We start from the raw sequence: 121,896 nt of genomic DNA, 5'->3' as shown, positions 1-121,896 counted from the left end.
TCTTTCATCATGTTCTATCTCAAGAGATTGGATATAGTTCCCTCTAATGGACAGTAGGACCCCATTGCTTATTTATTCTATCCATGTAATAGTTTGCATCTACTAACCTCAAACTCCCGGTCTATCACACTCCTTCCCCTCTCCCCCTTGGCAACCAGGAGTCTGTTCTCCATGTCTGTGAGACTGTTTTTTAATAGATATGTTTATTTGTGCCATATTTTGGATTCCACACATAAGTGATGCCACATGGTATTCGCCTTTTTCTGACTTAGCTTTACTTAGCGTAATACTCTCTAGGTGCATGAGACACTCTACTTATATTAGGCATTCTTCTGAATGGAAGCCATCTCTCCCTGTGCCATCTGTTGTTTCATTCCCATGTACCTTAATTTTTGTCTACTTTTGTATTATTCAGGTATTTTTTATTCCATTTGATCTCTTTTTTTTCCAATTTTTTTAAATCTAAAATTTTGCATTTTCTTTTTAGTGGTTGCCCTAAAAATTACTGTATTTTTGCCACATTACAATTTTCCTTAATACTTTCTTTAACAATTGAAGAAATGTGTTATATTCTAAATCCATTTATCTCCCTACCTATCCTTTGCGTAATTTTTCTAATATATTTTACTGTGTAGTATGTATTCATTGCCACTGACCATTATTATTGTTATTTTAAATAGCACAAATTGAGTGCTTCGGAAGAATCCACTTTTCTATTTTTTTGCCCCTAGCTTCATTAAAAGGAAAAGAATTGTATAATTGTTTGAAAAACCACTTAACAAAACCATTTAGTAGGCGCCCTTGATGAAAGATTGATACGAGTGCAACAGTTTATGAAGAGCAAATTTTGAGTTGATAGGTGTGAATAAAACAGCAATCCTTTATTTTAAAAAATAAAGTAGGATTCTCAAGGTGGTTGGAGAGGATAGTGTGTCAAATATTCCTTGTTCAATAAGAGGAAAGTAAGGAAAGCAAGAGCCAGGAGAAAGCATGAAGGTAGGAACAACCTAAGTCTAACTGTATAATACCTTGAGCACCCAAGAGAAACTCAACATCAGGAAGAATTTTAAAAAATTAATAATAATCATGTTATTTTTTTTGCAAAACCTTTATTTTCATGTCATTAAAAAAAAAGTAACAGTAGTTTTTACTTCTCTGTTCCAGAACAAAGAGAAACATTGCAAAATGAATATTTAACAAGGCACTATGCCCTACAAGCAAGACATAAAATGTCCAAGGGAAACGTCAACACACAAGTGTTGACCATATAATGTGAAATAATTTCAATAAATAACAATTGGCATTCTTTTAAACAAGTACAAACATAGAGGTGCACACACTTCCCCTGATTCCAACAGTGATCTTACCCTGTGATTGAGAGAACTCCCTCCCTGCCCCTCCCCCCCCACCACAGTGCCTGGCACTTTATGGTCTCCAAATAAATACTAATTAAGTAATAAAACATTTAAAATCCATCATCTTCATATTAAATAACAATCAGAACTGAGTCAGAATTGATTAAACATTCACATCTTTAAATACTAACATGTCAAATATTATAATAATGAGCTATGAAAAATAAATAAATACATATATAAATAACTAGAACTCATAAAAAGTAGTCCAGCACATCAAGTCCTTTCTCGATGTATGCCAGCTGTTCTCTTCATTTTCAGTTCAGATAAGAGCAGAGACGGCATTTCAGGAACTGTGGCCAATAAGCTTCTTCCTTTTAGGTCAGTTGACTCTGCCACTGTGATGAGAAAAGGGTTAGTGTGACAGGTGCTCAGGACAGTTGCTCTGATACTGGTCCCTGAGGCCATTGCCTAAAGACCCTGGTCCAGCTCTGCACCCAGAAACAGTCCCTGCTCAAAGGGATTAAAAACCTTTCCCTATTATCCTAGATTTGGACTCAGGGAGCTCTCACTGCAAAGTCCCTCCTCTTCACTAAGATTTAGAAGCCCATGTTGCCAAAACCCAAGACTTCTCTTTCTCAGGTCTGAATCCCGTAAAAGACCAAGGTAAACAATGTTTGTTTCTTCATGGGTTGGAAGCATTTATGCATTTATATAAATTTAGCATCACTGGCTAAATCTACTTAATCTTTTAGGAACATTTACCTACACTCTTTTGAATGGTGATGGAAAAGGATAGAGGGAGCTGGAAATATCCTTCTGACTCCAGAGCAGGCCAGATTTAATGGTGAAATAAGTAATGATTTTCAGTCCTGCGCTAAACGGTTGGTTTTCCTAATATGATTTTCAGGTGATAGATGCCAGAATTTGTAACCAATGGCTTTAGTTGCAAATGAGAATAAAAACCATAACTTACTTGTTTAGCATCTTATTGATGATTTTCTTAACCATGGGGGCTTCAGGGTTGAGACAAGCTTCCTGACCATTCTTGAGAGTGGCTCTGCAGAGAGCAGGAAGAATCCACGTGAGGCAGGAGGTCGGGCTGGGGAGTCAGGGTGGGGGCATTGGGACTCTGGGGGTGACAAGGACAGTGGCGGGCAGGGAAACTTACAGGACTTCCGTTTGGTCACAGTGGGGTCCCGGGGGCGTCACCTTCAGGTTCTGGATGTTCTTGAGGTGAATTCCTTGCACCGTCTGCAGGCACTGGCAGCGCAGTTCGCCACCCACGGGGGCCCCTGCTGGAACAACAGACTTGGTTATTGGGGTGTTCCCCGACGGGCACCCCCCCCCCCCGCCCCCGGGGTCCGGCCTAGGGATGCCAGGCGCCGAGTCTCACCTGCTGTGCGCCGGCCGGCGGACACCAGGAGCAGGAGCAGCAGCGCGGTACGGAGGAGACGCGGGGCGCAGGGAGAGGCGGCGATCGCGGCGCTGGCCATGGGGCTTAGCTCGGAGGGTGGCTGTCTGCGGCGGGAGGGCTGGAGGGAGTGCTGGCGGAGCAGGCTCTGTGGCTCCCTGAGCGGTGCGAAGGCCTTTTATCCTGACGGGACTGGAACTGGCAGCCCAGTGCCAGGGAAATTCCCGGACGCGCGGGTCATTCCTGGGTCCCGAAGGAGGGCGCCGCCCCGCCTGCCTCCCGCGAAATCTGCAAATCCGCGCCCTCACGGTGTCATTTTAGTGCCCAAATCCACAGGGGGAGTGAGTCGCCGGCACGCGGGGGCTACAGCCTGCGCGGGGAAGGAGGCCTTGGGCGTTTGGCCATCTCTGGCCGCGGGACAGGGGCAGTCAGACCAGTTAGATCAGTGTAGAGACTGCAGCACGACTTTACGGGCGAGAGTTTACTTTGTTCTGGAGATTGGAAGAGTGGAGGCTGGAATGGCAGCCCTTTTTTGGTGTAATGCTCCTCTTTCTCTTTAATTTGGGTTTTGTAGATTTTATTTACCTCTGGAATAAACGCACTCTTTTAAAAATACATCTGTCACCTCAGTTAACCTGTAAGAATATTTGGCTTATTCTTGGTATTTTAGGATCTGAAACAAATCGCATTTAGCGCCATCATTCTGCCAAAAGGGGCCTGGCAGGAGAGTGAGCGGCGGATCATCGCAGTTTAATTCAGTGTTTATTTTAGGATGCAGTGTTGTAATCTCTTATCTTTCCTCTCTTTGAAATTCTGGAACGTCTTAAACTCTAGTAATTCCGGGAGTACCACTGTTTGTTGTACAGGTGGCTGTTCTGTCCCTCAGGACAGTTGCTCAGGCCGTGTACCGGAGCTCTTGGGCTCAGGAGATCTGTTCACATTTTCTAGACCTTTCTGTGGACAGAACAGCTCATAAACATCAGACAGCGAGTACCTAGCGATTCCTGACTTAACTATAAGCAGCAAATAGATATGTTTTTCAAAATATATAAATATTAGATTACTAGTACATTTCACTCCATGTCTTCTGAATTTGCCTGTTTCTGGAATTGATTGTCTCTTGAGAATCAGCTACCAGTGTACTTCAGCTCTTTAAAATGTCAATGAAACATTTCAAATTCTGTGTGGCTAAGGCCTTCTCACTACATAATTAAGGTTTTTGTTTTTTGGTTTTTTGGGTTTTTTTTTTTTTTTTGTCTTTTTGTCTTTTATAGGGCTGCACCCACTGTCATATGGAGGTTCCCAGGCTGGGCGTTTAATCGGAGCCACAGCAATGCCAGATCCAGCAGAGTCTGCGATCTACACCATAGCTCATGGCAATGCCAGATCCTTGACCCACTGAGCAAGGCCAGGGATCAAACCTGAAACCTCATGGTTCCAAGTCAGATTCATTTCTGCTACACCACAATGGGAACTCCACAATTCACTTTCACCATCAGTTTCAGTATTCCTTTTTGGAATAAACTAGATGGTTTAATTGGATCCTCCAGGGTCGATGGGGACCTCGTGGATGGGTGAGATATTCTGTTTGTGAGAATATCTCAGGTAGGAGAGCTGAGGGAATGGGTCTCTCTCTCGAACAGAGAGAGTCTGTCAGGCAGTCAGGGTTGAAGTCTCAGATACACACTTCCTTGTGACATGACCAAGGGACCATGGGCAATTTATTTATTTATTTCCTTTTTTTTCGTCTGTACCTGCAGCATATGGAAGTTCCTGGGGGTCAAATCGGAGCTGCAGCAGCTGGTCTACATCACATGAGGTTGCAGGTTTGATCCCTGGCCTCGCTCAGTGGGTCAACTAGGGTTCCGAGCCGCAACTGTGACCCACACCACAGCCCCCAGCAACCCAAATCCTTAACCCCCTGAGCCAGGCCAGGATTCGAATCCTCATCCTCACGACTCTGTGTCAGGTTCTTAATCTGCTGAGCCACAAAGGGAACTCCCTTGGGCAATTTATTTAATCTCTCTCTGGTCTTGCTTTTCCTTTATGAAAGGGAGCTAATGATAGTGCCTGCCTCACATGGTTGTTAGGAATACGAAATGTGTTAGCATTTGTAGAACAATAGCACATATTTTTATATAAGTATGTGTTAAATAAACAACATAGAAGTGTTTCCCAACCTTATTGTTATGGACTAAATATTTGTGTCCTGCCAAATTCATCTGTTGAAGCCTTATAATCTATTGTGACCCTATAAAGAGATGGGGCCTTCAAGAGGTAATTAAGTTTCCATGAAGCCCTCAGTGTGGGGGCCCTCAGGGTGGGATTAGTGCCTTTATAAGAAAAGATACCCAGAGAGCTGATCCTCTGTCTCTCTCTTTCATGTGGGAATGCAACAAGAAGGTGACCGTCAACTATCAGCAAACCAGGAAGAGTGCAAACCAGCCTTCCTCCTTCTTAAAACAGAATCCTGGTTTTCCTTTGGAAATCCTAACTAATGCCCTTGTCAAGCCGCATGATTAAAGAGAGATGACTTCAATTCTGAGCTCAGAATGGCAGGGGTGTGGTGTGGTGGGAGTAGGCTGCGACCTTAGAGCAATGCTGTTCACTGCTTCCTACTTATGCCCAGGCCAATATGGGTTCACAGTGCAGCCAATGAGTTAAGACTGGCCCATGAAACAGTGCCAAGTGTGCAGGAACAGTGGGATTTGAGAGGCTCTTGTTTCTGGCTGGAACTGTTCAACTGGAAAGATGGATGCCTGGAATCTTGTCAAGACTTGGGGAAACCTGACCCAGAATGGACCCTCGCAAAGGAAAGCATAGACCTGGCCCACATGGATAAGATTATTGGGAATGTTGTTTGAGCACCTGAACCTAGTTTTCTCCTACCTAATCTGTTGACTTTCATTACTGTATAGAAAATAGATTCTCTTCTCTTGTCAATCCGACTTGAATTGTGATTCCATCACTCACAGTGAACAAGTCCTGAAAAATATCTTCCGTCTTTCGTATTACTTTTAAAGTTATCCTGCTAACATATCTATGTATTCACTATTAAATACTCCCTTTTCTTCCTTTATCCACTGGTTTATTTTTAAGTTAGCATTTATGAGTTTGAAATCATATTAGATCCAAGGAATACCAAAAAAAGTATCAGATGCATCCCACTATCATCAAACTTTCAGTTTAACAAAGGAAGCAGACATATATACAGAAAATTATCAAGCATCGTGGTAAAACCCATGAGGGGTATGCCCAGGATATGACAGGAGCATAGAGGTAGGTCACTTAATTTTGTTTCTCAAGAGATGGACCAAATTCCCAGAGAAGAACTTGGGAGAAGCTTCTCTGTGCAGAGAGGTGCCTCTTGAGTTGAGTCTCAAAGACTTTCCCAGGTGAACTGGGAGATTAAAAGGTAGGGAAAACATTGAAAAAGGATATGACCCAATGAGTAAAAGGGTTGAGACTAGAATGAGCATTGTGTCTACCAGCAGCAGCCAGCGATTCCTATATCTGGATCCTAACCTGTGAGCTTGGGAGGCAGGGAAAGGACTGAGATGGGGGCACTGGAAGGAGACAGGACTTAGTCACTGAAGGCTGGAGTAGCCACTCCCCCCTCTACCCCATTGTTCAGACACCAGTTCAGATATTACTTCTAGTGGAATGCTGTTAAATCCACTCGAGGTGTTTCCACCACTTATGTACACAAATTTACCACTTACTAAGTGGTGTACCAGAGGGTCAGAGAAAATAAAAGATTCAGGATGGGACAGAAAGTGAGGACATAGTGGATATTCAATTCAACAGACCTTTACTAACCACTCACACTATATAGTGTCCTAGGGCAGGATTTATGAGAGATTTGAAAATGGATAGACTCCAAACTTGACATTCATTAAATCTATCTAATAGATTTTATCCAAAAATGGATAGATTTAACTTGACATTCATTAAATCTAATACCCTCCCATCTGTGTATTAGGAAACCTGTTGTCGTGTTGTCTGTAGTGAAGATTTGGATGATTTGAGCAACTTGCCTTGATTTAAAATCATTTCAAATTACACTAAGCACCCTTCAAAAATACTGGCTTTGGGCAATTTTTAAAGGATTTTAAAATTGCTTCAAATTAAGTTTTCACCCCTATTTTCTTCAAATTATTTCCTAAATGTTTATGGAAGTAGTCCTGATTAAATAAATGCTGCATAATGTAAGATGAAGAAATGGTGGTATGACAAATTTTTACAAAAAGGAAATCAACACGGAGAAAGGGGAAATTTCTCCATGGAGATACTCAGTTTATGTTATAAGGAGACATTTTTGAAGAATAAAAACATCATGATGACTCTGATTTTATGACAGCAAAATTTAGGAAGTCCTTAGTGTATAAACCACAAATAAAAGTATCACACCCATGGTGTCACAACATGGGTGTTAGCTAAAAGAACTATGAAGCATCAAAAGTTGATTTTTGAATGTTGTCCATAGTTTTTCAATTTTTTTTTTTTTTTACTACCTTTCCATACATTTTTTGGGCAGGAATACTTCTATTTTTGTTTTTATTCTTCTTGCCTCTGTCTATTTGTGCATTTATTTAAAGAGACACACGGAATATGTGTCAGAAGTAATTGAAATCTTATCAAACATTAGCAAAATAAAAGCTCTGCATGAAGGGGATGTTGATGGTATTAGTATTTATTTGGTACTTAGCAGCAGGCCAGGAAGGAAGTTAATAGATGGCCAAGACTGGAAATAGCAGCACTTACGACTTGGGCCTGGAATGAAGAAGTAGAAAGTCTTATTCTGTGTTTTTCCATATCACGTGATCTCTCATTACAGCTTTTCTCATTGTATCTGCTCCATTTTTGGCCTTTCTGCATTCCACTGTCTCACAACCAACCTTAACCTTTTTATTTCTTTTCAAGTCTTGAAAACAGTCCTCACAGGATTATTATGAAAACCACATAAGTTCACATTTGCAAAATGTGGTTGAAAGTAAATGCTATGTGAAATATCATTAAAGGAAAAATAATAAAATCATGAACATTAAGAAAGGAAAAATAATAAAATCATGAACATTAAGAATAACTTTAAAAATAAAAGAAAAAGAAGTCATGCATAAACTTGTACTCTTATAGTTCAGGTTAAGTAATCAGCTTTATCGACTACCTGTATTTAGTAAATGGGTCAGGGTGGGGGAATTATTTCTCAATATCAAGAAAGTAGGAGAAAAAGGTGAGGATACAGAGAGATTTTTAGGATGAAGGGAGATAAGTCTAGAGGTCATCAGAGTAAAGCAGGGGACATACAGGCCCTGAGTGGTCAGGGCTCATGACAGGGCTGGGTGTTCGAGGGAAGTCGTGAGGATTTGGGACAACAGTTTCCAAAAGTCCAAAGGTCTTAAAGAACAAAAAGTCTGTGAAATATCAGGAAACAGTCATTTAGGATTAGAAAGCATTGAAGAACACCGATCCCAATCCCCATGATTTCATTTCTTCAGCAATATTTTGTAGCTAAGGGACAAAAACAGAGGAAGACAGTGAGAGTGAGCAAGAAGTAGGATCAGCCTGGTGTAAGCCACAGGGACCTTACTTTGCAGAAATGACCACCCACAGAGTCTACACTGAGATGGAAGTTGCATGAAACAGCATAAGTTATGGAAAACTGGAGAATGGTGGTTTGGGGGATCTTTGGGGGGCTTTCAGGTCCCCAGGGGATATTAGGTGTGTTCAGTGTAAGTTTGAGGATAGAGTTAGAACAAAAGGTTATTGTCTTGGAAAGGCCTCTCAGTATCTGTAATCTTTGGCACCATGTTAAGGATAATTATGTTAAAGGCAAGGTTTGGCTTGTGGTTGACTGAACCATTTAAAAGTTCTGAAGTACAAGTGATTAAAAAACCATGAACTTCAGTTAGGACAGGTGGGTGGAAAGTATGGGGGAAAAGGGAGGGAAGAGGGCTTGGTTATATATCACCTATGATAGACTCTACCTTAAGTATGTATATATACAATGAAATATTATTTTCTGAGCAATTTTGTGATATTCGGGGATTGTGGTTGGAGGATGTGGATGGACAGATGAGAGGAACATTAGCAAATACCTTGAAAGCGCTCAGATGTACTTCCAACTGAAATAAGACTAGAAACACTGCACTGCTGGTGGTAATGACATGGTGAGGGCTATCATATCTGTAAATTATTTTGTAAAGGTTGAAACCCAGATTAGATAATTATTGGCATTATTCTTTTTTTTTTTTTGCCATTTCTTGGGCCACTCCCGGGCATATGGAGGTTCCCAGGCTATGAGTCGAATCAGAGCTGTAGCTGCCAGCCTACGGCACAGCCACAGCAACTTGGGATCCAAGCCACATCTGCAACCTGCACCACAGCTCAGGCAACACCAGATCCTTAACCCACTGAGCGAGGCCAGGGATCGAACGCGCAACCTCATGGTTCCTAGTCAGATTCGTTAACCACTGAACCACAATGGGAACTCCTGGCATTACTCTTCTTAATTAATTCTTGGTTAGTTGAGTTGCTTATCCCAGCAACTTACCAAAAACATTAACCACATTTCGTAGCATCTCCAGTGGCTGGCATTTTCTTGGACTATACATATACTAGAGGGATAAATTTTGCTCCTCTAGAGGAACAGACCAGAAGAACAAAGAAATAATGACAATAGATTTTAGAGTGACATCTGATGGAGGTTGGGATATGGTGCTTTAAAATTATGGAGTAGAATATAAATTAGTTGACACTGTTGATAATTGACTTGATAGTTCTTACTCTGTTTATGTTTAGTGACCCCTTTGCTTTTAAGTTTTGCTGCCCCACATACAAAACTGGACCCATAGAGTTCCCATCGTGGCCCAATGAAAATGAATCTGACTAGTATCCATGAGGATCCAGGTTCAATCCCTGGCCTCACTCTGTGGGTTAAGGATCTGGCATTGCTGTGAGCTGTGGTGTAGGCAGATGGCTACAGCCCCAATTTGACCCCTATCCTGGGATCCTCCATATGCCAAGTAAGAGGCCCTAAAAAGACAAAAAACAAAAACCAAAAAACTGGATCCAGGTACAATCTCTTTATTGTGCCTGACTCAAGGAAGAAATCAGTAATTGGCATGGTTACATACTATATTTATTTCTTCTTATTTTTTCACTAAAGAGAAAGTGAACAGCCTCTTAATTACCCGTTTACTTTACAGCCTGTAAACATGGTGGTTGACCACTTTACAGGCTTTTAATTTGATTTGGGGGGAAAATGAAGTTCATATTCATAGTGCTAAATTTTTCTTTTTGGACTCTAACCAAGCTTTGGGGTGTGTTTCTGCCAAAGAAAATTTTTTCTATATCTTTTAGTGGGTTGCTTGTTATCTCAAGGACTATGCCCACTGATGTTTGGAAATGATTCATGTTCTGGGGTAAAGAACAAAGGGAAGGGAAGGGGAATAATATTTTTTATGGCCCCAATTCTAGGTCAGAAGCAGTGCCTGGCTTTTCATGATAAATTATTTTAATAATTTCAAGAATGCTATAAAGTTGATACCATTATTCTCATTTATAGATGAAGAAAACTTAGAGTAAATGGTCTTAAAGGTAGAGTTAAAAACCCAAGACTGTCTAATACAGAAGCCCATTGGCTCAAAGTCAGTCTTCCTCTGGACAAGGAAAGAAAGATGGGAAAGAAAGACATCATGTAAATCTTAAATCTACTGAGTGCATTTCATTTTCTAAGCCCTCCTAGGAAATTATGCATTTAAAAAATTCTTCCGTCTACTTTGAATGAGGAACCAAATGTAGGAGTGATGACAGCTACTGGCCCCTAGAGTGGTGACAGCCCTGAGGTCCTCCTACATGTCCCAACTCAACCCAAACACTTCATGCCACGGAGTTCCCAGAGACCTCCAATGGTAGGTCAGGATCTGATCATTAGACTGAAGGTGGATGATGTGTAAGTTGTGTGAAACCAGTGATCTAAGCATCTTACCTCTACCAACTCTCCAAGTATCTTGGAAGGGACTAAGAAGGACATAGACTATATCATGGACTGTCAAAGCTTGGCGCTGTCCTAAGATACCAGTACAAAGCTTTTTAAACTACAAGTCACAATGCATTAGTAAGCCATAAAATCAACTTTATGTGTTGCAACTATTCTTTTTAAGTATAATGGAATTGAATACAATAGGTTAGAATTTTAAAAGTATACTATAATGCATCACGTGCAATTAGTTTCGGGGTCATTTTGTGAAAATTTTTTTCTTATATACATGGGTAACTGTGTGAAATGAAGGTCTCTGTATATAAGATCTAGATAACCTCCACAAGCAAAAATATTCTTTCAGTGATTTTGTTTCATGGGTCAAAGTTGTGGCTATGTAATAAGTTCCCAGTGTGCAGATATTATCTGCTAGGAATTTCCAGTCACAAAAGTCAAGTTGAAGTAATGCCATTTTAACTTTCATCACTCCTTAAAGGTTTGCACAACAGGTAGAGACAGTAAATTACCACACAGTCTGGGCTTTTCCTAACAGGACTGCCAGATTCTGATGTCCTTGCAGATAAGGCTGACAGCTTCACAATGTTCTCTGCAGTTAATCTAAAATAAATGTTACCATGGAGCAGAATTTGTTTTGGTTCTTTGGCCTGTTGGGCCAAATTATTTGCTAATTATTATATCCAACTAAGGACGCTGTTTGTGGCAGGCATCAAAAGGGAAATAAAGAGAAAAGTAAAACCATAAGATCGTACTACCTGTACTCCACTTCCTAATATGTTGATTTTTAAAAAAAATCAATTGAAGTACTTGTATGTCAATTTCAACACTCTGTATTTTCACCAAAAATCTCTGCTAAATGTCTGATTCAACCCACCATACTATGATAGCACAAAGAATAGCAATAATAATAATTAGTAATAATAATCACTAAGATTTAGTCAAAACAAACCATTTTATATTTGTTATATAAGACAAGGCTTAGACTGTTTTGTGTGTATAAAATCTCCTTATAGTAACTGAGGAAATAGTTATTCAAAATATACCCATTTCAAAGATTAGGAAAACAAAGCACACGGAGCATGAATGCTAAGAAATTTGGACCTTACACTGTGGGGAAAAGAGAAACCTTGAATGTTTGCCCATAGGTGAGTGACACAATTGTACTTGTATTTTAGTAGAATAATTCTTGCGATATTGAAGGTGAAATACAAGGGGGAAATTCAAAAAAGGAGCAAAACTTTTTGAGAAATGATTATCTGCTTTCTCTCTAATGTATCTCTGTCCCATCCCTTACATATATTCCATATATTTCACTTGGTACGGGGCAGTAAACTCTTCTCTGCACATATAATGACCATTCAGGTTTTAATGTGCTTGCACACATTTCTCCTTTTTGCAGTTTAGTTCTTACCTTAACCATTAGCAAATTCCAACTCTTTTTTTTTTTTTTAACGGTCAAGTGCATCTATTGGTACCTCCAGGAAGCAATTACTTACATGTTATTTCCCTTTTCAAGTAGCATAATATGGTAGAAAGATCAAGGGGTTGGGAATCAGCCAGATTTTCTTTGCCTCTTAATGTAGGACCTTGAGCAAGTTCCTTAAGTTTTTTGAGGTTGCTTTCTAATTGTAAAATGGCAATAGTTTCTGCCTTGAAGAGTTATGGGAGAACTAGAAAAGACCGTTGAAATCTAGTAAGTACTTATGAGATGGTACTATTTATAATTATGTTTTTCCACAGGCCCCTAGACCTTCTATTCTCCATCTTCTTACGGCATTCAACCTATGTAAGCAACTGCTGCATTAGACTGGAATTATCTTAGCCAAAGCCAGAGACTCAGCTTTGAATTCAAGCAAATAGCAGCATTTCCAGCATAAAGCAAGATGCTCTTTGTAGAATATTTGTTGAAATGAATGATGTGGGCCTATGCTGGGAATAATGATAGAATATAGATATATGAAAGTTATATGGGGAGAACTATAGGAGTCAATGACTGCAAAACTTGTTGTCTAACTAGCAGTAGTGGTCTGATGCTCAGAATGAAAATCAAACACAATAGGCTTCACCAGCATTAAGTTTACTTGGCTTTTAGAAAGGACATAGACAAATACAACACCACATGTGAAAGTGTGGTGATCAATGGATTATGGATTTTTTGCGGGGGTGTCATTATTAAGATTTTATTTGTATATAATGAAATTAGCCAATTTTAAGTATAAAATTTGATGACTTTTGACAAAAGTGTAGTTCTTAACAACCATCATACACATTGAAAATTGTTAGGTCTTTTTGAATAGTTGGCCACTTGTCATTGTGAAATGACCATTCCTGGCAGTATTTCTTGTTCTGAAATTTGCAAGTATTATAGATGTTCAGTTTTACTTTGATTATTATTAATATGGAAAATCTTCTTTAATTCTTTTGAACTATCCAGGTCTTCAAATTTAAAGTGAGTTATTATAGATAGCATATGTTTGGATTTTGCTTTTTTATAGACTGATAATCTTGGCCTTTAATTTGAATATTTATCCCATTTACACTTAATATGATTCTCAGTATGACTGAGTTTATATTTACCATCATGGCCTTTCTTTCCTTTTGTCTCATATACTTTCTGTCCTTTCTACTTCTTTTCCTGCTTACTATCTTTCGAATTAATTGAATATTACCTTATTTTAATATATGATTTAATACTGTTACTTTATTAGTGATCCTTATTTTTAAGTTTCTCTAGGATTTATCAGTATCTACCCTATGTAAGTACCTTCACATATAGTGTAATAATTTTACAACAGGTTACTTCCATTTCCCTTTCCCTGACTTTTTGCCATTGTCAAACATTTCACTTCTTCATATGCTATAAACTCTACAATACATTGTTGCTACTTTTGCCTTAGTCAATTTTTGACAGACTTTTAGATAATAAAAAATATCTTTTATATTCACGTTCATGTTTCCTATTTCAGATGTTCTTAGTTCTTTGTACAGATCTAAGTTTCTATCCTTTTACTTCTGCCTGGAAGACTCCTTTTAACATTGCTAGTCTGCTGATGATAAATTCTTTTTATCTTTGGTATGTCTGAAAAATCTTCATTTCATTACCTTTTTTTTTTTTTTTTTTTGTCTTTTTGCCATTTCTTGGGTCACTCCCGTGGCATATGGAAGTTCCCAGTCTAGGGGTCTAATCGGAGCTGTAGCTGCCAGCCTACTCCAGAGCCACAGCAACGCAGGATCCAAGCCGGGTCTGCAACCTACACCACAGCTCCTGGCAATGCGTGATCGTTAACCTGCTGAGCAAGGGCAGGGATCAAACCTGCAACCTCATGGTTCCTAGTCAAATTTGTTAACCACTGCGCCACGACGGGAACTCCATTCATTTCATTACTTTTAAAAGATTGTTTTTAGTTTAGAATTCTAGGTTAATAAGTAACTACCTTTAGCATTTTAATGATGTTATGTCATTGCTTCCTGGGCTGTTTTGCTTCCTGGTGTAGTGAGAGGTCTGCTGTCGTTCTTACCTTTGTTCTTCTGTTCAGAGTGTGGGCTTTTTCTTCTGATTGCTTTAAAATTTATTTTTTGTCACTGTTCTGTATGTGTGTCTGTGTGTGTGTGATTTGATTATAATGTGTCTCTCTTTTACTTTATCCATGTTTTTCTGCTTGGGGATTATCAAACTTCTTGTATATATATTTTCATCAGATTTGGAAAATTGAGTGCTATTATTTCCTCAAATGTTTTCTCTGGCTGCCCATAACCACCACTATTTTCTGAGGCTCCAATTCTATGTAAGCTAGGCCGTGTTATATTGTCCTGTTTTCCACTGAAGTTTTCTTGATTTAAAAAAATCCTTTCTTTCTGTGATTCATTTTGGATAGTTTCTATTGCTATGTCTTCAAGGTCACTGTTTTTCTTCTGTAGTATCTAATCTGCTGGTAATTCAGCCAGTGTACTTTTCATTTCAGGCTAACTGTATTTTTAACCTCTAAATATCTGCCTTGGATTTTTTTTTCTTCCATTTCTCTCCTCATCATGTTCTTCATGTTCTTCCTTTCATCTATTTTCTTGAATATGTTAGTAATAACTTTTTGAACATCCTTGTTGACTAATCTATCATCTGTGACATCCCTGTGTCTGTTTTTTCCTCTCCTAATATGTTGGCCTTGCCCTGTTCTATATTTAGTAACTTTTTTTCTCCTGTCAAACCATTGCCTCTGGCCATCTTCTTATCCTCTACTCTACCTGCTGAGCCCCAGGCAGTGTCTAGTGCAGATAAGGGGGTGGGTAGCAAGGTGACCAGTGAACCAGGGGCATAGGGATCTTTGAAGTTGATAAGGTAGAATGCCTGTATTTAGTAAATTTTGATTAGATGTCAAGTGTTATGAATTTTATGCTGGTTATAAATGTAATTACATATTTTTATGTTACTTTAAATATTTTTCAATTTGTTTTGTGATGCAGTTATGTAATTAGGAATCAATTTGAGTTTTTGAGGCTTAATTTTAAACTTTTTTAGTGTGGATTCAAAATATTCTTTAGGCAAGGATTAATTTGACCCCACTACTGAGACAGCATCCTTCTGAGAACTCTACCTTTGAGCTTGAAGTGTGCTTTGAATCAGGAAAATTTTCAGTCCTATGAGATAACAAATATGATGAGATTCTTTATTTTATAATATAATTTTATTAAATTCAGTATAGTTATACATTATCTGGTCACTAAATAAATTGAAAAATATTTAGATTACAAATGAATTTCTATGGTAACATGTTTCTCCAAGATATAATCTTTTTATCACATTTTTGTAGTCATTTTTCCTCCATCTTGCATAAACATCCATTATAAAAGTAGATGAAAAGTAGGCAAAACTTTATGAAAGAGGCAGTCAGCTCTGTTGTGTGCCTTATAATAATTACAATTAAAACAAAAGCAAAGACAGTGGCTGTATTTTAAATTCTGAGCTATCAACCTACCCTTATAAAAGTTCAATCTCTACTGTCCTCCAAATCACTTTCTTGAGTCCTCAAATATTGGGTAGTGAGTCTGAATTTTGCCCCATAAACTTGAGTGTGCAGGAAAATTTAAATTTCTATTTCCTTTAAAAAAAGATTAAAATTTTATCCTAGTCTACAAAAAGAAAACTATTCAATTTCAGTCATTATTGTGGTTCCCTGATCACACCCCATGGTAGTGCAAAGGTCCCCGGGGGTTTGTGCCAGCAAAATATCCAGGAATATCCCTCTGGACTTTGGCTTAGACTTTTTTTCCACAAGAGAACAAACATTGGCATGGTAATTTGAAGTGCAGCACTGTGCAGCTTTTGCCCATTCTGTAGCACAGCAATCCTTGCTATGGCTGGTGAAATCCCAGTGCTTGCTTATTTTCTAAGTACAGAATACAGCTTTTCTTCCATAGCTTTGTTACCTCCCTGGAAAAGGAAAGCTGAGAGAAAAAGCAAAATTGTTAATCTCAGCAGTGTGTATACTCTGTGACAACATCTTTTCCCTCTGATTTTTCCATCTCTGTGGTATCCAGCAGGGAACTAGGTAAAGATGAAGGGTTGATCCTGAGTTCAAAAAGAAGGGGAGATTCAGAGAGTCATGATAAAAAAGGAGTAAAAGAATGAAAGATCCTTGAGAGAGGGAAAAGCAAGTTCAAGAGATATGAAGTTCTTTAGTCAACTTTGAGGATTTGGCCAACTGGTGGTCCAAGATTCTCAAATGGAAACGGAAAATAAAATTAGCGGTGGCCAAATGGCAGGACGGACAGGAGACATTTCTGTGTTCTAAGTCCCCTCTTGTTCTATGTTTCCTTCCTGCTTCTTTGGATCTTTAGCAAACTGATATCAAGACAATGTGGGACATGGACTATACTGTTTCCTCTTTCCCACAGTTGGGGTAGAAGTCTAAGGTTACATATACATTAACCAATGGATTAATTTATTAAGCAGTGTCCATGTATCCAAGATTGGGTGAGGCACTGAGATTCAGAAGTCAAAATATCTATTCTCTCCTTCACAAGAGCCACAATTTGGTTGAGCACACAGGGATATCAACAGGCAATAATAATTTATGCCAGACATTGTATACGTAAGGAACTGGGAATAAAATAGGAACAAAATACTGCCCCTATTCTTACAGAGCTTAAATTCTAAAAGGTAGACTAAGACAAATATATATATAAGTACATACATATAAAGTGTATCATGTTCTGGCTGTTTCCACATGGGGTCCAGTACCGCCTTTAGGCTCAGGAAAGAAGAGCACCCTGTCCTTAGCTAGAGCCACAGAAGGCCTCTCTCTTAGAAACATACGGAAAATAAACATACCAAAGAACACATGGGCACCTCTGCCACATAAGGGACCAGAGCTAGTGTGGGCATCGAATGACCTGTAACATCTAAATATCCTTAACCCTAAATATCCATTCTCTTGACTAACAAAGTGCAGTCCCAAGGCTGACTGTCCCAGGATAACACTGGGAAGGCTAACAAATAATAAAGGTGGTGGTTGGACCCCTTCTTTTTTCTTCTGCCCTGGAATTCCAATGAAGAGCTGAAGGTGTGTTTAAAAAGCAGAATTTGGAGGTCCCGTCGTGGCACAGTGGTTAACGAACCTGACCAAGAACCATGAGGTTGCGGGTTCGGTCCCTGGCCTTGCTCAGTGGGTTAACAATATGGTGTTGCCGTGAGCTGTGGTGTAGGTTGCAGACCCGGCTCAGATCCCACGTTGCTGTGGCTCTGGCGTAGGCTGGCGGCTACAGCTCCGATTCGACCCCTAGCCTGGGAACCTCCGTATGCCGCGGGAGCGGCCCAAAGAAATAGCAAAAAGACAAAAAAAATAAAAAAATAAAAAATAAAAAAAAATAAAAAGCAGAATTTTCACAGAGAGCTTGACCTAAAAGCCTTGGGGGAACCCAAAAGGGCCATGAAGACTTATGACCAACAATTTCCCCATCCTCTCAATAAACACAACCTGAAGGAATCGGTCCACTGTGTGTTTTCTCAACTATTCTGGAAGATTGGTTGTCTAGGTAATGTATTCTAAGCAACACATTACAATATGTGAACATAATGTAAGATTAATGGTTCATTTTTGAACCTAAGTGATGTTTTAGAAATCTTATTGACAATTCAAATCGTCACATTAGCAGAGTGAAACCTCTAATTAAAATTAATAATGAAGCGACCTAAGGATTAATAATTCAAGTAACATCTAGTTTGGTAAGATGTCTGTAGAACACAAATTATGTGAAAATTGCAGTCATAAAAACCTAAGAAATAATTTTGCTGAAATGCAGCTGAGAAAAATAAACTTTAAGCCATTAATATAGCGTAACTCATAAATTATGCATTTCTTTACTGCGCATGCATCCAAACATGGCCTGTACAATAACAGAACACTCAGGTTTGTGGAACAATTAAATTCAGTTATCTTTGCTATTTTGCTGACTCATCACATAAAGTCTGTAAGTTTTATTTATTTTTAAAATGTCTTTGATATGTATTTGTCAAGGTAGAAGCATAGAACTATTTTATTTAACATTTTGTTAGCTTATTTAGAAAGTTTCAAATATTTAGGCAGGGGGATTGGGCCTCCCTTTGAACCTTATCCCAAGACCTCACAACTATTAGAGATGGGCTTGAGCGCAGAGATATTGGGGAAATGCATTTAGGGAAGGATTTCTGAAAAGGATCCTAGAACAGATGACTAAGGAGATAAGTTTGGGAAAAAAGCTGAGTAATATAATAATGTATTTAAATGTGTACTCCAGTTTGATACCCTCTTGAGGGTTTATTGCTTTTTAGAAATAAGAATTGTTTATTTTCTATTTGTTTTTATCTACTCACAGGGTTTATTTTATAAGGCTTGGAATGCAACTATACTTAATGGCTTGAAATTAGGACTTTCTTGGGAAGGAAGAGAAATGGAACATAGATAATGAGTTTTCAAGATGAATACCTCAGATGGGAAAGTTATACCAAGGAAAGTAAGGCATGTTTTTCTTTCAAATATAGTTTCTTGGCCAATTAATAAATTTTACTTTCACTTAATCGATTCTCAATAACATAATATGAGAAGGTGTTATTAGAAAAAACAAAGAATTATTGTCTTGCCTTTAGTGGTTCCCCAAAGTATCCTTGAAAACTTCTGTGGTGGGAGAGATACCTAATTTTTTTTTTTTTTTTTTTTTGTATTTTAAGAATCTAACCTCTACACACTTGCCCTAAGTTAGTTTGGACAAGTTTTAAGCAAAATCTCTTTCATAATTAAATTTAAAAAAATACTAGTTAGTTCTATACGTTGAAGTACTCTAAGGTATAGAAATTTCAACAGCAGGAAGGAAGTTTATTTCTCAATTTGCACTTATTACTCAAGAGGCATCAAACTGCTCATGAATTAACATCAGGATGTTGTCTGTCATTTCCTGGTGTGAGACTTTCACAGATCGGGCAAAAGTCTGACATGGTCCTCATGTGTCTTGGGATTTGTTCTCAGACAGCTGAGCCTCATGGTCAAGTTATAGCGACCATATCCCTGTACCAAATAGAGGGGAATCCAGATCTTAGAACAAGAATATGGAGTCAGAGGATCTTGCCAAGTACACCTTTCTTTGATACTTAACCTTTGTGACTATAGTTTCTTGTTGACTGGCATCGCCACAGGAAATGTGCTTTGAGGTTCAAACAACTTGTTGGGCTCGTGGCTCAAAAACTGAAACATCAGCAAGATGAAATAGTATTGCCCAATATGCATTACTTAGAGCACACAATATTTAGGGGAGAAAAAGTCAGCAGGACTCAGCCTACAGCCTCAGATTTGCCAACCTTGAGTCCACTACGGGGAACAGAAATGAAACAAGAGGAGGAACATTCTGATCCTGGCAGGAAAGGCAACAGGATGCCAGCAGACTCAAGGTCATGTTTTTCCCCTTCTGTTGAAATGGCAAGCCCGTGACACATGTATGCAAGTGTAACATGGAAAATAATTTCTCGAAGACAACTTCTTTTTGCCAAAAGTTTCCCTGGTTTTCTTTGGCTCAGGCTATGGATGATAATTAGCTTATTTTGGAGTCTAACTCTTTCAGTTTTCCTCCAAGCCAGGACTAAGGAGTGTTGATCTCACAGAAAGGCCAGAGCCTTACACGGAGGGTAGAGTGAGAGAGGCCAGAGGCCAGTGAGGACACAAGTGATTTTCCTGATACCCTGTTCCTTTTTGCCCTCCTCCTCCCAGCTCAGAGTGGCTAGAGTTCACCAAGAATAGTAATTGTCATCCAAACCAGGGAACAGAGATGCCTATCCTTTGAGGCTAAAACCATGTCACTTTATTCAAGGTCCTATGCAAAAATCTCCTCTTGAAGAACAGGATATGCTCACTGACACCCAGGCTAAAACATAGTCATAGTTTCATGAAGAGAAAGACACAGAAGAAGGAAGCTTTCTGGACCTGGAAACGTATCATCCCAAGGGACCTGCAGGAGCTCATCACTGGTCAGCGAGCGTTTCCCAGCATTGCTTTCAGTCATTGCTGTGCTCAGTCCAGCTCATCTCACTGCAAGAGCTGAGTGTTAGCTAGTTCTTCATTCTTGGTAGTGTAAATTCTTGGTGGCTATGGTGGAGGGTTCATGTCACGGAAATTAGCAGATGCTATAAATCTGGAATATTTTTTTTTTTTTGAGAGCTGCTTTACCAACACACTGTTATATACGTCTCCATCCACATCACCCCCCGACCCCAACCTGCACCCCCTATTCCCTCTCCCTTCTATAGCCTCTGTCCTTGCCCTGCTCTCCTCTGCTAGAACCCCTGGGACATTTTTTTTTAAATTTCCCTTAGCTGATCTTTTTTTTTTCTTTCATTCTTGATTTTTTCCCCAGACTTGACTATTCAGACAACTTTCACACAGAGGAGATTTCTGGGAGTTGGTTTCCACTGGACTCATCAGAGAAAACCACTTTTTTTTTTTTTTTTTTTTTTTTGGCACAAGCAAAAGCTCTAGGAATGAAATGCTGGAAGACGAAAGATTTCTCTCTCTGGAATCATGAACCTGGGTACCTTGGCCTATATGTCCTGGGGCTGGTGAGGCTTCTGTTGTCCCCAAACTATTAGTAGACACCAAGTGGGACTCCTCCATGACCAGCTCTCCTAATCAACCTCAGGTCCAGAACACACTGTTTTTTTCTAAGCAACAACTGAAGTCTGTGTGCCCTAGTGTGTGTTTGTGGGCAGGTTAAATACTCCCAAGTCCATATGGGGAAAGATAGCATTTTAGAGGTGAAGGAAACTTAGAAATAATCTTGTCTAACTTGCTTATTAGTCTGGTGAGGAACAGAGAGATAGTGGGGTAGTGGTTGAACCAGGACTAGAATTCAGAACCCTGAGTGCCAGACCACTTGTGGAAACTTTCAAATCTTCAATGACACCTTTTTTTTTTTTTTTTAAGTTTTATTAAAGTATAGTTGATTTTCAATGTTGTGAAAATTTCTGCTGTACAACAAACTTACACATATTCACACACCCATTCTTTCTCAGATTATTTTCCCATACAGACCATCACAGACTATTGGATAGAATTCCCTGTGCTACCTAGCAGGTCCCCGTTGGGCAATCATTACACACACCATAGGGTGATGATGCCTGTTTTAAAAACACATTGTTGGAGTTCCCGTCGTGGCTCAGTGGTTAACGAATCTGACTAGGAACGGTGAGGTTGCAGGTTCGATCCTTGGCCTTGCTCAGTGGGTTAAGGATTCTGCGTTGCTGTGGCTGTGGCGTAGGCCGGCAGCTACAGCTCCAGTTTGACCCCTAGCCTGGGAATCTCCATATGCCTTGGGAGTGGCTCAAGAAATGGCAAAGAGACAAAAAAAAAAAAAAACGTTGTTACTAGGTGCCAAGATTATGTTCTTTCAACCCAACAATTATTTTTTCTGACCACCCAGATCTTTATCTATATGCAATTATTTGTCCTTGGCACTGTACCAGAAGTTAGGGATACAAACAAGGCCCCCACTCTCCTAGACCTTTCTTTGGAGAACCAGGACTATTTATGTTAGCATGACTTAACTCTATGTTCCAGGAAATTCTTACTTAGAAAATGAAAAACTGTCATCCAATGGAGAAATGTATTGTTTGCTTCAGGAAATTCTTGCAAGTCAGTTTTTCCAGGTCAACAGAGCTCATCTCGCTGACAGCTCGTGTATTCAACAATAGGCTGCTTATTAAGATTCCCGCCCAGACTCTCCCTTCACCTGTCCACCAATCCAAAATGGTTGTGTCACCAATTTCCTGCCATGAGTAGCCTGTTTTAAATCTTTTGATCCCTGTCCCCCTGGTATCCTCCTTCTGAGACAATGACCCTGTCAAAATTCTCTTTTACTGTATGGAGTAAATCTAACATTTACCTTTTCCTCATCAAAAGATTTTTTATGTTGGTATTTCTGGAGAGGTGATGATTGACACATTATATTGGAGAAAAGGGTGTAAGAATGAGGAATATGTATTTATCATGACCTGTCTGGGGGTAGTTGGGACTGTCACTTGCCACGGTCTCTGGTGAGGTAATTTGCCCTGAAAATGTCTGGCTACATGTTGCTTTCCAAACTTGGTAAGCACTCATTCTGTTTTCTGTGATTTTCCAATTAAAAAAAAAAATCTGCTCTCAAGTGCATACTTAGGATTGGACATCCTGCTCTGACTCAGAAAGTGTGGTGTCAAAATTCATAGGAGGAGGCAGGAGTCGGTGACTCTGAGCACAAGTGGAAGGGAGTCATTGGAGAAGTCCAGGAAGCCACAGAATGTCATCCCAAAGTAGGTGAGAAATTTTTTTATTTTACAGGATTTTAAAAATTATTATTGTTGGAGTTTCTGTTATGGCTTAGCGGTAACGAATCCAACTAGTATCCATGAGGATACAGGTTCAATCCCTGGCCTCATTTAAGGGGTTAAGGAGCCAGCGTTGCCGTGAGCTGTGGTGTAGGTGGTAGACTCAGCTCGGATCTGGCATTGCTGTGGCTGTGGTGTAGGCCAGCAGCTGCAGCTCCAGTTTGACCCCTAGCCTGGGAACTTCCATATGCTTCCAAATATATATATAAATTGTCATTTATTTTGCTTAGGGTTCAAGCCACTGTTTTTCCAATAGTTTTTTGTGTAAATTGTTCCACACCCCTGCCCACTAAAAGTACTATCTGTAGCATGAAATACAGTTACCACAAGCACCGAAATAGCAAAGGTGGGATCAGGGGGACCCTGCACTTGTCACATGGAGGTGGGCTCTGGGAGGCCTCATCAGGCCTGGACAGCACAGCCCTCAAATCTCCCCACCTCCTTTAATCCCATCCAATCTTTGATTATTCAGGCATCTAGCAGAAAAAAATTCTGGTTAGAGGACACTGGCATTTGGGATTTTTAAAAAGAAACACCACCCTATTTTCTGTGGTTTAAACCAAAGTGAATTTCTTGGGTAGAAATACACCTATAAAATTGACTTCATAATTTGTATAAATATCAGCTTCACACAAACACACAACTTTTATACACTTCTTGGGCTTTAGCATTGTGCTATGTACTTTTTTTTTTTTTTCCTTTTTAGCCACCCTTTGGCATGTAGAGTTCCTAGCAATGCCAGATCCTCAACCACTGTGCCAGGCCGGGGGGTGTACCTGCGTCACAGCGCTCCAGAGACACTGCCAATCCCATTGCGCCACAGCAGGAACTCCTGTGCTATGTGCTCTTGCTCTCAGAGACATGGCCCAGCTTTGCCCCAGAAGAGTTTGCAGTGCAGGTAGAAGACACCTGACACCTGACACCTAACAGCAATTCCAGGTAAACTGTTCTAACTGCTGTAAGAATTCAGACTAAGAGCCACTTCACAGCTCCCCAAAATTCCCTTGTGAGGTTAGATGTCAGAATCTCATTCTTGTTTAGAAGAATTCACTCATTCAACAAATATATATTGAGCATCCATTATGTTCCAGGTAGTATTATAGGGATTTTGGACACATGAGTGAATAGAATGGACTGAACACTCTCCCTCGTGGAGCTTACACTCTGGTAGGGACCTGGTTTATCTGCTTTGGTACTGGGCTTGTTTCCCCATGCCTGGCTGTGCCTCATGATGCTTCACAGCAGCCAAGATAAGCAGGATGGGTGAACAGGTGAGATGAGTCATCAGAACCCATTCTGAGAAAGAAAGAGCAGAACAAGGAAGCATAAGCGATTTCCTCTTATAATTTTAATCTTGCCTTCAACACATCCTTGAGAATTTCCAGTCCAAAGTAATAATTCATGGACCCAGTACACTTTCCCTTTCTGTAAAGAGCTGTCTCATGGATATACCAGCCTGAAAGCTGTGTGAGAGGCTCTGTAGGGAGCGTGGAGAATGGGGGCGCTGGCAGGACCTGGAGTCTGGGAAAACTGGGTCCAGGTCTCAGCCCTGTAACTAACTAGCTGTGTGACCACAGGTAAGTCGGATAGCATCTCTGTTACCCATAACAGATCATACTGAAAACTCCAAAGTGTTTCACAAATATGTGAGATCATCAAGGCACATATTAATGTCTAGGTTTACAGGTCTTGAGGCTATAGCAGAGGTCATGATAAAGAACAGCTGGGCAATGCTGCAAAGAGAGCAGGGATTAAAATATATATGGAGTATTTGCTGGACACCATGGCCCTCAGGGTGCTGGCTTTCTTGTGGATTAGTTTGTTTGATTCTCACACCAACCTCACCAGGAGGGAAGATCAGCCCTTCATCCATGAGTTAACTGGGGTCCCGAGAGCTTGTCCATAGTCATACAGATGGCAAATGAGGGCACTGAGATTCTGAGTCAGAGTAAGATGATATATTATATTCTTCCAGCTGGGTCAGGCTGCCATCCATGTCCAGTTAGCAGAACCATCATGGTGCTTGATTAAAATGCCACTTCCCTGAAACAAAGAAATAATGGCTTTTGGAGTTCCCATTGTGGCACAGAGGAACCGAATCCGACTAGTATCTATGAGGACACAGGTTCAATCCCTGGCCTTACTCAGTGGGTTAAGGATCCAGCGTTGCTGTGAGCTGTGGTGTAGGCTGGCAGCAACAGTTCCAATTCGACCCCTAACTTGGGAACTTCCATAAGCCATGGGTGAGGCCCTAAAAAGCAAAAAAAAAAAAAAAAAAAAAAAAAAGAAAAGAAATAATGACTTTAATTTTTTTTTTTTTAACAGGGGGTACTTTTTGAGCATATTTAAATGTATATGAGGACTATTTTTTTCTTTTAAAATGTTTCTAAAATAAGATATTGGACTATGACTATGATGACTTTTTGCTTATTTTTCAGCTTTATTGAGATATAACTGACAAATAAATTGTAAGATATTCAAGCTACACATTGTGATGATTTAGATATGCATTGTGAAATTGTTCCTCCAACCTAGTTAATCAACATATCACCTCACACACTTTCCTTTTTTTTTTTTTGTAAGAATATTCAAGTTCTACTCCCAGCAAATTTCAGTTACACAACACAGTATTATCAACTATAGTCACCCTGTTATGTATTAGATTCCCTGGACCATTTTTTTAAAAAGTATTATCTGGTATACAATGTCTGGTATTTATCTGGTTCAGTTATTTGAATTATTTTCAAACATAAGAGAAACTACAATAGCAATTTCATTAGTGGATTCGAGATTGAGTTTGGAGAATTACTGTAAGGAGGTCTAAGTCTTTCAAAACTGATAAATAATTCATGTGAAAAATAATTGATTCCTGGGACACCTTGATAATGATACCTATCATTTACTGAATCTATAGTCTATGTTAAAGGCTGGGATACATAGTTGACAAAAATGTACTTTAATTAGCTCTCACCCCTCTTTTCTGAGTTCCTTCCATTCCCTTGTCTTAGAGGTAAGGAAGCAGAGACAGAGAGAGGGCAGAAATGCCATACAGCGAGTAAGTGACTAAGCTGGGTTCGAATCCAGGGAGAATGGCCTTTTTTTGGTATTGTTCTGGAATGTCACATGACTCCTAGTGCGGGCACAAGGGCCAATCCACGGAGGAGAGCAAAAGAGCCTGTTGTTTAAAACACAAAACTTTTTAAAAATCTTAAATTATGCAGTTCCTGGTTTTGTAGGGTCAGATAATTACAAAGATGCTCTAAAAGGAAAAATTGAAATGAACATGTAGGAGTTCTTGTGGCTCAGCAGGTTAAGAGCCTGACGAGTATCCACAAAGATGTGAGTTCAATCCCTGGCTTCGATCAGTGGGTTAAAAGATCTGGCATTGCTGTGAGCTGTGGTATAGGTTGCAGATGCGGCTCCAATCCCATGTTGCTGTTGCTGTGGCTGTGGTGTAGGCTGGCAGCTGCAGCTCCAATTCCACCCCTAGCCTGAGAACTTCCATATGCCTCTGGTGTATTTGGTTACATAATCTTGATCTCCTCTTCACATAACAGTGAAGATGATTATTTTTGAGATGATCTCCTATACAAAGAATAGAGAGATGGTTTATTCTTTCCATTAGGATGGTTGATCAAAGTTTGCTTTTATTATAGCTAGCTGGATGCATAAAGCATGGGACTTCATATACAGAAGAACTTAGTTATTTGTTATGCTACTTCAAGTGGATGCTCTACAAACATAGGAATGCTGATAAATTCTCTGTAACATGATTCCAGTCAAATAGGGAAAAAAAAGTATGAAACATTTATAATTGTAGAGCCTAATTGCATTATTAAGTATATTTCTGAAATGTGAAGGTTTGTTTTGTCTCGGTTTGATGTAAACTGATCCTTTGCTTTTTTGCGGGGGCACCGCACCTGCAGCATATGGAAGTTCTCAGGCTAGGAGTTGAATCGGAGCTGCAGCTGCCAGTCTACACCACAGTCACAGCCACACAGGATCCCAGCCATGTCTGAGAACTACACTGCAACTCGAAGCAATGCCAAATCCTTAACCTACTGAGTCGGGCCAGGGATCGAACCTGCATCCTCCTGGATACTAGTCAGGTTCGTTAGCCACAACAGGAACTCCCTGAATCCTCTGCTTTTGACTTTACATTTTGACAGTTGAAAGAATTTTCCCCAGACTAGGTTCTGGCTCTACATATTTCAATCTTGTTTTTCCCATAACCACGTCATTTTAGTGTTGTCCACCTTAATGTCCATTCAAATCCCTGCCTCGGGAAGGTGGGTGTGTAGGTACAGTAAGGAGAGGGATATTCCTAGAAGCTAACCCCACCCCAAGATGGCTAGTAAAAGCAGAGCTCTTCACAACGTGACTGTGAGCCAGTAAAATATCTATCACTACATCTCAATTGAGACATCCTCAACTCAACTTCTCAGCCAGATCTCAAACATCCACATCCATCTATATCCACATCACCCAGCACAAGGAGAGGTATAAAGAAAGAGAGTAGGAGTAAGAATAAGCAGTCCTAACCAGGTGGTTAAAATATATAACTTTGGCACATTTTATAAAACTATACGGCCCTTGCTCAGCCCTCTTCCCCTCAGCCTTGAAGAAAGGCTAAGCTAGTGAGGGTCATGGAGCTTCAGGTAGTCAGCTCCGTGAAACATCCACCCATGACTGTGATGAACTTCTCATCTATCTGAGTGGCATTACTGCTGGCAGCATGTAAAAATGTCCTCCTTATGGTCAGGTGAGTAATTGTGACTCTTTTAAATGATAACAGTGACAAATGAGTGTTCGGCTGTGTGGTCAAAATGGTGAATCAGATCTCTTCTGGGAAAAAATATCCCAGTGATCTTTCTGTCTTTTTGGATGTCCACCCAAACCACACTCACATCTGCTACATTCAAATTTGCATGTTAAATTTTAATTTGTCAGAGTTTCCCCTTTGGGGGCTCCTCAAAGCCAAGCTCATGAGGGCAATTTCTTTTCAATGGCTGATTTATCCTCAGGGTAACAATGCCCCTGAGGATAACTCTTTTTTCGAGAGGCGCCTAGGATAGAAATATTTGAGGAAAGGGATTTTAAAGGGAGATTCTGAAATCCTTGGGAAATTCCACAACTGTTTTTTGTAGCCATGTCAACAAACGCCAGGGCCCAGTATCTGTGAGTCATGAGTCAGGCATGCTGATGTTGGAATGGAGTCAACAGAAGGAAGTTGGCCTCAGGCACAGGGACTCAGTGCTAAGCCGGAAAAACTACCCAAGATTTCTTCTTTGCAGCAGATTTGTCTTGAGTGTTTCTTGGGATTCAAATTCAGCTCCTGTTGTTGAAGGGGAAGAAGCCAAGAAGTCACTTAGGAAGGGCTACCGTGGGCTACAGGAAGACTCACAGGCAGGAGAGGCCAAACCTTGAGATCTTTACTCCTATGGTGTGGCGGAGATTGCAAGAATGAACTTCAGGAACTGCTCAAGCAGTGGTGTTACCTGGGGGGAATTTTATAGGTGGCACAGTTTTTATCATATAAAAAGAGGGGAAAGGTACTGCAGACAGAGAAAACAACATGAGCAAAAACTCAGAGGTACAATAGTTTACAAGACTGAAGCTGAGGGAGTTCCTGTCGTGGTTCAGTGGTTAACGAATCCGACTAGAAACCATGAGCTTGTGGGTTCGATCCCTGCCCTTGCTCAGTGGGTTAAGGATCTGGCGTTGCTGTGAGCTGAGGTGTAGGTTGCAGACGCGGCTTGGATCCCGCATTGCTGTGGCTCTGGTGTAGGCCTGTGGCTACAGCTCCAATTTGACCCCTAGCCTGGGAACCTCCATATGCCGTGGGAGCGGCCCAAGAAATGGCAAAAAAGACACACACACACACAAAGACTGAAGCTGAGAGGAAATGGGGAGAAAGTTCTAGAGAGGAGTCTGGAGAGGCCCAAGGGACCAGCAGGGAAAAGCTTTTATCAGGGCAGCAATCCTGAGGACCACAGCAGAGGGGTAGACTCTGACCAGTAAGCCTGGGAAAACACATGGCCAGATTCATATTGTGGGAACTTGGCAACAGGGAGTGCGTGGTGGAGGAGGAAAGCTTGTGGTTTGGCCATTTAAGAGATTTCGCTGGTGACCTGGGGGAGAGAAGGAAGGGCTCAGTCTAGTCTAGTGGAGCTAGGAAGGGGGATAAATTTTTAAAAGAGTAGGAAATGTTAAATGCTTGAATCCTTCACAAATGCAATAGAAATGTTAAGAAATGCTGACAATACACTAAAGGTGAAATAACCAAGACATAACATTGTGGAATATGCACAACACACAAGGTTGAAATAAAACATAGCAAAACTTTAAATAGCCATAATGTCTGGATAGTAAGGTGACAGATAATATTTATTTTCTTTTTCATATTTTATATACTCAAAGGGAATCATATGTGTAATCCAGAACTAAGACAAAAGTTAAGAAGAAAAGAAGGATGAGAGAAAGGAAGTGAAAGAAGGAGGAAGGAAGGATGAAAGGAAGAAAAGAGACAGATTTCAGAGCTGTTAAGGAGATATACTCAGTGAGGTATGGGAAGTAAAAATGGTTCAATAGAGAGTTCTGATTCCCACCAACATCTCTTTAACTTAACCTATTCTAGAAGTTTCTACAAAGCAAGCATCATAGGCTGTAGGACCCAGGTTGTATATATCATATGTGGGGGACATAAACATGAGATGGAAGCCAGATTAGGAAAATACTTAAGTTGTGTTCACCAGACTGTCCATTGGTTTAGCTATGGCTGCTGAGTGGCTGGATGTGTAATGTGTTTGGTAGGAGAGCAGCAGACTTTGGGTCTGGTTTCTTAGGAAGAGGCTGCCCTGCTAAAGCCAGATCCCTGGCTGGCAGCCCAGGTCTGCCCAGTCCTTGTCTAGCCCTAGGTTCCCTTTTTCTGACTCAGAGCATTCGATGCTGGCTGCTGTATATATTGCAAATCTGAATGTGTTGTAAATATCCAGTTGTTAACAGCTGTTTTTTCTGAGCCCTTGGAAAATCAAAAAGGATTCTCATAATTATAGGAACAACAATAGTGATAATGAAGATTAAGATGGGCAATACAATATATTTGCTGAAGGACCTAGGAGTAATATTCGACAGTGTCACTGAGTGTTCCGAGGTTCAAATTTGGGGATGGGTGTCATTTTTTTCCAAGAAGTGTAAGTAAGTGGCCTGAAATTCTATGCTGTGTCTTCCTGTAAGAGAGCTATCTCCTTGAGCAGCCCCAGTGTTTCTGGAGGAGAGACCATATGGAGACCAGAGAGACCAGAAGGCACTTCTCTCTGCATACCACTTTTGCCTTAAGAACTCAACACTCAAACCCAGAGCTCAGTCCATAAATTAATTTCCTCAGCATGGCTGAAGGGTCCTCTCCACATGCTCTGGTGGCCTGTGCACTTGTCTGTATGATGACACTCCATCCACTGCATTTTACGTGCCTGCCTGTACTCTTACTAGATTTTAAGATCTGTAAAGGAATTATATCTTATTCTCTGTTTTACTCACAGCACCCACTACAATGACTGACACATAACATTCTGAAGAGGTACTTGCTAAATAATTAATAACACTGATTTTATCGTGACATTATCAAATTAATGAACTGATGATTAAGTTCAGAAAAAAATACAAAAGTTAAAAGCAGGAAACCAGGAGTTCTCATTATGGCTCAGTGGTTAATGAACCCGACTAGTATCCATGAGGACGTGGGTGCATCCCTGGCTTCACTCAGGGGTTAAAGATCTGACATAGCTGTGGCTGTGGGGTAGGCCAAATGCTACAGCTCTCATTTGACCTCTAGCCTGGGTGTGGACCTAAAAAGACAAAAAAAACAAAACAAAACAAAACAAAAAACAGGAAGAACCATAATACTAGTAACATTTGGAGCACTTTAAAAATAGATTTCACTCCTCCCTCCCCAAATGAATGCACACATATATGCCATACTGCTGCTTTAAGCTTCTGAAAAGCAGAAAGGCACTAAATCAAAACTAAGTATTTACTAATTGTGCTTATTAGACCCAGACACTGAAACTGTTCTTCCAAAATAAGATGAAGAAGAGTGGGAACAGAGCAAGGGAATTTCGTTATGCAATTTTTTTCCCCTAGGGCACAAATGGATATTTCAATACTTTTTCAAGGGGATGCAAAATTATTTTAACTCTTATTTGTGCATATGGAAATAGGGATTTATATTCATACATGATGCACTGAGAAGTATAACACACTACCCTTGAATATTGCTGGCCCAAATGAATCTAATAAGAAGAAACATGAGACGAATCCAAATTGAGAAAGTTCCCTTTCAGAATAAAGAAGACTAAAGATGTATGACAGCTAAATGCAGTATGTAATCCTAGATTCGGGTCCTAGAATAGTTATATATCTTTCTCTATCCATCGATCCATTCATCATTCATCTATTTATCCATCCATCTATTTACCTATCTATCCAACTATTCATCTATGGAAAGAATATCATTGGGACAATTGTCAGAAATCAATTAATGCCTGTAGATTAAATCAGGCATACAGTATTGTATCACTGTTCATTTCTCCAGTTATAGGAGAATTTCCTTGTTCTTATGAAATACTGGGAAATCTGAGTTCAGTGTATTCTAGAATTCTTTATCTACTTCTTGAAACTTTTCTATAAATTTAAAGTTATTTCAAAATAAACATATTATAAAATTAGGGATGTAAATACAAATAATCATATTGATAGGTACTATTATGGGCTGACTGGTTGTGTCCCCTCCAAATCCATATGCTGAAACCTAATCCCTGATATGGCAGTATTTAGAGGTGGGACCTTTGGGAGTTGAATAGGTCATGAGGGTGGAGCCTATGAATGGGATTAGAAGCACACCTCAGAGATAGTGTGTTCTGATCTAGAAAACTCCAATAAAACCGCCATCGCAATAAAGCAAATCACACAATTATTTTTGGTTGCCACTAACCTTCAATTTGCCAAAACTGCAATATCTTAGAAATGCAATATAACAAGGTATTCCTGTAGGAACTTTATAGACCCCAGAGAGCTCTCTCACCCCTTCTGTCCTGTGAGGACACAGTGACAAGACTGTAACCAGGAAGTGGGCTCCCCCGAGACACTCACTCTGCTGGAGCCTTGGTTGGAGATGTCCCAGCCTCCAGAACTATGAGAAATAATCTTTGTTGTTTAAGCCACCCAGCCTATGGCATTTTTGTTAGAGCAGCCCTAATGGAACAAGACATGTACCTTCAACAAAACAGTTCTTACACCAAATCAGCTAAACGCTAAGCATGTTGAAAATCTAGGAATGTTTATTTCTCTCACTGTTTGTTTCAAAGTGCAGGGAGGACGTATTGGATTTTGTGTAATTTCCAGTAACACAGAGCAAGGATGAGGGCTCACATACCTTTAGTGTTGCAACGATATAAAAAGGCTCAGGAGCACTCGAGCCAACACAAGTCCTCAGAGGCAGCCAAGCATCCAGTATCTGGGGCTGCAGGAAGCTGGGAAGAAAGGATCCAGGGTAAACATACCTTCCAAGCTGGCCATTGCTCTATAACTTTCTTGGCAGCTTCCTGCTTTCTATAGCATCCTGTGAAGGTAGGCACATATTTCCGATGTGTAGAGCTTTCTTTTACTTAACTCTGATCCTCAGAAGGCAAGGCTATCCAAAGTGCTTTAAGAATATTTATTTGTATCCAAACAAAACTATCCCTGTTTGCATTCATTTAATGTGGACAGGGCTGCAAAATGACTTCCATGGGTCCCAAGCGCTTTTTCCTTTGTGGGATTCTCCCACCATAATGATATCAATATTAAAAATTGTTTTTTGATATAACTTTAAGTATTTCAACTTCCTTTCAGCTTTAGGCAAAATTTGATCTTTTTCTTTTGTGAGAAAAAAAAATAACACTTTCTTTGGTTCTAAAACTTTAAGTATTCCTTTGATTTTAAAATATATTGAAATATTTCGATGGGGCCCTAAAATGATTGTGGGCCTGTTATGCCTCATGCACAAGCCAGCTCTGACTGAATTCAATTTTGAACTGTTTAGGCTCTATCTCTATACCTCTTAGGAAGTGTAATATCTGAACTAATATAAGCATTCAATTGCTAAAAACTAGATCTTATTTTATAACATGTGTATTTATATGTCTGAATATTAGCTGAATTTTGTAGATCTATGTATCTCTATACATACTGATAATTTGTAATTTTTATTGTATTCCATTGGGAGCCACAGTTGATAAATATTGCCCATTAGCATCAAACCAAGTGACTCTATATATTTTTACTTAGCATTCTGTTAACGAAGACTCAGACAACTGTCATTTCCTGTCAGTTTTGAAGACCCCATGATGCATCCTAAACCTTTCTGAGATTTTATTCCATAACAATAATATCTGGCTTTTAGCATGTGGTTTCTGTACTCGCATTTTTTCTTATTAGCATTAAAGGATTTTTTTTAACTTAACACAGCTCTATAAAATAGTTATATGTTTCTATTAATTCTTTCTAAAGTTGATTTCCTTGTTGATGAGATTATAGATGACCTGTAAATACCATTATGGTGTCATAGAGGATTTTGCAAAAAATCAAGTAGAAGAAAAGATGTCATATGGAGGTTCGGCACTAATTCAGACATATTCTGAGGACCCCAAAAATCATTATACTAGAGTTTAAAGAGAATCTAGCAGAGTCCTGCCCTTTAATGAAACCAGTCCCTATCCCCTTGTTGTTGTCACTGTTCCCACTGTATCAAGTATGAGTGCAGCATTCAGTGCCAGTGAGTGATGATGTGTTCCATTCCTCTCTATCCCAAATGTATCAAAGAATTCAGAATAGATCATGCTGTAAAAGTTGAGAAAGCATGTAAATGCTTAAAAGTGCTTAGTTATTTTGCACCTGCAGATGTAGAATATCTAGGTGCTGGGCATTGGATGGTGAACAAAAACAAGAACTATGTGTCTTTATGAACTTCTTGTGCAAATGTCTGTCCAGTGTCCCCTTACTTCTGAATCCTAGAGTTTCATTTGTTTGATATAAGCATATGTCAAAATACAGTCTGGGGAACTGGTAAGCTTCATCCTATAGAGTTAATTATAGAAGCAGAACAGAGCTTCTGAAATAATAATTCAATTTGAATCAGGAATGTGTGTGATTGAAGCAACTCCAGGTGCATGCTGGCTAACCCTAGCAACTGACACCAGGTGACCTGGGAATTCCTTTCACTGTGACCGCTGGGTCCAGTGAAGTGCTGCCGTGGTTACCAGAAAATGATGAAGAAATCCTGTTGGGACCATTTCAGCTTACTACTGAACTCAAAGAGCCATGATTTCAATGGCAAGGAATATCTAAAAACAGATCAATAATTCATACCCCCAATGTTTTTTTTTTAACCTTATTCACAATGCTACCTCTGCCTAGACCTGAAGCAAAAGTGGGTCAAACTCTTGTGCAGATAGTTGAGGAGATGAGTTGATTTTTCTCAATGAAAATTCTTCATTTATCAAGGAACTAACAAGGAAAATTCAGAAAACTCAGATTCTCAAATCCCTGATGGAATTTTCATAAATTCTACCCATTTTTTCTTTCTTTCTTTCTTTTTTTTTTTTTTTGCTGCTACTTAAAAGTTTTCATGTATTTACCTCTCGAAAGCAGAAAAAAATAGCAGCAGCAGCAGTTGTTTTTTTTTAATAACTGAAAGTGTAGAGCAAAACAGTAAACTTAAAACTATTAATTTCTTTTTTTAAAAAGTGCAATAAAAAATTCCCTTACTCTTTATTGTTTGTTATAAATAGCTTTTAGAGATGAGAAAAATAAATGTTGAAAAAATTGAAGGATAATTCTTTTATGGTTTTCAAAAATGTCTCGAATATACCAATGAAACTTCAAATAAATAATATCAGAACTCTAACCAATTCTGTTAGATCTCCACTCATATGGCCCAATCCTCACTATTTTTTCAGCACCTGCTGCGTTTAGTCTCAAGGACTTTCTTTGGCCACCATAGTCTGCTATATTAGCAGAGCCAAAGGCGGGAAATACTGGGAAATGAACTCCCCTGAAAGCAGCCTTTTAACTAGTAACTCACAGGAGGAGTGAATTAACAGCCCATCTCCTGGCCCCTCACATGTGATAACCCAGAAACACGTTTTGCATGGTTTCTAGGGAAGCTGCAGTTAACCCACAACAGTAACTGACACTTCCCTGATTGCCTTCTTTTTCCATCATTATTATCCACCTTTCGCTCTTATTTACTGGGGTCACTTCCAAAACAAACTATTGACATTTGTATCCATACCTGAGGGATAGATTTTAGGAACAACCAAACTACCACAGTGAGCCTTTTTTTTTTTTTTTTTTTTTTTTGTATTTTTGCTATTTCTTTGGGCCGCTCCCGCGGCATATGGAGGTTCCCAGGCTAGGGGTCTAATCAGAGCTGTAGCCACTAGCCTATGCCAGAGCCACAGCAACTCGGGATCCGAGCCGCGTCTGCAACCTACACCACAGCTCACGGCAACGCCAGATCGTTAACCCACCACAGTGAGCCTTGATGCTCTGGGGGACTGGAAACCAACCACTGTGTTTAGTTTCTCCTGAATTTCTAAAGTGGTGTAAAAATATGACCCTTCATATCACACAAGAGAATTGTGATGCAAAACTTCTCTAAGTTTTTAAATAGTCATATAAAATATTATTTTCAGGGAGTTCCCGTCATAGCTCAGCAGTTAACAAACCCAGTTAGTATCCATGAGGACATGGGTTCGATCCCTGGCTTCCCCCAGTGGGTTAAGGATCTAGCGTTATTGTGAGCTGTGGTATAGGTCACAGACATGGCTCAAATCTGGTGTTGCTGTGGCTGTGGTGTGGGCCTGCAGCTGCAGTTTCAGTTCAATCTCTAGCCTGGGTTCAGAAAATATTATTTTCAAATGTAATTTAGTTCAAATAGAATATAACACATATATAATTAGATAGCTGGATTAACCAAATGTTTATTTTATTTTTATTTATTTATTTATTTTTTGCTATTTCTTGGGCCGCTCCTGCGGCATATGGAGGTTCCCAGGCTAGGGGTCTAATCAGAGCCATAGCCACCAGCCTACGCCAGAGCCACAGCAACGCAGGACCCGAGCCGCGTCTGCAATCTACACCACAGCTCACGGCAACGCCAGATCCTTAACCCACTGAGCAAGGGCAGGGACCGAACCCACAACCTCATGGTTCCTAGTCGGATTCGTTAACCACTGCGCCACCACAGGAACTCCACCAAATGTTAATATAGATAGATTATAAAGAAAAAAATATTGAGGATAATGTAATGGCCTGGTAGACATGTACATTTAGTTTAGACTTTTGATGATCTATTCGAAAGCTTTAGATGCTACTGCTCTCATCTTTTCTGTTGGCATTCTGCTTATCCTGTCTCTCGTTTTTACTCAGTTATGGCTTGAACCATGAGACTCTTGTGCTGGAGCAACACCTCTATATCATTTTCACTATATGTGAGAAACAAAGAGCAAGGATTCACTTGACAGTGTGTTCAGTGTCATGGTTTGTTGGTCAGAATTCTTTATTATGTACCATAGGTTGTCATTATTTTACTTAAACCCATGTCTTCTGTCAACACCAAGTTTTAATTATTCCACTTTTGAAAAGGTATTTATTAATATGCTCCTGAAGACAGGTTCTTGTTCTCCTACCATTTTGGCAGCTTGGAAATACACGTGTTTGCTCCATTCTTTCTACTTCCTACTTTCCTTTCTTCCTCCTCCCTCTTTCCTTCTTTCCTGCCTTCCTCCCTCCCTTCCTTTCTTGTTAATGTAAACTTTTCTAAAAAGCTTATTATTTTATCAATCACATTTTGACTTAGAAAATTTTAACTCTTCTATGGAAATTTTTATACCTTGATTTTCAAAATCCAGAACCAATTCCAGAGAAGATTTATACACCTGAGTCTCTTAGTTTGGGAATTTTCTCTCAAGTCCTCACAATGAGTTAGAAAAAGTCCCCAAAGTTTAGATACTTGTTCCCAAGGCTGACTTCAGACTGTCCATCAAGCTATCCTAGGTTCTTGGCGGAAGGAAGATACACAATTGATGATGAGCTTATCAACCATATAAAGAAATGAAATTTACACATAGGAAGCAAAGAAAACCCTCTAATTATATGATACCGAGGTAAATTTACCAGCTTTTATTTATTGTGTACCTAGCTTGTGCCTTGTAGTTTACATATTATTAGCTGTTCACGATGATGCCATTAAGTAGATGGAATCCCCTTTTTATCAATGAAAAAACTGAGGCTCACAAAAGTTTAATAATTCACTAGAATTGTTCTGAATAGTAACAAAGTAGTAAAGCCATGCAAATCTTCAAATTAATGAGGTTGGTTGAATCTAGGGAGAATGTTTAGTTCCAGCTACCAGGTTCTGCTATCACACTACCTTCAGGACACCCAGACTAAATTTAATTGTACAGACCATAAAGTATAATGTAGACACTAAAAGATTTGGACTTGCCAGGGTATTGATTGTTTTAGAAGTTCTGATTGTCTTGGATCCATAACACTTGAAGAATTTATTTTCTCCTGGGAATCATTATAGAAAACCCCAAGGGTTGGATCTAAATAGCTTTTATTTAGGAGAGGCTCAAGTACGTGGGAATTTAAGGAATAAACTAGAGGGGATTCTTTGTGTTCAGGTCAAGATATTTTCTCTAGAAGGAAGGGATACTGGATATGTATAAGAGAAGCAAGAGTCAGTAACATTGAGAACCTAAAGGCTATTAATCCATTTCGGTAGAGACCACTGGTCTAAGAACATCTAGTAAAGAACAGTTGACCAATACAATTTTTATGGGGTCTCATCTTCAGAATGCCTTTCAAGGTGTCATAGTGCAAAAGAAACCTGCGAAAAATGTGGGTGTCCATACTTCTACTGTTCAGCTAAGGCTGGCTGACAAATATTAGTTGACATGCCCTATTAAGAACTGTTCAGCTTGCTATGAAGCCAGGGTTTCATGGTTAGATTATGAGATGATTATACCAGGTACCAAAAGTTTGTGAAAATAGGAAGAAAACCACTTTTCCTGCCCAAAGAGATTCTTATGAATTTTAATACATGCTTTTGGGAATATCTGAGAAATCGCAATAGGTTTCAATATCTAAAAGATAATGGTCTACGGTGAAAAATGCCTGGAAGAGCAAATTTAATTCTGGTAATGGGGAGTTCCCACTGTGGCTCAGCAGAAACGAATCTGACTTGTATCTATGAGGACACAGGTTCCATCCCTGGCCTGGCTCAGTGGGTTAAGGATCCGGTGTTCCCCTGAACTGTGGTGTAGACTGCAGACATGGCTCAGATCCACATTGCTGTGGCTGCGGTGTAGGCTGGTGGCTACAGCTCCAATTCAACCCCTAGCTTGGGAACCTCCATATGCCGTGGGTGTGGCCCTAAAAAGACAAAAACAAAAACAAAAACAAAAAACCCTCTGGTGATGGGTGGGACAGAGGCAGCAGATGCTCTCTTTTCAGATGTGGTACCAGAAGCCAACACTCTTATGAGAGCAACCTCTTTTCAGGAGTCCAGGGGTCAATGATGCAATTGGTGGTATCTCTGTCCAATGAGGTTCAGTTGTTCAGCCTTTGTCAGCCTCATTTTATTGTGAAATTCAGGTGACTTTTTTTCCCTCTGGGTGCTCTGGGTTAGGCTTTCTGACCCTTGGCAAAATTCTCTGATGTAACCAATTTCTATCTCTCTCTTTCTCTGCAACTTTAATGAGGCAGTCTTTTCCTACAAAAACTGCATGTATTTAAAATATATGACTTGTTCATCTTTGATACATATATACATCTATGAAATCACCATTCCGGCGCATTACCAGAAACCATTAATTCGTCTTAATTAATATAGTCATCACTATCAAAAGTTTCCTCCCACACCTCCAACCCTGCCTCTCAGGTACCCAGGAAAAATGCTCAGCAGCTGGCAGGAAGAATGGTCCTGGAATTAAGATAAAGCTTCAAGCTTCTATCTGATCTGGCTCAAAACTCATGTGCCATCACTTGTGCCACATCCTATTTGCAAAGCAAGTCACTAACATGAACTCAGACTCAAGAGGAGGGCAGATTTCCTGCTATGGCGCCATAGGTTAAGAATCCAACACCAGCAGTATGGGTCCCTGTGGAAGCACAGGTGTGGTCTCTGGCCTGGCGCAATGAGTTAAAAGATTTGCTGTTGCCGCAGCTGTGGCTCAGATTCCGGAGTAGCAAAAAAAATTTCTCAGCCATCTTTAAATTACCACAATAGGACTGAAAACCAATGTGAGAGGCTAACCGTTTTATAGATAGAGATGCCAAAGCATAGAGTTTTGATATGACATCAATTTTGAGTAAATGCAATTAGCTCTGAAACTCCAAATATGATGCTTCAGACTGAACACTTTTAGTCAAAAACTTTGTTGGATACCTGCCACATTGCCTTCGGTGTCTCAACAAAAATTACCTCAGGAGTTACAGTCATGGCTCAGCAGTAATGAACCTGACTAGTATCTATGAGGATGTGGGTTCAATCCCTGGCCTCGCTCAGTGGGTTAAGGCTCCAACATTGCCCTGAGCTGTGGTGTAGGTCAAAGACACAGTTGGGATCTGGTGCTGCTGTGGCTGTGGCTCCTATTCAACCCCAGTCTGGGAACTTCCATATGCCGTGGGTGTGGGCCTAAAAAGACCAAAGACAAAAAACAAACAAACAAACAAACAAAAAACAGAAAGCAGATTCTGAGATGATTTAGGAGTTTAAGACATCTATTAAGGATCAAAACCTATGAAAAGAAGAGAGAGGAAACAGAATTGGGCAGAGAAATGTCAAATTGCTATGCAAGCCCAGCATAGACCTAGACAGCTTGGCAGGGTAAATCCCAGCACAGATATTGTTGTCCCTTCCGTCTAGAGCTGAAATGACCCACCTTTGCACTCACACTGATGGCAGGCCCTGGATGCAGGCTGCCTCTGGAAGGCTGCGATCTTGGTCAAAGGTGCTTCCTGCAGCTGAAATAAGTTCTATGAAGAGGGATCTGGGTAGTGGAATTCCATGTCTACTGCCATCATTGGAGGTAGGAAATCCAGACAACATAGGGGAAAAGTAGTGATTTTATTTTATTTTTTTTTTTTCTTTTTAGGGCTGCACCTGCAGCATGTTGAAATTCCCAGGCTAGGGTTCAAATCAGAGCTGCAGCTGCTGGCCTATGCCGCAGCTTGTGGCAATACTAGATCCATAACCCACTAATTGAGGCCAGGGATTGAATCAGCATCCTTACAAACACTATATCAGGTTCTTAACCTGCTGAGCCACAGTGGGAACTCTAAAAGTAGTGATTTTAGTTTTGAATAAGTCATAAGAAAGAAAAGCATAGGACCCATGATTCAATGAAAATTCTAGTACACTGAAAATAGAATTAAAGAGTATTTAGTATTAATTTTAGCTAGAAAATATCTGCTCCCATGTCACACACACACACACACACAAACACACACACACACACACACACAAATCATCTTTTAGCATGACAGAAAGGTAAAAAATAGAATCATAAGGGTATGAGTATGGGGCATGTAATATATATATGCTTTCTAATTTCTATACTTTTGAGTTTGTTCATAATATTATCTGTTCTTTGGTTTTCTTCCAGGATTTTTGCATTTTTTCTGTTATTTTGTGCATTTATAAAAACATAGTCTCTAATCCAAAATATGCTAATAAAATGCAATTTGAAGCTTTAAAATATTACAGAAGATTAATATGTCAACTTACTTAATATTTTCATGTCATTTTGCACTTTCATATAGAACAGCTTTTTTTCCCCACATTTTTAACCAGAATATTTTGAAGCTTCCCAAGATCTCATTTGCTCCCTGCAAGGAGTTAGACAAATTATGTATTCTCTGTAAACCTCATTTGCCTAGTCTGTGAAATGGAGATATGATGGCACTTACTTCACAGGATGGTTGTGAGCTCAAAATGATATATGGAGATGGTTTATGGTACTGGCTGGCACATAGAAACCAGTCAATAAGTGCAACTGACTCTAGCATAATACTTGTAATTGTACTTTCGTTAGTAAAAATCAGTCATTGCCATATGAAACCCTTTTGCAAAATATTTTTTAACGATTTAATCATTGAAACCAAAAACCTAATCCCAGAGTTCAGTCTCCAGGACTTTTCTAAATCCGTCACAAGGTGGCTCCAAATCCATATCCTTCATGGCTCTGTGTTCATGGAAAAGGAATCAAATGGCAAGAAGGTATTGCAGCAAAAGTCCATGGTAATAAAAACCCCAAGTGTACATCATCCTCTTTTTTTTTTTTTTTTTTTTTTTTACTTTATTTTTTTTTTTAATTTTTTTTTTCTTTTTTGTCTTTTTGTCTTTTGTCTTTTGTCTTTTGTTGTTGTTGTTGCTATCTCTTGGGCCGCTCCCGCGGCATATGGAGGTTCCCAGGCTAGGGGTTGAATCGGAGCTGTAGCCACCGGCCTACGCCAGAGCCACAGCAACGCGGGATCCGAGCCGCGTCTGCAACCTACACCACAGCTCACGGCACCGCTGGATCGTTAACCCACTGAGCAAGGGCAGGGACCGAACCCTCGACCTCATGGTTCCTAGTCGGATTCGTTAACCACTGCGCCACGACGGGAACTCCACATCATCCTCTTGATAATCAACTGCCCATTGACAGGAAAAATATAGGAAAGCAAGCCTCAGATGTTTGAAAGTGGTAAGAAGGCTGTTAATGTGTCTAGATGGTTTTCTTCAAGGCTGGGCTCAATGAAAGTGGTTAATAAATCATCTTACTGACATTGATTCCTTCAAGTAGTACATGGCCTCACATGCTTGGTTGAGAAAAATCTCTAATCTTTACCTTTTCCTCTTTTATAAATTGGTGAGTTAGACATGATTTATGTTTTTTTCCTTTGGTTTGTATTTCAATACTTGTTAAAGCAGTTTCAGAACCCTTTCTTTAAGGTCTTCCACCTGAAACACAGAAAAAAAAAAAACAAAAAAAAAAACCTCTAAGTTATAAATTATGTAAGATCCTCTCAGTAAAGCCTCAGATGAAAGATCTTATAAGATCATGACTGATTCATTACTTCTTCCTCTAAATTCCAAATCCGAAACTCTTAAGATAGAGCCTGAAAAACTTCCTTCCAGACAGTGAAAAATCCTAGGTAATGTAATGCTAGAAGAAATGCTTGGCAATTGATTGCCACTGATGGATAGTATTTGAATAAATGCTAAAAGAATTAGTAGAGTGGAACTGAACATGTAAAAACTACCATATTGTAGAGTAGTGGTCAAGAGTTTTAGCACTAGAGTCAGCAGTTTGGTATTCTTGTTTAACTTAAGAGTGGTGAAGCTTGGATAAGCCACTTCAAGATAATCAAACTTGCTTCGAGGAGGTTTTTGTGAAACCACGTGTGCATGTAAAGTGCTGAACGTTTTGCCTGGAATATGGTAAGGACATAACAATACCTTTTATTTACCATCACTGCTTTCACTTGTGGTACCATGGGATCATAAAAAGAATTAATTTAATATTCAATGGAAAGATCCAAACACTTCTCTGCTGATATGCCTTAACTGTTTATGGACCGAGCCTAGGAAACTAACTCTAAGTGTGCCCTCTTGTCCATGTTGGCTGGTGGGTTTTAGCAGAAGAATCAGGTTGGCAGTGTGGACAGCCCAACATTGCTTGAAAGAGGTCAGCTTGGAATTTAGTAAGATTGTAAAGTCTCTATTTTAGCCAAAGACATAGAAAATTTTATGTGAGCTCAGAGATGCTTCAAAGTAAATGAGAGTGTCTTGGTGTGCATATACTACACATATTTGGTTTTCATCTCAGGGAAAAAAGCATAAATAAGATGAAATTGTTGAATTTAGTAACCTACAAAAGTCTTTCCTGCATTGGTCTACTGAGTAGGAAGTTAGACAGTCTAATTGTAGCACAGATAAAATAAAATTCATAATCAAATGTGACTCTCCATCTGCTCAGAATTTCCCACTTAATGTTTTACGTGAATTGTTAAAATTCTGTTTTCAGTTGATTTGTGACAAGGGCTTTTGCAGCTAGCCATCAAGACCAAGACCTTAGACATTTGTACCACCAGATGGAGGATATGTTTGCTATTCTCCCTGGATTTCAGAGAAAGATTTCAGGGCTTATTTCCCAAGATAAATGTGTTATCAATACACAGCCACTTTCATCGAGAACGTACTTGTACACCTAAAACACTTCAAAAGGGACTCAAAGGCAAAATAGTAGCATAAATGATACACGCTGGGCCCTCTGTTGCATATTTCGTCTAATTTTAACAACCATTTTATAAGTATTATCTCCATTTAACATAAGAGAAAACCAAGACCTTGATACACTAGATCAATAGTTTCTAAAACCTTGACTACGTGCTATTTTATTATGTGATCGTTGATAAATGACAAAGAACATTTACCAAAGATGTAAAATATAAAGCATAATGGAAAGCACAATAAAAATGAGCACTCTTGAAGGTACAAGTGTGAGCAACAGAACTAGAAACTTATCACAGTCATCAAATTTATGACTCCACTGCTCTGTCCCTCTGCTTCCAGTTAGAGTTAACGACAATCCCAAACTTTGATTCATTCTTATAGCTAAATGTGTTGCTTCGTTCGTTTGTTTTTCAGAACTGCACCCGTGGCATCTATAAGTTCCCAGGCTAGGGGTGGAATCAGAGCTGCAGCTGACGGCTTACACCACAGCCACAGCAATGCAGGATCCAAGTCATGTCTGCGACCTACACAACAGCTCATGGCAACGCCAGATCCCTGACTCACTGAGCAAAGCCAGGGATTGAACCCACATCTTCGTGGATACTGGTCGGATTCGTTTCTGCTGCTCCACCACAGGAACTCCAATTGTAGCTATTTTAAAAAAATGGGTCTAGACACGAGTTTATTTAGAGCATTCTTTTGGTTTGTGTAAACGAGCAGCAAGGTCTGGGCAGTCGTGGACTTAACATAAACACTGTGGTCTTCGCTTGTGGCCTACAGCGTAATTACTTTGCCTTGTCTCTGTAAACACTATAACAATAATTCTTGGACTTGGTGCTTTCCACTCAGAATTCATCCGCTGGTTTTGTGGTTTCAATTTAAGTTCAAGGCAATTCCTTATTTCACACTGATTTGATCAGAAAACTCAATTTACTGTTACATTTTAAAATATTTTCTTAAAACCATCCCAAATTGGAGATTGATCAGAAATAGCATCAAATATGCTTTCTCATAATTCTTTTTAACCACTTTACTCTGTTGTCAGTAGAATGTTGAAAATGTAGTAAACCAAAACAATTCTTTTCTGCTGTCTATAGACTCAGAACCAGCAGATCACAGAAATATCTCAGCTTTTTTCTTTCGTTATTCCATCACGACTATGTTTATTTTTAAATTCATTTAAGAAAACATTTATGAAACAATTGGAACCCTGGAGATAATGGAGTCCTAAAGGAATTTATGCACACGCTGTGGTCATCTGTCATTCTGGAGCGTGACCTGTGGGTGACAGACACCTGCGGCCTTGAGCAGGTGTCCGTGAAGAGAAGAAGGCTGGGCCCCTCCTCTTTCCATTGTCATTGCTGACAATATTCACACACTGATTCCTGCAGGTGCAAAGAGCACCTTACCGAAGGCTTGAGAGCACTGAAGAGAAAGTATGAGGTGATTCTGGAACAGTTTCTTATGCCAGAAATTAAGGAAGTGCTTAAAAACAGAGAGGGATATACCAAAAGAAAACAAACAAACAAACAAACAAACCCAGTGGAGTCAGCTTGGAGTAGTCCTTGTGGAGAAGGGGAGTAGTGAGCAAATAACTCAGGAAAGTGAGGGATTGAGCCACGTATACATCTAGTGGAAGAGAATTCCAGGCAGAATAAACTTTCCTAACCTGGAAGCATGCCTGCTTGTATGTTTAAGGAAGAGTGAGGAGCCCCATGGGGCTGGAGTGAGTGAACAAGGAGAAAACACTGTCCTAAGGGTTGTCAGAGGAGAAATAAAGAGCCACAGCGTGTAAAACCCAGTGACACGTCTAAAGATTTGGACATCAACTCTGAATGAGAGGGGAGCAAATGGTGGATTTACATAGAGGCAAGTCCTTGTCTGACATATTTTGAAAGCACCTCATTGGAAAGTGTGTCAAGAGTAGACAAAGGAGTTCCTGCTGTGGTGCAGTGGGTTAAGAATCTAACTGCAGTGAGTAGGGTCCCTGTGGAGGTGCAGGCTCAAACCCTGGCCCGGAGCAGTGGGTTAAAGGATCTGCTGTTGCTGCAGCTGTTGCATAGGTCACAGCTGTGGCTCAGATTCCATCCCTGGCTTGGGAACTTCAGTGCACTGTGAGTATGCCGAAAAAAAAAAAAAATAAGAAGAAGAAAAGAAAACAAAAAAAGAGTAGACCTAGATGAGCTTAAAGCTACCAGTGAAGAGCTGTTAGTCTTTCAGGATTCAGGTGGCTACTGATGGAGGCCCAGACGAGGAGGGTAGCAGTGCCACTGGTTGGATTTTGAAAGTAGAGCCAACAAAGTTTCCTGCTATATTACATGTGGAGTGTGTGAGCAAAGAGAAGAATTGAGGATGCCTTATAAGTTGGCTAATAAATATATTCCAGGTGACAAATGTATGAATAGAGAAAATGGAGCTGGAGTGGTCAACTTGGACTAAAAAGATATTGAGGAATAGAATGTAGAAGAATCAGTGATTAAATCATGATTTTAACTTTAAATTGAATACTCACCAGTTTGGGGTATATTTGTATAGCCTTGCACCCCCTCAAAAACCCCATTATCCAATCCTGCAGGTAACCCTGTACTAGCTGTTTCATCTCTCTTGTTCTGAACCATCAGTTTCTTCGGTGCATTTCTTGATGTATTTATTGCATGATAATTATAAAAGATTGAAATTTGGGGATAGGAATTTTAGTGCTTTTAATATATTGGCTGTGAAGGATGAAGAGGGAGGTGTGCTCAAACACTCGCGTGTGCGTGTGTGTGTGTGCGCGCGCGCGCGCACAGTAATATATAGAATTTTGCTTTTTCGGCTCTTTTTAATTAACCTCTTTCTTTGTCTTTCCAGTTGGGGACCAGATGACTGGGAAAACCGAGATGAGTTGATAGGGAGAAGCTTTGTCATCTTTGCACTAACCTGGACGTATTTTGGGTTCACCAGGCAAAATTGCAAGGTCACGATTGTTAATTTTTCTTTTTGTCCCCTCCCCACTTTCTTTCCCAAGCATTTTTGCTTCCCTCTTGTCCTTGCATCTTGGCACCTAGAGCTTGGTCAGTGCTCTCTGGCAAACCAGAATCTGCTTTCCAGCACCTCACCCCTCCTTCCCAGTTAAACTGTCCCCACCCCCACCCCATCTCCACCCCCACCTGAGTGTTGCAGGTGAGGGAAGTCATTGATCTGGGTATAGTGATCCTGAGATCAATGAATGGGCCATAACTTTTATCAGTCCACTTCAAAGAGAATTTGCAGAAATAAAAGCCACCTCTCATAGAACACCACATTGGGAGTGGTCATATTTCATTGCAGACTACCTCTTAATGAACAGCCAACCACCTAACAGCACACAAACAGAAGCCACCTCTAAACACCCACCCACACCCACACCCCTGTACCAAAAATAAATTAATGAGAAATGAGCTTCCTCTCTCCCAAGCTTTATTTTCTTACCCAGGGATTTAGCACAGGGGAGGTTTATGTGCGTGTTCTACCAGTGTCCTCTTAAAGGCCATGCTTCACTTCCCAGGAGTATCCTGTAGATCGGTTCATTGTTTTAGCCAAAGGAATCTATCCTTGCTATTAGAAGGCCATATGCTCTTGACTTGGTCCGGATGAGGTTCAGAAAAGTGATGTATAAAATTAATAGGCTATTCAGTATTTTAAATGATTTTGTTTCCCTCAGTTGTAAGTAATCTCCTTGTATCAGAATTCATTTATTCAATAGAAGGGCAAAAGATCACTCTTACATCTTTTGTCATCAAAGCATATTTCCAACCATATCAAAATAAAACAATTAATGGAAATACTTTAGATTTTAAACCTAAGAAAGTGCAGTCGACTCAGGCCCATTTCTAACTTAAGAATCCAAGAGGCTCCAAGAGCTCTTAACTCTGTTTCTCTTAGTCTGGGGTACAGATAAGAGCTGGGTGGCTCCATTACAGATGGAAAAATTCCCAGAGTGGTTAGGAGGTTTCTCAGCATAAGAAGTAGAATCGTAAAAGGAATCAAAGCCCTCTGACTCACAGCCCAGTGTTTTCCAAAGGCCAGCCACACTTAGCTGTTTAGAGTCATTGCCAAATACCTACAAATACAGCTAACCACAGGGACTGTAGGATCAGGCCCCTTGGGAAAATACATAAAAACTATAACCTCTTGAGCAAGTATGAAGCATATCTCAGAAATACAGCAGTGTCTTAACTTTGTTCACTGTCACATTAAACTAGAGAAAATGAGGGGTGGAGGATCGGGGGCTGCACTGCCACCATCTTGCAACCAAACCACAGTAAGTGTTTTGGGGGTAACTGGATATTTCCTAAAAAGAGAAGACAACAAAGGACCAAAAAATGGAAGCCAAATAACTTTAAAATGAGCAATACAGCAATGGAAAGATAAATGCTTTTACACTCTACAGAACTCCCAGAAAGAGATGTATTTCTGTTGACAAAAGAATTTTGGGGGAGTTCACCTTGTGGATCAGCAGGTTAAGAACCCAACGCAGTCTCCATGAAGATGCAGGTTTGAGGCCCTGGCCTCACTCAGTGGGTTAAGGACCCCACGTTGCCACAAGCTGCAGTGCAGGTCAGAGATGAAGTTCGGATCCAGTGTTGCTGTGACTGCGGTGTAGACCTCAGTTGCATCTTCCATTCGACCCCTAGCCCAGGAACTTCCTTATGCCACAAAAAAAAAAAAAAAAGAAAGAAAAAAGAAAAAAAAAAGAAAGAAAGAAAGAAAGAAGAAGGAAGAGGAAAAAAAGCATTTTTTTGCTTTTCTTGATCTCTCTCTTCTTTTTTTTGAAGAATTGCCATAATATACACTCTGCTCAAATCCGAATCTGAGTCATTGCCTTGAGTGCTGGTAGTTCATTTGTGCAGGGATCCAGGACACCAGAGTGAGGAAGCAGAGAAGTGGAACAGGCAAGAGCGAAAGCCAATGTAAGTGAGCACGCCTCCTGGAGTTGCTGCTGCGGGCAACAGGGTCTCCAGCCCCCTGGACTTTCCAGGAAGCAGACAGAATATTCTCCCTTAAAGGCCTGGAGTCTGAAGCACATAACCATCAGTCCTTCTCACCCAGGGGTATTAACTCACATCTCCCACTTGTAGCTATTCTTGTATTTGTCAGGCACACTCCCATCACCTTGGAGGAGAGCTGTGAAAGCAGAATGCAGGAAGATGTCTGCTCTTGAGATGGGAAGCAAGGTGAATCTGAGATTGTGTGAAACTCTTCCCCACTCTTGTGACTGAAAGCAGAGGAGCGTTTAGGGTATGCAACATGGAAAATATAAATGCATGTCATAGGCCGCCTCTCATGCTAATCAGATCCACTGGTGCTCCATATTGAGTTCAGTTGGTCACTGAGTCTTATTGGAACTGTGGCCAGAGCTCAGCCTCTCTGCTCACAGGTAACAAATAGAAACAAGGTGACAAGAGTTTTGGGCAAAGGAGGAAAGATAGCTTTATTGCTTTGCCAGGTAAAGAAGGGTCACAGCAGGCTAATGCCTCAAGGGCTGTGCCCCCCGCTTAGGAGAGATTGGGAGGTGGTTTTATAGTTTGGGGAGTGAAAAATAGGGCTTAAGTTAAGGATCAGGGTAGAGGCAAGCTTGCGTTGTTTTCAAAGCCGATGTTAGTGGTCTGGTGGTCTTCTTTCCAGAATAAAGAATGTTCTGTTGACATCTTCCACTTATGGGGTGGGAGAGGGTGCGGTTAGTTCTGCAGAAGAAATCACAGATATTGTTATGTATATTCCTTGAGGAGGAACCAGGACCCTGCCCCAAAGCTGCACTATGTTCTCTTGACAGCTCCTCCCTCTTCTCTGCATCCCCTCCCTTCCATGATAAGCAACTGTTGGAACCCACCTTTTGGAACTCAGGGAAGATCTTGGAGCCTGAAGCTTATTCCCTAAAAACAAGAAATGGGGGACAGAAATGCTCAGGTGCCCAGAAGCCCCAAAGGGCCCTGTTTGTTTTCAGAACAAGCTATACTCCTCATGACTGCAACTGGTCCTAGCTCATCATTGATATTTGTCCTCTCCCTCCTTCGCATTCATTCTAGATTCTCATTATCCTTAGTTAGAAACTGAGCTGATTTCATTTGCCTCCCTGATGGAGGAACCTAGACCTTCACCCCTGAGGGGTTCGAGCTTGTAGTTGTCTTTTCCTTATCATTCCATTATCTGGTAATTTTGAAATTCCACTTCTTCCATTCTCCCATGGCATAGAAGCATCACAAGTTCTCAAATACCAGCTATCCTAACTCCACGTGATAAGTAGGATCAGTCATTACAACCAGGATGGGAACTCCCTTGTCCACCAGCTTGAGGAGCCCAAAGTGACCAGGTGGCAGTTAGAGTTTTAGGTTCAGTGGACCACATCCTGTGTGCCCTGGTACTGATGCTTTCTCATTGAGTTGTCAGAATTTAGCATCTTGAGTTCTGGAAGCACAAAACCTGCAGGTGGATAGCTGAGAGAGCTCAGTACTACTGCTATACCCCTTATTTCCCAGGTCCACAGATATATTCTAGCACCATTGTTTGATCCTTTTCTGAATGCCCCAAGCTGCTTCTGTGCCCCACTGTCTTTGCAGGAATGTCTATTTCCTATTTTGGAGCCCATATTATTCAACCCTGATTTCTATAGTTATACGCTTATTTTAAAAAATCAAATGAATTATTGAGTGATCTTTATTATTCTCTACCCTTAGAAAGTTTTGCTCTCCTTCAATATGATCTGCAAAATATTACCCATCACTTGTTATCTTGGAAAATAGTTGTGTGATTTTGCTTTCTCTAACCCAAATTCTCTATGTTCCCTTTAGGGAAGGAGGGCTCAGCCACAGTGAAAATAAATTCTCAGCATTGTGTGACAATATAAGGAATGCCAACAGTAAGTGTCAACTCCAATTTGGAGTGCAAGCTGGAAATTTCCTCATTTCACACTGTTACATCCTTTCTGTGGGTTACTATTAAACATCCCCTCAGAGCATTTGTTAGGGTTGTTACTGTTGACCTCTTTCATGCCCAAAATAACATGGGCTACACTCTTGCAAATTCTATGTATTTTTATTTCTCAGAAATTTTATTATTTTATGGATGGCAGATGAAAAACATGTAATTATTATTTGATGGCATTTCAGATATTATAAAACCAGATGTGGGACTATTTATAAAGAGTGACTATTCTTTTTTATGGCTGAGTAATATTCAATTTCTATTTGCAATGGATGGACCTAGAAATTATCCTACTGAGTGAAGTTAGGCAGACAGTGAAAGACAAACATCAGATGATATCACTTATAGGTGGAATCTTGAAAAAAAAAAAGGATTAAAATGAACTTATTTTCCACCAGACTAACGAATTTTGAAAAACTTATGGTTACCAAAGGGGACAGATGGGGGGGGTGCGCACTGGGAGTTTGGGATTGGCATATACACACTGAGATATATGGAATGATTGGCCAACAGGGACCTGCTATATAGCAGAGAACTCTACCCAATATTCTGGGATAATCTGTGCAGGAAAAGAACCTGAAAGAGAATGGATGTGTGCACATGTATAACTGAATCACTTTGTTGTACAGCAGAAACTATCACAACCTTGTAAATCAACTATACTTCGATAAAACTTTAAAAAATGAGAAAAAAGAGTGACTATGCCTGAGATACCACATTTACCCCATTAACAAGACCTTAGAGTAAAGCCACAATGCGAAGAAGATTTTGCAATTTATTGCAAAGAACAAAGTGACTGATATTGTGGGAAAGCAATGGGAAGGGAGAGAGTAAAGATGGAATTAGAGGGTATGTGACCTTCAGCTCTCACCTAAGATGTTTCCTTCCTTTGAGGGAGCATTCCTTTGAACATGACCCATACTCATTTGTCTGCTCCACAGACTTCTGATCTTATCTGCTCACTGTTAGCAGAGCTGTGCACACCTCAGGTAACAAGTGTGAGGTTCTACAGCTGCCAGCAGGTGTACATTCATGTGTAATCCTCCTCGGAGGAAATTCTTTTCCCGGACCCTTAGTTTACCTGATTTCATCTGACCATGGTGACAGTGAATTCCGTCTTTACCATGCTGATTTCCCAGAAATCTAAACAGGGGATCTGATTATCTCCAGGCTAAGGTGGAGACTGTGATTTAAAAGTTTCAGGAAGCCATAGGTCATCCCTGGCTCTAGGAAGCTCAAGTGCGGTTCCTGGTCAATATCCTTCCAAAAGAAGTATTTGCAGAATATGTGACCTCTCTCTAAACTTCTGTATGGCTAAGACCCTACACCCTATTTTTCTCCCCTTCCAGAGTAGGTCATTAATCTACCTTTGTCTTACCCTCCGTATTTCACTTTTTTCTTCTCCTTATAAAATAAGGAGTAGTAGTTAGACTTGTATCTTTAGATTGCCAGGAAAAGTGTTTATAGTCAATATATTGTCTTTATTAATATGCTTATAAACTTACTAGTCAACTTGACTTGCCTCCAGTCCTCTCCTGTAAACCCTAATCCTTTGCTCAAATGTGCAGGACTGTCTGATTCCATCCTCTCTGAGCATCTTTAGACTCTGAAATTCAGGCTCTATAATGTATAATATTCCTACCTACATAGCTTCTTCTTTTGGTGTTCTTAGGAGGGTGTTGCATTTTGGAGCATTCTACCATGAAATAAATAACAGATATTTTATAAAATATCACTCTCCCTGTCTTCAATCATTCTACTATAGTATCAGAATCAATATTTGACTAACATTTATTATTTAAATAAGATCCTTAAAACAGTTTTGCAAGAAGAAAGAGAAAAACATTAACAGTTCTTGCAAATAGCAATCAAAATTGCTCTCTAAAAATGGTTGCGTGTTTATTTCCAAGGAGATACTTAGTGTCAATCTTTAGCATAAGTAGTTGAATCTTTAAATGAGTGTCACTTTGTATTACCAAAGAGTAAAAGTCTAAAGGAAATTAGGGACTTTTCAAACCTACTCCATGTCCCTTTTGGAATATACGAGTACCTTCCTGAACAACCATAGCATTTCCGGAAGCCAATACAAATGATGACTCACAAGGTGAAACACTCTAGGCCACAAACCACTTACACATGGATGTTTTAAAATTATGCAAAAGTCTTATTTTAAAAACATTTGTACAATTAAGAAATATATGTATATGAGTTAGTCACTATGCTGTGCAGCAGAAATTGACACAACATTGTAAATCAATATTTTAGTAAAAAAATGTATAATTTAAAAAAATAAAATAAATGTATTGAGCAAAAGTCATTTAATTCCTAACTCATCCTGGCAATGTCTAATTTCACTGATTTCATGAAATGCTGTTCTGAAGGAGATTTTTAGATTCCAGATAGATTTATTACAATGACTTTAAACATTCTTTGGGGTTCACTTTCTTTGATGTCCTAAAGTAGAAAAGAATTTTATGTAAGGACTTCTTGCTAGTATGCATACTATTTCATTGCTTGCAGCTCTCTGATGAGCAAATTTCAGGGTATCCTACTTCAGCCATGTTTGTGGCCACTTAACCAGACTCCACAGATTGTGGTCTGGTCCCTGGTTCATTTCTAAGATCTAATGGCTGGTTCAAATTTCTACATATTTGATTCTGTTAATTATGTGGACACAGGCTTTGAGCAAAGAGCCTGACCGTATGAACTTAATGGACTATGTTGTGGTTGACTCAGTGGGCTTAGTAGAAGGTGATGAAAAACTAAACGGACAGCGGAGATCCAAAAGCAGCAACGTAATGCACAGCACCCAGTATAACATCTCTTTTGAGTTGTTACTCAATACACACTGATGAGTGATCCTGATAATCACCATGAAACTCTGATCTTCAAGTGTGAAAATATGTATTACAAATGACAAAGACAATTAGCCCATTCCTTTGTAGCCACTAAAACCTTCAGGGATATGAATGTCTGCATGAAATGCAGTGCTGATTTCCACCCCTAGAGGCAGACAGATTCACTTCGGAATATATTTGCTGTATGGTTTCTATACACCAGGCAAAAACTGGGAACCTAAAGATTTGGGTTTTGTCATTGAAGAGGTCATAGTCTAGAGTGAGAGAGACATTTTACAAAGCCAATATTAATAGAGTTGCAAGGAGCTGTAAAGTTCATTTCCTACTTTAAACTACGTTTCATTCTTAAGAACCTCACTATCTAAAAACAGAGCAAAAATAATATTGGGTAAATTAATAGTGGGTGAATTGATAATATTACCCAACTTTAAAGGCTGTCGTGAGGATTAGCTGTGTTATTATAGGTAAAGTGCTCAAAATATGTTTGGTACATGATGGCAATTATTAGCACATGTCATGGGAATGCCACATTCCTTTTGTTCTTTAGTCCCTGCACAGTCACAGCCCCCATTCAATGGACACCTGCTACATACCACATATCTTACCCCAAGTAATGTTTTGTTAATCCTTCCAACAACTTTCTGAAGTAACTGCTATAGATCCTGATTTATAAATGGAAAATCTGGAGTTCCCATCGTGGTGCAGCAGAAATGAATCCATCTAGGAACCATGAGGTTGCGGGTTCTATCCCTGGCCTCATTCACTGGGTTAAGGTTTGGTGTTGCTGTGGGCTGTGGTGTAGGTCGCAGATGTGACTTGGATCCCACATTGCTGTGGCTCTGGTGTAGGCCGGTGGCAGCAGCTCCAATTAGATCCCTAGCCTGGGAACCTCCACATGCCACAGGTGTGGCATAATAAGACAAAAGACAAAATAAAATAAAATAAAATAAAATATAAATGGAAAATCCAATATTCAGAAATTAAATGATTTTCCTAATTTGAGCTCTAGTAAATCCAGAGCTAAAAGGCAGTCTATGCCTTTCTACTACACCATAGAGCCCCTTGAATAGAAATCATTAAAGTAGAATTGGGATTAAACTGCTTAGTTTCCCAGCAGTTCTATTCCCTGGGGGACTGGCTCTCTCAATCCACCCTTTCTTCTCTTTCAGAGCAAAGTTAGACATTGAGATAGAGAACCATTTATAGAGAACTGGAAAACTATACAAAGTCAATCCAAATGCATTTTTATCACATTTCCTCCATTTTAACACTTGGCCTATAGAGAAGATGGAGTTTGTGGTCTTTGGTGAGAGGAGAAAAAGTATTTGAAAGCTATACTTCTCCCATTCAGTGGTCGGTAGGAAAATCTATATTTCTAGGTGTTATCATGTCGTTCCCAGAACACTATTAATAATTGCACTTCATCCCAAATCACTGAGCAGTCAGGAGACAACTGGACAAACATGGCCAATGATGAACAGGGATGGATGAGGCCACAAGGAAGAGGCAGGCCCGGCTTGGGCGGGACCTACACCTATGGCCCTGACCAGTCACTCTTTGTCTGTTTCTTCCACACATCCTTCTCATCTAGGTGAACAAAGTTTACTTTGTGATTAATTTGGGTTTTATTGAATGGGTATCTGTGTTTATTTTCATGGTTTGCAAACTTAAATATGTAGGGTGTGTGTGTGTGTGTAGCAATACTCTTTTTTTATTAAGGTAATAAATGATTAAAATGATTAGATGATTAATTGTGTGCCAGGACTGTTTTATGCAGCCATCTTTAAAACAGCTCTGGAGTTAGGTGTTATCATTACCCTATTTTCACAGATGAGGGAATTAACGCTCAAGAAAACAAGGCTGGTAGAACATATGCAGTCATAAGACTGGTAAAAATTAAAAGCCAGACAGCCAAATGCAGATCTTGAGCCTTTAAGTATTATGTTAGACCACGTCCCATGTTCCTTAGAAAATGTGAAAAATAATTGAGAAATAAGTGTCATTCATAATTGCATTGCTAAGAGATAGCAATGGTCTGTTTTTATTTATTTATTTATTTACTTTTTGATTGATTGATTGATTGTCTTTTTAGGGCCACATCCATGGCATATGGACATTCCCAGGCTAGAGGTCAAATCAGAGCTGCAGCTGCTGGTCTACACCATAGCCACAGCAACATGGGATACAAGCCGAGTCTGTGATCTACACCACAGCTCACAGCAATGCTGGATCCTTAACCCACTGAGTGAGGCCAGGGATCGAACCAGCATCCTCATAGATACTAGTCGAATTTGTTAACCACTGAACCATAACAGGAACTCCAGCAATTGTCTGTTTTTAAAGTTTTATGCACATGTAGATTATTATGTGGTACCAAGTTTTCATATTTTTCACTCGATATATCATAATGCACAAGTTAAGATATTTTAAATTGTTTGAACATTATGATTTCTTCATTTTCCATGGCATATCATCATTTATTAATTCCCATCTTTTATGTTCTAATTTTTATCATAAAAATATTACATTGATATCTTTGTGTTTCAAGTGTTTTTTTTTAATGCAATTATTTAAGATTATCTTTTAGGGTATATTCCTAGAAGTCTAATTCCTATTCCAAAGATATGGTTTCATTTTAATGCTCCAGACTTTTCTGAACAAAAATTTATTTAGAACTTCCCATGAGACTTTCTATTCTTTCTGTTGACCCTTTATTTGCCCCTTTGAAGTGGCTTTAACAGCCGCCCAAATTCTGAATTTTTATTCATTTAGAGTTTTAGGGAAAGTTAATTTCCAAATGGAGGCCAATATTTACTTCAGCTGATGCTAGTTTCACAAGCTGGTGTTTGCACTTCTTGTACTGTGTTTTCTTCCAGGTCATTTTACTCCTTAAATGTAGGTTTTAGATTGAGTGCTTCTGGATCAAGTGTTCTGTCTCTGCTGCCACTTACCCCAGAAAGTCTGGCTCTCCTTGGATTCTTTCCAGCCTCTCCCTTCTTGTCTTTCACATTCTCTCTGTTTCACAGTATTATTCAAATGTGGCTTCTACCTCAGTGTTCAACCAAGATCTTCTGCTTTCCTAGCTTCTTTGGTGGCTGAAGGCCTTGTTCTGGGGGGGAGCTGGGGGGGGAGGCTGGGCAAACAGACAGTGCATTTGAGGACATGTGCTTGTCCTCCCAAGTCCCCTGATCTCCCCTGGGTGCTGGGCTCTGTGGCCAGGCTTGTACTTGGAGGTGTTGTGTAACACAGCATATGCCTAGGCAGGTGGGAAAGGGAAAATCTTCCAAAATGTCGCATGAGCATGACCCGAGAATAATTCAAAATCCTGGAGATAAGTAAGGCTGGGATTATTCTCAACACCATAACTCAACACTTAACAAATTCTTCGTGAAGAGATAAGCCCTACTTTTCGATTGCACACTTGGTGCTAAATCCACATTGCAAACAAAAGGTAGATTAGCACAAGTTATATCTGGAATCTAATATACAGCACAAATGAACTTTTCCATAGAAAAGAAAATATCATGGACTTAGAGAACAGACTTGTGCTTGCCAAGGGAGTGGGATGGACTAGGAATTTGGGGTTAATAGATGCAAACTATTGCATTCGGAATGGATAAGCAATGACATCCTGCTCTATAGCACAGGCAACTATATCTAGTCACTTATGATGGAGCATGATAATGTGAGAAAAAAAATGTATACAGGTATGTGTGACTGGGTCACCTTGCTGCACAGTAGAAAATTGACAGAACACTGTAAACCAGCTATAATGGAAAAAATAACAATCATTATTTTTTAAAAAAAGAAAAAGATTAGCACAAGTAAGTTAGCTGGCAAACACAACTCAACTTTTTAATGAAAGGACCAGGAAGAGCTCAATGAGTTTCAAAGATGTTGGCCATGGGGTCTGCAGAAGATCCATCATTAGAGAACAATTGTATTGTCCATGACGGCTTCCTGTTTAGATTGAGGCTTTGCTACCAGCCTAACAGAAATAGAGGTCAAAGGAAGTAAAATCCTGTGAATCAAGCTTAGGATGAGACGTGTCAGAAACCTAGGGTCTAATCCTACCCTTGACAATGACTTTATATATTTGAATAAGTTACTTTAACTTTTGTTTCTCAATAGCAAGTGCTAAGAGGGAAATTACATTATAATGGCAAATATTAACTGTGAGAAAGATTACAAAACAATCCATCCAGGTAAAGTTCTTCATCTGAAGATGTGGAAATAGAAGTAAGTCACTGTTTAACTTGCAGCCCATGTCCTCTTTTTTTTTCTCTCTCGCTTTTTAGGACCACATCTGTGGCAATAGAGGTTCCCAGGCTAGGGGTTGAATCAGAGCTGCAGATGCCAGTCTATATCACAGGATCCTTAACCTACTGAGCAATCGAGGCCAGGGATCAAACCCCCATCCTCATGAATACTAGTCAGGTTCTTAACCCACTGAGCCAGGATGGGAACTCCCTTTTTTTTTTTTTCCCATGTCATCTTTTAGGTGTGTGTTCCAATTTTAATATTTACAAGTTTTTGGAGATAATGAAAAAATAGTTGCTATATTCTAGCAGGGAACAGTTAAAATCATTCTAAAATGTTGGGCAACTGGTGGAGGCAATAACTGAGATCAAAGCCTCGTAAAGACATTAATTGGTGGCCTTGAATCTCCTAGGTTATTCATTGCCCCAAAAGAAGGAAAATGCAGACTCATTTGTGAACAAGTTGATGGAATCACGGAAAAGAATAGTCTTTTTAAAACACTTTTCAACGTTTCTCTTCATTCATTAGTGAAACGTCTTAACAAAGAAAGTATACTGACTGAGGTACAAGGGTCACAGTAGAGGGTAAGGGGCTATTCTAGGGAGGGGTGGCCAAGATTTTCAAGATTTAGCAATGCGCTAAAACAAATATGACTTGTCTATGGCCAAAAGTTTGACCTCAGATAACAAAAACTTAGAAAATACAATGGAATAGGATGTGCAATATATATTTTTTTAGCCTATTTAAATAGACTAAGTTAAAATATAAACCCCATTATGTAATGCAATATGTAGCAAAACAAAATCAAGCTTAGGATGAGATGCTTACCAAAGATGCTTGTTGTTACTGATAGAGGAGATCATTTCACTTCTAACTTGGTAATTAACTGTTTATTCTAATGTGAGAGAGAAAAATAGACCTGTAATAAATCCTCTCTCCAAGGATCCAGTAAATCAGTACATGGAAAACCATACTGAATAGGAAATCCATGTCTTTTTGCTTGACAGAGAAATAAGGCAGTAAAATATTAGGTTGCAGGTCTAGTTTTGCATTTTTGGTCTTCAGTTTAGAACTTCTAACTGGGTTATATTCTAATTTTTTTTTTTTAGGGCTGCACATACGGCATATGGAATTTCCTAGGCTAGGGGTTGAATCTGAGCTGCAGCTGTCCGCCTACACCACAGACACAACAATGCAGGATCCAAGCCAAGTTTGTAACCAACACCACAGCTCACAGCTCACAGCAATGCTGGATCCTTAACCCACTGAGTGAGGCCATGGATTGAATCCACACCTCATGGATACTAGTTGGATTCATTATGACTGAGCCACAATGGGAATTCCTATAAAATTCTAAAATTTTTAACCTAAGTCATTTTGTTAGTATTTAAAATGTTTTTCCTCTAGAAATAATGTTCTGAATGCTGTGTTACTTCACAGAATAACCGCTGTCCCAACACACCCTCAACACGCACACACACAAATCCAATTGCACATGCGAGGCGTCATGCTATAACATAGATTTTGGTGCTAGAACATGGTAATAACCCACACAGCAATGGTTATAGGCTAAACTACTGGCCTTAGCAAGTGTGCTTAATTTCTATTGATTTCATTTTACTCATTTGAAGATGGAAATAATAACTTCCTCATAGGGTGGTTGTTGGTGAGCCTTAAGTTAGGCAAGGTAAACAAAAGACACTACAATAGCCTACAAAATGTTAATTATTAATGTACTCCAGGACTTTAGGTTCAGCTTCTCTTTGGATTAAATCACCCTTTGTCAACTAGGGTGATAACCAAGTCCTGTTTATAGTGTCTCTATAGTGGAAAGTGCCCTGTGTGTCAACAAGGGGCTGCAGCAGATCAGGAAGTGAGCCCCCAGCCGTGGTGCTGCTAGCCATCTGGCTAACAGAAATACATCTTCACTGCCTCATCTCCTTTTCCCAGCTGTAGTGATCACTGTTTCCCAGAAAGCAAAGTATGCATGTTCTCATTCCTGTTGGGCAGTATCCTATGTTTATCATATTATCCTTTTGTGTGTGTGTGTGTGTGTGTGTGTGTGTGTGTGTGTGTGAGTAGCTGGCTCTATTCTCTAGTTGTTTCATGCGCATGAGATTTCTTTCTTTTATTAGATTCTAAACTGTTGGGAGGCAAGACTCATATTTTGCACCTGGAGACTCACTTACACAACTGTAGGCACAAAATCGTCACTTGAAAAATGCTAAGTTGGAGGTTCCATGATGCCTTAGTAGGTTAAGAATCCAACTAGTATCCATGAGGATGCGGCTTCAATCCTTGGTCTCGTTTCTATACTACTGTGCCATACCACCTTCCAAATATGAAGAAAGCTTATACACTTGGATGGTCTAATTCTGTGTTTCTATGTGGAAAGAACCCCACCTTCAATCCCTGGTGTAGGTCACAGATGCGACTCAGATCTGGTGTTGCCATGGCTATGGTGTGGCCCTAAAAAGCAAAAAAAAAAAAAAAAAGTTAAGTAGTGAACAGGAGGGCACTTGCCAGGTAAAGAGGATGTTATCATAGAGCTAGAAGGTAAAAATAGCCTTGTTGCCTCCAAGGCGTGTGACCTAGATTACAATGAAGGAAAGGCAGTAAGATCCAAAGCACATGGAGGGGTGGTAATGACAACATAAAATGGCTATGCACCATGGCCATGGCCATGCCAAAGGCCATTTGAGAAGGAAATCACTGATCAAAATGTTTAATAAAAGTAGTTACTCAAGAAACAGAGAAGTCCCATATATCAGAACTCTAGAAAAATAATTTTTTAGTGGGAAGAGAAGATGGAATCTAGTAAGAAAGTTGTTTTCAGGAGGGTAATTTTAGGTTAATTCTATACTGAGTAAATCTAAGGCATTATATCATTCAGGCTGCCAAATAGATGTCTAACTCACCTAACTTGTCATCAGCACCACCTACAATGGATGGATCATCAGCTCTGCTTTCCCTTTTTCAGCTGTGTTGACTTAGCTAAAAGCTGAAATCATAATTACCATAGTTAATGTTTTGAATACATACTATGTGCCAAGACTATTTCACCTGATCTGTATGGATTATTATATTTAATCACTGCACTAATGTCATGATTTAGGAACCACTGAGGAAATTACAGCTTGGAAATTTGAAATACCTCACCAAGGCTGTAACTGCTCACAAGCAGTGGAGCCAGGATTTGAGCTCAACAATCACTATCCCCAAATCAGTTTTCTCTACCACTGTGCCATACCACCTTCCAAATACGAAGAAAGCTTATACACTTGGATGGTCTAATTCTGTGTTTCTATGTGGAAAGAACCCCACCTTCCTCTAAATCAACATATATGCTGTCCTCTGCCCCAGATCCATTTTAATCATCCCTTATGCTTTCAACCCCCAACTGTTTGGTCTGTTGACTCTTTCCTTTCTATCCCCCATGCTTTATTCAGTTGAAAACATTGCGCAAGAGTTCATCTTCCCATTGGTGGTTTGCGGCTAATTTTGGTTATATGTTAGTGGGAAACACACAGTAAGAGGTCTGGCAAATGAAGGAGTTGGGTTGGTTTCTTTTTTTTTTTTTTTTGTCTTTCTCAAGAACTATAAATCATCATTAAAACAGTGCCTAATCTTCTGTCTGGCTTCTCACCAAGACTGTCTTTGAGGCTAGACATACCCAGGCTGGCTTGGGTCAGGGTGTGTGACATTCCCTCTCTCGGAACAAATAGAAGAGGAGCTCAAAGAAAATGGGAGATGCAACATCTACCACGTGTTTACTGGTCCCCAGTCAAGCTACTCTTGTGAGTTGCTTCCTATGATCTTTACAGCAACTTCTTGAGGTGGGAAGCACTCTAATTATCTCAAGAGGCAACAATGGTGGTCCTAGTTTTAGAAAGATGCCCACAACGCACCACTTTAAAGGACAGAACAAACATTAGGTTTACCTGATTTCAAAACTTGTGTTCTTTGTACTATTTAGCCAAATCCCAAGGGCTGGGAGTTATCGAGGGGTAAAGATTTATGGGATTACTAACTCCCTACATCATGAATACTTCTTGATAAATAAAAACTATCTTTCTGTGAGCGATTGCTGGGTACCAGGCCCTTTGCTGAGAACTTTGCATGTGTTACCTAATTTAATCCCTCACGACTCTATGAAATAGGTACTGTTATGCTTATTAAATATCAGGCACTGTTCTAAACTTTAACATGAATTACTTCATGTAATCCCCATAATAACCTTATGAAGTAGCTAGCATTCTCATCCCTGTGTTAAAGATGAGGAAAGTAAGGCATAGCTTAGGTAGATCATTTGCTCAACATCCACAGCCATCAAGGTGCAGGGTTCACTGTGGAGACCATACTGCTGTGTTCACCGAGCTCAGCTACCTCTTAGCATTCAAGTTGTCACCAGAGCTCTCTTCCTAAAACTTGAAGACCTGCCATGATTTCTCATTATCTATGAAACACATTCCGAAATATTTTGCTCAGCATTCAAGGCTCTTCACGGTTTGGCTTTCTTAACATTCTACCCTATCTCTCCTTCTTTTGATTAGCTGTTCCAGCTACTCTAGGCTAATTACCACCCCAAAAACTAGCCAATCATACTCAGCCACTCATGATTCTTTTTGAAGACTAGAAGACTCTACTTTTCAAAATCCAAATCAATATTCAAGATACAAAATTGTTCTATCCCCACAAAGCCTTCATTGTTTTCTCCTCAACGAGCAACTCTCACCTTATTTTGTGCTTGTTTATACCTACATAATATCATGTCTTTCACTCTGCCCTGCATTATTCTGTAATGTTTGTTCCTCTCCACTTCAGATGAGAACCTGAACTTCTTGAGGTCAAGGACTGTGTTTTATTAATATCCCCATGCCCAGCATTTAGTAAAGGTTGTTGGCATTCAGGAATCTTCTTGAATGAATGAATGTATAAGTAAGTAAAGTAAAGTATTTCATATGTTTTTAGCTTTGAGGGAAAACAGAAAATCTAAGTGTCATTGAAAAGAAATTAATTTCAGAGTAAATGAGAATTACTTCCATAGTACATGTGTGTTTCAGAAAAGAGTGCAGCAATTTTTTTTCCATTTTTTGAGAAAATTGGCACATCAGAAATACGTTCAATGAGACTTTGATACAAAGGAGTTGTTCCTCAGTTGAGAGATGAATATAGTTGGCCCTGTGATGTTAGATGAAGCTGGAGAACACTGTTTTTTTTCAAACATTTTTTGAATAGAACTCAAGAAGCCAATATTGCATCTTGACCCCACAATCTCTTTGTTAGAACACCTTTCTAGCTACATTACTAATAGTGCAGGACTTCTCTTTGGGGAATATTTAAGAGTAACATAGGCAAATGCTTTTAGATGATGTTTGAAACCACAGCTTTTGCCACTCTTAGAATTCACCTGTAATTCCTGGCTCCTTGCCTTTGCTTTTGCTCTGTCCAAATGCTCTTCATCTTCCTTCCCATGCCCCCGCCTGTCACCTTGCACCCAAATCCTAAGTCACAGAAGTCCATCTAAAATGTTCCACTCGGCATTCCCATTGTGGCGCAGCAGGTTAAGAAGTCAACTAGTGGCCATGAGGATGCAGGTTCAATCCCTGACCTCACTCAGTGGGTTAAGGATCCAATGTTGCCTCGAGCTGAAGCATAGGTTGCAGATGGGGCTCTGATCTGGGATTGCTGTGGCAGTGGCATAGGCTGGCAGCTGCAGCTCCAACTCAACCCCTAACCTGGGAACTTCCATATGCTGTGGTTATGGCCCTAAAAAAAAAAGACAAACAAAAATTTTTAATTAAAAAAAAATAAGATGTTCAACTCTTCACAATCTCCTGTGCAATTAAAAAAAAAAAAATAGCCTGGATCCCCAAGACGACTTTACAGAGTAGAGCCTGACTATCAACCCTGGGCTGTAAAGTGAAAGGGAAATGCACGTGGCCTTGCTTAGACAATGAATTTTAATCTATTGATTAACCATTATTCTGAACTGGGATGCTATTCTTTCCTCCAAGAGGTTTTTTGGGTCTCTCAATCTCAACGGGTTTTCCTTCATATGACCTACTTCTGACTCGGGTCTCTTCTCTTAGAAAAAGCTCAGCAGCAGCTAGTACTTGCTTGTGGGATTGGTCATCTCTCTCCCTCATTAGATGTAAGCTCCATGGGGCAAGGACCGTGTCAGCTTATTCAGCAGCAGTGACACACTGCCCAGCACATAACTGGCTCCCAATAAAGATCTGTTTCGTAAATACAGCTAATAGTAAGAATTTGGGCAATAACTGCCATTTATTGAATAGTCATAATTTTTAGGAGTTGTGCTAAGAGTCTTACATACATTATGTCATTTAATCTCGACAACATATAATGAAGCCACTGATACCATCACTATCCCATGTTATTTGGAAAAAAATAGGTTTAGAGAGCTTTAGTAACTTCTGCAGTGTCACACAATTCAAAGTTTATATTTTCAGGTCGAGGGTCTCCTCTCAGAAGTATGATTAGCAAGAGTGAGGTGCACTGTATCCACAGTTATACCAACTGAGAAATCTAGGATTTCTGCTAGTTGAGATCCTGATGCTAGAAAAGATAATGACATGTCTGACCTCCCCCTGACCTTATGTAACTGCAACATTTACATTTTTGCCTCTATGTAACTGCAATAGAAACAAAGCCCCAAGCACTGCTTATAATTTTAAAACTATTATTTAAAGCTTGTGTAGTCAATTCAAGATGAGGCATGAACATGCTTTTGAATTCTATATAACTCTTAAAGGGGCAATACAAGATTGTGTTTTTAGATTAAAGAATTGGTCTGGAATTCATATTTCAGAGCTATACATGATAATTCTTTTATTGCATGTTTGTTTTTAAACACCCCCTCACACACCACACAAACCTAGCCAAGAGTTTAAATAGCTAGCAGAGAATAATGTCTTTCTAGCTGTGAAGACACTTGTGCATTGATTGGGGAAAGTATTAAATCAAAAGTCAGGGCACTGAGGCTCTACATCTGTACTGCTTCACATAGTGGTTGTCACCCACAGTGGCTATTTACCTTTAAATTTAAACTATTAAAAATTTAAGACACAGTTCCTTGATTGCACTAGGCACTATCCCCATTTTAGGTGCCATTGGTCACATGCGTCTAATGGCTACTGCATAAGACACAGATTTACAGAGCGTTTTCATTATGGCAATACATTCTTTAGCAGATTCATAACAACCAGGCTCCTTTTCCACTATAAGCCTGACCTTGGAAAAAAAACAAGGACGGGCGCAATTATTCCATCATTGATCTGGATTTCAGCGAATTGCTTCTCCAACTTTGCTTTGGAAACATCTCATCTATGGAAACCTCACAAATACATAATTTATAATTGTGATGGAAACACACTGAGCTTGGCATCACATGGTAGTTTCATTATCTTGATTTGAAAAGAAAGAGAAGAGGCCCCATAAAATAAGTTACCTATATTTAATAGTTGTATCACTGCAAACTGTAATGTCTATGTCGCATGTTGTAGTGGATTTGATCTCTCCAAAACTATGGTGAGTCTTCCAAAGAACTCCAAAATAATATTTTTTAAATCATTGTAAGTAGAGTCAGCCTTAGGCTAAAATTTGTATTCATTGAGCACTGTCTCACTTGGACTTCTTAACTTCATTCTTGCCCTTTTTCTAATTGGTGGTTATGACCTCTCTTTCTCTTAGAGAGCTGTATCAACAACCTTCCTTTAGGGCCAGTGTCTTCATTCTTACCAGGATGTAAGAGCAAGGTATGGTGTAGACTTGTTTGACCTCATCCCTCTGCATTGTTCCAAATTCACCAGCTCAAAATGTCATTCTATCTTTTTGAGGAAGCCAATGTTTCATCATATTTCTCACCTTTAAAGATGAGACCTCTAGAACTCATTCCAGGTGTAGAGATGGTGACAGTACCCAGTGTAGACATGCCTCAGAATTATCTGCCCAAGGGATAGAAGGAGGAAAACTTACCCACCAATATTCCCCAATATCTACTGGTTGTACCAAGGGATCAACTACCTTTCACTTCTAGGTGCCCCCATATCAGAGAAGTTCCAGAATATAAGTTGAGAGATGTAGTGTATAGTCAAAGCCAAATGCTACCAGATTCTACCTGCAGAGGACTGTATGCTGTGGGAACAACTGGGTAGAGGGTGGGCCAGGGGATGTGAGACAAGACACGGTCTAAATGAAATAACTACAAATTGTAATATGGAATGTATGTAACATGGAATGTGAATTGTATGGGGATACTTTCCCTGGGTATTAAAAAAAAAAAAAGTAAGCATTGTGGCTGAATTTTTCCCAGGCCAAAAAAAATATGTATAATTTATTTGTTTTGATACAGAATGTATACGAGGAAATGAAATGAGCATAGACCTGGGCAGGATTCCTTCCGCCCGATGTCCTGACTTGTCTTTGCAGCCCAGCTTCTTGATAGCCCTGCATAACTACCTTCAGTCCCAGTTGTTGGTCTCCGAGAATGCAGCCAAGCAAAGTAGGTTGTGGTTTTATTGATAAAGTTCCTTATTCTCCTAATTTGATGGCTCACAGTGAGTCAATATGCGGTCTTTTGCTGGGCCTTTAGCTAATAGCCTGTCATTTCAATAGACTGAAGCTGCCTGACCTTTAGTTGGTTTGGATCAGTGCCAAGGTTGCTTCTCTGATGGCTAATGGCAAAGAGAGGGCAGCCAAGTTCATCACAGTCCAGAGAAAAAGCTTTGGATGGCACTGTTGATGGGAGGAAGCTAAGAGAAGCCAGAGAAGAGGAAGAAGAAAAGAATAGTCTCTCTTCTCAGCAGATAAGAAATAGCTGAGGTTGCGGGCTAGGCTTGCCATCGTGACTGTGTCAGACAGAGCGAGAAAGGGACAGTTACATGGTGAATTGAATCTACCAATGACCTCTTGAACAGGCAACCTTTTATCATCATTTCTGTGTTCTAGCACAGAGGTCTGCCTGTTCATCAGAGTTAAGGGCAGGCATGATGGTCGTTTTCAGGGAACTTACGAATAGTACCCCCTCACAATTTCCTGAAATGTGAGTCTTGATCCAGTTAAGATAAGAAAATGTAAGTTAAATAAGAGACCAAAATCTCACCTTTACTAACAAGAAAGCTGATGTTAGAGCTTGTGTTTTATATCTGTGAGTAGGTGAACTTCCGAAACTTGATCCCCAGAATTAGGCAGATGAACCTACCCTGGCATAAAGTGGCTTGGAAAATCTCATACTTCTCCTGTGGGGTAACCTTCCCATACCCAGGAGAGAGCACAGCAGATCATGTCCTGTAGGTGAGCAAGTCACTCCCCCGCGAAAACTGAGAGGGAAGTGTTAAGTCATACAAGGCCTGTTAATTTATTACAAACGCACCCACTTAAATAGGTTAGTTTTCCTCTCAGAAGCTGAGACATTGGACTGGTTAACCTCACAATACCCCCTCTTCTTCTCCATAGGTAGATACCTCATGAGGGCGTAGAAGCAAGTTTACAGGTAAAATACCTGCTTTTCCTGAGCTGTACAACCTACAGTTCAACCTGTACCACCACCTGTGATCTGTTCTTTGGCGGTAGGTTGGGTGCCAGGTTCTTCACCTTCGTACATTACAACTCCCCTGGGTCAATACTGAGATGGATCAAGAAAGGATATAATAAGGAAACTGACCTTTATGAAGGCAGTATTTTATACCCATTTTTTTTACTGAATGGAAAAAAAATGGAGCTTTAAAGATGTTAAGCTCCATTCCACATTCCAATATTTCTAAGAAGTATATTTTATCACCTTTTCACATCCCTGAAATCACAATATGCTTACTGCTAATGGAAAACAGAGATTATTTGACTGACTTTTCCCTTTCTAAATGGTACATACAATAAGAATGTCATAGCCCATAGTATCTCAGATTCGATAAGTAGCTAATAAATGATGATCCTAGAATTTATCCTCTGGGTTGGGTGATTTAAAACCTTAGGTTATTTTCTGGCTGCAATAATATTCCCCTAAAATACACAAGCAGTTAAGGCACCATACATTTCCTGTTCTTTCCCCACCTCATTTCATTTATTGTCGTTCAGTTTAGCGTTTGGTCTTGCTTGGCTCCATCTGTATAGAATTATGCTCCCCAGGAGCCAAATTCCTTCTTTCCTTGTGAACTGGAGGCTGCTTAATGTGTTCTGTGAGGTAGACAGAGGAAACATGTTTGTTATCACAAGTTGAACTAACGGTGATTGAATGTTCCTGCAGCTGGGTCTTGTTAGAAGTTAAAAACTTGGGCTGTCACATTACTTTATGTAAACCCTACTTAAGTGGAATGTGAGGGAAAAGACTTGGGAACTTTTTTTATTGCTCAAGACTATTCTTTGTTGCAATTGAGAAATGTGGGAAATAACTGAAGTGATTAATATTACGGATGGTTTCTCAAGCCGTACTTTGAAATTGTTTTCAATTAAATAAATCTTAAGTGTCTGCTTTGTGCAAACCATGAACTAATTGCTTCAGGGGATAAGATATGCCACCTGCCATCAAGAATCTACATGATCTGAAAAGGGAACCGCTGAGTGCATGCCGCTGAATGACTAAAGGATGGGGGAGTAAGAGAGGGTCAGAGAGATGATACGGGGTTTTGAAGGAGGAAGAAATCACATGTGTATAAGGCGATCAAGAAGAGCATTGCAGAAGCAAATAGCAGAGCTTTGAAAACTTGGGTAAAATTTTTCTCAAGTAAGTATGGGAGCGTGACTTCCAGTTTCCAACAATAGCAGGTTATTTGGATCCTGTCCTGCAAAAATAAATAAATAAATAAATAAATAAAATAAAATAAAATAAATAAAAATAGTAAATAAAACATTAAGAAATCTTTCAATAATTGAGTAAAAAATGAATTGCTAGGTTAAAATTCGAAGAACATCTGGAAATCAGGTAAATGAATGGAGTATGCAAGACCCCTTTGTCCTAACGAGATTTGTTAATTACCCCAAGTTTTTGTTGTTGTTGTTGTTTTGTTTTGTTTTGTCTTTTTGCCATTTCTTGGGCCGCCCCAGCGGCATATGGAGGTTCCCAGGCTAGGAGTCCAATCGGAGCTGTAGCCACCGGCCTACACCACAGCCACTGCAACGCGGGATCTGAGCTGAATCTGCAAACTACACCACAGCTCAGGGCAACGCCAGATCCTTAATCCACTGAGCAAGGCCAGGGATCAACCCGCAACCTCGTGGTTTCTAGTCAGATTCATTAATCACCGAGCCAGGAGGGGAATTTCTCTTACCCCAAGTTGAATGTTATTTTGAACTCCTATGGATAATGGCCAGCCTAATAAAAGACTGCCTTGGATAAGTTCATAACCTAGGAGATGGCACAGACAGAATACAGAAGAACCAGGTGTAAATTAGCTCATATTTCACTTTGGATGATAAAGCATGGGTAATATTAAACCTCAAACTAAGACTTAAGGTGATCCCAGACCAGTGGCAATATGGAGCACAAACCAAGGTGGAGAAAGGCAAGGAGCAGCACATGGGCATGCGTGCTAGCAAGTTCAGTACATTCTCTTCACTCTTGTTAAGAATAAGACCATATCAAGGCGGAAACTGAGAATGTGTAAGGGTGCGCGTGTGCACAATGTGTGTCTCAGTGACACTATAAAGTGATACTTTGCCTCTAGCTATTACTTTTTTTTTAAGCTGGTAACTTCAATGATAAGAAATATGCTTGCATTTGTAATTTTCTCAAATTAAGTCTATGGCCATACCATGCCAAACATGTCTGAACCTGTCTGTAATTTTCTCAAATTAAGGTGGCAGGTGAATATTTAAGTAAAAAATATCCAGTTGAAAGTTTTACCCCTGTCACACATCTTTCCTGTCATGAGATAATTTCTCTTATTCTAATAGTACTGAGTATTGAGTGTTGAGCCATTTCAAAGAATTTCTGTCTTCAAAATACACTAATCATGGGACTCCCCTTGTGGTGCAACAGATTAAGGATCCTGCATTGTCACTGCCTTGGCCCGGGTCACTGCTGTGGCAGGGGTTCAGCCCATGGCCAGGAAACTTCCACATGCTGCAGGTGCAGCCAAAACAAACAAACAAACAAACACTAATCATGGGTCAATGTCCTCTGAGAACTTGTAATCAAAGAAGCAACTTTTCTCAGAGAGTATGGCAGATATTTTCTCTCCATTATTTGGACAATTGTCAGGTGTCACATATTTGGTGCATTCATGTTAAGAGCCAGGCCATTCGTTATGTGAAATACAAATATAAAATACAAAGTTGGGTTTTTTTCTTTCGGTCTCCATTGCTGGATCGTCTTTAACTTTCTGACCTCTAAATGCTGGCATGTACCCACCTCCATCCTGTGTGACCTCTTCTCAGTTTTATCTACAGTCATGACCTATATTAACCTCTCTCCTTCCACAGCTCTAATTACCACTGGTATGCAAACCTTGCATGTCCAAGAAAGACCTCGAGTTATTTTCTGACGCAAACTTACTTATTCCTCATCTTTATTTAGTACATGGCACTACCATTCACCGAGTTACTAGGACCAAAACTGTATTGCCTGTTTTTGGTTTTGTTTTTGAAGTCCAATAAGTACTTATTGAGTGTCTACTTTTTGCACAGGACCATGTGTTGCCTGTTTTAATTCTTCACTATTTTTTTTTTTTTATTTTTACACTCTGCATCAAATCCACTAGCAAATCCTGTTGACTCTATCTTCAGAAGATACCCCTCCTTCAATATTTCTCATGACCCCTACTGCTACCTCTTTAGTCTAAAAAGGTAACTACCTCATATGAACCACGGGAACAGCCACCAAGCTTGTCTCTTTGCCTTCGCTATTGTTCCCCATCATCGGCATCTATTTTCTACATTCCAGCCAGGTGATATTTTGTAAGAAAACAAAACATTTCACTCTCTTGCTTTCATGCCTTCAATGGCTTCTCAATTCCACTACATGGAAAATCTAAAATATTTTCCATGGCTGCAAAGTCCTTTACTTTTTGTTCTCTGGCCACCTTTCCAGCTTTCCCCTCTCATGTATTCCATTATTTCAACTTTTCCCCCCGATTGTTCCTACAACTTGTCACTCAAGTTTTTCAGGCATTTTGCTCTTGGCGCTTCCATCTGCCAGGAATGTTCCTCCACAGGATATTCACATGGATTGCTCCCTCATTTTATTCACTTTTCTGTCCAAAATCACCTCCTTAGAAAGGTCTTTCTGAAACATCCTAGCAATTTCCTTGACCATTGATTTTTTTCCCTTGGCCTTTTTCATTTTTTTTTCTGATATAACTATCAGAATATATCCTAATATAACCTGATTTTATATGATATATGTGTTCATTTGCTTTGTCTTGTCTCCTCCACTATGACATAAACTCCATGAAGACAAAGGTTTGCTGTTTCCTCCGTTTATAGAAATAGGCCATGGATGCATACAGTGCCTATCTGTTGACTTATTAAATGAATGAATGAATAAAAACATACCAGGTCCTTAGGTTGCATGAAATGGAATTTTCATGTACTAATAGGCTTCAAGTTGTCTTGGTCTAAGGTAGTGAAATATTCTATTTTCTCCCCATTTTCTAGAATTTGGCTTTGGAAACTAGTTAAACTTAAATGATATAGTTCTTTATTCATTCATAACAAGACTACTAAATCTCTTTGCCCTATTATAACTGTTTGTGGGGATAATAGCAGTATCTACTTCATAAGATTGTTGTGGAGAGTAAATAAACAGAAAAATGTTACAAGGAACCTGGCATATAGTAAGTGCTCAATAAATATTATCCATTACCATTAAAATAATATTGTTGTACCTTATATTTTTAAAAAATTTTTCTATTGAAGTATAGCTGGTTTAGAATGTTGTGTTCTTGAGTTCCCATCATTGTACAGTGGAAACAAATCCAACTAGGAACAATGAGGTTGCAGATTCCCTCCCTGGCCTCACTCAGTGGGTTGAGGATCCAGTGTTTCCATGAGCTGTGGTGCGGGTTGCAGACCTGGCTCAGATCCTGAGTTGCTGTGGCTGTGGCGTAGGCTGGCAGCTGCAGGTCCGATTAGACCCCTAGCCTAGGAACCTCCACATGCTGCAGGTGTGGCCCTAAAAAAAAAAAAATAAATAAGAATGTTGTGTGGCTTTCTTGCCTGTTCCACAAAGTGATTCAGTTATACACACACCCATATATACACATACATATATTCTTTTCCATTGTATTTACTACAAGATACTGAATATAATTCCCTGTGCTATACAGTAGGTCCTTGTTGTAGAGATTATCACACTAAGTGAAGTAAGTCAGACAAAATGATATCACTTATATGTTGTGAAATCTAAAATATGATACCGATGAATTTATTTACAAAACAGAAACAGACTCATGGAAAACAAAGGGAAAGGGAGAGATGGATAAATTATGAGTTTGGGATTAGCAATTAGGGTATTAGGTATTTATTAAGTGTTGGTTTTCCATGTTTTAAATCAGTACTTCTCAATGTTGTTGTTATATTGTTTGTTATCATTATTTTTATTACTCTGTCTCCTAAAAAGAGACTTTCTAATTTTTTTTTTTTAAGTTCTCCAGCCCAGGGATCAAACCCAAACCCAAGCCACAGCAACGACCTGAGCTGCTGCAGTGACAAAGCTGGATTCTTACCCTGCTGTGCCGCAAGAGAACTCCTCAAAGAGACTTTGTCAACATGATTTTCCTAATCAACCCCCACTCCTCCATGATATGTTAAAATCATAGATACATCAATTCATGAACTTTAGCCCTTTGGAAATTCATGAACCAATATAATATCTAAGACTATTTTATTCTTCAAGCATCAATTTTTTTGTCTCTTTAAGGATACTATCACTCTCATTGAGGTTGCCTATATTAATTCAACTCCAGGTTGTCATACTCAGTTCCCATAAGAAACATCTATAAATTTTAACCCATATAAAGGGAGAAGTTGGCAATAATAAAGCCAGAGGGAGTTACATCCTAGTATTTAAGCAAACCAGCTGGGAATAAACTTCATGAAATCCAGTGCTGAGCCAGAACCCTATCTGCCAAAAAGAATAGGGTTAACTTTCCCCTAATTCTCCACTTCCTTGAAAATTTTTTCCACATTGCCTTATCATGATGCCTGTGATTCTACTACTGTATTCACTTTGAGAGGCTAAGGTTTCTCTGACTTCCAAAACCCACTCACTAGTAAAGTCTTACTACCTCAAACTCCCACTTACCTTTCAAGTCTCAGTTCCCACATAGCCTTCCTCACCCCCACTCTTGTCTGGCCCCCTGGCTCGCCAGCTCAGTTGCAATCAGTCTCACCAGGCTCTCATTCCCCCTCTCCACCTGCCTGAGTCCCCACTATATATCCAGCCCCTTGTAAATTATCTTAGAATGTTGTGTGGAACAACACAGAGGTCAAGATAAGAGAGCCAAGGATGCTGGTGAGGGTAGGTAGCGATTGTAAATAGGGTGGTGGGTAGACTTCATTGACAAGTGGGCATTTGAACAAAGCTGAAGAGGTGAGTGAATTGTCTATGGGGATATCTGAAAGTAGTATATTCCAGGCAGAAAAAACAGCCAGTCAAAGGCCTTAAAGCAGGCATAGGTATGAATTGTTCAAAGATCATTAAGCAGGTGGTGTGTCTAGAAAGAGTGAGCAAGGGAGACCTAGCAGGAGATGAGGTCTTATTTTTAGCAAGGGTACTAGGGACTGAACATATGTGCCCACCCCTCGACCAGATTCATGTGTTGAATCACTAAGCCTTGATATGACTGTATTTGGATATAGTACTTTTACAGAAGTGATTAGATTCACTGAGGTCCTAGGGTAGCGTTCTTATCTGATAGGGTTAGTGTCACTATTAAGACACAGCAGAGCACTCATTTGTCTCTCTCCCCCACCACACGAGGATACAGCAAGAAGGTGGCCATCAGCAAGCCAGGAAGAGCCTGCTCACCACAACCTGATGGGGATGGCAGTCAGATCCAGCCTCCAAAGTGGCACCAGGCTACGATATTTCTTTATGGTAGACTCAACAGGGGGGAGGGGGAGGGAATGGAGAAGGATGGATAACATCAACCCTGGTAGATCATTTGTTAAGAACTCTGGCTCTTCTCTAAGTGAGACAGAAAGTGATTGGAAAATTTTGAGTAAAAGAATGACAATCTGATTTATGTTTTCAAAACACCATCATGGCTGCTGTTTTGAAATAGACTGTGGGGGTGTGTGTGGCAGGAGAGAAGCAGGAGTTGGATTTGGTAATCACGGCATCTCCAGATGAGATGATGCTAGCTCCAGCCATACAGGTAAGAGTTGAGGTGGTGAAGAAGCAGTCAGATTCTACATATACTTTAAACGTAGATTCCGCAGGATTTTCTGACATCATCATCATCATCATTCTCATCATATGCAATGTATGGGTAAAGAGACTCAAGAAAAACCCCAAGATTTTGGTCTGAACTATTAGAAGGATGAAGTTGCCATCGACTGCAATGGAAAGAGTTGCAGGTAGGAGAGTTTGTTGGGGATGATCAAGTGTTCAATTTTGGACATGGGAACTTTGAGACATCTATTCAATATCCAACTGGAGATGGTCAGTAGGAAGTTAGATGTACAAGCCTGGAGTTCAGAAGAGGGTTCAAGGGTGGAGTTATAAACTTGAGAGTCATTGACACATCAGTGACATTTAAAATCATGAGAATGGATGAAATCACCAAGGTCTGTTCTTTTTCTTGTTCTTCCTTTTTAGTTTCCTTGTCTCCTCATCTACTCATTCTGCTGCTTCTGCATTTTTCTAGGGTCAAAGAGGGAGTAGAGGAACATAGAAGAGGGCAAAAAAATTTTTTTTCTTTGCTTAATTGATGCATTTGTAGTTGTTTCTTGGCTGACACTTGCTGGTTATGCATTATTTTATAGCAGGCTACACATGTCAGCTCTTTATGGGTATGTTCTCCAAATGTCCTTATGCAAAATAGTCTGCACTTTTGCATTTCTTGATTGGGGGAGGGAGTAGGGGGAGATGAAGTACAACCCTCAACAGATGTCTTATGAACCACTTGCTCCAATTTCTACTGCTTTCTGCTGTTGTTTCCTCAATCAAACAGGAGACCCTTTATGGTCTCTTAAAGATAAGTTATGCCATTGTACTTATAACAAAAATATATACACATAGGAAAATAGACCTAAAGGAGATACACTAAAATGATGGCAGAAATTATGTAAATCATGGGAGTTGGGTAATATTTTCTCACCTATTATCCAAAATATAACATGGTTGAAGAAATATCATTTTCAGCAGAGAACTATATGTATGTAGCATTTTTATATAAAAGTATATATAGAATATTTTGAAGTTATATTTAGTATGCTTTGTATATAGCACAGATATGAATAAAAATATAAAAATAGATAATTATATACATATATTTAAAACAAAAATGCTACCTACTTAGTTTTTACTTAATATATATACATACACAAAGACACATGCAGATGCCACTAAGGAAATTTTTAATGAATTAACAGTACTAAAAATAACGCTTTCTTCATGAGAAGAAACTGAAAGAAAATAAGAATACAAATGGAAAGTACAAAATAAATATTTTGCAATTTATTGTACAGAAAAATTTTTATTTTGTAAATATCTCTTTAAAAATGTTAAGACCAATAAGCAATAGAAAAAAATTCCAAGAAAGTAAAATATAAATGGTTGGGGATAGGAGTTCTCATTGTAGCTCAATGTGTTATGAACCTAACTAGTATCCATGCAGACTCGCGTTCGATCCTTGGCCTTGCTCAGTGGGTTAAGGATCCGGTGTTGCCTTGAGCTGTAGTGTAGGTCACAGATGCAGCTCAGATCCCATGATGCTGTGGCTGCAGCCTAGGCCTGCAGCTCTAGCTCCAATTAGACACCTAGCCTGGGAACCTCCACGTGCCATAGGTGCAGCCTTAAAAAGGCAAAAATAAATAAATACATCGCCAGGGATAGAAAGAAGTGTAAAGAAGCACAATACACTCAGAATTAGAGAGCTACAGACTCAAACAATGAAATGGCAGTTTTCACCTGTCCGTCTGGCAAAGGTAAAAAAATTGGATAGGAGCATGACTATCAGGAAGTGGAGAAATAGGCATTTTCATAGTTTAGTAGAGGGAGTTTATAAACAGGTGCAAATTCTTTGGAAATGTTTTGGCAAATGCTTGTCAAAGTGTAAAATACACATATCCTTTGACTCAGAAATTCATGTTCTATAAATTTATCCTACAGATAACTTGAATAACATGTACACAAACACACAAAATACAGAAAGGTTCACCACCACATGATTTACCATATTTTTGAAAAGTCTAGAAACGCCTAAATGTCCATCAGAATGAACTGGTAAGCTAACAATGCTACATACCTGCAACAAAACATTCTTCCTCCACTCCCCACCCTGAGAAAACCAGTAAATCGATGTGCTGATATGAAACGATGCTTCAAGTTTTGTCATCCAATATGCTGGTGCATACAAAGAACATTTTTGAGAATATATACCCACCGAAATTGCTAAAAATCACTACTTCTAGGGGTGAAAACCAGACAACTCGGAAAAATTGAGTTTTCCCTTTTATAAAAATTATATGACTCCTGATGCCATTTGTGTTTTTACCATGCACATGTTTTCTTTCAGTTAAGTGTAACATATGTACCTACTTGCTGATGTATGTTTCAGCCCACGGATAAGAAATAGCAAAGTGAATAGAATGATATTATAGTGGCAGTATGGATCCTTTTTTTGATCCAGAAGTATCATGATTCAGATGATTCCAAGAGAGCTAAGTGAGAGCTGTGTCCATTTAATGTGTTTTGAAGCAAATATTAAAAATAATAGATACTTTTCATGAAGAATCTAATTAATGGTCTTTCTTAATTATTCATGAGGGATCCATCCCATCTGTTGAGATTTGCATTTTAGAACAATGTCTTTGCAGTGAATTAGGCTGATGGGAGTAGGGTCAGCCAGGAGTCATGGAGACCAGTTAGGAGGCTATTTTAGGGATACAGGTGAAAGTTTGAGATGGCCAGAACTAAGGTAATGGTGGAGGGAAGAGAAAGAGGGGCTAGATGAGGGTTGGAAAGAGTGTAGAAATGGCAGCAGCTGAAGTCTGGCTGGATGTGAGGCAGAGGGGGAAGGTCAATGTCTAACCCTCTGTCCCTGGCTTAGGGAGGTGGATGAACTATAGTGTAATACAATGGAAAAATAGGAAACAGTAGGTTTGGAGAAGATAATGAATGCATCTTCTTCGCTTTGAGCTCCCTCACCTATAGGGTTGGCCACAGTAGTGGGTAAATGCGTGTTTCAGCGTGGAGGGCAGTGGTGAAAGATGGGGGTGGACAATTCCTTTCAGCAGCGACAGTGATTGAGTCTTGAGGGCAGAGAAAAACCTCTATGTGAATGATGAGTCTGGAAGGACAATTTGGCTAAACTAAAATTATAGTAGAGGTTTTGCTGGCACCAAGAAGAAAATGCAGAAGCCAGGCATTGGTCCAGATCAAGATTAGAGTGTCTGATGATGCAGTGAAAGGAGGCTGATAGAGTTGGCAGGGAGTGGTAGGGAGGATGTCTTAGACAGCCTGATGAATTACATGTCATGGGGAAGAAATGCACCTCACCCAGAAGTACTCAGAGGGTCTCTTTTTGGAGATTTTTATGTCTCAGCATCCCACAGAATCTGGGTGTAACCAGGGTGGAGCTGGCCCTGTTCGCTTAAACGGAAGTAATGGAGGTGACTGGGGGATAAAAATCAGGATTCCTGGCTTTGCGCCTTGATTCTGCCACTGGCTGGTTTTGTCATCTTTGGCAAGTCATTTAAGTTTGTGTTGACTTAAAAGCTTCCTCTGTGAAATGAGGTAAAACATGAAGCAGTTGTGCTTTTGACAGCTTATAAAGACAAGGAGCAAGCACCCTAGCCTTGAGGAGGATGGGACAGCATCCTAGAGGAAGTTACATACAAACTAAGATCATTCTTCAGATTTAATTTCCTTTACATGTTCAGTCAGGAGAAGAGTGAGGAGACAGGGCGAAAGAAACTGGCCCCAGAAGAGGGAACAGGATGAATAAAAGCTTTAAGCCAAGAAACAGAATAATACCTCCAGAAAGACTATGAATAATTTGATATGACTTCTAGAGCATAAATAAGTGAAGGACATTTCCTTCTTTAGTCCTTTTAATCACCCTCTAGAGTAGATATTAATGTCGACATCTTACAGAAGAAGAAATCGAAATTTAGAACAGCCTAAAATCACATAGTTTGTAAATGGTAGAACTAGTAGGGTCCATCTGCTCCACATCTTGTTTTAACTATTATTTTTTTCCCCATTTCTCCACATTAGCGCATCAAGATAGGTGGAGTTGGGGGGAGCAGTAAGGAAGGCATACTTTTCTCAATCAATCCAACAGTTACATTTTAAAAGGCTCTTTGAATCTAAAGGAAAAAAATCATAGCAAAAGCAATGTAAAATGTAAAATATGTGAGTCATTAGGTATATGATGTTGGAAGCAAAACATTTCTAGTAAAATTAGTCAAACAATTACATGAATCACTAACACTGCATTCTCCTTAGTAGTTTGCTGTGTAATGTAGAAACCACCTCACCTTCATCATAGTGAACCCAAGCCAAATTTGAAGACCTTGATTCTTCCCTGCAAATGTGCATAAAAACCACAGCAATTTGGTATGGCTCAAAAACTAACCCTTCCAGAGAAATTCCATTTTAGAAACCCTATATTCCCAGGAATACACCACAGATTTGATCCTCCTTGAGTTTCTTCTAGAGCACTTGGGACATGGTGGGTCATGCTGACTCACTCTAAGGCCTTTTCTTTGTGTTCTGGATCTTGCAGTATCACTATAATGTAGTTGGGGTGTGAATTTACCTTTCTGTCTTCCTTAGAAGCTGTTGAGCTTCCTGAATATGGCAGTTTCATCTGTCCTAGAAAATTCTCAGTCAATATCCTTTCAAATATTACTTTTACCCATTCTCCCTCTTCGCACTGTCTGGAATTCCTTTCAGAAATAAGTTAGATGTTCTTATACCATGCTTGAGTTTTCTTAACTTCTTTTTTGTGTATTCTATATTTTTATCTCTCTATTGTGTCCTAGATGCACCTAAAACATTGTCTCTCCAGCTACTGTTTAAGCCATCCAATGAGATCTTACTCTGTGTAATCATATTTTTGTTTTTTTCCCCTTTTTTTTCTTCTTTTTTTTTAAGTGGCCGCACCTGTGGCATATGGAAGTTCCCGAGCCAGGGGTTGAGCCACAGCCACTGCAGAAGCAACACTTAGCAGTTATGCTGCGAGCCAGACGGGAAGTCCCATAATTATATTTTTAATATTTTTATTTACATATGTTTCCTCTCTTTTGGAAAGTGTGATTCTTTCCCCTATTATCCATTTGTTCTTATCCCCCCAACACACACACACACACACACACACACACACACACACGCACACACTCACACACACGCCCCTCCAGTCTGATCTGCTTGGTTTCCTAATCTCCTTCCATTTCATTCTTCTTCATTTCTTATATTTCAGTGCCTTCTTTGATGGCTAATGATTTGAAACATACTTACTTATCATGGTCTCCATCATTGATTTTAATACTTTCAATGTTAGGGCTGCTCTTTGTTGTGGGTCTTGACTCCTGTTTAGTGTGAATGGTTCCTCCAGAGTTTTGTACTTTGGGACTTCAGACTCACTTGCCACATGGCTTTAATCTTTGAGATGCCTTTGGGGAATCCATCTTGTACATAAATCCTAGGAGGGCAGCTTGACTTTCATTTCTGCCAGATATTGATCTGAGCCTCCTTCTATGCTACCTGGGACCACACTAGTGTTATGATGGAATCCCAAAGCTACTTGAAGGCAAGACTCTTGGTAGAGACCTTTCAGGGAGGGGAAAAAGATTGTTTCCCCCCTATTGGCCATGTTCAGGCAGGCACACTTCCTTATCACAAACCTGTGTTTTTTTTGGTAGATTTGTCACCAATCTTACCAAGAGATGAAACTGTCAGTATCCTCCTCTCTGATAGAGCAGCCACCTGTAAGCCTCAGTCTGTGCAGTCCCCAGTATTTTCCTAGGAAATTTCCTTTCTTAGTTTCTGCCTCCTTCTTGAGAGGACTGGGGGAAGATTCTAGGGGTTTTCTTTACTCTCTAGGCAATTAATCCCTTCATTTGAAAGGATTCTTTCCAATCTTATTGAGTATTTCTTAATGGGTTTTAGACTATTTTATTTAAACACAAACCAGCAAACAAAAAAACTCTGAAACTAGAACTGGAAGTGCCACACTCACTCACTCATTCCTTAGTTTTGAGAACATTCTGAGCTGTAGAGAGGCCTCACTGCATTGTCTTCCAGACACTCTGGAAATTGCCTGTGTCACCCTGGGGTGGCTCCTGGCAGCCGTGTTGCTGTGGTATGTTCAGTCTCCTGTCCACGGGGCACTAGACCATGAGTGGAGGCATGACTCAAACTGCCAACTAGATCCCTTTCTCCCGCAATTTGGAATTTTATATTCCAGACTTCTCTTCTTAAAGTACTTGTGGTCCTGAGATAGTTCTTTTACTGAGCTCCATCTCAGAGCTAGTCATTAGTATATAACTTAATAATATGATTATTGTTTTTGCCATGATCCACAGCAGTAAAACTTGTCGTCTGCTTTGGAGGGTCTAGAGGCTTAGTCTGTATAATTGTGGAGAAGACAATGTGAATAGGTACCACAAAACTGGCTTTATTAAATGCTAATTTGGAAGTGATTTTATAATTTTAATAATAATAAAGATAACACTTTATGATTTTTTTCATGCTTACTTTCAAAGCAACTTTATTATTTCCTCTCAAATATTTTGTGGGTATAGAGATAATTTTGGTTTGGTTTTTGCCATGTTTTCACATTTGCATCAGAGTGTAGAAAAGTTGATACTTGCTCAGAATCCCAGCACCCAGACTTCTGGACTTTTTGTGTAGGACTCTTTCAATAAGTATGTTGTCACCTCTCTAAAGAACAATAGTTTCTCCTGAGGAAGTGTGTATTTTCTTTCTGTCTATCTGTCTTTGTTTTACCCTCTAACCTATGCAGGCACACACATGGAGTGGTATAATCTTTTGGAGATAACTTCTCAATTCATTCAAACTCTTACTTCTATGGGAACTGTCTCTTCATTCTACAGGTGGCCTTGTTTGCACCATGTAACCACTTCTACTTGGACACAGTTGGTTGGACCTGATATCTTCACTCACAGGAATTGGAAATTGAATCTTAGGGAATGCAAGCTACATTTTGTGGATGGCTTGCCATTGAGGACAGAGTAACACAGAAGGAGAGAGAAGGCAGGCAGGCAGAGGCAAAGACACAGCGGATGACAAGAGTAAGTCCTGAAGGTTCCAGTGCCTATAAAAGTCCCTTTCTTCTATGGACTAACTGTTTGTGTCCCTCAAAAAGTCACACTTTGAATACCCTAATCCCAGCTTGATGGTGTTTGGAGATGGGGCCTTTGGGAAGTTATCAGGTCATGAGAGTGGAACTGTTGTGAATGGAATTGGTGCCCTTATAAGAAATGGCCAGAGAGCTCCCTCTCTCTTTTTCCACCATGGGAAGACACAGCAAGAAGATGGTTATCTGTCAACCAAGAGTCTTCACCAAGAACCTGACCATGCTAGCACCCTGACCTTGGATTCCCAGTCTCCAGAACTGTGAGAAATTAATATTGTCTTAGCCACCTAGTCCATGGTAATTTGTTAGAGCAGCCTCAACTGACTAAGATACTTTCTGAAGATATAATCCTGTCCATTGGCTCCATGAGAACATCACTCATTGGTTAACATTTTTTTCTTCAGAAATAATGTTTAAACAAACAGAAAAAAGTGTGTATTCACTGAATATGATGTTATATATGCAGGAATTCTACCAAGAAAATATACACATTATTAGAAAATTGCTTTAGCTTGGTTTTCAATCTCCTCTTTCTGAGGCAGTATCCTTGTGATCTTTCATGGATGTTGATGGCCTTAAATTCCCTCCCTCCTCTCACCCCGCAGCACAGCTTTAAAGTTTCCTAGGTTGGATCTCTGATATTCTTGGTTGATGTAAATAGGCTGATGATCTATTAGGTTTGCTTTATGTAAAAGTAAATTATTAAAATTTAAGGCTATTCTGTTATACAACAGCATGCATCTTAAGTGCATACTGACCTCAGACCTTACAATAAATAAAAATTCCCCTAAAAGAAGTATTTCAGTTTTGAAGACTTTAGTTAAAGAAGTTTACTTTATGATGAGATCCAGGATTGTGAGTGACTAAAATAAGGAGAAGGTTTAAAGCAAAAGGGGTTTGTTTTGTTTGTTTTTGTTTGTTTGTTTGTTTTGTTTTTGCTTTTTAAGGCTTCCACAGCATGTGGAAGTTCCCAGGCTAGGGGTCGAATTGGATCTGCAGTTGCCAGCCTACATCACATCCACGGCAATGTGGGATCTGAGCCACATCTGTAAATTACACCACAGCTCACTGCAATACTGGATTCTTAACCCACTGATTGAAGCCAGAGATAGAACCTCATCTTCATGGATAATAATTGGGTCCTTTACCCCTGAGCCACAACAGGAACTCTGTAAAGCAAAAGACTAAAGCAAGAGGTTAAAGCAATCAAGAGACAAATGTTAATAAATTAATAAAGAAACATACTGATGTCATCAAGAATGATATCAGAGGATGAGGTGGAGAGAAAAACAGTGATCAAATGTCAGAGTTAACTAGGAAGTTAAATGGACTAAACGGTGATGGGGACATCACAAAGAAGGTAGAATCTGTTAAGAAATATTGGGGAAAAAAAAGGAGTTCCCATCGTGGCTCAGTTGAAACAAATCTGACTATCATCCATGAGGACGCAGGTTCGATCCCTGGCCTTACTCAGTGGATTAAGAATCTGGCATCGCTGTGAGCTGTGGTGTAGATCGCAGACATGGCTTAGATCCTGTGTTGCTGTGGCTGTGGTGTAGGCCCACAGGTACAGTTCCAATTTGACCCCTAGCCTGGAAACCTCTACATGCCACAGGCGTGGCTCCAAAAAGACAAAAAATAAAAATAAAAGAGAGAGAGAGATTGAGCCTAACAGGGAAACCACTCACCTACTGCATGAGTTCAGATTATCCTTCCAACATAATGGAAATTTCATTACCTCTTCTCCCCATAGTCCCCTCAGTCACCTGCCTGAAAACAACTGTTCAAATCCCCAGAATGTGTAGAGAAAGCAGTTCAAGGCAGTCCTAAATTAGCATAAATAGGTGCTATTTTCAAAGAAAACACTGGAGGATGTCCAAGCTCTTGATGACAGCAGGGCTCTTGAGACCCATAGGATGTGACGTTCCTTGTGTGGTCATTAGTCAGGGGCCCTGCAATACAGGGGTAGTGACGTGTAACTCTACACACACAGGATTACCCACTGTCAGTCCTTGTAAGAAAAAAGAAAACCTAAAGAATAAAGAACAAAGCCCATGTATTGAGTAAGGTAAAAATGAATAATAACTACAATTAAACATTTTACATGTATCATCTCTACTTCTCCAATGACATAGCAAAGTAACAACAAATAAAAGCATGTACATCCCCAAAGTGAAGTGTTTTATCCAAAATGACATACCTTATAGCAATGGATCTAGAACACTAAACCACAGCAATAGGATTAAAAAGCCCAAGTTCAGAGTTCCCGTTGTGGCTCAGGGGTTAATGAACCCAACCTGCATCAGTTCGATCCCTGGCCTTGCTCAATGGGTTAAGGATCTGGCATTGCCTTGAGCTTGGTGTAGGTTGCACATGCGGCTCGGATCCTGAGTTTGTGGCTATGGCGTAGGCCAGCAGCTGTAGCTCTGATTTGACCCCTAGACTGGGAAATTCCATATGCTGTGGGTGCAGCCTTAAACAAACAAACAAACAAAAAAAAACAAACTCAAGTTCTTTCGACCAAGCTAACCACTCAACTGCCAAAGTGACCCTTAGATGAATCACAACCTCCACATACCCTAAATTTATTTTCCTTGTAATTTTTTAATTAAAAACACACCAAATTTAGTTTTTTCACTATAAGGGTCATCATTTTAAGTTTTTTTTTTTTCTATTTTAAGTGGTCTTATCCACTGCTGTGATAAAACAAACAAACAAACAAACAAACAAAAAACACTGGTTTTGGTTTGTGTTTTTATTTCCCCAGAAGTTAATCCAAATGAAACTGACAGTATTAACGGCCTGAACCTAGCCAGAACACAGATTGGGACTTGAACCAACGTGCTGGGACTCGAACCCAGCCTAAACCCAGATTGGGACTTGAACCCACGGTTTTAATTAGAATCACTCACCCTGTGTCTGGACTCACTGAGGTTCAGGTTCTTCATGTCTCTACTCAGAAGGATTTCAGTGAGAGACAAAATGATAGGCAAGAAATGGATTTATTAAGATAGGACCCTTGTGAGATGCAAGCGGGCAGGCGCAGAAGCTCTGCCCTGAGGATCCTGTGGGCTACAGTTTTATCTTTCAAGGAGAGTGGGGGTTGGAAAAGCCTGCCTCTTCCTTTCCGGGAGTGGTAGCTCCTCTTAGGTATCAGATAAGTTGTGTATTCAAATCCGCAGAAGGGAGGTCCTCAAACTCTTGCCCTTGGTCTGAATGTGAATGCAGGCCTCATCCCATCCCCCACCCAACAACACGAGACAACTCTCAAGGCTCCACTAATGAAGCAAACCTGTCTTGTTCTGATGGCTTTTTAAGCAATTTCTTAACAGAATGATTTCCCCATGTCCCCTGTTTCCCTCTTTAAATATGGTCCTTTATGGGGACTTCTACAACTACCTGTGTCCTCTCCATCCCTGTCACAAATATACTCTCATTATCACCTGCCTCTCTTTATTGTTTCTCCTCCACTACCAATTTGAGAATTCTGTTTGGAGTTCAGTTTCTAAAAATGCTATGCCCCAAATAATTTTCTTTCACAAATAGAGTTTTTTTTCCTTTTTTTTCTTTATAGGGCCGCACTCGAGGCACATGGAGTTTCAGAGCTGTAGCTGCCAGCCTACGCCAGAGCCGCAGCAACGCAGGATCTGAGCCGCATCTGCAACCTACACCACAGCTCATGGTAACTCCGGATCCTTAACCCACTGAGCAAGGCCAGGGATTGAATCCATAACCTCATGGTCCTAGTCGGATTTGTTAACCACTGAGCCATGATGGGAACTCCTGTTTTTGCTTGTTTTTCCTTAAAATTTCATTCATCAAATGGGTCCGTTGCTTCCCTCGTTGGTTTCTGTAAGACAGCTTCTAGCTATTTTAAGCCACTTTTATACTCAATGGAGATTTGTTTTAAATAGGTCAATTTGGATATCATGTTAAATAGAAAGTGTGAATCTGTGGCTCTCAGACTCAAGAGTGCATCAGTCACCTGCAGGGTAGAGTCTTGGGGCCACCCCAGAGTTTCTGAAGTGAGGACTGAGAATTGGGATTTTTCATAGGTTACCAGGCGATGATAATTCTGCTGGTCCTGGGACCAGATTTACAGATTTTCTGTTATAGACTTATTCTTGTTTTATTGTAATTTTATTCTGATCTGTTGCGGAGTATGCATATATTTCTAAACGTATCTTTAATTAAAAGACAGGAGAAGGAGTTCCCTTCAAGTGTCAGTGGTTAACAAACCCGACTAAGATCCATGAGATTGCAGGTTCGATCCCTGGCTTTGTTCAGTGGGTTAAGGATCCAGCATTGCCATGAACTGTCATGCAGGTTGCAGACACGGCTCAGATCCCATGTTGCTGTGGCTGTGGCTACAGCTCCAATTGGACCCCTAGCCTGGGAACCTCCATATGACGCAGTGTGGCCCTAAAAAGACAAAAAGACCTAAATAAATAAATAAATAAATAAAAGACAGGAGAGGATTTCCCATTGCAGTGCAGTGGAAATGAGTCCGACTAGTATCCATGAGGATGAGGGTTTGATCCCTAGCATTGCTCAGTGGACCAGGGATCCAGCATTGCCGTGAGCTGTGGTATAGGTCACAGACTCAGCCCCACGTTGCTGTGGCTGCGGTATAGGCCAGCAGTTGTAACTCCAATTTGACCCCTAGCCTGGGAACTTCCATATGCCTTGGGTACAGCCCTAAAAAAAAAAAAAAAAAAAAAAAAAAAAGACGAGAGAGAATATTAACATGAGAATCCTTGAAATCAATTATACCTGTCTAAAATAATGGTCTTCCCCCATCCAGTGTTACTTTCCCAACTAATTAATTTTCCATCTTTCAAGGTGACTCTGAAAAGAAAAGGGTGTTTTGCTTAAGTAACAACTGCTTTTAATTTAATAACACTTTCAATGTATTCATTACAATTTCTATAACATGAAATTCCTACACTTAAAATGAACACATAGGAGCTCCTGCTGTGGTTAACGAGCCTGACTAGTGGGTTAAGGCCTTGCTCAGTGGGTTAAGGATCCAGGATTGTCATGAGCTGTGGTGCAAGTTGCACACGTGGCTCAGATCCTGCGTTGCTGTGGCTGTGGCATAGATCCGCAGCTTTAGCTCCAATTCAACCCCTAGCCTGGGAACCTCCACATGCATCAGGTGTGGCTCTAAAGAGACGAAAAAAGACAAAAAAAAAAAAAAAAAAGAAAGAAAGAAAGAAAGAAAGAACACAACACAACTTTCTCAGACTAAATGACTAAATTAACTATTAGAATATGACTTTTAATAATATCGGTGCACGTAATAAATTTTTTTAAAAAAGTCAACTAGAAGATAAAATTTCTTAGAGAATTTTGATATATCAACTAATCAGCAAATATTTCTTGAACCTGGGATGTACAAGGTATAGTGTCAGACTCTGGAAAACTTGCAATGGAGAGTATGTTCCAGGCTGCCAGTTCTCAACTACTTACTATGTACTCTTTAGCATTACACCGCTGCTAACTTGGTTAGTCTTTAAGACCTCGTTAAAGCCTCATTTATTATTAAGAGGGAGGGGGAGAGAGTAAATTAATTATTTAAATTAATTCTGCAATTTTCAACTGCATTCAACAGAACAGCAAAGCTCCACCCTTTTGGGGTTCATTATGTGAGGAGTGAGTCATAAGAAAACTTAGGAGTTATTAATAATATTAATATTAGGAGTTATTAATAATAAAACTAAGGAGTTATTATTGTTATGACATAACATAATAATGTGCCATAACATAATAATAACTCCTTAATAAATTACCAATACCAGGATAGCCACAAAACGTCACACTTAAGAGTGAAAACTTAAAAGTGTCCCTGCTATCACCACAGACATCTCAACAAAACTGGACACGTAAGAGTCACAAGGTCGCCAAAGAAGGAAACTAAACTGCCGTTATTTCCAAATGGCATGACTATGTGAGTAAAGGGTTGATGGCTACAAAATCGATTCAAAATTGTGTCTAAATGCTCATAACAGATGGAATTTGAAATTTTACAAAGCTATCTCCTCCAGTAGGATCAAAAGTATAAAGTGACTAGAAATAAGTTTTTTATAATACAAAATATGGAAAGCCTTTATGGAGAAAACCATAAAAGTTTGTTTGAAAACATTAAATAAGTTGGGAGCTACTCTATGTTCTTGATATAGAAAACTCAGAATCATAAAGTTGTTAGTAATTCACAAAGTAAGATACAACTGCAAAGAAATTCCACTCAGAACTGCACTTTAATGAGTGAAAGTTGCAAGTGGCTTCTAAGATTTATACAGAAGGACAAAGTCTAAGAAAGGAAAATCCACTCTAAAGAAGATGGGAGAATTTTTCTTATGTTAAGAACAAAATATTAATAATTATGATGGTATACAAATAGAGAAAAATTGATTAACAGGACAGAATAAGGAAATTGGAACAATACCTAAAAATTGAGAGGAATTCAGTTTATAGCAGAAATAGCATTGCAAATCAGTGGGAAAATAATAATATTTTAACAAATAATGCTGGAACAATTGATGAACTATATAGAAAAATAAAACAAAATTGAGTAATTCTCTCACATCATATGCAGAAATCAGTGTCAGGTGGATTAAAGTCAAATATATAGGAAAAACTAGCTGTTGTTTCTAAGCCGCCCCCTGTATGGTATTTTGTTACAGCAGCCCAGATGGACTAAGACAACAGTCATGGCAAGTTGAGAAAGGGGAAAAAAGTCATTCCAATCTTAAAGTTTTAATAACATACTAAAGATAAGTTTTAGGGAGTTCCCTGCATGGCTCAGCAGTTAACAAAGCCAACTAGGATCCATGAGGATTCAGGTTTGATCCCTGGCCTTGCTCAGGGGGTTAAGGATCCAGCATTGCCATAAGCTGTGCTGCAAGTCACAGACCCTGCTTGGATCCCACTTTGCTGTGGCTGTTGTGTAGGCGGCAACTGTAGCTCGCCCTCTGCAATGCCCCCCCACCTATCCCTACCAGTCTGGGAACTTCCATATGCCAAAGATGTGGCCCTGAAAAGCAAAAAAAAAAAAAAAAAAAAAAAAACCCAACAAATATAAGTTTTAATAACTTGACAGCATTCAATTGACTGATCAGATCCTGGCCTTTATATAAACCAAAAAGCTAAAAATAGTGTTAGAAACACTATTCAGATACAATCTTAATTTCTTTGTCTCATTTTTCTTCTGCACCAAGTAGAAATCATGAAACATGGCATCATCAACATGTTTAGGTTTTATGATGATACTAATGAAGTATTCAAAAATAAGATAACCAGTGTTGAAAGACTCAAAATAATTTAGTTTTCCAAAACTTAAAAGTCAGGCCCAGGACATCATGGTAAGCATTTGCTAAAGAAAAGAGAACTCAGGAGTTCCCATCATGCCGCAGAGGAAACGAATCCGACTAGGAACCATGAGGTTGCGGGTTCGATCCCTGGCCTCGCTGAGTGGGTTAAAGATCCAGCATTGCCATGGGCTGTGGTGTAGGTCACAGACATGGCTCAGATCTGGTGTTGCTGTGGCTCTGGCGTAGGCTGGTGGCAACAGCTCTGATTGGACCCCCTAGCCTGAGAACCTCTCTGTGCTGTGGGTGTGGCCATAGAAAGACAAAGAGACAAAAAAGAAAAAAGAAGAAAAAGAAAGAAAAGAGAACTCAGAGATCAGCATTGAATTTCCATTGGGTCTCTTTGATCAATACTAAACCACATATGTAGAAGGTGGAATGTCATAAAGGCAGGCAAAGAATTGTCAGAAATGCTTAGGCTGAGCAATTCTCAGACCTCATAAGTGGTGAGGAGATTCTTGAGGTCTGACTTTTTATAGTGGAGAGATCTTGTGAGCAACTTAGGGTGCTCAGTAGAGACACAGAAGAGACTTGACTTAGAAGTACAGCTAAATGAACCCTAGAGCAAAGAACTCTCTCTAGACCACCTTAACAAAATTTAAAAAGAAGCCTCAAAACAATCAAGCTGATGCTCCCGTAACTTAACTGCCTGCCAGAACAGAAACTAAGACTCCAAAAGCAGAAAATAAAACTTGACAAAAATATTAAAAATTGTATGCATCCAATCAAAATATTAAAAATTGTCTGCATCCAATCAAAAATTACTACACATGCCAAAAAGTAGAAAATCATAACCCAGAACCAGGAGGAAAATTCAGGCAATAGAAATAGATTCAGAAATGACAGGATGATAGAATTAGTAGACAAGGATTTAAAAATAGCTGCTATAAATATGCTAAAGTGTTTAAACGAAAATATGAACACAATGAAAAGAGAAGGGGAAAGTATACATATGTAGCCTAACTTCTAAAAATATCCAACTGAGGGACCAGAAAATAGAATACACATTTTCTAACTCCTGACGCTCACTGAGAGTTGTCTCATGACAGACCATGGGTATCTGTGGGTCGAGCAAACTCCCCTCCATCCCCCCCCCGTACCCTTAAATGGAGAAAACTCCTACGGAAAGAAGCAGAAAGGGAGGGGAGCTTAAGTTGGGAAGTCATCATCCCATATGGATGTTGACCATTTCAACTTGGGAACTCATGAGTAAGCAGAGGGGATGTGAGTGGGGCATTAACAGAGAAGGTAGGACAAGTCCTTTCCCTTATTATTTATTTGAGTCCTCTGAGAAAGGAGAAATGCCATCATCTGGGATTTTGATGGCCCCCAGTTGGCTGTTGCAGGTCTGCCACCTCTGCCATCTCCTAGTCTTTCTCCATTTACTTCTGGAAGTCCTGAGAGGGCATCTCAATACAACTCCCAAAGAAAGACTCGCCATGACAAGTAGGGTAAGCCATACTCTCTGCTCTCTGGCTCTAGCTCATTTGGTAACATTGCTCAGGAAATCTCAGTTACTGTTGCCATTGCTCTTTCTTGCTGATGATCTCTCCAAGTTGTAATATGACACATAATATTCTTTTCCTACTTCCTTCATCCTTTGACCACCACCCCACATGCTTTGTGTTTCACTTCCTGCAATGACACTCCCAATGGGAACCGCCTTGTACCTGGAAAGTCTCTGGGAAATTTAGTGTGAAAACTATGCCGCATATCCACCTGATTCAGGACTGAGACTGAGATGACACCCATGGAGTTGGCCTGAAGACCAATGGTTCCTAGAGCCATTAATGACACTTAATCCATGCACTATTTCAGAAAGTGTATTCTGTTATTACCTTTATTGTGTAAAAGGGAAAATAAAGTTAGGTCAGGAAACTTGCCCAAGATCAATGGCCACAGCTGACAGAACTAGAGTCTCCTCCAAAGTAAATCCGATTCTTTGAAAATGTTGTCTTTAATCACCATGTGTGTCCTTCTCCTTTTTAAGCTAAGTGGCCAGTATAGCAAGCTCCATGTTTGAAGGTAAGGACTGGTCTTAGGTGTGAGGGTGTAACCGAACTCTCTGGGTCCTACTTGCAAACATTTCCCCTTGTCCTCTGACTTGGGGTTAGCAAGTGAATGCCAGTGTTTAGGAAGCATCTAAACAGTTTGCATTTATTTACTCTGTACCATTCACAAAATTTTGTTGCTTCTCATCTCATTCATAATTAATAAAATTGGAGTTAGGGAGATATTATTAACTTTCTTTTAAAATTATTTTTAAATTTATTTTTAAACATGTCCAAATGGAGCTCATGTCTTCCCTCCCAAGCCTCCCCTTCTCTTATTGCTCTATGGTACCCAAGTCAGAAACTTGGAAGTTTCCATGCTCTTCTACACCGGATTTCATGGTTCATCAAAACTTGTCAGTTCTACCTTTGACTATTTATCCAGTTTTCCTCCAGATTGTGATCTGTCCAAGATGACCATCTGATCCTTTCTGTCAGTAACATCCCACTCCTCTTCTAATAACAGAGCCCACCCCTCTCCATATGGTTCATAGGCCCTTTGAGACTGGGTCCCTACTTACTACACTGCCTTGCCCCTTAATACTTCTGTGGTCCAATCACACCCAACTTATTTTATTTTATTTTATGTTTTCCTTTTTGGCCATGCCCACAGCATGCAGAAATTCCCAGGACAGGGATGGAATGAACCCCTGTCACAGTAGTGACAATGCTGAATCCCACTAGGCCACCAGGGAACTCCATTTTTTACTTTTCTTTCTTTCTTTTTTTTTTTTTTTTTTTTTTTTTTTGGTCTTTTGTCTTTTGTTTTTAGGGCCACACTTGAGGCATATGGAGGTTCCCAGGCTAGGGGTCCAATCAGAGCTGAAGCCACCAGCCTACGCCACAGCCATAGCAACTCAGGATCCCAGCCTCATCTGCGTGCGACCTACACCACAGTTCACGGCCATGGCAGATCCCCAACCCACTGAGCAAGGACAGAGATGGAACCCACGTCCTCATGGTTGCTAGTAAGGTTCGTTAACCACTGAGCCAGGACAGGAACTCCCATTTTTAACTTTCTTAATGTGCAACAAGGCTAGCAGAGATTGTTTCTTGGTACTTAGAGCCCTTATTTACCCAGCTGCTTGGAGCAAGCCCAAACTTGATCTCAAGTATTCTGGCTGCCAGGCTCACTTTGTTTCCTCTGCTAAAGCCTCTTACCTAGGGCTCAGCATTTCCTGAATGGGTCTTAAATCAAAGACAAGCACACACCTCATACATCTACAAACATTCTTTCTTTTCAGGTTTGGAGGGTGGTTTCTTTTAGTGTATGGGTTTCTTTCTTCCCCTGACATATCAGTTGTCTTTCTGTCTTGGAAATGTGGTGTCCTGCAGGATACAGGGACAGTGTTGAAGTTCCAGAGGGCTTCCTCAGGCTAAACAAACCATTGGTTTCCCTAAAAATCACACTGGAAAGGGTGGGAACTAACACATTCAAATCTTAAAACCATCCTACTGTATTTGATAAACTGGTATAAAGGATTGAGATGATTTTAAACTCTGAGGTGGTTACTTATAAATAAAGGTTTAAAAAATTGAATCTGAATGTCAATTAAATCTTTTTATGGATTAACTACTTAGCCACTCACTTTTGTCTGCTTCTACCTATAACACCTATTATTTGAGTTTTGAAGGAAAAAAAAATCCGTCTTTTCCACCATGAAATTGTCAACAATTGTTTGAAAAATCCTTTAGCAAAAGGAATGAAATGAAGGTTCTTGTTAAGTTGGTGGCAAGAATGAAAATGTTTTTCAAGTGGCCAACTTGAATAGCAAGGTAGCAAGGTGCTCCTTATTTAAAAAAAAAAAAAAAAAGGCAATAAGAGTGTCATAGTTACTCTCATACTGAGGGGCAGGGGCCAGGTCCCCAGGAAAAGCACATTCTTAGGGAGGTAAGAGCCAGGGGAAGTGACAACTATCACCAGATGAGATGAAGCATCATTTACACTTTGGTTTATCTGTATAGAAAATTGAATGCCCAGGAGGAGAAAAAGAAGTTAAAAGACATGGATGTAAATCATCAGATTATCCAGTAAAGATAGACTTTTTTTCCACTCAGAAAAATGAAACAAAAATTGTTTCGTTTGAAATACTTTATTTTCATATTTTATGTAAAAACATCCACAAGTATTGAAATTTCTTTTTTTCGAAGTCAAGGAAAGGCACTTTGTAAGTAACATTAAACAAGGCATTATGCCTTACAAGAAAGACATAAAATGTCTAAAGGATATTTAGAACATTACAGTTCTTAAAGCTTCAACATGGGAAATGTTGCCCACATACCATGAAATCATTTCAGTAAAGAACAACTAACATTCTTTTAAACATTTACAGAAAGAGATGTACCCACACGTTCCCCCACCCTGACAAGGATCTCAAGTTTGGCCGGCATCCCCTGGCCTCTGTCACAGGGCTGGCATGCTGTAGGTGCTTCAGAATATTAGTTTAATGACTGGAGAACATGTGGAAACATTCTACTTCAAGTTAAATAAGAATCAGGACTAAATTAACTTGTTTTCTTTCATAAAATACATAATAAAAACAATGATACGGCGTGCGAGGAGATTCAATCACATCCTTAATTATTTTACCTGTAAATATTAACAAAGAATCTTTGCAAACTAAGCAATGGTTAAATAAATAAATAAATAAATAAGTGGAAGAGCCCTCCTAAGAGATGTTCAAACATATTAAACCGGACCCAGGTGACCCCGTGAGCTGGCAATCCTTCTTCGATTCCTGGAAGGGCAGGGCTTACTTCAGGAACAGTGATGGAGGAACTTCCTTCTCCCCTGGTCAGTTGGAGTTGGCCCTATAAGGAGAAAAGGTCTTCCTTAGCAGCAGCTCCAGAAAGCAGAGGGCACAGCCCTCTTTTCCTGCCCTGCTCCCTAGATTCCAGTGATGTCTGAATCGAGTGTGGCACCCAAGTGGCTACTGCCTGTAACCTGCTATGCTCTGTGGCAGAGACCTCTAGGCTCCCAAGTACTCTTATTTAGGAATGGGGTGGCATCTGTAGCCTCCTGCACTACTGGCTATTATTGGCTACAAATGGCTAGAACGTTTACTCTCTGCCTGTCACATTGGGTTTCACTTAAAGACACAGAGCGGACCCATGCAGTAACTACTATTGTTTTCCTTGTTTTACTAAGTCTTAGATAAACCAAACCATTGGCACACAGCTAATAGGTGGGGATGCACATTTGTACCCAGTACCTACTCACTGCAAAGTCCTTGCTTTTCATCACTGAACTTGAGGGTCGATGTTGCAGAAAACCAGTTCTGCTTTTAATGTATGTGTTCCAGAAAGAACTGGGGTGGGGAGAATGCCTATTTTTGTTGTTGTTTTTGTTGTTTGTTAAAATAGAAAGCTTTTTAGCATGACTGTCCAACACTAGTGAATATTTTCATGAAAGCAGCTTAATCCACATTTATTTGAATGGGGATAGAGTCAGGAGCCAGGGGGGGAGGCACTGGAAATATCCTTCTGACACCAGAGCAGATTAATGACCTTAATAGCAAATTGAATGGTGAAATAATCATGATTTTCAGTCCTGCACCTAAATCGTGGGTTTCTCTGGTATAATTTGCAGGAGACAGAATGACTCTACTCACACGAGTGAATAAAAACTATAACTCACTTGTTTAGCATCTTCTCGATGATTTTCTTCACCATGGGGGCTGCGGGGTTGAGACAAACTTCCTGACCATTCTTGAGAGTGGCTCTGCAGAGAGCAGGGAGAATCCACGTGAGGCAGGAGGTCGGGCTGGGGGTCAGGGTGGGGCTTTGGGACGCTGGGGGTGACGAGGACAGCGGCGGGCAGGGAAACTTACATGACTTCCGTTTGGTCACAGTGGGGTCCCGGGGATGTCACCTTCAGGTTCTGGATGTTCTTGAGGTGAATTCCTTGCACGGTCTGCAGGCACTGGCAGCGCAGTTCGCCGCCCACGGGGGCCCCTGCTGGAACAACAGACTTGGTTATTGGGGTGTTCCCCGATGAGCACCCCCCCCCCGCCCCCGGGTCCGGCCTGGGGATGCCAGGCGCCGAGTCTCACCTGCTGTGCGCCGGCCGGCAGCCACTAGGAGCAGGAGCAGCAGCGCAGCGCGGAGGAAGCGCGGGGCGCAGGGGGAGGCGGCGATCGCGGCGCTGGCCATGGGGCTTAGCTCGGAGGGTGGGTGTCTGCGGCGGGAGGGCTGGAGAGAGTGCTGGTGGAGCGGGTTCTGTGGCTCTCTGAGCGGAGCGAACCCCTTTTATCCTGATGGGACTGGAGCTAGCAGCCCCGGGCCAGGGAAATTCCCTGATGCGCGGGTCGTTCCTGGGTCCGGAAGGAAGGCGCCGCCCCGCCCGCCTCCCGCGTAATCTGCTAATCCGCGCACTCACGGTGTCATCTTTGTGCTCAAATCCCACAGCGGGAGTGAGTCGCCGGCACGCGGGGGCTACATCCTGCGCGGGGAAGGGGACCTTGGGCGCTTGGCCACCTCTGGCCACCGGACGGGGAGAGGAAATCGCTCCTTGAGACCCCGCACAGGGATGGCAAGACAGTTTTAGAAGGAAAGACTTCTGTTCTTAGTTATCAAACCGGAAGAAATTAAGGAGGAGTAAACGAGTATATGTGATTATTTTATCATGTAAATATAACACACACACACATACAGATACAATATCTATATATCTGTTTCCATTTTGCCTATTTCATACATGTGGACGGAATATTCTGTCAAAAATACAGCTGACATCTCGATTCTCGAGAAGAATGTTCAGCTCGTTCCTCATGTTGTATATTCTCAAATCACGCCTGGAGTATTCTGGTTATGTTTTCCATTCCGTGGGAACTGGCATCGTGTCAAAAGTTGAAGTCAGGGTTCATTTCTGTGAAAGTTGAGGGCTGTACCATGCCATGTCTTTTGTGTCCTGTGAACTTCTTTCTTCCCTCTTCCAAAATTCCTTGCAGATCTCCTTTTCCATGTATGAAATTCCAGAGCTGATCTACAAATGGGAGACTGGTGGTCACTCTGGAACCTGCGGGCAGGCTAGCCCGGGTCACCTGTTCTGGTTCTGTCCTTGGACAGAATAGCATGTGGACACTTGAAGGGGTGTAGCTGCTGCATAGCGCCCTTACTCCAGATGTGTGAAGATGAAGCAGGAAACTCAAAAGCCTGTTTCATTCACTGAAGGAGGACCCTCCCTCCGTATAGATCGGTCCTCCTTTTTCTGGAAACTTTTTTTCTGACCAGGAATTTCAGTCTTTTAACCTGATGCCTTTACTTTTTTTTTCACCAGAAGTTTTAGAGAACATGCCTTGACTCAGCATTAAGTGTAGAGGGCTTAAGTGTAATTCTCCAGGTGGGAGTCAGACCTCTTGGAGATGGGGAAAATGATGGGAGTTGGGAGAGGAGAAAGAAATGGCCTCTGGCCCAGAGATGGGTGTCTCTGGACAGGGCTCTGGGCAGCCCAGCTCCGTGGTACGGAAGCTGTGTGCCATTCCACCATTCAGGCCACCTGGCATAGAGCAGAGCTTCGTGCATTTAGTTGCCAGTTGCCGCCTATCACCAGCAAGTTGTAAAGGGTTCTCTGCCTCCTCACAGATGGTTATGAGAAATGACTCAACTTGTGTGAGAGTCAGTAGAGATTAAATGCTGTGTAGATGTTTGTAGAATAGACAAAATAGAAATAGCTTTTTCCAACATTGCCTAAACAGAAACTCTACCTGTTGTGACTCTTCCTATAAAGAAACAAACAAAAAGGTAACGGGAAGGTTCACTCCCCAATTTTTCTTTGCACATTTAAAAATTTCTGGGTCAGTCTTTCTGAAAGGAAGGCACTGCTCCACTCTACTAGGAGACACATGTATCTGGGATTTGGGTGGTGGTGTGGTTTTGTTTGTTTTTACTTTTGAGATCTATCATTGATTTACTTTGTAGTCTTACTATCAATCATCTCATCTATTAGGGAGTTTGAATTAAAGACTCTTCACCTTACTTATTGGAAGAGATTTACAGAATGAATGAATGAATGACTTTAAAAATACTCTAGGAGTTCCCCCTGTGGCACTGTGAGTTAAGCATCTGGCTTTGCTGCAGCAGCCATGTAGGTCACAGCTGCAGTGTGGATTCGATCCCTGGCCCTGGAACTTCTATATGCTGCAGGTGCTGCCAAAAATAAATAAATAAACACTCTAGGGTTTTTAAGTGTAATCCTGAGAGACAAACCTGGGAAATTAAAATTTGTATTAAGCACTAGGAAATGAAAAATAATCTAAAGGCTATCTACGGTAACAAGCTCAGAAATAATTGAGAATTTGTGTGATTCCTCCCCTTGTGATCACTTGTTTCCTGAGGTTTCATGGTAAACTGGCCGCAGAAATACAAACATTAGTCTTTAAAAGTTGTAAAATGTATTATTTTGTTTCATAATTTAAGTAATACAGATTCTGTTTCTAAAGTTTATAAAAGTCAGAAAGGCATGAAGAGATTATTTTTTCTCTAATCTCTCTTGACTTCTGTCTGTGGAACAAACTTTAATGGGTCACTGGACATTTGCTCTTTTCTTCAACAAACATGGCAGCTGACAAATTATAAGGGCACACTGCTCTGAGTCAATATGAAAGACGCTGCTTCCTTCATTTAGTTGCCTCATACTGTGGGCAAGTTACTAAACTCTCTACCCACCCCAAGGTGCAGCACAATACTCTTCTAAGAGTTATACAAATACTGACTCATTCGATCTTTCAAACATCCCCGTGAAAAGATGTATTACTGTTATCTCTGTGGTACCTGAAGGTTGCGGATAAGGAAACTGAGGTCCAGAGAAGTTGAGGAACTTCCCTAAAGGCACCAGCTCTTGTGCCTGGGGCTCACAGCCAGAGAGAACAGCTTTTAATACATTTAAATTTTACTATGATAAAAACTTCTGTGGTATATGGCTAAAAATATCCAGAGAGGAGTGATTTTTAAAAACCTGTTTGGGGTTCTCTGTGTTTGTTTTTTCCCACTACTTGAAGGTTTCAGATTGCCTTATTCTAAAAAGCAAACAGAGACAATGGTTACCCACCTCCATATTTTGGTTTTACACCCAGAATAACTCTCTTCTGGGGCATTAATACAGCTTGTTATATTTTCTTAAAGTGTCCAATTCTGAAAAAAATAGTAATTTTATCCTAGATAAATCTGGCAAACATTCCCTTACCCAAGCGATGATGACAAAGGTTAATATCACAGTGCCATGTCAGATGTATGTCATGTACCCCTATACGACTTCACCTCTTTGGTATTCTTTCCAAAAGTTCATAAACCCAGTCCAATCATAAGAAAAGCATTTTTCGAAACTAAATTGAGACATACTAAATAGCTGACTAACACTGTAGAAAAATGTCAAAGTCATGAAAACTGGGAAAGGCTAAGAAAGAGTCACAAACGGGAAAAAGTATAGAGCTTGACAACTAACTGCAAAGTGGCACCTCGATTGACTCCTGGAACAGAAAGAGGAAAGGTAAGTGGAAAATCTGGTAAAATCAAATAAAGTCTGGAGTTTCATTAAGAGTAATGTGCTTGGAGTTCCTGCCATAGCTCAGCAGGTAACGAATCTGACTAGTGTCCCTGAGGATATGAATTTGATCCCTGGCCTCACTCAGTGGGTGAAGGATCTGGTGTTGCTGTGACCTCTGGTGCAGGTCACAGACACAGCTCAGATCCCACGTTGCTGTGAGCTGTGGTGCAGGCTGGCAGCTGCAGCTCGGATTCAACCCCAGCCCAGAGGGAACGTCCATATGCTGCAGGTGCAGCCTTAAATAATAATAACAACAACAACAATAATAATAATAAAATGTTCACAATAGGGAAAACTGGGTGCAAGGTAACACAGAGGCTGTACTATCTTTGTAACTTTTTTTAATTTAAAATTATTTCAAAATAAATTTTTAAAAAAAAAACTTTCTATTTCTAAATCAAGTTAGAATACTACCAAAATGAAATCTATAGACATGCATGCTTTATCTCGTAGCTTCCTAGAAAGGGAATTAAATTTTTGAGTCCATGTTTGCTGAAGTATGAACATTCAAAATATCTGCTGCTCCATTTTGGACATGCCATCTTATTTCATAGGTTTAAATAGTTTGTCTTCAGTGTTAGTCACACTATCCCAAATCTCTCATCTATTTCTTGTAACTGATGAAAAACATAAAGTGTTTGCCGTAATGATCTAAAGGACTTAGCCCAAAAGTGACGTAAATGAATTTTCAAGGAGAGTGAACTCCAATGTATCTACAAGAGCTGCCCCAAAAGACAAATAAATAAATAAAGCAAATGAAGCGTGTCAAAAAGTAGCCAACATGCGTAGATTGTGAAGAATTTGACTCCTGGGAATGACAATCAAAATTACTTGTTTTTGGAACTGAGGTAAAAAAGAACGATTTTTTTGTTGTTGTTGTTGCTCTTATTTTCTCTTTCCTGTGCCACTTGAATTAATGAGAGCCTCATCAACCAAAATACAAGAAGAATTTATAAGCAAAGGAGTGCTTAGTCGTGTACAATAAACAAATTCATTTTCCTGTTTGAACAAGTGCTTCTTTAGGCCAATTACTTTTGCAAAAGTTGAAGACCAGGTTTTTATGCACAATCTTTAAACTCATGCAAGCAGTGACCCTGAAAGAAATGGAATAATCTCTCAAATGGAAGCTTTGGGTGGTGCAATTCCATTTTCCTGGCAATCATTGTGAATCTTCTGGAATTGACAATTACTAAAATCCAGGATGTTCACATCTTGAAGATCCACTGTTTTACTCCTGCCATTGCTGCAGCCCCAGCAGGCAGATGGAAACTTACAGTCCTCACCTCAGTTCTACTCCCTGCACCAAATTTTTTTTGTCACTGCCATGGAAAATCTCGGGCCCATCAAGAATAGGAGGTAAGCAAAAACTATTTCCACCCCCCCCCCCATTTCATGGTTTAGGCAGATATGCTACATGACTTCTCAAAGGGTCCCCAATAGGATTGAACCCAAGATGGCCACACCCTCTTTTCTTATTCCCCTCTTCCCAGTTCTCCAATCCCATACCTTTGGAATATTTCCCCAAATAAACCTGCCTGCATTGTAGGCCAATGACGCAGGTTCTGCTTTTTGGGGGGGACACACCGCCATCTTGAGAACTGACTTTGCTGACCAGCAGGAAGAAATGGGCTGTGTAGCTCTACTCTACCCCTAGCTTGCTTTAAGAACTTTTTCTCTCTCAACTTCTATCTCTGTTTCCCCTACAATGACCTCTTTTGTTATAATGACTGGCTCTGTGGAGAGAACAATGAATATGACATTAAATCCCTTGTTCTATCCATCTCTCCGGGCCAATGGCATTAGTGTGTACCCACATCGAGGTGTAAGGAAGGAAGATGTTTCTCTTCTTCTCTTCTTGGCCTAATTATTAAACCGACATAAGACAATGGAACAGGAGAAAAATTTAAGTTTATATGTGCAGGAGTCCCATAAACATAGGAGACTCAGAGAAGGGACTAAAGTAGGCAGACTTTTTACCCTTTAGACAAAATATTGATACATTTGTGAAGAATGGGTAAGACAAAGGGGTTTGGGCTTGGGGTAGTACATTAGTGAAGAAGAAAGTTTGTTTATAAGCTTTCTTGGCTCTAAATTCTTTAATCTCTCATGATAAAGATGTCTCTTTTTCTCTCCTGGTACAGGAAAGATACCTTTCACATGAGAAATTTATTTCCTGCCTTCAGGGACAAAGAATGATCAGAGTCTCCTTCTTGCACTGGATATTTCTTAAGTAACTTCAGTTCAAAAGAATCAATATGACAATCTCCTAGTCTTGAAAATAGGTCACTTAAACAGCTGTGTCTCATTTTAGGAGGTGGTGTTGTAGCCTGGTTCCCAAAGTTAGGTATATTGTGTGAGAAATCAGGCAATTAATAAGGCATTATATGGAAACAAAAGAAAAAAACAGTGACTAATGATTGCAGAAAATTGTAAACCAGTTTCTAAGTTTCGAGGATAGCCAGTTGAAAGGGTTTCTAGATGCCAGGCTCAAAGGATATTCAGGTAGATTGAGAGGAGGCAGTGACAACATGACAGATTTTACTGTTTACGATTTGAATGTCTCTGGTGATCATTCTAAGTGGCCCACACAACAACAGGCATGAAGTTTTCTCTATGGGAGCTGTTGGTGATTTCCCTGAAGTCTGTATCAAGTTGTCCAACATGAGTTTACATGGCTTTGGAAAAAGGGCACTTTTACTTTTCAATGATTTCAAGCCAGAAGGGTGGAATACAAATTGGAAACATTGGTTTGGATGGTTTTAGACAGATATTGAAGGAAACTAGAATCCAGGATCCAGTGAGTTTGCAGGTAGAAAATGAAACCTCAAAGATAATTAACAGCATTAAAATCTAATACCCGTAAAGGTGTATTATTGAAACATAATTTTTCTCTCTATAAACTTCATGATTTATATCAAAGACAACCACCGTAAGACTAATTTATTGCAAAATTAAGTCTAGTTTCAATAAACGTGGCCTGCTTATTTACACAAATGCAGCAGGAATAGTGATTGGCCATATAGGCTCTTTTATATTTTTGGTTTGCTAGAACTTTTCATAAGGCATCACAGATTGGATTTTTAAAAAGTCTCTTGAAGCTAGGAAGCCAAGCCAAAAACTTGCCATCGGATTTCAATACGTGTTGATTTGGGTGAATTCCTCTCTTCTCTAGGTCTGTAAATATCCTGAGGTTCCTGCACCTGCCAGGGAATGCCCTTCCTTACTCATTTGGTAACCTTGCTGTGAACCCTGTATGCAAGTACCAGGCAGATTTCTGCAAAGAATTTGATTGGCTTCATAAAAATGAACCTTAGCTCCTTAAAGCTGTCTGGTCCTGTCTGAGTCTCTGTATGTCTATGTATATGACATTCCAGTCAAAGCCTTGATAATATATCCAATTGTGTTGTTACAAGGAGAACAGAATCTCAGTGAACTTATGTAAACAACTAATAGTGCCATGAAAATAAGAATACTCACTGAAAGCCTCTGAATTCTGGAAGAATCAGGTATGGAGAAAAAGAAATATGTTTCAACTTTGTTCACAAAGGGATATTTTACTAGATTTCTGTAAGTCATAGGTAGTTTAAGAGGAAAGATTTCCTTATATCTGGAAAACAAAAGATTAAAGAACCAGCAATGTTTTTGAAGTCATAAAAATTATAATTATCCTTGTCAGTCCATTCGGCCCCATGTAATAATTCTTGATGATCTTGATTTTTTAAGAACTTTTATGAAGCATCATTTTTTGGGATTTTTTTTTTAATTTGAATTCTGTATTTCTCACCCAGTTTGGTGGTATATACTTAAAGACATCAAACACCTGTATTCTAGAGTACTTGTCAGGGACTTTCGCAGAATTTCTTTGAAGATGAAATATTTTTACAAGAAAACATTTGCAAAAGAATCAGAATAAAACAGTAACTGTCTGTAAATGATAAAAGACTTAAAATGGCAATGGTTAAAGATCAGATGGGAGTTTATTACAATGTAAATGATAAAGAAATTTAGTTATTTCTATGACACACAACATCTTAAGATAATTAGAATCACAATAACATTTTACCAGGACATATCAGATTTTTTGGAATTTCATGTAATTTCTGGAATACTTACATTAATGAGATTCACCTATAACCTAAGCTTCCTTGCTCTCTCTCTCTCTGTTTTTATATGGAGAGTAAAATAAATCTGTTAAGATGTTTCAGGGGCCCTCTGGAAAATCCCAAAGTCAGTTTGAGGTCAAAAGAATTTATTTGGAATTTGATTTGGGGAATTTTGTCAAAAACATCAAAAAGTTGTTGACACTTGGCTAAAAAGGATCATAGATCATTATGAAACAGTATTTAATTATCCATTTATCAAAGTAGCAATAAAAGATTTTTTTAAATGTAAACCTTCAATCCGGAAGGTTACATAATTCTGAGCAAAACTTAACTGTTTTAATATGGAGAAGACTTTGTTTACTTAAGTGATCAAAGACCAATGACAAAGATAACAGAAGGTATAGGAAATTATTTTGAAAAAGCACACTTTGTTTTCTCGGCATATCATTTAAAAGGTAAAGAAAAGTTTTTCATTATATCAAGAGCAGAGCAATAGTCCAAAAAAACATTGTCCTTTTAGCAGATGAAAGAAGATTCATTTCCAGTTTTATATAAGCACACTATTGATAGAAAGTTTGTGTTTAAAACCCTTATAATAACTTCATTCAATCTTATCCAACTTGGTCACACATAAAATTCCTTTCCTGGGGTTCCTGTTGTGGCTCAGTGATCGTTAATGTGACTAGTATCCAAGAGGACGCAGGTTCGATCCCTGGCCTCGCTTAGTGGGTTAAGGATCCAGCGTTGCCATGAGCTGTGGTGTAGGTCAAAGATGTGGCTTGGATCCAGTATTTCTTTGGCAGTGGCACAGGCCAGCAGCTGCAGCTCTGATTCGACCCTTAGCTTGGAAACTTCCATATGCTGCAGGTGTGGCTCTAAGACAATAAAATAAAATAAAATGAAATAAAATAAAATTCCTTTCCTAAGATTTCTTCCATAACTTTATTTTATTATATTTTATTGTATTGTATTGTATTGTATTGTATTTTCTTGTTTGTCTTTTGTCTTTTAGGGCCTCACCCATGACATATGGAGGTTCCCAGGCTATGGGTCTAGTCAGAGCTGCAGCTGCTGGCCTACACCAGAGCCACAGCAAAGCCAGATCCAAGCCGTATTTGCAACCTACTCCACAGCTCACGGTAACACCAGATCCTTAACCCACTGAGCAAGGCCAGGGATTGAACCCACAACCTGGTGGTTCCTAGTTGGATTTGTTTCTGCTGCACCATGACGGGAACTCCATAAACCTCTGTAACTTTATATGTTCATTTTAGTTTGTTTCTTGTTCTCTTTATCCATTCTGAAACAATTGGTTTTGATTTAGGACAAAATTATTTTGTTTTCCTTGACAAAATGCATTTTTAGTCTTCATACCTTTTCTTGCCCAAAACACACATCTTATTTTCTTGACATACAGAAGTGTTTCCTTTATTATTTCCACTACTTTTAATTACATATATTAATTAGAATTCTTTATCTTCTGAAACCCTAATTTCTAGTAAAAATTAAGAGGTAAGCAATTGTGAACTCTCTGTTACACAGCATTCTTTAGATTGGAAAGTTTATGAATACATTTTCAATTTTTTGTAGCACACTCTGCTTTGTAATATAACTAATTTAAAAAAAAAAATTGGTACACGCATGTTTACTAAAAGAGCCAGATATTTATAATAAAAAGTCAAATGTGTGGAGTTCCCGCTGTGGTGCAGTGAGTTAAGGATCTGGCGTTGTCTCTCTGGTGCTGTGGGTTCAATCCTCGACCCAGCACGGTGGGTTAAGGATCTAGCATTTGGGGTGTAGGTCTCGGCTGAAGCTTGGATTCAATCCCAGGCCCAGGTACTTTCATAGGCAGAGGGTGCAGCCAAAAAAAAGAAGCCCAAGGTGGACAAATTTAGGTTGTTCAATCAACATTGTTATATTTTGTCTTACTTGGAAATAATCTAGATAACCAATGAAATTTCAGTATTGAATTTAACATAGCAAAACTTCAACAGTGGGAGTAATCAAAGAGATTTGGGTAGCTACTTTTACATAGGCATACCATAGAACAATCATTACTGAAAATTTCACCAAAAATATGTTATCTCACGGATACAATTATATTTAGATTACTCCTAAAAGTGACATGAGCCTTTGAAGCAGTTAGCTATCATCTTAATTTCTTTCCCTTTTTTTTGCTAACAAATTTTATAACAAAGATAACAAGAGCTTAATTTACTTTGAGTAAACCTAAGTGGAATAAAAATATTATTACTTAATGCTGATAACTATTAAGACATGCCTATGTTAATTAAGCTAACAAACTTAAAACTACTTTTTATTTACTTAAAATTATCTTAGATCCCATGAACTTGAATACCATTTGGTAGTTTCAGTTATATTCCTAAGATTTAGAAATGTTTAATTCACAAATACTTATTTTTAAGCCAAGTAAATAAAACCCCTTACAAATTAATTGTAGCACTACAACCCAGAGGTAGAAAAATAATATATCTAAACTTACATACCTAGACATACATAAACCTACAGACAGACAAAACAAAAATCTCACATCTTCCATTTCAAAACTTTAGCCATGAGTCAAGCACAATAAAAAAAAATTACTAGTTTATAAATCACTGTCTCTGACCAACAGAAAAAATTAAGGTTACCAGCTTAAAAGATTTTGCTAACATTTGTGGACAAGACTTTTAAGATTTATAATTATCCTTGACATGTAATCTTAAGGAGGTTGTGGTCTAGAATGTGAGCAAAGGAGTCTTTTTAGCAGTTTGTACTTAAAAAAATACTCCATTCTTTTTTTTCCTTCAGACTTAGGTGAGTACGGGTTAGTTCTGATTACCTCCTAGGGTGTTTACATTTCAAAAACATAGTAATATTTTCATCTTTAAGGGGCAGAGAAAGAATGCAATGTTTTTGTTGTTGTTGGCTGTTTTGCTTTTTCTTTTCCTTGGCCTTTTAAAATTTGGTGGGATCTTCCAAAAGTAGAGGTGAAGGGAGTTCCCGCTGTGGCTCAGCAGGTTTCGAACGCAAATAGGATCCCTGAGGATGCAGGTTCGATCCCTGGCCTTGCTCAGTGGGTTGATTAAAGATCCGGCATGCGTGAGCTGTGGTGTAGGTCGCAGATGTGGCTCGGCTCTGGCATTGCTGTGGCTGTGGCATTGCCAGCAGCTCTAGCTCCAATTTGACCCCTAGCCTGGGAACTTTCATATGCCACAGGTGCAGCCCCCAAAAGCAAAAAATAAAATAAAAGTGGAGGTAAAAGGACTTTATAATTTAAGAGATTCAGGCTTTCCCTGGTGGCCTAGTGTTTAAGGACCCAGTGTTGTCATTGCTGTGGCTTGGGTTATTGCTTGGAATTTCCCTGGCCCTGAAACTTCCACTTGCCATGGATGAAGCCGGAAAAAATAAATAAAGAGGAGAGAGAGGGACTCATTGCTGTACAGGGACATGAAACTGACCAGGACCCTGTGGGGCTCCTGGACACGGATACGCCTGGCGCTTGGCCATCTTTGGGCTCAAGTATTCTTCATTACAGAGAGAAGGTCACAGTTTGATAAGCTTGAGAAACACCCAAGCTTATCAGGAGAACCCCCCCCTCCACCAGGCCAGATTAAAGGAGGTTCTGCACACATCCTGATCTTTATCAGCAGCCCCACCCTTGACATACTGCTAAAAAATCCCACACCAAATCCTCCTGGGCTGGGATACTCCGTTATTCATTTATTTATTTCTCTTTAGGGCTGCACCCTTGGCATATGGAAGTTCTCAGGCTAGGAATCGAATCTGAGCTGCATCTGCGACCTACACCACAGCTCATGGTGTCAGAGCCATGACAGGAACTCCAGGACACTCAACATTTGAGGCATGAGACTGCTCTGCCCCTCTTTGCCTGGCAAAGCCATAAAGCTACTCTTTTCTCCTTCACTCAAAACTCTGTCTTGAGTTCCCATAGTGGCTCAGTGGTTAACGAATCCGACTAGGAACCATGAGGTTGTGGGTTCGATCACTGGCCTCGCTCAGTGGGTTAAGGATCCAGCATTGCCGTGAGACGTGGTGTAGGTCGAAGACAAGGCTGGGATCCCAAATTACGGTGGCTCTGGTGTAGCCAGGTGGCTACAGCTCTGATTAGGCCTCTAGCCTGGGAACCTCCATATGCCATGGGATTGGCCCTAGAAAAGACAAACAAACAAACAAACAGACAAAACTGTCTTTGAGATTCAATTCCATAACAGTGCACAGAGGCTGAGTTTCAGGAACATACATTCCTTGTGGCAGAGGTCTAGGATAATCCACAAAGGACCTGACACTGGCAGGGCCTGATTAGGGATTCGGCAAAGCTTGAGTCTCACTGTCCTTGCTGCTGCTGCGAAAATCATTTCCCAACTTTTACTGTTTATGTAAGTAACCTGTATATTCTGGAGATTAGGCTGGAGTGTTTCTTGTAGGAAAAGGGTAGCCAAAACAGGCAGCTGGGCATTTAAGGGATTTTCTGAGGAAGGTGGAGGAGCTTGGAGAATGACGTAAATATGCCGAGGAGACGGGGCTGGATTTTAAAAAGGGGAATTTACATTGAGTGTGAACATTAATTCCATTTTAAATTTATGCTCTCGGAGTTCCTGTTGTGGCACAGCAGAAAAGAATCCGACTAGGAACCATGAGGTTGCAGGTTCAATCCCTGGCCTTGCTCAGTGGGTTAAGGATCTGGCATTGCTGTGAGCTGTGGTGTAGGTCACAGATGTGGCTCGGATTTGGCGTTGCTGTGGCTCTGGTGTAGGCCAGCGGCTACAGGTCCAGTTTGACCCCTAGCCTGGGAACCTCCATATGCCGCAGGTGCGGCCCTAAAAATACAAAAAGACTAAATAAATAAATAAATAAATTTATGTTCTCTGTTTTCACCTAACGGTGAATCCTAACGGTAGACATTATACTTCTTTATATCCATTTTTAATATAGGCTTGCATAGGTACCAATAACACAATTGTTTGGGGTGAGAGCACTCTAATATATTTTTTTCAAATACAGGAGTTTATTTTCTAATTCAAAAGATCCATCATTTGGCCATTGATGCGTAGAACATATTAATCTCAATAGCGACCCAAAGCAATTTGCCTTTTTATGGCTTATCCAAAGATGTAAAAGGCATCCCACATTAGAGTGGATAAAAAGATGCAACCCTCACATGATCCAGAAAATTAATTCCCAGTTAGCCTATGAAAGAGAAGGCCTTCCTTGTCACAGACACTAAGAATTATGTACTGAAAACTGTCTCTGGTCATTCTTGGGAATGAAATTTGCCGCCAGTCATACACCTATTAACCTGTGACACTGGGCAGGGGCTACCGGAACATGACTTTTCCAGGACTTAACCTTCACTGGGAGGTTGAGACAAGAAATTTCCCTGATGGACTGGGACCTCTAATGACAAATTTCTGCCAGCTAGAAGGGCCATGCAAAGAGAATGCTGCCTGTGACTTTGTGTCTTGGAATCCTAGTCTATTTGAATGCCCATCAGATACACAGGGGTATGTGCCTTTCAGAAGGCGGAGGCCAGAGACAGCATCCTCCACTGTCACAGGGCCATGTTCTCAGATCATGGAACATGACCAAGGAAAACTGACCTGGCTTTTCCATAGGGGACCACGGCAATGTTTGCCTAAACAGATGCTGTTCTGGTGAGAACCACAAGCCCACTCCAACTTCAGGCTTACAGCCCCAATGCCTGCCTTTGCCTGTGGTTTTCCTCCTTAGGGCAAATGGAACAAAAGACAGAGAGGAAAGAAACAATGACCATCTCTGGGAGGAAAATGATTAATAGAAAGTGAGAGTACGCATAAGAAATCTTTACCAGGAGTTCTCTTGTGGCCCAGCTGGTTAAAGATCCGGCATTGCCACTGCAGCGACTCAGGTCACTGCGCTGATGGAGGTTCCGTCCCTGGCTTGGGAACTTCCACATGCCACAGGTGCGGCCAGAAAAACTTTTTTTGAATGAAAAATAAAAAGGAGAAATCTTGACCAGAACTGCTATACTTAAGCAATGAATCCACACAAATATTTTCTAATCTAAATTTCCAAGAAGCAAGGGACTCTCACCTCTCTTGCTTCCATCAGACCATACAGGGAGAGAGTGAGAGGCAGACAGAGTAAAGAACCTTCGCCTTGTGCTGGCTCCTGTTGAGACCCTGGGATCTTTGAGTGCAGCCACCCCCAAAAGAGCAGCATCCAGCCAGGGAAGTCCTCCAACTTGGATGCCAAAACCTGGAAGAGGAAAACTTTCCACTTCTTCTCTTGGTTCCTTGGGAAACCTCATGATTAAATTGACATAAGACAGAGGAACAGGAGAAAAACAAATTTAATTTCATACATACAGGAGTCCCATACAAATAGGAGATTCAAAGAAGGGACCAAAGTAGGCAGCTTTTGGAGTTCCCGTCATGGCTCAGTGGTTAACGAATCTGACTAGCAACCATGAGGTTGCGGGTTCAGTCCCTGGCCTCGCCTAGTGGGTTAAGGATCCAGCATTGCCAGGACCTGTGGAATAGATTGCAGATGCGGTTTGGATCCCACATTGCTGTGGCTGTGGTGTAGGCTGGGAGGCTACAGCTCTGATTAGACCCCTAGCCTGGGAATCTCCATATGCCACAGGTAAGGCCCTAAAAAAACAAAACAAACAAACAAACAAACAAACCAAACAAAGAAAAAATTAGGCAGTTTTACATCTTTGAGACCAAGTGACAGTTCATTTGTGAGGAATGAGTAAATGACAAAGGGGTTTGGGCTTGAGGTGGCAAATTAGGGTAGAAGTAACAAAGTTAGTTTCTGTGGCCTTCTTGGCCCTAAATTATTTATCTCTGATGATAAAGGTGTCTTTTTTTCTGTCCTAGTCTAGGATGTGTACCTTTCATGTGGGAAATCTATTTCCTGGCTTCATGGGGTAAAGGAGGATCAGAGTGTCCTTGTATGGGCTGTTTCTTAACTGCCAACTAAGGTTAATTCAAAATTATATATATATAATTATAATAATTCAAAATAACAAATTATTATTAATTTATTCAAAATGATAAATATACCAAAGTGGCATTAAGTCCCCTGCTCTGAACCACATCAAGGCTCAGCCTCTCTAGTCAGTCTCCCCAGAGGCTGCTGTCTGGTTCCCCTTACTCTTTCTGCGGGTAACACACCCTAGACTGACTCTGTTCTCAGTCTGTGGGTTCAGGTAGGAAGGTCCCTTCCCCAGTTCCTTCCTATCAGGGCTCACCCCCTATTGCTGATTGACTCAGAGATGGGCAAGGGACCTAAGTCTGGTAAAATAAGAAAGTCTCTCAAATTTGTGTTGAAACCATTGAAAAAGACTTAATCCTTCCCGGGCTTCCTCAAGGGGTAAAATGGGGCTTAGAAGTGAGTCAATCCTTGGGGGGAGATTTCCTGCAAAGTCTCTCAGATGTCCTGTAATGCTGAGAATTCGTTCAGAAGTTGGCACAGAGGAAAGCCCATGAAATGGAGCAATTTACTAAGGATCTTCTTTGGGCATCTGTGTCTTCCAGTTGGCTCTGATTTGCTTGCGGACATTATGTAGGCCAACAGATTTTCTTTTTTTTCTTTTTTTAGTGGCTGCACCCACAACATATAGTAAGTTCCCAGGCTGGGGACAGAATCCGAGTGGAAAGTGTCACCTACGCGCCACGTCTACACCAATGCCGCACACCATCACCACACTGCGCCACGGGGCCTCCTGTATTTTTCTTTTTTCTTTTTTTTAATAAGACCATTGCACTGGTCTCTTGCCAGTGAAATAGTCTGGACAGCAGACTTTCACATTTCTGCTACAGATACCTTTCCAACACAAGTAACTCTCTGCACTGTGTTTAATCTGCCTATCCATTTATCTCTTTAACATTTATCCACCACGTATAAACTAGGAACTAAATTAGGTTCTAAATTAGTCTACAAAAAGGAAAAAAAATATAGACTCTGCCACTACCAACTTCTCTCTCTATGGAAGCAAGACAGAAAAATATGAAGTGGTGTTGTGGAGGTCTACAGATACTCAGCCATCCATGTACAGGGCATATAGCCACTCAGAGGAGGGGGGCATCTGATTCCCCTTCTGGAAAGGGTAGAAGAAGAAAAGAAGTCAGAGAAAAAAACATGCTGGAAAAGGGTAGCCCTTAAGGAGAGTAGGTAGGGTACCCATTCCCGACAAAGAAGGCCACATGAACAAAGGCATGGAAGCTGCAAGCAGCGCAGTTTGACCAGAGAACAAAAATAAGCAGGTTATTTTTTTTAACCTGAGGATTACCATCAAGGCAGGGTTGTACGGACAGCATGAAGCTAGGCATGACCCAGATACCAGAAGTTTCCCTGTCACTCATTTCCAATGTCACCTTTATCAGAAATCCCAAAGCTCCCTCCAAGTGTTTACCTTGGCCCTCGGATACAAATCGTGTGGAGAGAGGGGGCATTGGTTTATATCTTCGCCTGCTGGATGAGGTACTCTGCAAGGAAGCTATCACATCTTATTTCTCTTTCCATCCCTAGCTCCAGTGTGAGTCTGGTCTATACCTATAATAAGCGCTCAACAAATGCTTGTCGACAACAAATGCTTGTGAATGGATGGTTTCAGGCCACTCTTCCATAAGCAATGAGTCTTGAGAGCAGGACCCTAGGATCCTGTCCTTGACAGATTGCAACAGCCCAGATGTCCTTACTTTCTTTCACCCACTTGGACCATTCAGCATCGGAGTGAAACCTCTTAGGGGACACAGGCACACCCCGTTGGGTTAGTGTAAGCGTGAAAGAAAAGTATCCCCTGGGCAGCCAGAGAAATGGGTCTGGCATGTTTTGAGGCCAAGTTCTGCCAATAAGCCCAGAAAACATAAGTGGGACCCATCAATATATTCAAAGCCAGAGAGCCTGACCCACCCAGCTCTAGAACAGAATGGGAGCAATATCATGAATATAGCAGGGGAGGTCCTGGTTAGCTGCCTCAAATAGAGCTGGAGTATGTTTGGCCTTTATGCATGTACATTTTGCCTGACAGTAAATGGGAGGATCCAACTAGTTAAAAGTTCAAGTTCTGGGTAGGAAGTGAGTGGCTAATAGTGATTCATTCCGTATAATTTCCTATCCGCCTGCGTGTATGAGGCAGTGATGGGTGTAATAAGAGATGTGTAGTTGAATGAAGTCCAGCTTCTAACATAAAATTATTTTTTAGCCTGTCTACTTTCTTCTGCCATGCTAGATTATTTATTTTTCTGTTCCTGGCATGATAATCCGATGGTATGATCAGTCTGCCAAGACTTAAATTCATTCAGTTAACACTAAGAACTAACTATTCAATGTTTTAGCTTTGGACAGATCTTTTTTCTTTTGCTTTATTGATTTTTAAAAATGTTTTTTTTATAAATTTCTCTTTATAGTCTTAAAATTGTTTGCTGAACTTTCTGAAAGTGGGACCCACTAAATAAATCCCATCATGATCACATAGTGTAATGAGAAGAAATACAGGATTGCCAACACTGCAAAAGAATAAGGAAATTAGAGAAGTTTTCTTAGAAATAATCACATAAGAAATTTGGTAAGTAGATGAAAACATCATCATGACTTTATGGTGTTATGGAAACAAAATTTAGGAAGTTGAAAAATGAGTGCATAAACCGCAAAAGAGCATAAATAGCAAAAAGATACAAATTTCAACTCAAAAATTATGAATCATCATCAACACTGATTGAGCATTAATGTCCACAGTATTTTCCAATGTTCATTATTTCCCAGTTTGGAGGCCAGAAATATTTCTTGTTTATATTTTTCCTTTCCGGGCTCTGTCCATCCACGCAGGTAATCTTGGAGGCAGAGAATTCTGAATGATACTTATTTCAAAGGGGTGGCTCTGCTAGTGTATGACTGAGCTCGTTCATTGATTGACATTTCTGAAGTGGTTGATGGCAGTAAAGAAATATGAGACCCAATTAGGTATGGTGGGAGCTATGGTGGAAGTGGAGAAGGTATGGTTTTGCTGTGTGAATTTTACACATGTGTATGCTATGCCTCAAATGTGAATATCTACAATCAAATAATGTTTAATGAGCACATATTATAGCCTCGGTGTGTGATTGAAGGGTTAGATGGAACCCTCAGCGGATTCCTTAAAAATTGCAGATACGATTCTAAAAACCACAATAACGAATACAAATCACTGACCAGGCAAATGCCTCAGTGTGTTGCAAGTCTGTGGAGGATTTGGTGAAACCGCTGGGCTAAGTGAGGTCAGGAGTTGGGAAGAGTCTTTAATGTTTAACCAACTTGCTGATGGCAAGATGACTTATCCAGCACCCAGCTGCACCCTTGCATCATAGTACTAACTGTATTAGTATTTCCCTCCATGTAGTTAATATCTGATAAAGATTTCTGTAGCACCAACTCTGTCAGACATTTTTCTGCAAATAGGATTAAAGAGAGATTAATAGGCACAACCCTTATTTCCTTCTCTGAAGATAGAAAACAGATACACAAATAATTGTTAGCGCAAGTTCATGTGCCTGAGGCACAGTAAGGCCAAACAAAAGCAAATGTCTTTGTTTGGAAGAAAGAAAGGTTTATTACAGGGTCATGCAAGGAGACTGGCGGCTCAGGCCCACCAGATATCCCCAACTCCCCAAACCAAAATTGTAAAGCGGTTTGAAAAGCCAGGTGAAGGAAGAGGTTTGCAGGGTAAGCCTCAGCTCCTGCACAGTTCTCTGATTGGCTGATGGTAATAGCGCAGGGTCACAGGGTTAAAGCTACCAATCCTTAGGCTCCAGGAGGCCTGGGGCCTGAATGTCTGGCGGTCATCAAGTAGTTAACATCTTTCTTTTGGTTTGGGGGCGGGGATTACATTTGTAAACAACTCAGGAAATGGGCAGTAGGTACTGTTATCTAAGTGCTTCAGAGAGGAGCTTAAGCTGGAGAGATGGGGTAGGGGCTTGTCCCAGGAAGGTGCCTTAGGGTCCTGCTTGGTTACTTAACCAAGGTGCAATCTAATTGTTATTCTAATGCAGACATGCATATAAATTGCTTTACTCGTTTTCTGATCCTAACCTCATCTCTAGGGTTACCTGAAAAGGAAAACTCTTTCTTCTAGCTCATGAGTAAGAACTGATTGTTTCCACTCTGTTCAACAACTATTTGCTTTCAAGTGTTGCTCTCTCTCACCACAACACAGGCTACTAGTAGCATAATCCCCATGTTCTGTCTGCCACACAAAAAATAAATATTTGACAAAGTTACATCCAAAGTTTATTTCTTGGAGTTCCCATCATAGCTCAATGGTTAATGAATCCGACTAGGAACCATGAGGTTGTGGGTTCGATCCCTGGCCTTGCTCAGTGGGTCAAGGATCCGGCGTTGCCCTGAGCTGTGGTGTAGGTTGCAGACGCAGCTTGGATCCCATGTTGCTGTGGTTTTAGCGGAGGCCAGTGGCTACAGCTCTGATTCGACCCCTAGCCTGGGAACCTCCACATGCCATGCCACGGGAGTGGCCCTAGAAATGGCAAAAAGACAAAAAAAAAAACCCAAAAAACAAACAAAAAAAAAACAAAGTTTATTTCCTGTGCTTGTTTTCTTTTATACATAGACAGTTAAGCCAGGCTCCTGCTCCCTAGGTGTCCTATGGATTTTATAATCTTATAGATGTGTCATTTGATAAACATTGTGGTTTTGTTACTTGATTTTCTTTTCGTGGTTGCCATGAGGGGGAAATACAATTTGCCTCTGCCATATTAAACTGTTTTTCTTAACAAGTTATCTGCACCCAGGCTTTGGGTTGTGGTTTTCTGCAGGGGAAGTTATAGTTTATTGGCCATGTTCTTCATAGGTTGTTTTCTAACAAGGATTGGGGCCAGCCACTGTTTGGAAATGATACGTGCTCTGGGGGTAAAACTTCAGAGATAGGGAAGAAAAGTAACTTTTACTTATTAGGTTCCAATTCTGACTCACACCCATGCTGGGTCCTGTTGTTACAGGCTTCAAGTTGCCTTCAAGGAGATTAAACCCAAAGCCTCTCATTGTAATGCCCCTTCCCCCACCTCGGAATGTCACCACTCCTCACCCCATTTCTATATAACCTGTCCCCCATGCCCATGGTTTTACCCTGCCCCAAACCAATCAGAAGATCCAATATGCCCCTACAGAGATGAAACAACACTCAGCCCTTACAGAGCAGGTGTAGGGGCTGGGCCAGGAGTAACTGGGTCTCCACTCACGCCCACAGAGTGGGAATATAAAAACAACTGTAAAATGAGTTGGGCCCTCTTTTAACCTGTATTCACATGAGCGCTCGCTCTCTCTCTCTGAAAATTTGCTTCAATAAATCTGTAAAACTCCAGACCACCTGCAACTCCAAATCTTTGTTGCGTGTGGGCAAGGATTGAGAAACAACACAAAGAGACTTGACACTCTAAACGATCCTCTGTTACCAGCCCTGACACTATTAGAAGTGAGGTTTACTCCTCCCTAGAGCCTTGTGCGGTGGGTACTACTTACCATGTTTGGCAAAAGAGAAAACTATGGAGACTCAAGATCACACAGAATCAAAAGACATAGCCCAGACGGTCTTGTTCAGAAATCTGTTGGGCTAAAGCCAGTAACTGAAACTGACAGTATTATTGGCCTGAACCTAGTCAGAACCCAGATTGGGACTGGAACCCATGGTTTTAAATTAGAATCACTCACCCTGTGTCTGGACTCACTGAGGTTCAGGTTCTTCATGTCTCCGGGCAGAAGGAATTCAGCGAGAGCCAAAGTGATAGGCAAGAAACAGATTTATTAGGATAGAACGCTTGTGAGAGATGCAAGTGGGCAGGTGTGGAAGCCCTACCCCAAGGATCTGTGGGCTACAGTTTTATCATCCAAGGGGAGTGGGGTTTGGAAAAGACTGCTTCTTCCTTTCTGGGAGTAGCAGCTCCTCCTTGGTATCTGGGAAGGTGTGTATTCAAATCTGCAGAAGGGTGGTCCTCAAACTCCTGCCCTTGGTCTGAATCTGAATGCAGGCCTGATGGCTTTTTTGAGCAATTTATTAACTTACAGTGATCTCCCAAATCCCCTAGATTTCCCTCTCTATCTATGATCCTATACTGGGACTTCTACAACTACCTGTGTTTACTCTCATAACTACAGGGATAAGGAAGAGCCAAAAAAAAGAAGATATAAGCATAAAACCTCTAATTAAATCCATTAAAGGCCTTTGCTTCTTTTCCAGGCCCTCTTAGAATGCAGTATACTTTTTGCCCTCAATTCAGTTCACTTTAGACTCCAAACTCAGGGACACAGGGCTGAAGGAGAATGGGCAGTGAATATAAGTAGGAGCACCTAGCTGTTAAGGACATAGAATACAGACAATCCAGATAATGTCATCCGTGGTGTTACATCTTCCCCTCAAAAGCTGCTCCTTGTGGCATTCCCGAAGACTACAACCTCAGGTCAGGCCTGGAGATTGACATTGAAGGTGAACCATGAGCAAGAAGATTTAACTGTCCTGCAGGTCCTGAGCATCCTTCCCCTACTGACCTAGCAAGCTAGTTGGGAAGCACTAATTAGGGTGTGAATTCCAACATGAGATGTTAAAATTTGATTTTTTTTTTTTTTTTTGTCTTTTTTGCCTTTTCTAGGGCCACTCCGTGGCATATGGAGGTTCCCAGGCTAGGGGTCTTATCAGAGCTACAGCTGCCGGCCTATTCCAGAGCCACAGCAACGTGAGATCCTAGCCATGTCTGCGACCTACCCACAGCTCACAGCAACACCGGATCCTTAACCCACTGAGCACGGCCAGGGATCAAACCCACAACCTCATGGTTCCCAGTCAGATTCATTAACCACTGAGCCACGACAGGAACTTCTAAAATTTGATTCTTTTGTCAAAGAAGCAAACAATGTTTTTAAACTATAAGTAAAGATACAACACTAGGTTATGATACAAGTCACTGTATAGGCTTGTGGCCCACATTTTTTTAAAGTGGATAAAATAGGACAAGATAGCATGGAATGGGAGTTCCCGCTGTGGCTCAGTGGTTAACAAATCCAACTAGGAACCATGAGGTTGTGGGTTCCATCCCTGGCCTCACTCAGTGGGTTAAGGATCTGGCATTGCCATGAGCTGTGGTGTATGTTGCAGATGTGGTTCGGATCCTACATTGCTGTAGCTCTGGCATAGGCTGGCAACTACAGCTCTGATTAGACTCCTAGCCTGGGAACCTCCATATGCCATATGTGCAGCCCAATAAAAGACAAAAAAAAAAAAAAAAAAAGGATGAAATAGAGAAGGACCCTGTAGGGTCCTCTTGGGTATGAATCTTTTCCCTGTCCCTCCTTTCTTGTTTGCAGAAAATAGGTTTCATTCGGTCTCCTTGAACTTCCCTGAGTTCCAAAGGGCAGATTCAAACAGTTGCTTATCAGGGAAGGGAAGAAATGCAGAACAAAGGAGGGGCAGCCAACAAACCACAGTACAGCCTTGGGGCTGGGTCCTGGTTCCTCCTCAAGGAATATACATAACAAAAAACCTTTGATTTCTACAGAAAAAAAGCCCCCCACACACACACCCAGGCAGAAGATAGTAGTTTCAGGGGAGTCCCAAATTCCTGGAACACAGCCCTGTTACCTCATCACCAACCAATCAGAAGAAAGTCTGCACCCAGTAGAAGATAACGAAAACTCTGACTCCCTCCCCAAAAGATGCTTCCTTTAAAAAGGTTCCTGGAAGAACAAAATCTTTAGTGTCGGTTTTTTGGACATAAGTCCACCTTCTCCTCAGATGGCAGGGCTCCTGAAACAAGCAACTTTTCCTTTTCCAACTAACACTTTCCTCTCGACTATCGGCTTTTGAATGGTGAGAAGTTGAACCTGAGTTTAGTAACAAGAATAGAAAATAAAATAGCTAAACATAGTGTGCAAAGCAAGTATTGCATTGTCACCTTGTTTTAGGCATGTGTCTATAGATGGTTATAGAAACACACACCCAGTGCTTACTTGCATACACAGTATCTATAAATTGATAAGTGCATGCTAGATCACATGGGTTTGATATTATTTCTCTGGCCAGATAAAAACATATTTTATTACCCCAAATTGAGTAAGGAATACTCCCTGACTAGTTTCAATGCAATGAAGTAATTAATCTATTCCTTTTATGATTCTGAATAATGCTAACTTTTTATTGAAAATTAGCAGTTCACCTTCTAGCTATCTCAAGTGACTAATATTTTGAAAAAGGAAAAGAACATTTTGCGTAGTGAAATTACAGTTTTTTAAAGCTTCCTCCTTATTCCCTCTGTATTTCTGTTCTCTATAGTGAGCATGCATTCATTGCCTTTTATGAGAAAACATATAACCAATTAAATTTTCAGTGTCCTATGCATTGAAGAAGAAGCTGTTTTTAGTACAAAGACCTTAAAAGGGGAGAAAAAAGCAAAATTAGAAAAATGCAGAATATTCAAGAGCAAACTAGTCTTTGATGGTTTTGTGTTGTTGATAGGGCCCATGACTATGCAGTAAGTGCCCAGTATGTGGACATTTTCTGCTGATTACTTCTAGCCAAAAAAAAAGAGGAAAGAAGAAAAAAAAATTCAAGTATATTAGGTCTTTATCTCTCCATGATTATTTGACCAGCAGGCAGCTACAGTAAACCATTTTCTGATTTAGACTTCCTGGCAGGAAAACCCTCTCCTAATGTCATTGCTGATAAAGGCGGCTGCTTGAAAGTATTCTCAGGCTAGTAAGCCAAGATCATTCTGAAGGGAGGATTTACAAGGCATCAGCATTGGATGACTTTGAAAAATTTTTTTGGTTCTCTGGCCCTTTGAGTCACAGCTATGAATAATTGAATCCAACAAAGTATGTTGATTGAGCCAGGCAGTAAAAGAAGAATAAGCAAGACAGTATTGTAACACACATTTGCAATATATTCTCTCCCAAAGTTCATTTGGTTGGACAAATTCTTACTGCTATTGCAACCATTTTTTTAGTTACTTATCACCAAGAATGACTCTGTCAAATGCCTTACTCAACACTCCAAGCCAACTGTAATTGTGAATTAAGAGGAATATTGAGAGCAATAATAATAATTATTGTTAATTTTTAAGCACAGACTATGTATGAGGAAGTATAACAATGTTTTGCATATGTCATTTACTTAGTCCTCACGGGAATCTGTGAAGTAGACCCTCATCCCCATTTCACAGATGAGGAAACTAAGGCACAGAGGGGACATGTGTGTAGCACATCCTTGAGTGCCATGCTAAGGATTTTGGACCTTGAAGATAATTTGGGTGATGGTGTACAAGCAGGCTGAAAGTGAAAAATACCAAATGGGCACAAACTAGTTGGGAGACCATCATAAACTCCTAGTGGACACACCATTCTGCAGAATGATAAACATGCTGAGGACTTAATGGTCTGTGTCTTCTGCTTACTTGTCATCTTGTGGCAGTTTCATTGTTCTCCTTGTCCCTTGGCAAATTCCTACACCACCTCCAAGAGCTGGCTTATGGGTCAGTTCCTCTCTGAAAAACTAACATACCCCAGCCACTGAAAGGCAGTAGAGCATGAGATCAAGAGCAGGGGTTTGGAGGTCAGACAGATGGGCTTAGCCTCTAATAGACCGGCCTTGAGAGACTCCTTCACCTTTCTGAGATTGTTACTGCAACTTTACAATGGGACTAATATTACCTCACATGCAAAGTAGGTGTGGAAATTTAGATGATACTCTAGCTTTTCTTTAAGTCTCTATAAATAGCATCTATTTAAGAAGTGTGTTATCTCAAAGCCTCCTCCCTCCCCAAGGAGACTGAATTGAACACTCCCCATTGTCCCTTAGAATATAATCCTACCTCTATGCAAACACTGCCACTTCAGTATGAAATGACATTAGCCCATGGGTAAGGGTCTGTGGTTTTCTCCTGCCTTAACTAGATTCTACCTCTTTGCCCACTAGGTAGACTGAATAAAGACTTCTGTGCCCTTATCCTTGGAATCTTGTGAAAATTTTGCCTTGTCTGGCAAAGAGACTTCACAAATGTGTTAAGGATCTTGAGATAGAAAGATTATTTTGGATTATCCACGTGGCCCACAGAGTCATAATAGGGTCCTTTTAAGAGACAGACACAGTATAAAAAGGAAAGGGTCAGAGGTATAACAATGAAAACAGAGGTGGGAGTGACATATTTGAAGATGGAGGAAGGGGCCAGGAATTGAGGAATGCAGGTGGCCCCTAGAAGCTGAGAAAGACAAGGAAATGGAGACTCCAGAGGGAATACAGCTGTGAGGACAGTTTGAGATTTGCCTGTAAGCCCCAATTTGGACTCCTGACTTCAGAACTGCAAGATAATAATTTGTGCTATTGAAGCCATTGAGTTTAGGTACTTTGTTACAGAAGCAATAGGTAACAAACACATCCATCTTTCAACACCACTCTTTCTTCCCAAAATAGTGTAGTGTCTTCTTAAAGCATAAATTAAAATACAACCTATACTCTTCTCATTTCCACAGATGTTTAACACACAATCTCAGTGTCTCCAATATTGAGAGTCATAGAACAGTGATAAACTGCAAATACATTTTTACCAAATCTGAGAATACTGAGGGAAAAAAATCTAGCAAAGACATTGTCCTTCTTAGAGCAAAACTCATGGTATATAAATGGAACGTAATAACCAATTCTGTAGGCTTGCCAAATACGGGATTTATTGCAGGCAGTATCATGAGTCTAAGAACCACTTTTTTTTTTAATTATTTTATTGGACTATAGTTGACTTACAATGTTGTATTAGTTTCAGGTGTACAGCAAAGTGAATCAGTCATACATATTAACATATTCATTCTTTGTTCCCATATATTGTTTTCATTTTTATTTTATTTTATTAATTTATTTTTGGCCAGACCCAGGGCATACAGAAATCCTGGAGCTAGGGATGGAACCCCCACCACAGCAGCAACCTGAGCCATGGCAGTGACAATGCTAGATCCTTAACCTGCTGAGACACCAGGGAACTCCCAAGAACTGTTTTAAAAATTTCACTTTTGTGACATGTCAATGTTATCAAAGGAACAATAAAGGGTAAAATATTTTAATGCAACGTTCTGGAGAGTGTCAATATATTTCCATTAAGTAGTAGAGAATTCTAGTTTCATTTTGATTAATTTTCTATACTGGGATAAAGTACACATCTTAAGGATATAAAAGCAGAGTCTGATTTATTTAATTTTTTTAAAAAAGCAGCCCAGAGGGTGTTCCCTGTTGTGGATCAATGGTGAGGAAACTGACTAGTATCCATGAGGACACAGGTTCAATTCCTGGTCCCACCCAGTGTGTTAAGGATATACTGTTGCCATGAACTGTGGTGTAGTTTCCAGTTGCAGCTCAGACCCTTTGTTGCTGTGGCTGTGGGGTAGGCCGGCACCTACAGCTCCAATTTGACCCCTAGCCTGGGAACTTCCATATGCCTCCGGTGTGGCCCTAAAAAGAAAAAAAAAAAAAAAAAAAAAAAAAAAAAAGGCAGCATAGAAAGCTTAAGTGTGATGAATATTTATTGGCAAAGCTAATCATAACATTAATATGTAAATAAGTAGTTATTAGGAAATGCAATCATGCAATATGTATCAGCAAAAGTATAACAAAGTAAAACCAGTCTTTGTTAAACCAAAATTTTTTTCAAAATTATTTTTGCTTAAAATTCTGGAGATGTTTCCTTCTATGAAACTGTAATGCGTCACCTTCATTTCTTTGCTCTATTAAGAAATATTGGCTATACCACGACTTGATTTCTTTTATTTATGTAGATAAAAAAGGATAATAAAAACATCAGATTTATTCAAGGTTAGATTGAAACTTCTAAAAAAAAGAAAGAAAGAAAAAAGAAACACATTGTATAGAAAAAGTACTGATTTAGGCAGTTAGCAGTTGACTCTTCAAAAGTTTCTTGATTATTTTCTTGTACAGGAGGTTCTGTGGATCCAGGCAAATTTTATGCCCTTTCTTCAGCGTGGCTCTGCCAGGGAAAGAAGAGACGCGCCTTTCAGTCCTTGGATTTTAAAGTGGGATGAGGCGGAGGCCAGGGGTAGGAGGTGGAGGATGTAGGCAGGTAGGGGAAGGGGAGAGGAGATGATGGGGTGGAAGCTTCGTGTACAACGACTTACATCAGCTGCGGGCTGGGGCAGTGGGGTCCGGCTCCGATCACCTCCAGGCTGGAGATATGCTTGGGGCTGACTCCGGAGATGGTCTTTACACACACGCAGCGCAGGTTCGCGTCTCCACCTTCAGGGTCTGCCGGGGGTGGGACGCGGGTGCCAGGGAGGGACCACTCTGAATAGCAAACGATACCTTAGCGCTCTTCTCGATGCATTTGACCTTCATTTCCTCATTCAGACAAACCCTCACTCACAAGGAGTATTATTGACCAGGTGATAAAGCGCACGGGGCAGCGCTTGGCACAGAGCCCGCACACTTAGCAAATGCTCCTTGCTAGCAAACCGTAGCTGGGCTCCCTCCCAGGCGGCTGCAGAGGCCGCCCCGGCCCTGCAGATTTCTGGAACTTCCCCTCACCCCGCCCCGCCCCAGACCTCTCCCCTCCCTGCTTTGGCTCTCACCTTGCGCCAGGGCGATGCCTGGCAGGAGCATCAGCCCTAGGACCAGCAGCCTGGGGCTAAGCCAGGGACGGGAGGCGCGGGTGTTCCCTGCCAGGCTCATGTCGCTGGGATGCGGGCAGAAGCCAGGAGCCAAGAGGCAGTTGGGGATGGCGCTCCGCAGATCAGTGACTCTGGACACTCTCCAAGCCCATTTTATCCCCACGGTCCATCCATGTCGTCGGAAGCCTGGGATGGAGGATGGGGAACTGTGGTGCGGAAGCTGAGACACTTGTGCAAAGAGTTGGGCTCTGGACAGACAAGATTAGAGGGGGGGGAAAAAAAGCCCCAGATCAGCAAGCCCTCTTGCTGGGAGCTGGTAGCAGGATCCAATCCCCACCTGGAATTCATACACAGGCACATTTGTGCAGTTAGAAACAGTTCTTGATCCTTATAAAACGTATGTGTACTTTGTTATGTGCAATAATAAATAGAGGTCTCTGTAATCACCATGTTGCAATTTGCCCTGCATGAAAGTTTGTTTCCTTCCCAACAGCCTAAGAACTGATCCTGCACTTCTGCCTTTCTTTGTTGATTACCATGGAGTTGAGTTTGCTTGCCGGGCGTTTCCAGATGTGCAGTCTGTCATTGTTTTCTGCTACCAAAAGTTGAATTTGGTCTCTAGGTGATGGCTTGATTC

The 121,896-nt window shown here is 40.2% G+C and overlaps 3 protein-coding genes and 2 long non-coding RNA genes across 32 annotated transcripts; 1 reads left to right on the top strand and 4 right to left on the bottom strand.

The window, feature by feature from the left end:
- Positions 1-856: 856 nt before the first annotated feature.
- LOC102157763 (growth-regulated protein homolog gamma-like) lies at positions 857-2,921 on the bottom strand. 3 transcript variants are annotated; one of them, XM_084973914.1, is made up of 4 exons: positions 2,752-2,921; positions 2,527-2,653; positions 2,332-2,415; positions 857-1,753 (listed from the first exon to the last, which is right to left on the bottom strand). In XM_084973914.1, the coding sequence occupies exons 1-4, from the start codon at positions 2,849-2,851 to the stop codon at positions 1,738-1,740; spliced, it is 327 nt and encodes a 108-aa protein (XP_084830040.1). In that variant the 5' UTR covers positions 2,852-2,921; the 3' UTR covers positions 857-1,737. The 3 variants fall into 3 exon arrangements, with proteins under 3 accessions (XP_084830040.1, XP_084830041.1, XP_084830042.1); XM_084973915.1 differs by having other exon boundaries at positions 1,075-1,753; positions 2,527-2,650; XM_084973916.1 differs by lacking the exon at positions 857-1,753 and having other exon boundaries at positions 2,328-2,415; positions 2,527-2,650.
- Positions 2,579-81,335, top strand: LOC146400866 (uncharacterized). Of its 25 annotated transcripts, none has more exons than XR_014813787.1 (8): positions 2,579-2,798; positions 45,826-45,931; positions 49,785-49,852; positions 64,749-64,813; positions 65,410-65,559; positions 66,513-66,549; positions 71,637-73,571; positions 80,280-81,335. It is a non-coding gene; the product is annotated as an uncharacterized LOC146400866 (long non-coding RNA). The 25 variants fall into 25 exon arrangements; XR_014813781.1 differs by lacking the exons at positions 2,579-2,798; positions 80,280-81,335 and adding exons at positions 32,124-32,273; positions 48,075-48,170 and having other exon boundaries at positions 71,637-71,872; XR_014813777.1 differs by lacking the exons at positions 2,579-2,798; positions 80,280-81,335 and adding exons at positions 32,124-32,273; positions 48,075-48,234 and having other exon boundaries at positions 71,637-71,872.
- LOC146400867 (uncharacterized) lies at positions 32,274-39,882 on the bottom strand. Its single transcript, XR_014813798.1, has 2 exons — positions 38,104-39,882; positions 32,274-35,006 (listed from the first exon to the last, which is right to left on the bottom strand). It is a non-coding gene; the product is annotated as an uncharacterized LOC146400867 (long non-coding RNA).
- Positions 81,336-92,040: 10,705 nt separating the features above from the next.
- On the bottom strand, positions 92,041-94,184 carry LOC100525396 (growth-regulated protein homolog gamma-like). Of its 2 annotated transcripts, none has more exons than NM_001444935.1 (4): positions 94,016-94,184; positions 93,794-93,920; positions 93,601-93,684; positions 92,041-92,774 (listed from the first exon to the last, which is right to left on the bottom strand). In NM_001444935.1, exons 1-4 carry the CDS (start codon positions 94,113-94,115, stop codon positions 92,759-92,761), a joined length of 327 nt encoding a protein of 108 aa, NP_001431864.1. In that variant the 5' UTR covers positions 94,116-94,184; the 3' UTR covers positions 92,041-92,758. The 2 variants fall into 2 exon arrangements, with proteins under 2 accessions (NP_001431864.1, NP_001431865.1); NM_001444936.1 differs by having other exon boundaries at positions 93,794-93,917.
- A 25,959-nt stretch (positions 94,185-120,143) lies between these two features.
- LOC100520680 (platelet factor 4) lies at positions 120,144-121,417 on the bottom strand. The gene is given in 3 exon segments (NM_001444310.1): positions 120,144-120,622; positions 120,771-120,936; positions 121,221-121,417. Coding segments are annotated over 3 exon segments (369 nt in total). The 5' UTR covers positions 121,321-121,417; the 3' UTR covers positions 120,144-120,519.
- Positions 121,418-121,896: the final 479 nt, after the last annotated feature.

Source organism: Sus scrofa, chromosome 8 (assembly GCF_054392235.1).
Source record: "Sus scrofa isolate SSC_HxYL_T2T_F1_AM1 chromosome 8, Sscrofa_HxYL_maternal_Yorkshire_Landrace_v2.0, whole genome shotgun sequence".
Classification (NCBI taxonomy): Eukaryota; Metazoa; Chordata; class Mammalia; order Artiodactyla; family Suidae; genus Sus; species Sus scrofa.
Note: the sequence above shows the minus strand (reverse complement) of the source record. Positions and strands in the feature narration are given on the sequence as shown.

What these genes read in the sequence shown, in the direction of transcription:
- LOC102157763 (XM_084973914.1), bottom strand. Translation starts at nt 2,851, where the DNA reads ATGGCCAGCGCCGCGATCGCCGCCTCTCCCTGCGCCCCGCGTCTCCTC. An exon ending in CGCCGGCCGGCGCACAGCAG is followed by an intron (nt 2,654 to 2,751) that starts GTGAGACTCGGC and finishes CTGTTGTTCCAG; the next exon opens with CAGGGGCCCCCGTGGGTGGC. An exon ending in TGTGACCAAACGGAAGTCCT is followed by an intron (nt 2,416 to 2,526) that starts GTAAGTTTCCCT and finishes TGCTCTCTGCAG; the next exon opens with AGCCACTCTCAAGAATGGTC.
- LOC100525396 (NM_001444935.1), bottom strand. Translation starts at nt 94,115, where the DNA reads ATGGCCAGCGCCGCGATCGCCGCCTCCCCCTGCGCCCCGCGCTTCCTC. An exon ending in TGCCGGCCGGCGCACAGCAG is followed by an intron (nt 93,921 to 94,015) that starts GTGAGACTCGGC and finishes CTGTTGTTCCAG; the next exon opens with CAGGGGCCCCCGTGGGCGGC. An exon ending in TGTGACCAAACGGAAGTCAT is followed by an intron (nt 93,685 to 93,793) that starts GTAAGTTTCCCT and finishes TGCTCTCTGCAG; the next exon opens with AGCCACTCTCAAGAATGGTC.